The sequence below is a fragment of the Saccostrea cucullata genome, unplaced genomic scaffold (genome assembly GCF_032062105.1).
Source record: "Saccostrea cucullata isolate Sc308-1 unplaced genomic scaffold, CSIRO_AGI_Scuc_v1 ctg272, whole genome shotgun sequence".
In the NCBI taxonomy this organism is placed as follows: Eukaryota; Metazoa; Mollusca; class Bivalvia; order Ostreida; family Ostreidae; genus Saccostrea; species Saccostrea cuccullata.
In genome coordinates, this window is record NW_026938795.1 from 379,184 (window position 1) to 523,362 (window position 144,179).

The window sequence follows — 144,179 nt, forward strand, 5'->3', positions numbered from 1 at the left end:
GATACTTGCCTATATACCCAATTATTTTTTTTTTTTTTACCTTTTTTACCAGTAAGTGATTTTTTTTAAATTTCATCATACCTTAAATTATACGGGTGTGCTTTGAAATGAAATAAGAAGCTTTTGGTGCCAATTAAAATATATGATTAGCAAATTTAAACCAATTATTTAACACTAAAATTTATACACTTTTTATCACTTGGTTTGTCAAAAGTTACCATTTTGAATATGTTTCTGAAGTATTGTGTCGACTTTCAATGAAAATGTTTCAACTTCTTAACGTAAAAAAAAGTTAAGAGGCTCTTTTTTTCAAAACGATACGACTATACCATTTACCATAGAAAATGAAGACTCACATTAAAATGTAAACAAGATTTATGTCTAGATTGGTAGTGTAAGAAAATATCACACGTCAACATTCTGATATAGCCATTATCGTTTTGAACTTATATTTTCTTTAAAGACATACATTTATTTCAAATAAAGAAATTGGGAGCCAAATGGTCATTATTTTAATAGGAGATGTATTTTTTTTAAGTTCAATTCAATCCAATGTCAGTCAATTCTCTTGACCTGGTTTGTTCCTTCAAATCGTCTACAAATATTAGTAATATTCTTAATCACAAAAGGGTTCACTATTCTAATATGCTTCAAGCTGAAGTCCATGTCTTCTATTTCTTACCAATATTAATGGACTATTGCTGTCAAACTTTTTAATTGCCAAAGAAAAAAATCCACAGTGATTAAATATCTAACACTTCCAATGTGATCTTGTTATTCATCAAACTACAGCTTTTTAAAAAAAATATTACCTCATCACAAGAATATGGTGATAAATTATAAATTTGCAGTCCAAGGTTTGGGTCTGCAAACTAATTTGACAAAGTAAACCTAACATATCTCTTGTGACAGTCGAAGTTTTTATATAACAAAAAACAGCATTAGTCCTGTTACCTATCATTACTTACTATGTGAAAATAGTTCATAATATAGAACCTTAAATCACTGACATTTATATATCAAAATGGCCTAATTTAGGGAACTGCGAACTTTCAACTTCATAATTTCAAAAAATATTCTGAATTCTGTGGAGGATTACGCCAAACAATGAACGGATAATCAGACGATGTAACACCTCTAATACTGTGCATTTGAACTCCCGTTAATTTTTTTGTACTGACTATTGTAACAAAAACATTTGTAATTAAGTATATTAAATAAACGGATGTAACAAAATAATTCAATCTCAAAAATTAAACTGTACAAATTTTAAAGCAAAGCAAACACATGTCTCCAAAGAAAAATTAGAGGTGGAATAAGTTGCCATGAAGGAATTAATATCCGCTCACAACCGGTCACACCCGCTGTACATGTGTGCTCCTTCTCGTGGTCGGGAAATAACAAAAAAAAAAATCCGTTGACAATTCAGTTTTTAAATTATGGTCTAACAACGCCAGTAAGCATTTGACTCCATGATAAATTGTATTTGCTGACAAGGTCATTGCATCGACCATAGGACTTACGGGATAATGTATTTAAACAACAAAACTTGAACTCACATCTAAATTTTAAAAAAAAATAGTCTAAGTATACCTGTTAATAGAAAAAGATCGCACAGATTGATTCCTGCTAAGATGGTTTCATTGTAAAATCTGGAGTCTCTGTTTCATTGTTCTCTCTTCAAAACTCTAGTTTTATAGATAGTTCAAATATTTAATACCGTCATTACAGACACGTGCACAAATAGCCAATTATATTTAACCAGTAAGTTATAAGTATTTGAATTTCACCGTGCCGTAAATTACACGGGTGAGAACTTCAAAGAAGTAAAAAGATTTTGGTGCCTATTAAGATATATGATTAGTAAATTTAATTTCATGGTTTGACGCTATAATGTATACACTTTTATTACTTGAGATGTCAAAAGTTACCATTTAAAATATTACATGTTTTCTAAATGAATTAGCCGTATTTCAAAGAAAACAAATTTCAATGAATTTTTTTTTTGTTAGAAAGTACAACTTTACGATACGTAGTATTTGATCATTCATTCAGCTTTTAAACTAATAAAATGTAAAGAAACTTCGTGTCTACCAAAATATTTTGTCAAGTCTCCATTACGAGAAAGAATTATAAGTATTTTATGTAAGATCTTGATTAAAGTTACCCGATATAACTTGTTCTTTGTAATATTTGTTAATGTTCTAGAATATGGCAGCATTGTTTGGGATAATTGCTCACAAGAACTTTCAAATCTTTCAGAAAATATTCAAGTAGAAGCTGCCCGAATAAAATAACAGGACTTAGGAAAAACTCATCTAGAAATGTTCTGTATTTAGAATTAGGTTAGGAACCATTAAATAAGAGAAGGGAAAGACAATAACTTTTGTTATTCTATAGAACTGTGTATGGTATAGCCCCTCTCTATTTACAAAAAATGGCCCTACCTTTTATGCCACCAAATCATGGTTACAATCTTAGAAATATTAATAATTTTAATTTTGTCATACCTCAAGCAAGGAAGTCTCATATTTCAACAGTTTTCTGCCTTCTACTATTCAGTTATGGAACAATTTACCACTAGAAACAAAATGTATTGAATCTTATTCAAAATTTAAGAATGTTCTCAAGAAACCTACTGTAGATAAAATAAAGGATGTCAAGATCTTTAGTTATGGCTGTCGCAAGGAAAACACTCTACATTGTCAACTAAGAAATGAATCTAGTAATTTAAATGCTCACCTGTATTATCAGTATCTAAGTGAAATAGCATCTTGTACTAAGTGCGGATATCTGAACGAGGATAACTATCATTTTTTTTCTTAGGATGCCCTGCTTATAATAATCAGAGAATGATACTTTTTGAAAATCTTCAGAGTGTACTAGAATTAAAAACTATTTCTCCTGATCAAATTCTGAATACTTTGCTATTTAGTGATAGGCAAATACCTTTTAAAATTATTATTTATTCTGTTTTGCTGTTTGTTTGCACTCTCTCATTTTCTTGTCATTATATTGTATATAGCGAGTATACATACTTAGTAATAATTCTTCTGTAAAATTTAATTTATTTTTTCCACTTTGTTTTCCCACGATCAGGGAAGTATGTTTAATTTTATGTTTACCATTAATTATATTTTCTGGATAAAACTAAGAAAGAATTCAGAAATGTGCTTGTACGTATATTTGCTTACTGATTTGTAGTACATGTAGATTTTATTAGATAAAGTCATTCCTAGGTTCTAACAGGTGTTGGTTTTCGGGGAAATGGGGGAGGGATGATAAGAATGAAGAAGAAAAGAATTAATTTGTTTGAATGGTTTCTAAATCAAAACAAAATACTCGTTTTTCGCAAAATAGTTTTATTTTCAGTTGTTTGTCATTGCTTACTTACCTTTATTTTAGTGCAGAATTCTTAGGTCAAAATGTATATACACAAGAGTACCAAAATAAAAGAAAATGTCATATTTCTTGTTTATTTTATCATAAAGGTATATTTTTTTCTTTGTTAAAATAAAGAGATAGTACGTTTCTTTCAAAAAAATATGAATTACGACATTTTCACACAAAGACTTTTTAAGATATTACCTGTTATGTATCGGAATTGTGAAAAATACCAATAAAAACGGGGTGATACTTACATTGTGCGCCTTTATAATTTTTAATGCGAAATAAATTTCAATGAATTTGCCTTCATTTTAAAGATACAAGTCATATAAATTGAATACATGTTGATTTCGAATGTGATTTTACATTTTTGGTTCTTTTTAACGCATATTTGGTGTACCTTTCAACAGGAATGTCTGAAAATAATCTATTTTTAGCATTTTACACTGTTTTTGCACGTGCTCCTATGTAAAAATAAGCATATAAAGGTATTATTTTTAATATCTAAAAATTAAGAGCAAGTGGTCAGGAAAGAAATATCAAGATTTTGAAAATTTCACACAAAGACTTTTCGGACATAGGTCCCCCCTTAAGACTATTTGATTCTCCTTTAGAAGAAGAGCTCCATATAAAAATATAAAAATGATCAAATTTTAAAACTAAAATTTATGAAATTTTTCTTCGCCAAATGATAGTTGACAGCTTATGATATCATATAAAAAAAAATTAAGTTATATCTGGTGGTTAATTTGTTGACATATCAAAAAAGTTAAGTTATATCTGGTGGTTAATTTGTTGACATATCAAAAATTAAGTTACATCTGGTGGTTAATTTGTTGACCCATAGCCTCCTTAAATTAAGTTATATCTGGTGGTTAATTTGTTGACCCCTAGTCTCCTTAATGACAAACATGATGACTTAAAACTTTTCAATCATCAAATTCCTTTATTTATGCAGCAATATACCATTATCACCAACATATGGGGAAGATATTTCACAATTGATTCTATACGCAAGAGCCTGCTCTAGATATAATTTCTTCAACGAAGTAAACTTTTATCAAGTTTATGAAACAAGAATATCAGCAGTCTCGTTTAAAGTCATCATTTCGTAAGTTCTATGGTCGATACGATAATTGTCAGCAAGTACAATTTATCATTAAGTCATACACTCACTGGCGTTTTTCATAATAATTGTTAAGCCATAAGTTACAAATTGAATTGATTACATCATTTACCGATCATTAAAAGGGGCACACGACAGGTATGCCTGGTCGACAGGGGTTGCTCAATTCTCCATGGCACCCGATCCCACCTTTGATGTTTTAGAGGTCTCTGTTTTCACTGCTCCTGATTTATATTGTTTGAATGAACACTGTTCTTTATATTCATTTTATAAGGAAAATTTGACACAATCAATCGAAAAAACAATAATTTATTATCTCAACATAAATGCACATAATGTACATATGATAATGATATTTAGTGCCATACGTATCAAAATTATATGTGAAAACATAATATTTTTAAGTTTTTTAAAAAAATCACATGGTAATTTAATATATATATCATTCTGGGGTCTTATTACTTGATAAACATTGATGCAGCAATGTCCAACAATTGTGCGTAGGTAATTCCTCGGCGAGGAGTCGTACATCAGATCAGGTGCCCCTGTATTAGAGTTAATCCCGTAAACAAATTCTAATTATAGAGTGTGACGAAGACAGGAAAACATTTGTATTTCATTTAATGTATTTTAAAGAAATACTTATTCTATGAGCATGGAATAAAGTGCATTGTCATTGACGTTTGTTTAGAAAATTCCCAACTATACATCTTCGCTAGCCAAGGGTTTCCGATCCGATACCTACTCTACAACCCTTGGCAGATTTGGCTGAAATTTTTAGAACTCGCGCAAACGAATTTGATTGGATGCGAAGTCCGAGTCTACGCAAGGTTTTTACTAATCGACGATTTTCGGTTGAATTAAAGTCTGTTCGTGTTTTATGCAAAATAAGAGTAATATTTACATGGGATGAAAGTTAGGACGTGATATATGCTTAAAAAACAAGGGATTAATTAATTTGATTTTTTTTCTTTTAATTATATATGTTTTCAAGAATTATTGAAAGGACCACATATGTCCGTGTTCCGCATTTTAGGTGCATCAATTTAAGCCAATCAAATGCCACGGCTCATTGATAATAATTGATTCGGCAACAAGTAGAAAGTGGTGTCAAACTCTTGACTAAAAATCCACGAAGAACGATATTTTCTACCACTTTTGAGGTGTGCCCACTGCCCACAGCTGTATGAAGTTGTTTGGATATATTCCACATCAAATTGCATGGAGGTCGACATATTGTTTCAAACGTCATATTGATTACGTATGTTACAGCTATTTTCATTGGACAAATATTAAAGATTTAACTCAATTACGGCGATAGGCGGCGCAATCAAAGTTCCCGTTTGAAAGCAGCATATCCGGAAAGTTGAACTATAATACGCTTCGTTTATCTAACTTAAGGTATTTGATTTGTCTCAAAGAGGCTTCACATATTTTTCGCTCGTAAATTTAATTTGGCCGCAGGAAAGCAGCATTACCCAGTTGAACACTCTGACAAAAGCCTTTGATTGCCCCAAAAGCAATCGGTCCGATTTGAAATGCATCCATCTGCAAGTTATCTTTCTTTAAAATACCGGTATATAAAAGAACTGGATACATGTACAAATGTTTAGGTAAAGTATTAATTATTCGTTTCGAAAAAGGAATTAATTCATACAGAGAAAAGTAGGTATTTTAGAACAATGTCCAAATCATGTTATCAAATACCTTGTTATGAAAAACAAAATATAAAAAAGAATAGATAACTTAAACATGTTGCTCTTGTGGTATGATATAGCCTCATTTTCGGCAATTTGTGGAAGTGCTTTGAGTTTTGGACACTCCTTTGAATCGTCCTGGTCATTGCTTGTTATGGCCACGTACCGAATCTCCTCACTATCGTTATCTACATAAAGTTTACCATAGCTGCTTATGATGGTGGCTCTGAAAAATAAACAAAAGTAAAATATGAGGGAGAACTAACTGGCATATGCACCTTAAAACATCGAAATATCAATTAAGAATATGACTGATTTGCAAAGGATTATATTTTAATGAAATGAAATATGGAAACAAACAGTCATCAACTTCAAAGTCCATTTAATGAAATATGCAGATAAAACGTAAAGTATCTGAGCTCGAAAGTTCATTTAATATTACAAAATGGGAACGGATCAAACTCAGACCTCCATAACATCAGAGGTGGGATCAGATGCATGGAGTAGTAACTATCCCATGCCAACTATTCACATCCGCCATTGTCATGTTAGGGAAAAAAGGACACATTCGTGAAAAAACTCAGTGTGTAAATAATGGCCCAACAACCATTATGAACAAGTTCAGTCGATATCTGACTTAATGAAAATTTATATTTACTGATAAGATCGTTGTGTTTACCATAGAACTAACGGCAAGATGATACTCTTGCTTCATCAATATGTTTAGAAAATATTCATACGTAGAACATGCTCTTCTGTATCGAATCAACTAACTTTAAGATATATAAATTTGATATGCAGTTGACAAAGGTTTGTTGCTGCATAAGTAAGGGAATTTGACCATTGAAAAGTTAAAGTCATCACGTTTATCATAAAGTTTTATTGTAAGCAAACTAATAACGTCTTTTTCTAGTAAAAGATCCAAATATGAAACAGATTTGCCAGACTCTGTGTCAGTCTGTGGTATCTTATATTTCAAGCTCAAATCGTGTCGACATTAAAATGGATATAACTATTTTTAATTGATAATACGTCGTCGATATATCTGAATGTCGAGTTGAAGGCCAAAGCAAGTATTTTCTTCTTTTCAAGTAAAAGATTTTGAAGACATTCTGCTACATATGAATAAAAAATAAGTCTGCTAATAACGGTGCGCAATTGGTACCCATGAGAATTAGATTGTTGTAAGATCTGGTCTCCAAACACTTCACACATAGATATTCTCAATCAGAAACTCGAGCATCTTTTTTATATCAACTTCAAAGTTTTTGTGTGTACAATCAAAATTTTTTAATAAAGTAATTTTGCAAATGATCAATGACAAGGTAAGTAAATTTACGAGTTCCATTTTCATTTAAAAAAAAAAAAAAAAAAAGCAGCTGTCGATGATATCAAAAGGCCTGGGACCCGTTTTACAAAAGTACTTACGACTTAAGACCAAAGTTAATTCTTTATATAACTTTTTAATTAACATTATATAGAAAATTATTCTAAACCTTTCAAAAGGAATGTTGTAAGATACTTTTACACAAACATTTTCTCAGAGAATTATTAATTTTGCAAAATTTTACAATCAATTTATACGGCGCCGCTGGAGGGCCAGGTAAAAAAATATTTTTATTTGTTCGGACAAATTAGAAATTCGTTCGGACGAATAAGAAATTTGTTTGGACAAATAAGTTATTTGTTCGGACAAATTAGATATTTGTTCGGACAAATTAGAAATTTTCGGACGAATTAATTTGTTCGGAAATTAGATAGACAGTACGGCGCCGCTGGAGGACCAGGTAAAAAAATATTTTCGTCCGAACAAATAACTAATTCGTCCAAAAGGAACAAATATCTAAATTGTCCGAACAAATAACTTATTTGTCCAAACAAATTTCTTATTCGTCCGAACGAATTTCTAATTTGTCCGGAATAGTTGTTTATCCGAACGAATATTTGTCTGAACAAATAAAAATATTTTTTTTACCGGGCCCTCCAGCGGCGCCGTAGTTTATATAGTCGAAAAGTCATGAGTTTTTATTTTGTTGGTTTTGGAAAGAATTTATGATTTCAAATGTTCCAAAAGTTCGTTCGAATTTTTGACATCCATATCTGATTTACACCACTTCTCGAATACATTGTTGAACGGTACTCTTCAAGTTCCTCCTTTACCACTGTTAATATCTTTGTGAGAAGTAAAACAAGAGGCTTGGTAGAACGTTTACTGAATCCGATATGTATCTTTGTTTGTAAGAATTTTTATGTAGTTTCGGAATCATGATGATTTATTCGGATAATTTACATTCATTAAAACAGTTCAAACTAGAAGCAGAACAAACAAGGACCTCTTAAAATTAAGTAGTGTGTGTATCCCAGTATTTTCGATACGCTAGAGCACGTGTACAAAGTAGAAATATTGTTTAAATTCAACATTTCGCAAATCCTATGGTCAACAATATGTTATTAAAATTAATTGAATTAAATGTCTTCAATATTCACATTCTACAATATATGACCAACACTATTTCAGCAATTACAGTCTATAATTAAATTAAATGAATTTCATACATATTTTTAGGCCATTATATTCCCAACGAGTGCTTTTTAACATTTAAGATTTGAAATCAAATTTGGAATCTGAACGAGTGATTTTTCCATTTACTGGCCTCGGCACACGGAGGCGGGTGTGAACGGTCGACAGAGGGCGCTTACTCCTCTATGGCACCTAATCCTATCGACCTTGTATTAAGAAGTCAGTTTTTGCTCTTTTCCCGATTTGTTTTGTTTCAACGAATTTCATTTCATATGACTCCTATTTGGCGCCAAACACAGTAGCCTTGGAAGGCTGCAAATTTTGACATGCATTCTGCACTTCTGGTTATTGAGCAACATGTTATCTTATTTGTACCAACACTCACCGATACGGTCCGTTCTCGCCGAGAACGTAGTAGATAGTGTAGTGGATATACAAACAAATAAAGTAATGGTGAACTCCTTAAACTGCGATTCTAGACCAAAAAAACTTGAACCACTTCGCCATTCGGAAGACTGCGTATAAGGTGTCTCCCGTACCCTTACATGAATATTGAAGACATTTAAACTAAATTTTTAAGAATATAGTTCTGACCGAGACATTGACGTTTTAATTTTGTCAAAACAGTCTGGATAATTCTCGGGTTTTGGCAGTGTGTGTTCTGTTCTGCTTCCCTCGACAAAATTAAAATGTCAATGTCTTCGTTTTCTATGCATGCAGATTCATTTTTAGCCTTTATATTTGAAATTTAATAACTAGATATTCTCCATTTTCAAGAATAAAATTCGAACGTCGAGCTGTTAAAATCTTTGAGGGGTTAAAATGTAAATGGATCATAAATTAGGTCTCCAAAATTTTAACTGTATTACAAATTTTGATATAAAATTCCTGTATTCAAAAGTGCCCTACATATATAAGATTTAAGATGAATTTTATTGTATTGTGTGCTTTGATTGTCGATGGAGATTGTGAATTTTCCATACTTGTTAAATGGAGAGGAACCAAACTCGATGCCCAGTTAACGCTGTTTCCAAACAACATGGGTCTTTGATTTAATTGGGGTAAATATTATTACCATCAAATGTACTTTAGACCACAAAACAACTTCCTTCACAACTAAACGAAAGCTAAAAAGTATAAAATGTTTTTTATATACAATTAAAGCAGTTTTTCGGGTGTAGATAAGCTTTTAAATGGAAGGAGATCTTTGAATTTAGGGAGGGTGTTTTTTTTTGCTTTCAAAACAAATATTTCAAAAAATACTAAAAAAAAATACAGGAGATATCTTATTCAAGTTTATCTTTAAAATATATCAGCGACACTATTGACAATTTATAGTTTGATTTAATCTCCTATGCATCTTTATATGGCAAACAAGACGATTTCTACCTAAAGAGCGAGACGTACTAATGAAATGCAAAATACAATTTGCTGTAACTGATGATCCAAGTTTATACAAAATACGAATAGTTCCCAAACACTGCACTACATCAAAATAAGCTTCCACTTAAATGCAGTATAGATACGTATATTTTCATATATTTACATTTCCAATGTTTTTGTCCGAGATAAAATTAAAAAGAAGGTAAAATGAAGAACAATATCATTGGAAAATCTTCAAGCCCTCCCCGAAACCTAGCAATAATATTTTTTTTTTATTGTTTAATCTCATATCAAATGTTAAATACCTAAATTTCAACTTTCTCTTGGTGTTGGCAATGATAAAATTGACTTCTATTTTTCCTTGATAAGGTTTACCAGTCCAGTGTTTGGTTATAACCGCGCCCTGAAATAGGAAGAGACAAAAGGTGAGCAAATCCGCACACCAGTATATAGCGATAGACATCCTAAACTAGTAAAAATGTAACACAGAATCAAGATTCTTCACATGTCTTGGTGAGTTACCTTTGGATTTCTTCTGCAGTTGAGAAATTTGAAGTAATCATTTCCGACAATCATTTCGAACTCTCCCACGTTGTGATCGACATCCGGTCCCTCACATCCGCTCAACCTGGGCTGTAATAGTACTCCTATTATCGGGCTGGTTGTCTTGTTTTCTACACTTACTGCAAGAAAATAAAAAAAGACAGTATTCTTAGATGAATAGAATGGTCCTCTTTAAGGTTATAAAAAGAGACAATTTGAAAATTAAATTCGTTTTGAACCTTCAAACGCTAATTTAATTTTACTCTCATCAAGCTTTTAAGTAAATTGGTATAAACAGTTTTGTTTCGATTTAAAATGTGACCATATTTGGACAACTTATTTTTATACCCTGAATGTGATGCATTGCTTCATGGTAAATTGTGTCACTAACAGCGACTTTAAATAGGTTTTTGTCCTTCCTCGGGGGTGATCGTAACATAGAGGGAAGCATAGTTCGGCACTCCTTGTCTGTGTTCCTAAACGGGAAGCTTCCATTGCCTCTTTGGACTAGCAGTAGGCAAAGACACATTAGTATTGTCTGTAAATAAATTTATCGATTAGATTACAACAATTTAGTTAACTTAACAACTCTATGTCATTGACCTTGCTCACATGAGTTCCGCTGTCAACTAGAATTTAAACTGAAAGGGTCCATAAGTAAAGACTGCTCACAAGAATAAATTGCTTGCAACACTTTTGGGCTTGATCCTAGATTTTGGGCTTGATCTTTTGACTGAAATAAAAATACATTTCGTCTGGTCATCTCCCATCCCTGTGGCACTAGGTCAACCTAATCTTTTAGAAATTTTGCTAAGGGTAACAACTCTTTCGCATATATCTTCATTCAGTATTTTCTGTATTGTACTTTTAATGGAAAATGGTTGCCCATTCTCACAATTCCAACATAATATAAAGAAACAGTTATTTTAGAACTTTCAGCATCAGAACTATGTATTTAAACCGGTTTTTACATATTTTCACCTTACCGTTTACTGTAATTATATTTTTTTTATTGTTGGAATATACTTATATTTATTTACGTCTTTCATCTTTACAAATGTGGCAACCTATATATTTTCAGCGATTATGAGTTAATTTAAACTATGTTCAGGGAAAATAAATTCTGTTTTTCCTAGTCTGATTCCATAAAATTGTGAAGTTGGTAATCCCTTATGATCTTCAAAAATTTTGGTAGAATATTTAAATGTCTCACACATTGCAAGATCGTTTCAGGGTAATACTCAATAGAAACCTGCTTTGAAATTTATTTTTATCTAAATATCATTTTTTTTTAAAAAACACTTTGAACTGTGGACATAGCTGATTATTCAATTCAATTCACTTTATTGACAATTACCATGTCGGCATACAGTCATGAACATGAATAACATAACATAAATTAACACAATTAATACAAGCATATACAAAGTGAGAAATATGAGGTGAACAAAATTGTGTATTTCTCAATATTAATATTCATTTTTGACTTTCTTTTCTGATGTCAAAGCACTTTTTCAAGAAACAACATATCCTTCTAGCAGTTGAAATATTTGTAGGATTGACAATTTTTCTAATGGGGTTATCACTAGTATATGTGTTTACATTAAATATATCATTATAATTGCATCTATATTGATCATACTTTGGACAATAAAGAACAAAATGTTTTTCGTCTTCAACAAACAATTTACATGAGTAACATAAACGTTTTTCTCTAGGAATAGGGGGTTTACAGTATCTACCCGTTTCAATATATAGTGGATGGGCACTGATCCTTAATTTTGTTAATAAAGATCTACAACTTTTCTTCAGGGGTAGTTTTAAATAACTTTGCAGTTTGTATTCATCTTGATTCACAATTTTGCTATAAAATGCTAACTTTCCAGAGTCTGATTTGCTAACTTTTTCCAGTTGTTCATATATCTTGTTTTGGTAATGCTCTTGTAATTTGTTTTTCAAAGTTATGTGAGATATTTCCAAAGAACTAATATTTAATTTTTGTAGTAATGAAGACAGTTTCTTTTGCCAAGATATTTTAGATACAAGATTTTTGTCTTCTTTAAATGCAGATACCACTAAATAATTGTTATAATCATGGTTGCATTCCATTTCCTTCAGTCTCATATAATATTTTAACATATATTCATAACATAAATAGTACAAAGGAAAACGACCCAACTCACATAAAACAGCAAGATTTGATGCCTTTCTGTGTACCCCTAGTATATCTTTAAATATCAAGTGCTGTGTTTTTTCAAAAGGAAACTGGTCTGAAGACATTAAATCACATTTAAAGTCAGTTATCCATATTTCAGATCCATATGTTATAATTGGTATTATCATTGACTGATATAATTTCAACATAATTTCAGCAGAAAAATTAACATTTGCAGGAAAATTTGATTTAATAGCGTAATATGCTTTTTCTAGCACGTTCTGATAGCTGTTCAGCAGCAAATTTCATTTTCCCATCAGATCTAAACACAACACCCAAATATTTATATTCATTTGTTATGTTAATCATTTTGTGATTATAATAAAATCTAAATGATGCTTCATCAACAGATTTTTTTGAAAAAATCATAACACCTGTTTTTTCCATATTAACACACAATTTCCAGTCTGAACAATATTTTCCTAAAATATCTATACAATTTTGTAGACCAGCTTCTGATTCTGATACAAGGACAAGATCATCAGCAAAAAACATATGATTAATTGGCATAGTATCTAGATAAGCAGGATATGTACTTACATTCTTGAAATAATTCACAAAATCATCAACAAAAATATTAAAAAGTGTTGGACTTAAATTATCACCTTGCTTGACTCCTCTATTTGCTTTAAATTTCTCACTCATTTGATTGTCTTTTTTACAAGAATAGTATGTGTTCGAATACATGTCTGTTAAAAGTTTGAGAAAGTTACCACCAATACCCTTTTTATTCAATTTGTATAAAAGTGCGGATCTCCATACAGTATCAAATGCTTTTGAAAAATCTACAAAACACACATATAAATTCTGTTTCTTTGCATAAAGATATTTGTTTACAAGTGTTTTTAATACAAATATATTGTCTGTGGTCCTATGACCTTTTCTAAATCCAGATTGATATTGGCTTAGTAGGTTATTTGACTCAAGATAATTATCTAAGCGTTTCTGTAGAAGGCCTGTAAAAAGTTTTCCTAAACAACTTGTAACACTGAGACCTCTATAATTGTTTGTATTATTAGGGTCACCATTTTTGTATAATGAGGTAATAAGTGCTAATAAGTGATAGGTTCCATTCGTTGGGCATTTTTCCATTTTTTAGTAAAATATTGAACAGTTTTGTAAGAACTGGTAAAAGAGAAGTATTGTTTGTTTTAATAAATTCATTTAAGATTAAGTCAGGCCCAGCACTTTTACCATTTTTTAGCTTTAAAATGCTTTGTTTAATTTCATCTTGAGTAAACAAAAAGTCTAATGGATTTGGTTCAGTATTTAGTTCAGTAAATTTGTATTTTGAGCTTTCTTCATCAGCATATTGTATGTTCAGTAGCGATTTGTAATGATCAACGAATTCTGAAATTCCAATTGCTTCTGCATTAGTTTTCTTTGATTTATTTTCTTTCATCTTATTCCAAAATTTATTAGAGTTTTGTGGTGAAAGCGAGTTTATTTCTTCTGCTATACTATTGTAAAAAGTTGATTTAAGATTTTTCCTTAATTTATTATAATTTTTTCTACAGTTTGCGAAGGCATGTTTTAGTTCACAGTTGTTTGGATATTTGTGTACTTTCTTTCCTAAATTTCTAACTTCTTTTCGTAAAAGTAGACAATCTGTATTCATCCATTTTGGTTTTTGTTTATTTTTTCTAATTGATTTTGTAAATTTTGCAGGTTTAAATGGAACACTTTTATTTGCTGCATTAATTATAATATTTGACAGTTTATCGACAAGATCATTTGAATCATATGTGTTATCATCATATATTTCATCTAGTAAATTATTCAACATAAGTATTTGATTTTTTGTTTCTTCCTCATTAATAGCTTCTACATATTGGTTTTTACAAGTGCTTGACCAGAGGTATTTCCCCTTTAAAGAGTGTATTTTATATTTTTCCTTACAAAACAGGTCCATGTTCATATGTACACTTGCAGTTATAAGACAATGATCTGATATTTCTGTTGGAGGTAAAACATTGAAATGTTCGATCTTATGGTACAACTGACTTGATGCCAACATATAGTCAACAGTGCTTGAACCATTAGAATTAAAAAATGTGAAATAGCCAAGTGAGTCACCAAGAAATCTTCCGTTCAGGATAGATAATCTATATGTTTTACAAATATCAGTGAGTAGATGTCCATGTAAATTTGATGTCTTATCGAGTTGGTTTCTGCTCACTGAAATGTCAGGCTCATATATGTTTTCTGGCAGAGGGCAATCCAAAAATGTATCATTTAGTGTGTCATGTTGTATAAAAAAAGCCCCCCAGTGCGAGCATTAAAGTCTCCACAAATAAAAATCTCTCCTTTACTTCTGTAGTTTGCAATTTCATTTTCTAAATTAGAAAATATTTCTTCGGATTTAGCTTTATTTATATATGGTTTTATATAACAGAAACAAAAATAATATGAATCACTATTCTGCTGTGAATTTGTGTTTTGAATGTTAGTTTCCAGCCAAATGCTATTTTCACTTTGAAATACTTTTTTAAAGTGTTTGTATATTGTAGGTTTTATATATATATGTAATCCACCTGATGGTCTACCCCTTTTCTTTATCTTTTTTGAGTTCAAAACAAATGGTGGAGAAAATCCTGGAAGATTTCTTGTTGAATCCTTAAGCATTGTTTCAGCTAAACAAACAATATCATATTTTGTACACAAGTTTTGTAAAAGATCATCATTTAACTTTTCATCACTGAGGCCATGCACATTCCAGTACACAATATTTAGTGATGTCATTTCAAAATTATTAAGAAAAATCAATCTAACATTCTGACAGTGACATAAAAAATATATAAAAGATACATGAACATGATCGTTTGAAGGAGGATAAATTCTTGCACTCTTGTGAACTACGAAAAGAATAACAACAAAAATTAAACTAAAATCAAGATTTTTTTTTTTTTAAATGTAAGTCAAATCCAACACTCTGGTGTTGCCTGTTTGTGATCAGTGATGTGAGCAGTATCAGCACATCGAACACACCCGGTAAAATGTAAACATTAGAACTCGTGACACTGTTTACAAATACATCTGTTTAGTACGAGCTAATGAAGAGTGGGGTTATCATTTTACATAAATAATTGGCCTGAAGTTTCAAATCATAAAACCAAAGTTGTTTTTTAAAGAAAAAAAATAGATTTTAAATTGTGATCTAGGAGGCCATGGACATTTCTCTACTTTTTTTACACTCTTTCATTTTCTCAAAAAGAAAAAGAGTTCCGCTTAGATAAAAGAAATTTATAAAGCCCGAATATTTTAACGAAAGTGCGTTTACTCAAAATTATCTTTTTTAAAATTACTATTTAGAGTCAACAAATGAATTGTGGATGGATTTTTTTTTTTTTCACATTAATTGTATTCAAAAATTGGTGAAAATTTCATAGACTTAGTAAGACTGACATTATCACAAAGTCATGGCATCAATTATAGAGTCAGTTTGACAGTTTTGTATCAGAAGCAAGGACAGGTCAATGTCAATATCTTTTTCCTTGATACTAAGAATTAAAAAATGATATTGCTAAAAAGGTGTTACCATAAATAAAAAAGGTTTTGGTTTATCCGAATTTCCTCCATTGTTCTTAATTTTCATGTCATAAGCAAATATACTTTGTATACTTCATTTAGACAGAAACCAGAAAAAACTTCCTTAACTTGTACTATTAATAATGCTTATGTAAAGCCGGAAGCTTGATCTGTATAGGTCTAAACTTTTATTGTTGGCTTAAAATGTCGAGCAATAATTTCGTATTTTTCTCAGTGTTTATAGAAATTAATCTTTAAAAATTTAAGGTATTGGGAGGGCAGATTTACATTGAAATATTGATTATGAACTTTTTAGCAATGATCAAAAAGATGAAGATAATGAAAATGAATAAAAAGCTTTAAATGAAACAATTTTGTGATGAAGACATAAAATGCTGTCCTTTAGCAAATCCAGAGTAGGGATCAAGTGCCTAGGAGGTTAATGCATACCCGCATACCCGTCGTGGGCACTTTGTATGGATTAGGTGTAGAGGGAACATTTCGTAATTAATTAATTTCAATATAGGGGGAACAAAGGCCTGAATAATTGGAGCACGTCATTCAGCTAAAACATGACTACGTAATGACAGACTTTGTTTAGTAGAGAGATAAGTACATTTAAAAAAAATTATCATCCGGATAAAAAAAGAAAATAAAAACTTAAGAGATTTTCAAATTATAAGTCAACAATACTTAAAAGCACGCTTTGTATACCTTACATACAAACCTAGATCGTCAAGATATTTTTTTTCGAAACAAAAAAATATTGCATCTCATCACAATTTACTACGCTATATTTCATTTAACTTTCTTCTTAATTTATTATGAAGTTCACAGGCGAAATCAGAATTTTGCTGCTAATTTGCACTAAAGCCATTTTCATTTCCATTTAAATTTAAAATATTAAATAAAATACATATTGAACTGATCCTTGTTTATGCAACGCTTAAAAGAACGAAAAAAATCTTACCTTCATGTTTTTTTTTTTTTTTTATTCTTGGCCAATGTTTATGAGTTCTATTTCTTGATGAACCTTGTTATTACTTCTTATACTAAAGGGTTTGGGGGCGCTAATTAGTTAGCTGTCATTAGTGAAAGGTTGGATAAAAGTGGGCCCTCCAAACGGGATGATAAACACAGGCCTGGTCATCGGCTCGAGGAGCCTTGGTTTACCACTGTCCCAGGTGGTCCAGTGGAGGATTTTACCCTAGTGTCGTTGTTGTCAGATATGAATATCTTAACAAATGACAAATTTATCCTTACACATTTTTATTCATTTGCTCATATCCGGTAATCGGAGTAAACAGCCCCCGGCGTGATGACTGATCTTATGGGATGTGGACGGAGGTCAAAGGAGCACAATATTAGTCTTTTTTACTCGACAAACTTCATATGGATTAAAAATATCAGTCCTTATTTTGGGGAGAGGGGGTTGAGAAACTAGGCAATTTTAAATGTAAATCTACGACCACCCCCACCCCCCCCCCAAAAAAAAGGATCGTTTGCAGATTAAAGGAAATGGGGACCAAAAAAAAGTAACGTCCAGCATTAAAGGATGCAATTTTACAACCATTTTTAATCATTTTGGTACTTTAAATCATTATAATACAAGTATTAAAAGAAACTCTTGAAATGGTGCACTGTTTAAAACTTGTGGAGAATATGTCATCAAGGAATAGTACATTTCTTATCACTAAAAATTGAATATTGTTTAAAATTTGTATTTGCATTGTTACATAAAAAAAGTAACAATTACACATGAACGCCAACGAGTAAAACCCGACGAATTAAAATTTTTATTTTTTGAAAATATTCGACAAACGAATTCTGATTTTAAAAAGATGTGACAAATAAACGAAGCATTGCTCACTTTATGTTGCTTGGTGAAGCATTGTATGACTCTGATGATATTTGACAGCAAGCAAGTAAACAACTTCATTAAAGTTGTCACAACTTTTATCATTTCCATGTTTGTAAATTCGCTTGAAAAAATTACTTAAAATCAAATACAAAAGTACAAGCTATGTAAATGACCGCGCCACGTGTTTGGGAATATTATTTGGTTTTGTGGGGGCATTGGCTCCTTGGGGTGGTATAGGTTAATCCTTAATGTGGTGTGAAAATGTAGGGATTACACTAAGTGACGAGTCGATTTCTCCTTATTATGGTTTAAAAGTAAATCATATCTCTCAAATTAAAAGATTAACCTTTGCAAATTCAAAATGATTTTATGCCAGCTAGGTTCTTATTCTTACACCGACGTTAAGAGGTGGCTTTAACAGTGAATAATTTTAAAATTACTTTTAAAGAAATGTTATTTAAATTAAGATTTTAATTGTAGAAATTACTTCGATCGCCTACAAACATCTTTAACCTATTTTGATCTATTTAACACAAAAAATTAAATGAAATTTATGGAAATAATGAACAGAATTCAACTTCAAAAGTCCAGTAAACAATTCAAACCAGAAACAGCGCAAATAAGAACCTCTAAAACATCAGAAGTGGGATCTACCATAGGGTAGAGTGAGCATCCCTGCCGACAGGTCTTACCTGCCATGTGCTCCTTTTCATAGTCTGAAAAAACAGGAAAATCCGTCATTCAGTGTGTAAATAATGGCCTCAAGTATTTAAAAAAAGTCAGTCTGAATTTGACTTAACGATAAATTATATTTCCTTACAAGGTCATTGTATAGACAATAGAACCTACGAAATGATGGCTTTAAACGAGACTGCTGATTTTCTTGTTTCATCAACAACTCATCAACTTTTTAATAACTTGTTAGTACCTCGTTTTAGACATTGTTTATATGTATTGTGAAATAAAATTGCTGATTTAGACTTTTAAAATGCATAGATTTAAATTGTTATTTTTGCATATTTGGCCTCCTTAGCGTCAGACTCAGAGACAGATGCGCACGAGATTTTCAATACTAGGCCTCCATAGCTCCTGACCTATCGACCTGCCTAATTTACATTCCGGCAGAATTATCAGGAAATCAACTCCGCTTACTTTCAAAGGGTTATCATAGGGAAAAAATTTAGAAATGGAAATATTATTGCGTATCGAATCAACCGAGTGATATAATTAAACTCCGTATGCAGGTGATGAGAGCATATTGTTGCATAAGTATACATTAAGGGAAGCAGACTATTGGTCCAGTCTTGCATCCCACCATATTACAAGTTAAAGACTACATCTTGCATTTCCTGTGATATACATTGACTATTTCTCCCAAACTACAGCGTATTTAATTACAAGTAAACTTTACAAGGCCTGAATATAGAATATCTTAAATATTATCTTCCATGTTTTCATTTTCTTCTTAACCCTATAACTATAGTCATGCTGGACACTTAAATGTAGATAATATCAATAATTTTAAAAGGTTCTAAATATACGGAACCTCGATTCTTCAACTGGCGTCGGAATTTCATAAATATTATGGATTCTGTAGAAGATTACGCAAGGCGAAATGGGCCAGATATGACAAAGAAGACGTTGACACTTTGTCAGAAGGGATTAAATGTATCAGGTCTATGTAACAATCGCGTATTCAAAGATTGAGGTGCTATATGAAAATCATCTATCCTTCTGTATTCAACAATCCAGAATGAATAAAACAATTAGATAGATTACATAACAAACAGGTGTCTTTACTTGTAAGGCTCATTATATAAATTGTATTTTAGGAGAACTTGGATTTAATTCTACAAATGGTAATCCAGCTTATACTCAAAGTTCCCTTTCTAAGGAAGACATTCTTCAAAATCACATGTCAGTTTTAATCATTTTTAAGATCCCAAATAACCAATATGAATTTGAACTACCATATCTTTACTGGACTCCGAAACATAATCAAAGCATTGAAAGAACTGAAAACCGGGCTTTGTTGCTCGAGTCTTTTTGTCTGATCCAAAATTAGTACATATTTAATTTTTTACCATATCTTTACTGGACTCCGAAACATAATCAAAGCATTGAAAGAACTGAAAATGTGATCCAAAATTAGTACATATTTAATTTTTTTTTTTCTTTTGGTCATTAAATTTTTAACATCTAAAATTTTTGTATGATTATGAATTAAAACAATATCTAATATATCAATAATTAAAATTAACAATGCAGACCCCAAGGTATATTATGATTTAAAAATTTAATAAATAGATTTCCAAAAAATTCTCGCATATTTTCTATTCAATAGGCATTTTTTCTCATAATTTAAAAATTCAGTCTATGAATAGTTAAATAATGCAATTTTGTAATTTATAGACATTTATTTAGTTTCAAACAAACGGCACTTTTATCGCCAACTACAAGTAGAGACACTGATACATGTACATTGACAGGCGACTTCATGTTAATTCTTAAAATTCCAATTCACTATACTATTAATTTGCTAAAAATCAAAACAGAATATAACCACTAACATAACATCGACGAAAACGATATGAAACATGAAACTCTTCAACAATTTCAACATTTCAAAAGGCCCGCGCTATTGAATACTTTCATTTTAATTCTCAAGCAAAAATATTAATCATTAATTTTTTCCAACCATTTGGAATGGGACTGTTTTGTTTATCGGAAGCGTCTGATTTGACGCTGTTTGTTTTTTTTTTTTTTGTTTACTGTGCTATCTATAGTAATACATGATGCCTAAAGCTAGTAATTTTCTTTCAGCAAAGCCCAGCTAAAAATCCTTACAAACAAAGATTCATATAGCAAGTTCAAGTAAATGCTCAACCAAGCCTCTTTCTTTATATTTATATACTTAAGATATTAACAGTAGTGAAGAAGAAACTTTAAGAATACTGTGCAACAATATATTCAAGAAGTGGTGTAAATAAGATGTGGATACTTAAAAATTCCAAGGAACTTTTGGACTATTTGTAATCACAAGATTTTAGCAAAATTAACAGCTAAAGAACTTACGAATTTTCAACTTTATACACAACCATTCCCCATGATAAATTAAAGTCCAGTCTTTTTTTATATCATTGACAGCTGTTTTTTCAATTAAAATAGAACTCGTAAATGTACCTACCTTGTCATTGGTCATTTGCAAAATTATTTTGTTAAACAACATTCTTATTGTACACAAAACGGCATCAAAAAGATACTTGAACTGATTGACAATATCTATGTGGTTTTTAAAGACCAGGTCTTCCAACAATCTATTTGAATTCCCATTGGTACCAATTGCGCCCCGTTCTGAGCAGACCTATTTTTGTATTCATATGAAGCAGAATTTGGTCAAAATGTTATACGAGAAAAGAAAAAAAAAACACTTGCTATGGTCTTCAGCTAGAGACAACGTATTGTCAATTAACAATGGTAATTTTCGTTCTTATGTCGATATGATATATACCAGTGAGCTTCAGATAAAAGATACCACAGAGGTAGACAGATCTGTTTCATATCTGGATATTGTACTTGAAAAAGACTTTATGGTAATCTAACGACCATGCAAGCTCTATGATAAAACGTGATGATTTTTACTTTACTATTGTCACCTTCCCTTACTTATGCAGCAATATGCCTTCATCATATGCATACGGAATTTATATATCTCAGTAAAGCATGCTAAAACGAGGTAAATTATTGGCAAACAAATTGATGAAACAAGAATATCAACAGTCTCGTTTAACGTCATCATTGTGTAAGTTCTATGGTCGATACAATGACCTTGTCAGCAAATACAATTTATCAATGAGTCAAATGCTGACCGACGTTTTCCATATCAACTGTTATTTATATTTATTTATACACTGAAATGGCGACAGATTTTTGTTATTTCCCGATTATGACAAAGAGCACACGGTGGGTGTGACCGGTCGGCAGGGCATATTTACTTCTCCATGGCCCCTGACCCCAACTCTGATGTTTTGAGGTCCTGTTTGCTCTGTTCCTATTTTGTATTGTTTTATGGACTTTTGATCTTGAATATTGTTCGTTATCTCTATACGTTTCATTGAAAAGTTAAAGTCATCAGTAAAGAAAAATGTTGGGGTCCTACACTAATATTAACTTTAAAGAAATCACACATAATAAAACCGTGCATTATAAGAATAATCTAAAATATCTTTATGACAACAGAAAGTAAAATAACTAGTCAATAATTCGAGTGATTTCGTTTTAATTATTGAATTGAAAAATTCTTTATCAAAAATAATACACCCAAAAGTTTTACCGAGTATAGAGGGCAAGTTCAGTTTTTTGCCAAAATTCTGGCAATATGGATTAATTAAGTTCCAATCTGTCTGTGGTAATATTAGTATTACTTGATAGAGGAAAGGATGGAGCAACTGCTGAAAAGTCGTTCCAATCAAGATCGGGCATACACATTCATGTATTTTGAAAGAAATTGTAATAAACTTCTTATAAACAGAGTATTTCAAAAATAAATTTACAAGGTCATTGAATTATTGGTTACCTCTTTTAGAAGCTTTCACCTTTTATCAAGAATTAAAAGAGTCACGTTAGAACAGATTCATCATAAATTGGAAAAAGGAAAGAAATTCAAACTGAAGACCAATAAATCGTGTATTAAGTGCCGACTTTCGAGCTAAGGAAATTAATACGCGTGAAGGTTCGGATCACTGTCCCTTTTAGGTTAACCATTAATATGTCAGCCTCTTTAACCAATAAATAATTGTAGAAATTGATTTCTAAGCCAGGTAGCTTTACACGATGGGTCTTTCTCTGTTTTTTGAAAGCAAACAGTGATAAACTCACGCATCATTAGTATTCATTGCAGATTTTGACGAATTCTGAAGATCAAAGACAGGAAGAGATTTACGTGTCACTTAATCAAGGACTTTTTTTCATCTCAAACCGAAAGCGCACGTTTGTAAAACGTAGGCAAAATATAGGCCAATGCAAAAAGAAATGTATTTTAAATATTTCATAATAAAAGCCAATTCATGGGAAATGGCATAAGCCAGAATTTCAATTATATACAAGGATTCCGTTCTGCGACATTAGCTTATTCTGTGAAACATGAACCGAAATCGTGCATTGTCACAGTGCGTGGATTGTGCATCTGTACTTCATAACTGATTCGGGTTTTATTTTTTTGCTGTTGTCTTTTTGCATCTATTCATGAAAATGCTTTCTCATTCTGTAGATCGTTATTGATGAAATGGAAATTAGAGACCTACCACAACGTTCAAATATCCCACAAGATAAGTTCCTACACACCCGCCGTGACCTTGGATAAACGGAAAATCCGTAGATAAATTAGTATGTATACAATGGCCCAAACGATAAGCATGAAAAAATGTCAGCATTCGATTAAATGATATAGATTTTACTTACTAACGAAGTAATGGTATCGATCATAGAACTTGTGGAGTGATTGCTTAAAAAGAAACTGTTGATATCCTTGTTTCATCCCCTTGTTTGTCAATAGCTTGCCGCGTTTCAGTTTGTCAGTTAGAGCATGCTCTTGTATATCGAATCATCTGGGAGACATAAAACGCCATATGCAGATGATGAAGGTATATTGATACAAAACACAAGTAAGGGAAGTTGACGACAGAAAAGTGTGTATGTTAGCTGCAATAATGTAGCCCTCTCCCCCTTTTTGAGGGAGAGTCCAGAGAACATCAGATGAAAAAAAAATTAAAATCGGAGTGGGCTACATCATTGCAGTTATGTGTGTGTGTTGTTTTACGTCCCTTTCGAGAGAGATAGGTTAATGTGGTTGAAGTGTTCCTATATTTCTCAAAAGGTTTTGTTAAGGTAACCATTAACGTCCTTTTCTAATATAATATTCAAATATAAAATGGACGTGTCACTCTGTGGTATCTTTCATTTCAAGTTCTTTGGGATATACCCTTGGTTTAAGTCCACAATTGAATAAAATTAATTATCGTTAATTGATACTATGTCATCAATTTAACTAAACGTCGAGTTGAAGGCCAAAGCAAGTTTTTTTTCTCGTTTGTAAGATTTTAAACAAATTCTGCTATGAATACAAAAATATGATTACTAATAATGGGGCGCACTTGCTACCCATGGGATTTTTGTCAAATTGTTGGAAAACCTGATCTCCGTAATTAGACACTGTCAATCAGAAACTCAAGCATCTTTTTAATATCAACTTAAGAGTACTTACGTCTACAATCAGAATTTTTTAACAAAATATTTTTGCAAATTACCAATGACAAGGTAAGCAAGTAAGCAGCTGTCTGCATCAAAAAGCCTGGACTTAAAGTCGTGGAGAAGGGCTTTATAAAATGTTGAAATGTCGTACGTTTTGAGGTTTTTGTTTTAGGTTAAATTTTGTGGACTCAGTTTTCTTTAAAAATTCCCTGGAGTTTGTAAGAATCTGATTTACACTATGTACTCCACTTCTTGAATTTATTGTACAGTACTAGTACACCTCAAGTTTCTCCTTCACTACCGTTAATATTTTAGTGAGGAGTAAAGAAAGGTGCTTTGTAGAACATTTACTGGAACCTGCATTTTGCACACAATCTTTTAAAAATCTCCTGAATCCAAATGAGGAAAATATACTATGTATTTTGAAACGACAGGGCGTAAAATCCAACTTCAACTCACATAAAAGATATCCCCTGATCCAAACAATAGCCACAACTGAGAGAGGAACAACTACTAGTATAGACAATAGGTTACTGTGGAAACATCGTTGTTTGGAGGGAGAGCAATGTTAGTGGGTCACCCTTATCCGTGAATCAACATCCAAATGAAGTATTACTTTGTCAACACATCTATCCATTGAATCTTTTGTATATACCAGTTAAACACGAAATTATGATACCACGAACCAACAAGATTTTGTTTAAGCATGAACATTGGTCCGACGAATTGAAATGATTCCACAGTACATGTAATTACTAAGATTCCTGACTTTGTTAAATGTTTGATTAATGATTGACTTTGTTAAATGGTGCTTGAAAAAGAAAAGAATTTTGAAACAAAGTGTTTTTTTTTTATAATCCTTTAATTTTAGATTGGCTTTTCTCAGTTTTCCGAAAAAATATTTGCAAGAAAAACACTTGTAAAGACATTTAGGGAATATCAACAACACATATACATAAGATTTAATAATTTTTTTTTTAAAAAAACATATCTACATTTACATATGATTCTACTTTTACATTTTCTTACTCAGTTTGCCCTAGTCCTACAGACACCTGCGTGATTTTTAGCCCAACAAAGTGCAAAATAGTAAGCACTCAACAATTCATGAAATGAAATTATATAAATTTTCATTCTTTAAAAAATGTTATAGAGATTCCATTCCTTTACAGATATTGTTTTTTAAAAACATTTTACAATAAAAATTTAATATTCTGACAAAAATTAGGTTTTATTTTTTATATCATCTAAATTCACTATGTTTTGGCACATTACCTTGAATTTAAATAAACTCTGGAATTTAAACTTTTAACAGAATAACATCTATAAAAAAGGACTTTTTTTCTATTTTAGATAATATCTTTAAAATTGTCAATGAAAAATGTTATTCTCATAAAGTTATGGGTTTAAATTCTGGATCCATTATTGAATCTGCACTTTTAGGGGGAGGTGGGACTTACAAGTCAATACAAACACTATAGTTATTATCTAAGAATTGCACTAAATCAAATACAATATATACACATCATGTACAAACAATACCTCTGAAATGAAAAATATTTGAAAGCACTCAGTAAATCAATAAAAATACAAAATCAACACGAAAAAAATGCATTGAACTGACAAAAATGTTGACAACAGAATAAACTATGTACAAATCACTCATAATAATATTATATACATTTACAGTATTTAAATATCATTTACATATCTTCAAGAACTCTGAAAGACAATACACACGTAAACTTTTCCTCCCTATCAAACCTTACAAAACATAAATATTCTCCCAGTTTTATATACAGACTATATATACAACTTGTATCCACAGGCACTTAATGTTTTTAACCTTTCTTTTCATAACTAAAAAGTTCCCCAAAATTAAGTCATAGTATGGGATTTTTTTAATTATAAAAAGAAAGGTTAAATATTCAAGCATCTGTGTTTGTATCTTCTTCCCTTTGTAGACTAGAAAAAATGGCATGATCAAAACCAGCCAGAAAAAAAATAAGTCAAGTCAAACCCAGAAACTATAAAAAGGGTCTAGAAACACTTGAACGTACATCAGAAAAGGCATGTCTTGAATAATCGATTGCTTGAAATGTTTTTTTATTGATGAGGATTGCACAAATTCTATAGACTTTATTTGATAATGTGTCTTTAATTTTTTGTGATTTCTTTCCAGGGCCTTATGTACCTGGTTATTTTAGCAGATCCTTTTTTTCCTTTGGCAGTGACAAATAAATCAGATCTATATTGTCCTCTGCAAAATACTGCTGAACTACAGGATCCCTCGTAATTCATGACCAAATAGGTCCTAAATCCGAGATAAAATGCCTTCTACAGCAAAAACAGGTCTAAAAATGCTTCTGGGGAGAGAGGTCTGGACTTTCCCTCAGAGTCACTGAAGCATGGATGCCCAATGGACTGAAACAAAACAACGTTTTTAAAATTCTTTATTGTTCCTTTAAAAAACTCAAAAAAAACATGGCATTGACATTAATTCTCTGTTTCGATTCTCAATTCAATTATTATAAATGTTCATCTGTCTTTATCATTTAATATTCCTCTTGAATATTACATAATTGTTTTCATTCTCAATTTTATTCAAAATGCGTGGACACAATGCCTAATAATCTTTCCAGAACAATAACTCTTCTGTTTAACTTTTTAGCTCCTTACCTGCCAGAAAAGTGTGTCACAGTGACAACATATTGCCAGGTGGTCTGTGAAAATATCTTTCATCCCGAAACGCCTACAAAGAGATTGAGACAATTAGAAAATTTGCCACTGGATCTCTCTCCCTCTCTCTCTCCTCAGTAACTTTTTCCATCAGGAGGGTAGAATCATGTTGATTTATGGTGTTACTTACTTGTAGCAGCGTCTGTAGATGTACTTCCAGTTGATTTTATTCTCATCCTGACCAAGCTCTTGTGGCAAGAAGACTAGAAGCTGGTGATCACTGAAGTGGAAAAAACAGAGCTGTTTCCATAGCAACATCTGTGATGAGACCTTATGATTGGCTAGGTTTGCCTGGCCTGTGTGTATGATGTCAGTGTGGTCTGAGAGTTTTCTGAAGATACACCTCAGACAATCCTCTGGTAAATCTTCAAACAGCGGCTTCCCATCGGCCTGTCTCTGAAAATGAAGTGTACCTCTGAGAAGACAATATAGCACTTAACAGACTCCAGAGCTTGGTAAATGTTCCTTTTCACTTTATGCATAGTGCATACTTTCATTTATTTTAACTTATTACAAATCAATTGATATTAAACACTCTTGGAGAGCCTTCATGAAGATGGAATACATGCACTTGATACAAGAGAGACAACTCCTATACTCTGTCATTAAATGCCAGTTTCCTAACTGACCTGTTTGACATATTCACTATATCAATCTTTCTGTAGACTGTCATATTTGAGCTGATATTTGTCTAGCTTGGAAATCATTTTGTCTAGAGACTTAGCTGTTTGAGCTGGTATTTCTCTAGCCTGGACTGGAGATTGATCTGTCTGTATTATACCTGGTATTTCTCCAGCTTGGGATCAAACTATCTAATATTTGTCTAGCTTGGACATCATTATGTCTAGAGAATAAGCTGTTTGAGCTATTAATTGTCAAGCTTGGAAACTATAATATATAGAGAGACTGATCTATTTGAGCTGGTATTTATCAAGCTTGGAGATCATTCTGTCTAGAGACTGACCTGTTTGCATGAGCTGGTATTTACCAAGCTTGGAGATCATTCTGTCTAGAGACTGACCTGTTTGCATGAGCTGGTATTTACCAAGCTTGGAGATCATTCTGTCTAGAGACTGACCTGTTTGCATGAGCTGGTATTTACCAAGCTTGGAGATCATTCTGTCTAGAGACTGACCTGTTTCAGCTGGTATTTACCAAGCTTGGGGATCATTCTGTCTAGAGACTGGCCTTTTTGAGCTGGTATTTACCAAGCTTGGAGATCATTCTGTCTAGAGACTGGCCTTTTTGAGCTGGTATTTACCAAGCTTGGAGATCATTCTGTCTAGAGACTGACCTGTTTCAGCTGGTATTTGTTTATTTATCTGTGTTATACCTGTCCATTGACGTATCTCTTTGAGCTGGTTTTTGTCCAGCTTGGAGATCATACTATTCAAAGTCTGACCTCATATAGCTGGTGTTTGTCCAGCTTGGGGATAATACTGTCCAGAGACTGACCTGGTTGAGCTGTTATATATGTAGGTTGGAGAGCATTTTGTCTGAAGACTGGCCTGTTTGAGCTGGTATTTACCAAGCTTGGAGATCATACTGTATAGACACTGACCTGTTTGAGCTTGTATTTGTCCAACTTGGAGATCATTCTGCCTTAAGGACGTTCGATCCTGAGATTTTGAGTGGATTTTGGTCATGTCCTTTATTTATAAAATTCTGCATCATTTATAAGTTCGAGCATAAAATATGAATTCTACAATGCAAACTGAACTATATTCAATGGAAAAACTGCGAATAAATTCCATTCAAGTAGAATTAAACTAGGGACTATATTTTGTGGCGGAAGGTTTTTTAGACGAAAATGATCAGTTTTTCCCTTTTGAAATATAACAGTACTGTTAATTTTGGCTTCCTATTTTTCCCTGCTGGTTGCATACAAAGCTGTTTTTGCAGTGATATGTGTTATGCTAGTTCTGAATTATCTGTTAAATTATTTCTTATGAATTCTATCGACAAAGTGTGACAAATATAGTATATATATTCTGAAAATTCGGGAAAAAATGAGCCAATTTTAACGTTAAATTGATATTTTTTTAGTAATATCTGAAAATTTACATCATATACTCCCACTTTTAATGTTCGTTTCTAAATATTCAAGATAACTTTGACCTGTTTGCTTAAAATCAGAAAAAGTTTAAGACTTTAAAATAATTTTCTTGCTTATTAAATTTTCAATACCAGAAAAATCACATTTTATTAGTGCAGAAAGGTCAAATAATTGATTTTGCGAAGCAATTTGAAATTTTTTTTAGTCACAATTTTAAAGTGTCTTTTTTTAAACAGACTTCGAGTTCATTTTGTTTCATGCTTTAATTGGATAAGAATGTTGGAGGGAAAATGTCGAAGATGTAATTTTTAATTAAAACAAAATTTAAGTGTAAAAAGGTCATATTAAATGTACTTTAGCGCCAAAAGAAGCATATTGACCCCCATTTTTTGATTTGAATTTTAATTAATCTATGTATGTAGAAACTAAAAATATACTTGGCAAAAAAAGTTTAAGACTTTAAATATCAGGATCGAACGTCGTTAATCATACCTGACTTGAGATATGTCTCTTTGAGCTGGTATTTGTCCAGCTTGGAGATCATACTATCTAGAGTCTGACCTGTTTGAGCTGGTATTTGTCCAGCTTGGAGATCATACTATCTAGAGTCTGACCTGTTTGAGCTGGTATTTGTTCAGGATGGAGATCATACTATCTAGAGCCTGACCTGTTGGAGCTGGTATTTGTCCAGCTTGGAGATCATACTATCTAGAGCCTGACCTGTTTGAGCTGGTATTTGTCCAGCTTGGAGATCACACTATCTAGAGCCTCACCTGTTTGAACTGGTACTTGTCCATCTTGGAGATCATACTATCTAGAGTCTGACCTGTTTGAGCTGGTATTTGTTCAGGATGGAGATCATACTATCTAGAGCCTGACCTGTTGGAGCTGGTATTTGTCTAGCTTGGAGATCATACTATCTAGAGTCTGACCTGTTTGAGCTGGTATTTGTTCAGGATGGAGATCATACTATCTAGAGTCTGACCTGTTTGAGCTGGTATTTGTTCAGCTTGGAGATCATACTATCTAGAGTCTGACCTGTTTGAGCTGGTATTTGTTCAGCTTGGAGATCATACTATCTAGAGTCTGACCTGTTTGAGCTGGTATTTGTTCAGCTTGGAGATCATACTATCTAGAGTCTGACCTGTTTGAGCTGGTATTTGTTCAGTATGGAGATCATACTATCTAGAGCCTGACCTGTTGGAGCTGGTATTTGTCCAGCTTTGAGATCATACTATGTAGAGTATAACCTGTTAAAGGTGGTGTCTAACTTGGATGTCATTCTGTCTGAAAACCCACATGTGTAGCATGTATTTTTTCAGCTTGGAGATCATTCTGTCCATTCATTAAACTGGATCTTTCTGTCTGAGGACTGGCCTGTTTGAGCAGGTATTTACCTAGCTTGGAAATCATTCTATCTAGAAACTGGCCTTTTTGAGCTGGTATTTACCAAGCTTGGAGATCATTCTATCTAGAGACTGACCTGTTTAAGCTGGTATTTACCAAGCTTGGAGATCATTCTGTTTAGAGACTGATCTGTTTCAGCTTGTATTTACCAAGTTTGGAGATCATTCTGTCTAGAGACTGAACTGTTTGAGATAATATTTACCAAGCTTGGAGATCATTCTGTCTGAGACTGACCTGTATGAGCTGGTATTTATCTAGCTTGGAGATCATTCTGTCTAGAGACTGACCTGTTTCAGCTTGTATTTACCAAGCTTGGAGATCATTCTGTCTAGAGACTGACCTGTTTGAGCTGGTATTTACCTAGCTTGGAGATCATTCTGTCTAGAGACTGACCTGTTTGAGCTGGTATTTACCTAGCTTGGAGATCATTCTGTCTAGAGACTGACCTATTTCAGCTGGTATTTACCAAGCTTGGACATTATTCTGTCAAGAGACTGACCTGTTTCAGCTTGTACTTGTCTAGCTTGGAGATCATTCTGTCTAGAGACTGGCCTGTTTGAGCTTGTATTTACCAAGCTTGGACATTATTCTGTGTAGAGACTGACCTGTTTCAGCTTGTACTTGTCTAGCTTGGAGATCATTCTGGACACTGCTGCCTGGTGTTTGTTCCACAAGCATTCACTACCAATGTGAGAATACTGTCCATCTGTCAGTATGTTCACAGCACAATTCAACAGGGACTTCATGGCTGGTACATTTATCTCAGTTCTCAGCACTAGAAAATTAAGTTTAAGTTCAATTATTATATTGTATTGATTTATTTTCAGATTGATGTATGTTATTGCTAATGAACATGTTTATTTTAAATTTGTTTAAAAGTCTTTTATCCTGCCTACCAGATATTTTGATTTGAACATATTTTATCATGCAAATACATAAATTGATTAGGCAGCAGGCATAGCCTATATAAGCCCTCTCCATAGGTACAAGGTTAATTAATACACATATAACAACAGGTTTATATATGACCAATAAATTATATATAGCTAACACAAATTTGAATGGATTATAGGGGAAAGAAAAATACATGAGTGAAGAGTGAAAAAGAAAGAAAAAAAACAACAACAAATGAATACCAGTTTATAAATGTGGAAATGAAAGGAAAAAATGATACCAGATATCATATAAGATCATTAAGCCATGGAAAAAAACTCAAGTTTTTAATTCAAATTATGCCCCAGACTTGCCAAAAACTAATTGTCTCCTCCCAGCTGTGGGGAGGGGTAAAAAATGCAGGTTCGGAATACTGGGTATATACATATACGTGATAAAATTAAATTGTTTGATCACTACGTAAAGGTGTAAATTGAAATGACTAAATCAGCCGATTGTTTATTATTCTTTCAAATTCCCCTTAGGATATAATTAACACTTCCAGGTAGTTAGTGTACCTTGATTTGTCATTTCCTCCAAGATGTTAATGATGTTTTTCTGTGACGTCCCACTCAGGTATCGAAAGTTCCTGTTAAGCAGCAGAAACATGAGCTACAAGAAGGAAATCACGATCAGTCATCATTTACAACAGTCAATCGGATGCCATCAGCTGTTTGCAACAAATACCCAGAAAATCAATGCTTTTTAATTATACATGAAGTGACAGTTAACTTTAGTGGTAAACAGGAATCATTTTTGGAGATAAACAGTTTATTTGTTTCCGTACCTTCCTGACGTAATTAAATCGGCGGAGGTCCCGTGTGGCTCCTGTCATGTCCAAGTGAACAAACGCTTCACTCAGGCTCGTCATAACCTTCCTCTACAAAATTTTAAAAAAATTCATACTGTATTTATTTTCCAGTTCAGGTCAAATACACAAATATTATTTCGTAATATGTTAGGAGGGGAGGGGGGACACAGGAATCGCTAGAAACGTGCAAATACAATTTTACACATTTTTTAAAATCACTTTTTTAAATAAAGTACCTCCTTTGAAATCCCTTTGATGTAGTGAATGTGAGGTTGATGCTTATGCCACGTGTCATCTTGCTCAATGACAGCAAGTCGCAGCAACCTGAAATCAAGCAAAATACTTCATTTTCAAGACCATGTTAAAGCTTGTAATTTCATAGGAAAGACATGCACGCTATGTATTATATAGATAAAACACCCCACCCCCCTTTGTGTATAGTAAATTCGAAGAAACAATGTACCCCCTAAAATATTAGAACCTCTGATTACTTAATGTCTAAATCCACAGGTGCCCCCTCAATGAAAATAAGTTACTTCTGACGACTTTTCTTGCTTGTCGAGAATTGTGGTTTGTTATGCGCTATCTGAAAATGTTTGGTTGTGCCCCTTCCCTTAACCGGAATTTGTCTTATGGGCCTGATGAGGGAGGTATATTGAAAAACGTCTGGCTCCTGTGTCAGATTTCAATTCTGCAAGTAATTTATTTTTTTTAACTTTTAATTTTTTTAACTAATGAGAATGGGAAAGAAAGAAAGAAATCAACCGCCAAAATCACAGTGATTTATTATCTTCTTTCTCTGACAATTATTACATAAATCAATGAATGTGCTAAATAAAAAAATGTTTTTATTTAATTAGAAGCAAATTGTTTAGAATTACATCTTTGGAACTCCTGACACCCCTGTTACAACGCACTTTGAAAAATTACGCACTTTGAAAAAAATTTTCAAAGTGCATTAAATTTGCGACCAAGCTGACGCACTTTGAAAAAATTAAATTTCTTTTTAAAGTGCGTTAATATCGACTATATTAATGCACTTTGAAAAAAAAAATAATCGGTATGATAAATAATTGACCCTGGTTGGATAACTTTTTTTATGATAAGGTAACTTCAGGACCTGAGGTACTAGTATTGATGTTTTAAATATTTTAGGTTTTGATAAATGTTATTAAAGGGAAATGGGTCTTTTACATAAAATACAGTGATGATTGTTTAATTTCATTATTTCGTTTCTTTTTTAAAATTCTAGTCTGTAATAAGCAGATGTACAGTGTAGGGGGGGGGGGGCTAAAAGTTAATGACCTAAAAAATAGCATTTATCTTAAGAAAAAGGGGCAATTTGATTTTTCAAAACTATCAAAATTCTTTCTCTCTCATACCTTTTACTGTACTTAAAAATTTCTAGTTTTCATGTGGTTTAAGTTAATCCATTTATTGAAAGTTTTCAACGTCATAATAGTTATGTATGTTTTGGGAATCGGAACCGGGCGAAGGGCAAGGGGAGGGGGGCTAAGCCCCCCACTTATTTTGGAAAGGTATACATCATATAGGCATTGAAAATGCGGCTTACCCTTTTTTCAGTTTGTTACTCCCCTCCCCCCGTTTTATTTGTTACCGATGCCTGTGTATTGAAAGATAAAGAGCTGGGTTGAGAGATCTTCTGCACACCTTCTCCTCTTCTCGACAGGAGTAAATCAAATCATTAAGTTTTTTGAAAGATAAATAACAAATTAAAGCTTTCCATTACTAACATCTAAATCCAGAATTTTTGCTTTTACATATTTTTTTTCAAAGTGCGTTATGTGTCGTCAGGGTAAAATATATTGATGTAATTTCAAAGGGCGTTGAGCTGGTCCCAAATTTAAAGCACTTTGAAAATTTTTTTCAAAGTGCGTTGATTTTGTCCCAATTTTAACGCACTTTGAAATTTTTTTTCAAAGTGCGTTGCCACCCCCCCCCTTTCCCCCTTCTATCTCTTATCTAATGAATAAGCTATAAACATAAACTTAAAAGTATTGCAGGAATATCCTTTAAAGCGTTTGAGTTTGCCATTAATTTGAAAGTTTTTGCTAAATTGTGATGCATATCAAAAGTTAAGTAAGGGAAGAAAAGGGGGCATGCAAGTACTTATAGCTGTCAATTCAGTAAGGGAAAAACCAGGGACCTATAACATTAGTGTATAGGTCCCTGGGAAAACTGAACATAATTTGCTTTATAGCTACGAATCGTTACAGGAATTTAAATTTACTGTATCTCTCTAGCTTAGTATACCGGATGAGAAGCTATAGATATTTAATTCATGTATCGATTTGACTTTGTATAAATGTCTACAAAGATTTTTAAGAAGATGGATATTCAATTTAGATGACAGAGAGGGAGAGACGGACAGAAATGAATATTTTCAAACGATCGAGGAAAATGAGGTTTTGATACCATGGAAAAGTATTCTGTTAAATATGTACATGAGCAAAATAAACAGCTGTTTCCTAGGTCAGACTGACGGGTGACGTATGTCTATACCTACCTTGCCAATATATTTTCATTCATTCGCTCGAATATTTTGATTCGCCAGAGCCTGAGCCTTTCCCATCCTTCGTTTGTCCGCACCCACTGATCTCCCGGCGATCGCCAATCTCGACTTAAAAAGGGCATCCTTAACTCCAAAAAATATGTCTGCTTCAAGTCTTCTTCCTTTGTGTTTTGGTTAATGCGCAAATGTTTATGTTTATGCGGAAATGAGCATTCTGATCGGCAGCGAATAAATTTACAAGGTCCCATTGGACAAGGCGACTCGATGGTCGTTTTTGATTGGTCGGGTCAACTTTAATATGCTAATGCACGTGGTAATGTTTACATATGTCAGCTGACTTGGTAAACAAAGCAACTAACTGCACCGTTTTCCGACTATTCATAATAGTTCTAAGAGCAGTAAAACTTTTTAAACAAACGTTATTTTTCTAGAATATAGTACTAAGGAAATGCAGAGGCAATTAGTTTCAGGATGATGTGTTCTGTGTATATTGTGTAATTATTACACTGTATTTCAAAAGACACATTTATCATAATACCCATCCAAAGAAATATGACGTTTAAAAAAAACTTATTTCAGTGATTATTTTGCATTTTATTTTAAATATGAGTGTAGATAGACAGACATAAATCAAAAAGACACAATACACAAATTTAATACACCAACCTGAAACCTAGCGCATTTGGGGGAAAACATTTAAATTAGCTTTCTAAAATCCGTCAATTTCTTTGTGTTAGGAAGCCTTTTACGCTTTCGCAGATACATATAATAATGAAGATATGATGATGATCGATATGAACAGCTTTAGTTTTGTTGTTTTATTACTTTAAAAAAAAACAAGAGACCCAAGGGCCACATCGCTGTTCTTTACCAGATTCACCACTTGTAATACCTATTGTGACCCCATCCTACCCCTAGGGGTCATGATTTGGACAATATAGAATCTACACTACCCCCAGGATGCTTCCACATAAGTTTCAGCTTTTCTGGCCAAGTGCTTCTTGAGACGATTTTTAAACATTTTTCCAATATATTTCAGTGTAAAACTTGGATTCCCTATTGTGGCCCCGCCCTACCCCTAGGGGTCACTATTTTAACAATTTAGACTCTACACTGTCCCCAGCATGCTTCCACATAAGTGTCAGTTTTTCCGGCGCAGTAGTTCTTGAGAAGATTTTTTTGATGACCCCAACCTATTTTTATCTTTTCTTGATTATCTCCCTTTGTAAAGGGGACTTGGCCCTTCATTTTTACAATTTAAACTCCACTCTATCTAAGGATGCTGTGTACCAGGTTCTTGAGAAGAAGTTGAAGATGTAAAAAAGTCTACAGACGGACAACGGTGATCAGAAAAGCTCACTTAATTGAGCTCTCAGTTAGGTGAGCTAAAAAAAAACTTTAGTCTAAACAAAACTAATGAATTTTTAGTAAATAATAGTCAGTAACAAATATGTTAATTTGATATGTTTTTAAATATCCCGCATATTTTGTAGGCGTTTAAGAATACCCTGTTGTAAACTTGATGGAGTGAGTTGGATTCGTTCCTAAACATTTCTTGTACATCAGCCAATATTACAAATGCGCAGCAATCTCAATTGCATCAGCAACAAGGATATAAATATAAATGTTAACATACACGATATACGGGCTCTGGGGTCAGGTGGAATCATTTCCAAGCACAAACAAAGAAAAATCTAGGAAATATTAACGACACACATGCACATGAACAAAGAAATGCCTCATATTCCAAAACGTCTAGCTGCATGTGTACATCTGCTGTTCTGGCTCACTTTTCATTATTTCGCTAAAAAAGGTTGAGGGGATTATTCCTTAAAGGCCTAGTATATATCTCCCATCGTTCTAAATTTCATTGAAAAGGATTTTGAAAGTCCCAACACTGATTTGTGCCGCCAAAAAAAGCAGTAGGGCCAAATTTTTAAATGGAAAAGGGTTTGGGAAGAAGCGAGGCTTACTCTTTCCAAAATTAAAATATTCTGATAAAAAACAAAATGTTGAATTTTAGGAATCAACGTCAAACAAAAAATTATACGGTAATATAAAAATACCTAATATAAAAAACTGCAATTTGTGGTGTCTGTAAAAATGTACAACAAGTAGTAGCCCTGTAGAACCGAGGGCCACAGGGGGAGGGGGGGGGGGGGCTATCAAATTTTGTCAAAATATAAGAAAGGACTGTATCCACTCATTTAAAATATTTGATAACTTTTTTATTTCATTTCATTTGCTTGTCAAGGATTTATTTAAAAACATTTCTAATCGACTGCGCCCCAGACTGAAATATTGAAACCATTTGTGGATCGTCAAAGTTTTACTCAGGCTGATGTTGTTTTGTTTTGTTTTTTATAAGACGGATAATAAATGCAACTTCTTTTCAAGCAAAAAAGACGTCCAAACAAGGCGCATTGTGTGCCTTTAGCAGGTTATATTAAATTTCCAAATTCAGTACTTGGAGCAAAGTCCATTTTATTAAAAGGAATGAAAAAATGACCAAAGAAAAATAGTTTTTCGGCAAAATTCTAATATAATTTTAATAAAGTGCCCCGCCACAGCATGATACGCCCGTCATATATTGTTCAATAATCATATTAATAAATTGGTTAGGATGCTAGAAAATCAGGTAGCATTGATTAACAGATTGACACAGATTTCAATGATCTAATTTCCATTTCTTATTATATATCTCTAAGAGACTTACAGTGTAGGGATTGATTATAACAAATACATCATATAATTCTAAACTGGTTGTGTTAGAGCATAACAAATATCCATCTGCAGCTTACTGAAACTTTAATTGTTTATTGCATATTTTATGAAATAATGGAATGCTACAGTTTCATAAAAAAAATCAAACATAAATTATAATTCTTCAGACTATAAAATTCTAAGTGAGACATGACTGCAATTTGTTGCAAATATATAAAAATTGAAATATATATTTTTTTTCAATGAACACATGTACAATTAGTTTTAATTATATTATACAATACTAATTTAGTTTTAGTCATACACTAAAACATCAATTTGTTTTAATTACATTACACCAATTGAAAGATCTTTATCTGGACTAGCCATCAAGAACTCAACACAAGCAACTATGAGGCCATTTCTTTTTGCCCAACTCCCAAGAGATAAATTAAGATAACAGCTGCATCAGATCTAGAGATGCTCTTAGCTCCTGACAATAAACTCATTAATTTCTCTCTAATTTGACATGCAAGTTTCTGCTATCAAAATTCTTCTTGACCAGTGCTTGATGATTATGCCCATGGGACAAACTGAATTCCTCTCAAAGCATAAACATTTGTTACAGATTGCTGTAAAGTATATAATGAAAAAATAAGTTTTTACTTAATTTAACATTTTTTAATAAGGATACAACTATATTTTTACATTTTTTAGGATTATGAAATTTAAAATTTAAAAGACTTTGTTTTTTAAAAAATCCATTTAAATTAAAGGTCACAGTGACATTGAAATAGGCTGCGACACACCTTCTACTTTAGATGTATACTTTTGCCAAGTTTGAAAGCTCTAGGTCTCATAGTTTTCTAGTTATGAGCCGGACAGGATTTTTTCCATATTTGGCTATAGCATCTTTATTAAAGGTCAGAGCGACCTACTTTTTGTGTGCGACACACCTTCTACCCAAGATGTATCAGCTGACAAAGTTTGATAACTCTAGGCCTTATAGTATTAAAGTTATGAGCCGGACATGAGAAAAGCTAACAGACGGACGGACAGACGGACGGACACGAAGCCTATAACATATAATACGTCCCGTCGTAAGACGGGCGTATAAAAAGGGGCAAAGATCTGAGTTTACTACACGCTGTGTAGGAGTCACAGAAGTATTCTGGCATCATAAAATACTCAGGTGTAATTTTCATGGGCCCAATTATCTTATCCAAGTAACACCTTGAACATTGACAACTAACTTCCGTTTGTCTGCTTCTCATCTAGCTACCAAAGAGCACTGGCGACAAGTGCACCATGACAAAACGTGATTGTATTTTAATAAACCCATTTTATGGCATATTATGATAAAGCAAAGTATTATATGCCCCCGTAATCGAGGATTCGGGAGTATATAGTTTTTGTCGTATCCGTCCGTCTGTCTGTCTAGCTGTCTGTCTGTCTGTCTGTCTGTTTGTCCTCAAAAATTTGAACCTTGCCCATAACTTTTGATTTAGTGGAACTATGATTTTCATATTTCACATAGGTATTCCTTGTGACGACACCTTTTATTTGGTACCACCAAATTTGACCTTTTGACCTTGACTTTGGAGTTTGACCCAATTTTACACAAAAAATCCAAACTTTTACTATGGCATAACTTTTGAATGGTAGATACTAGGACTTTCATACTTCACATATGCATTTCTTGTGGCAAAATCTTTCATTGGATACCAACAAGTTTTACCTTTTTACCTTGACCTTTGTGATTTCCATACTTTTGGGAAAACTTTAACCTTGGCCATAACTTTTGAAGAGCTAGGGCTTTCATACTTCACATATGTAATCCTTGCGAGAAGATATTTCTTTGGATACCAAGAACTTTGACCCTTTGACCTTGGAGTTTGACCTTCTTTTAAAAAACAAACCTTGATCATAACTTTTGAAGGGTTAGGGCTAGGGCTTTCATACTTCAAATATTTAATCCTTGTAACAAGTCCTTTTATTTGATACCAAGAACCTTGACCCTTTGACCTTGGATTTTGACCAATTTTCAAAAACTTTAACCTTGGCCATAACTTTAACTTTTTTACCTTGACCTTGGAGATTTGCATACTTACAGAAAAACTTTAACCTTGGTTATAACTTTTGAATGGTAAGGGTCATGGCTTTGATATTTTAGATATGTAATCCTTGTGACAAGAATTTTTTTTTAAAACCAACAACTTTGACTCTTAGACCTTGACCCTGGAGTTTGACCTACCTTTCAAAAACTTATCCTTGGCCATAATTTTTGAACAGTTAGTGCTAGGGCTTTCATATTTCACAATTATATTTCTTGTGACGAGACCTTACTTTGGGTACCAACATAATTTAACTTGCATTTAAGAAAAGTTTAATCTCCACTATGTTGCCATACTGGGGCATCAATGTTTCACAAACAAATCTTGTTTTTGTTTTGTTGTTTTTTTAACTACTCCACTATACAGCATTGGCCAGAGAAATGCAATTATTTCTTAAAGGCCAATCCACCAGTTAATGTGAGATGAAACTGTTTACAGTATGTACAAATGAACTGTGCTGGATCGTTCAGACTATACCTTTCTGCAAAGGGAAATAGGACTCAACTCTAAAAGTCAAAAGTTCAGAGGTCACTTGAGGTTTTTACTTTCATATGGACACAAATTTTAAAGTATCACATGTTCTTTTGAAATATTGATATGCTTGCTTCATAAACACATTATAATCAGGCAAAAAAGCCTACTGATCTCAAGGCCAAAAGGTCTTTTAATACTACATCAAAGGAATATACCCTTTGTGGAACCTTAATTCTATTAAATACATACATCTTTGCAGCTTAGATAATACAATCCTTTTAAAATTTTATAACAGTTTTATTTACAATACATGTACCATGATTTCATAAATATCAAAAAGTTGACACACACATGTATAAATCCAAGACATCTTGATTTTATCACCAACTCCACAATCAATTATAGTTTTCTATAGAATAAATAAATCCACAACGAATCACTGAGCTCTCCAAATCCACAGTTACTTAGCCAGCCACTTTGAGTACTCCTTCTTCACTTGTTCCCATTCCTCTTTCTCGGGCATACTGGGCTTTATTCTTGCAAAAAACCTGTGCCACTGAACTTTATTCTGTAATTTATAGAAATACAGATATAAATGTACTAAATGAGAAACTTGACTGAAAAGAGGGAAAAAGGTTTTAATTAAGTGTAAATTCCATCATTTAAGTTGTAAATGAAAAATAAATAAAGGAATTGAAAGTAAGTTAACTTTATTCCTACCCAAAATTTTTTACAGGCACGTGTATTCTCAAATTCTAGCACACACTTTGTTCTGTCGTACATATTTTTCTTCAGGCAATCTAGTGCCATTTGTCCCTCCTACAATATAAATAAAGAATTCTGTGATTCATGTACTGAAGTCCACCAACTGCAGCAGATCCATTGAGGCTTAGTCTTATGGATGCTTGGAGGCTGCATCTGATCAACACTTTGCCCTTCATTGGCCAGAATGATATTATTGAAAGTGAGTTAATCTGTTCTCAGACAGCAACAGTTAAATAGTATACAACTTATTCTCTGCATACACTATACTTCAGATCTTCCTCACAACATCAGGGGTCCCGAGTCCACTCCTGGCTTTCTGATCCATGACAAACCATTCTATTTTATGGGGTGCCTGGTTCTTTCATATGGAAGCACCATTCAAATTGGGGATTTCATAACTTAAACATAAAATGTACTAAGCAGATAGTAACATTACTGGGGTAATGACACCCCTATGCAAATGTTACAAGTTGTATCACTATGTCACCAAAAGGATTGATGTGTCAATGTTGTCATGGGTCCCATGGGCTCAAGTGGACTCTGACTCATAACCTGTGACATTGAGCACACTCACACAAGCATCTAAATTTCATGATTAAGTTGCAAATAAAGTCCTTCATCAAAATACCCTCTCAATGTATAAATATGTGGTACAGGATTTTTTTAATCTAAGGCTTTATTTAGAAATGTGGCAACCAGACAGGTTTGATCTCCATTAATAGCCAGAAAGCTGTACTGGCAGAAAAATGTCATGGACCATAATGGAATTCAAACCTGCATGGGGCCCCTGAATCTCCAGTCAGGTGCTCTTGACTTCCACCTGAGCTATCTGGCTACCAGTGACTAAACCTGTCTGAACACCAAATTCCTTCTGTTCTTAATGGTTTTCTGCCCCCCAGTGACAACTACCCAGGCTCTTCTCTGTTACTGGAAGATCTTTCACCTGTCACTTACAGGGCATGTCCACAGCACTAAATATAACGAGTGAAGAGAAACTGGACTGGGATTCAAATCTAGGCTCTCTGAATCTCCAGTCACATGCTCTACCAACAACACTATCTGGACACTCGGTTTTACCAGGGAACAGCCTGGGTTGGTGTCTTTTGGGGCCAAAGACCTTTAAGGAAGGAGGAATGGCGTGGGTTTGAACTTTGATCACTGGTGCATGCTCATTTGAAAGAAGTGAATGTAACACTTGACGGAACATGTGACTAGAGATTTGGGGGTCCCGGGTTCGAATCCTGATCTGGTCTGTCATTTTTTCTCCTCCCTTGTTACACATGATCCTGTTACTGTTAATAGAGGATGACTTCAGAAGCTGACAATAAAATGTTCTCCATTGCATTTAATCTATTTATAGAATCATCAACTATTTAACATTTTACAAAAACTAAAAGATAACAATGAATATTGTTCACTGCTATTTAATCAGTTTTATTAATTTATACCTTGTAACAGGGGTCCGTGTCATTCCTAGTAGCTTCAAGATGCTTGAATTCTTCAGCTCTCTTCTTTCTTGATGCTTTTGATAGCTCCTCCCATTCTTTTCCGTCTTTTACAAATGCTTCATTTGTTTTAAATTTGTCCATCCCTATGTTGCATGATTTTAAAATGATTTTTCCAACTTTTTGTTTACCCTTCAGCAATGCACATGGGCGCTGACATATTTAATCGTGACGTCATGAGTTAGCGGTGAAGGCAACTCCCATAATTCAATGCGGCAATGGCGACCGATGGGACCGCTACTCGTCTTTGTCCAAACTGGCCAATAAAACACCAAAAATAGGTTTCTGTTTGGTAAGGATACAACGAATACGTATAAAAGATTGATATACAACATTCCTATGATGTAAAAATGAGGAAGTCAGCCTCGTAATTAGGTCGTTATTTGGATTTTCCCATAGGTAGCCTGACCCCTCCCTGGTGCCTCAGAGAAGGCCATACGGTGAAAAAGTTACTTATTTTCCCAAAGGGGGCACATGTTGTCATTTTTAACAGTCGTTGGCCCATTGCTGTAGCCACGTTGAGTTGAATTATTGCAGATTTTTACTTCAAATTAAAATAAAACCAGAAAAAATATGCTCCATGATGTGTTCAGTTTTACAGAATAACATACGTGTAGCATAAAGTTTCAATATTTTGATTCAATTATGTATTATTATTAAAACAGTCACGGTACAAGTGTTAAATTTTTTAGTACTTTTAAGGCCTAAACAATTTTACATTTCAACCTAAGCTCCTGTACAGTCTGTAAATTATTGTTTTTATTTTGAGTTTGTCTATCACCTCTAACTTTATTTTTTACAGCACTACATAGAATAGGTTTTACTAACTGTCTTTTCATCACTTTATTTCTTTTATTTTTAATTTTTATGTCTTTTATGAAACCACCTTCGCGGGTGCTCCTTATACATAGGAGGGAACTCCATAACTGAACTGAACTGAACTGAACTGAACTATGTATTTTGAATAAGCATTGTGGTGTCATTTCTTTTGATCATTTGATTACTCTTATTATGCGCCCTATGAAAAAATTATTAGACCATTACTTTATAAGAAGAGCATAGTTGAGATTTTGAAAGAAATGATCATCTATTTGAAAAAAAATGAGATATCTATTGAAAATAGGCCTGATACAAATATGTTATATTTCTGTGAAATAATTATCTAATCCCTTTACTCATTTGCTACCCAATTCCATCATTTCAAGGAAACTTCTGTTTGTAAATGAATGCAATCGATATAGCCTCATTATTCGCATGTTGAAACTTATCTAGAACTAGTAGAAGTAGGTACAGAGAAATGTTGAGTCATTAATACACGTAACAGACCAGTTTAAATCAAATTAAATTAAAAAAAATTAATTCTGTGCATTCTTTAAAGTCTTGAATGTATATGACTGTATTTACCATATATATTTTGTAAAATTATTAAGTTTTTTCTCTATATGTGCTATCATAACTAGATCTTTGACATGTGTAAAATTATTTTTTTTATGTTTATTAACTTTAATAAAAGCAACAAAACAGCAAGAATTGTTTAAACACATAATTTTCCAGGTGACTCAGATACATTCAAACAATGTAGTATAAAGTAATTGATATAAGTTTAATTCAATAGTGTTGTTTAAGCCGGATAACGTACTGCAATTCTTTTCAATCACTTTTTGTTTACGAGAACTTTATTTTTTCCAAATTATACTTGAGTCTGCTCGTGAAAATTCTTGTGTATAGCCCTCATGTACAAATAAGATATCACAAAAATATAGTGATCTACAGTACTAAGAAGTAAAACCAAATTTAAGCACATGTCTAAGTGTTGCAAGTTAGTAGCATCCAATTCAAAAATAATGTAGAAGGACTAAGAAGGTAATGCTGCATTTTTCTGCCTATGATACATGTATGACAGAGTTTGGGTACTTTGGATATATACATTTTTGTTCCAAGTCGCAAATAATAGTGTATCCACCCTATTGTGGATTCAATTTACACAGTTATAATTTATCATGTCTCAATTTACACAGTTATAATTTATCATGTCTTTTAAAACTGATAACAAAGAGTTATTAACATAGACAAATTTAATTTTTACAGGTTACATGCAGCTGGGAAAATGGCAACCAAACATGAAGATCAGTGTAAGTACACAGGATCTCTTTGTATGTCTTTGTAGATATACATTAGAAAAGAATTATTGGAGGTGAAAATCTTTATCCATTTGTTAATTTAAAATAGTTGAGAAAATGGATGTGATAAATTAAACAAATTATGTAGTAACGTTTGTCAAGTATTATTTGTAAATGCACGATTATTGAATATTGTACAGGGCATCATGACCTGATGACAAAGGGAGGCTTCCACCAGGTGTACGACAATGATATCCCATCACGAGCACGTCTGACCTGTCCACCTGGTCTCAGTATAAAATCCGTCAAAGACCATGAGGGAAGGACCAGTAAGTGCTGCAGTAAAGCTTGTTTGACAGGGTTGAAGAGAATTTACTTAAATAGGGATTGAGGGGTACTATAGCTAACAATTGTAAATATTATGCTGACAAAAGAACGAGGGCGCTTTTGATTGGCATTCTGCAGGAAGCTGGGCGTACTTGAGAAGTGAAAATTTTATGGACATGTCACATGAAATTTTTTTTTTTTTAAATTATCCTGTTCCAATAAGAAACGAAAATATTTTCCCGAAAGTGAATTTTGATTTGCTAAGAAATAACTTGAAAATTGGGTAGATTTGACATTTGGTACAAAATTGTACATTTTCAAACACGTTTTTCTAAAATTTTATACCTCTGGGTCTTCTCTCCATGATTTTGAAACATTATTTGTGTGCATTTAAATTCAAAGAAACGAATATTCATTTGTAAAAAATGGAGAGAAGACCGAGAGACCATAAAAAATGAACTTTTCCCCCAAAAAATCCAACTGTGTAAATGCTGTGCTTCTTTGTCCTTTTAAAATCCCCTGTATTTGTATAGCTTTGATAGCTCAGTACTATGAACTACCTGTTCAGTGCACAAGAAGTGAAAAGTTTTTGGTTCCAGCCTTGCATGGGGCATTAATTTTTTTTCTTGCAAACAATAAATTATTTTGTCAGTTTCATTTTATGTACTGATTTATTAAAATTTTGAATTAGATAAGTTTTGGTTCAGTTGTACCGAGAGCGAAATCAATTCCAATCTTCTATTCTACCTAAATCTTTGATGTCACCTAGATGCTTTTATCTAACAGGTGTTTATTTTTGTCGTGAAACTTTACTATATTATTGTACCTCCTAGGAAAAACGGTCGTAAATGTCACAATCTGACATGGTATTTCAAACTAAATGAAAAAAAAACCTATGGTTGTGTTTGTAAACTCTGACCAGCTATGGTCAACCAACCAAATCATGGACATTTAAACCATAAATGTTTCGTACAAATGATTCCTGCAGATCACACGCCAAATACACCCATCTTATTTATGTACAATTTAATTTTGTTGCCAAATCAAGATCTTCAATCTGTTTTTTGACATATATGAAATTCACTTTGCTAGCAACAGCCAGTTACGTGACAAATGACATGTTGATGGTTACACTAAAAAGTTAGATAGAAACCAGGAGCTGCTTAACAAATTGTTAAATAATGAAATATTCAAAATTGACAATTGTTTGCATGTTTATTTTCAGAAGTACATTTTCAAGCCGTTTTGTATTTCTTGTATAGACATTGTATTTCTTTAATTCATGCACAGTAATTGACAGACTCTGAAGACTAGCACAAGTATTCTAGTGTATTGAAAACTGAAAACTGATATAATATAGAGCTAATATAATTAATAATAAAAAGAATAGTAAATTTGAATGATTGTTTTTTTTAAAGCTTCTGGAGTTTTTGCCAAGAAAATCGTCCAAGTTAGGACAAGATTTGGACCCATGCTTGCTCCAGTTAAAAACCGTACAAGGTCTGAAGCCCCTCGACAGCCTGCTAATGTTGATGGCCATACAGACGGTCCTTCTAATAATCCACTGAACACTGCACTGCCACCTAGCTCAGTACATAGCCAGGTATCAGTGGGACAGCAGGGGGACAAGTTATCTCTGTCCACTACTGATCAGATGTTACAGAGCGTCAATCGCAGTATACAGGAAGTGGCCATTGACCGCAATAACGTGGAGCACCAGGACATTGTCCAGCAGGCTCTGGGCATTGTCAAACTGTCAGACGACCATCACGCTCCGGGTCCATTCGGAGATGCCAGTACGACACTGGCAGAGACCATCCACCTCGCTACTTCACTAGCCAGCGAGACGATGGCGGGCACCGGACAGTTTACAGCCAGTCAGATCGGGGACGACCTCAGTCTGACGGTGCCGATCGAGTCGACAATAAACCCCAGTGTGACGGAGGGACTGACTCTAACTGCCACTCAGGCCCAGAGCCTGCTGGCTCACATGGACTCATCTAGTTTCCCCTCTGTGACTAGTAGTGGAGCCATGATGACAAACCAACAGGACATACTAAACAGTGTTGTGACCGAGCCCCAGCTGCTGGCTCAGACTTCAGAAGCTCAGGTTGTTGGTGTAGTTAAGAATGCTTTACAGGGGGTTGTTAATGATATGATCAGTGAGGTATCCTCTACACCAGACCAGTCCATAAAGGAGGAAGAAAGCTTAAAACCCAATCCTGCTGATCAACCTTTTGTTGTTAAGGTATACATGTATTAATACTTCTTGTGTAAAGTTATTTGTCTGTACACCTAAAGTTATTGCATAGGGTCCATAATTTTTTTATTCAATCATATAAAATTTTTATCTTCATCATCAATGATTTTCAAAAAGAAGTCAAATTTTTTATTAAAATAAACACAATATAAGCATAATTTCTGACGTAATTGGCCCTTTCCACTGACCAAATAATCAAGAAGTTGTTGTTCACCCTTTGAGTTATCCTTCTTGTCAAAAGGTTCAATTTAAACTGATTTTATTATTGGCAGGTCTTCCATGATGATGGTTATGAAGATGAGCTGGACTTGTCTGATGAAGATAAATGTAACTGGATGATGTTTGTGAGGCCTGCCAGAACTGCTGCCGAACAAAACGTAGTGGTCTGTCAGCACCAAAACCAAATCTTCTTTGTTTCTACCAAGGTATATACAATACATAAACATAACTGAACAAAACATGGTGGTCTGTCAGCAGCAAAACCAAATCTTCCTTGTTTCTACCAAGGTATATATCAAACATAAACATTACTGAACAAAATGTGGTGGTCTTTCAGCACCAAAACCAAATCTTCTTTGTTTCTACTAAGCTATATATCATACATAGTACATATCATATCCCCAGTACATAGTACATATACATAAACACTGTATATAGATACATCTCTAAATAACTTTGCTTGTAGTTTTGTTTTAAATTGATAATTTAGCAAATGTGGTATTATTTATTGTAGCCCATTCCCTCCAACACAGAAATAAGGGTTTGGTATGAAGCAGAGTATGCCAAATTAGTGCAGAAAGAACATATCTAAACACTGTATATAGATACATCCTAAATAACTTTGCTGGTAGTTTTGTTTTAAATTGATAACGTGTATACAGTAAAACTCGTTTAGTACGAACACAGATATAGCGAATTCACGGATAGAGCGAAGATTTTCTGAGTCCCCGGCAAAATTCTTAACAAATCTTTGTAAAATTTTACGGTTATAACGAACTCTGATATAACAAATTTACGGATATAGCGAACTGATTTTGAGTCCCGTTGAGGTTAAAAATAATGAAATTTACATCTTTTATAACGAACTATCAAAGATTATAAAAAAAATGATAAATTGAACTTACTTTATTTCCTTTTTCATTTGTATATAAAATTCAATTCATAAGAAAACCTAAGTTATTGAAGATATGTCTTGTAATATTTGCTTCACTAACATAGTTGGTAGTAATACTTGAAGAAAAACATGCATAGTGCGAATTCGCTATAATGGTTATACGAATTCGTTATACGGATATAACAAATTACGGATATAGTGAATTAAATTCACAGGTCCCCAGGACTTCGCAATAACCAAGTTTTACTGTGTTAATTGTAGCCCATTCCCTCCAACACAGAAATAAGGGTTTGGTATGAAGCAGAGTATGCCAAATTAGTGCAGAAAGAACTTCTTCCTGAGTTAGAGGGTCCACCTAACCCTGCCACTGGTATGTGAATCAATTTATCTCAAAGGTGTATATCAGCTGTTCAGAGATCATACAAAACAAAGAATCCAGTGTGTAAAAAGAACTGAATTGACAAGAACACTTCAGTATTGTACATTTGTTTTCTGACAGTTTCTGACTTTATTTATAGGTTACCCTTCAAAGTGGGCATGCTCTGTGTGTTTGGAAGGCTTCAATACCTTCAGTGACCTGGAGGCTCATAACTGTGCAGGGGAACCCCCAGCTGATAAACGGCAGTTGAGAGGGAGGCCAAGGAAGGGGAGACCTAGAAAGTACGTCAAACCGTCCAAAACATGGAGAGCCAGGTTGGAGAAAAGTAGGTTACCGCCACGGAAACGAGGGAGACCCCCAAAACTAAAGGGGATGTTGACCGTCCCTAGACCTGCAAAGGAAGTGAAGATCTCTGTCTCAGATGCACCTCTGGAGGAAAACAATTTACAGGAAGTATTGGACAATCCTCCAGAACTGGTGGATGATGATCCGATAGACAAGGACGATCACGAAGTGTCCGCTCTGGAGTTGCTGGATGAAGTCCTAGGAGAAGATGATGAGGAGGATGACATCCCTGTGTTACCGAGAAGAAGAGGCAGAAAGAAGAGGGTCCCAGGTGCTCCCAAAATTACCCGAACACCAAAGAGAGAACCAATGGCCTGTCCCCACTGCGAAGAAACGTTCACTAAAGAAGCCTTATTTGTGATACATGTTTCTGAACACACGGGGGTTAAACCCTATATATGTGAAGTGCCTGAGTGCCAAAAGGGATTCATGTCCAAGTTCAAGCTGGAGAGACATAGACTCATTCATACTTGTCCAAGATCCCATAAATGTTTATACTGTGACAAATCATTTAATAGAAAAGACCATTTGAAGAATCACATGGTGACACATGATCCAAACAAGAAGCGCTGGGTGTGTGAGGAGTGTGGGAAGGAATACTGCTACAACTTCTCCTACCGTACCCACAAAGCCTTTCATGATGCAGATGCAGGGCGAACCACTGAATGTGGCATTTGTCATAAGCAGTACGAGTCTAAGGATGAATTGTTGTACCATCTTAAGGTTCATAGTGGAGCAAGGTCTGTGAAAAACTGTACTGAAAAAACACATGCGTGTGATGACTGTGGAAAAACGTTTTATACAAGGAAAGATGTTCGGCGACACATGATCACGCATACGAAGAAAAAGGATTTCCTGTGTCAGTACTGTCCACAGAGATTCGGGAGGAAAGATCACCTAACAAGGCATCTACGATCCTCCCATACAGGTGATAATAACAACAGTAGACCTCGTGCACCACGAGGCGAACGGAAGGAAAAACCACAGTACACCACTGCAAATGTGTCCATGGTGGGTCTTCAGATTCCTCGCGATGAACAGAATCTCCTAGTCACTTCCCAGCCAGTGAATTATCAACAGTTACAGGCATTCGCTTCAGAAATACCAGTACCACTTCAAATGTTTGAAAATGCTGGAAACCAGACTGTCATTGCTATGCCTAATATGGGAACATTACAAACACAACAACAGACTCAGCAGCAACCTCAACAACCCCAGCAACAGCAGCAACCTCTGCAAGTTGCTGCTATCCAAAATGTGCAACATGTTGCTATACAAAACCAGATGCCAGTGACAGAGAATAGATATGTAGAAGCTATAATTCGACATCAACCTCAACAGAACATTGTGTCCTCAACACCTGCTGAATATAGAACCATAGACCACCAGCCAAACATACAGACATACATACCAGTAGCCAGTCAGCAACCTCAGCAGCAGCAACAGCAGCCTCAGCAACACATTCAGATAGCCAAAACTGAAAACATTGATCTGACCAGGACAAATGGGGTTCTACAAACCGAGTTCGTACAGACCCCAGCATCACGAAATGACATGACAGCACGTCCTACCGTACTACAGACAACTGATGTGAATAGGCAAGGTAATGCACCTCCTCAGACATTTTCTACTTTACTGGGCTATATGGAGACACTGAGATTCCTAGAGAACCTGCCGACTAACGCCCAGGGAGCGGTGATATCTCAGATGACAATGCAGCAGGAGGGGCAGCACCTGCCCACCATGGTCCCCATACAGACCAGCACCCTGGCCTACTCTGTAGCCACCACTGTCACCCCCACCCACCAAATCATTCCCGTGGAAATGCAGACCAAGAGGATGGCCGTCACCCAACACAGTGCCTACCAACAGCAGCAGGGCTCCTGATACTCTCTCTATGCAATAAATAATCTTAGTCATTGACCTCTTCCATTTTCCTGCCCAAGGACCATAACTCCTGTCCGAGACACAAATCTTCCAGTCGTCTTTGTTTTGTTTGTTTTTGCTTCTGGTTTTATGGATAATTTTTATGGTTTTGTTATGAATTAATTTGACTTAGAATTCAGTTAGATATTTATCAAAATTGTACCTATACATAAAGTATATGTTACCAGTCTTATTGACAATTTTCAATGAAAATTTGTTATTTTTAGATAAATTTGAACATATCAAATATCCATATTGAAAAAAAGAAATTTTCATAAATATTTGAGTTTCAACCCCAAGAATTCAGATTGTGATATATTTATTTTACATTTTAAGGAAATTTTTGTGATTTTATATGCACTGGTTACGTCCCACGTTTCTGCTGATCTTTTTTTTATATTTATCCTTTTACAGCCGCTGTAGATTTAAACCATTTATAAATATGTTGTTGATATTGATACAAGCCCTTTGTTTTTATGTGATGGTTTCATTAATTTGTACATAAATTATGTATATTGTGTAAATGTTTAATCCTTTATTTTCTCTGCTAGTATTTATTACCGACAAGACTAGTCATCAGCGATTAAATCATGTTTTTAAATTCTGTTTGCATGTAAAATAATGAAATTAGGGGATTTATTATAGGGAGAAGGATGAACATAGCTTTACAATTTTATTACTGTCTGGGATGAATTAGGTTCACTGTTGTCATTTTATTTTTTTCTCTATATTTTGGTAAAAGTTGTTGAAATTTTTCTGACATTTTTATTGCAATTTGTCTTTGTTGAAGAGATCTGATGTAAATGTGCTAGTAAAGATGTAGATGTATGCATATTTTTTAATGGAATAAAATTAAATAAGAAATTAAATTCATGTTAGAGGTAATAATGAATTAAGAATAAGTTAAAATGAAAGAAAAGGTAATTTAATTGATTTTATTAATTTGCTGTGAGAGGTACAGGTATTTGTTGTATAGTTCATACAGAGTTGTCAGTCTTGACATTCACACTACTTGTTCTGTTGGTCGGATCATCATCTCGCTGACCTGTAATGCCACAATGTCATTAATTCACAGTGTAATGTTACGGATATTGGAGGCAGAAGGTTTGAAATCTTTGTCAAAAGTTGTTATGTGTGTACATAAAGGAAATTATTAGAATCTTGAGCTCATGAGAGAAATTAAATAACATAATTATATAATAAATATGATGATTGACAAAGTACTAGTTTTTCTCTTTACTTGTATTTCCCTGAATACATGTATATTGAGATATACGTGTTTACCTGAACATGTAGGGGTGTTTATGTAATTACCTGAACATGTGGGGGTGTAGCCAGAACAAACTCCACAGATTTTGCCATGTCCTCGGGCTTCAGAGCCTTCAATTGTAAATAAACGGAATCTGTATTTAATCTAATTTCATAAGAAGATTGGTAAACAAGAATTACTAAAAAAAAATTCCTATTGTGTAAAATGTGTTAAATTTAGTTTGTGAACTAAGTGTTTCAAACAAATTCATGATTTTCTTTAAAATATTTGATTTGGTACATAGAGGTTGAGGAATGTAGCAGTTCATAAGTCCTAAAGTGTGTGAGGAGTGAAGCAGATCTGAAATCCTAAAGTGTGTAAGGAGTGTAGCAGATCAGAAATCTCAAAGTGTGTAAGGAGTGTAGCAGATCAGAAATCCTAAAGTGTTTGAGGAGTGTAGCAGATCAGAAATCCTAAAGTGTTTGAGGAGTGTAGATCAGAAATCCTAAAGTGTGTGAGGAGTGAAGCAGATCAGAAATCCTAAAGTGTGTGAGGAGTGAAGCAGATCAGAAATCCTAAAGTGTGTGAGGAGTGTAGCAGATCAGAAATCCTAAAGTGTGTGAGGAGTGTAGCAGATCAGAAATCCTAAAGTGTGTGAGGAGTGTAGCAGATCAGAAATCCTAAAGTGTGTGAGGAGTGAGGATCAGATACTCTAAAGTGTGTGAGGAATGAGGAAGATCAGAAGTCCTAAAGTGTGTGAGGAGTGAAGCAGATCAGAAATCCTAAAGTGTGTGAGGAGTGTAGCAGATCAGAAATCCTAAAGTGTATGAGGAGTGAAGAAGGTCAGAAATCCTAAAGTGTGAGGAATGTAGAGGATCAGAAATCCTAGAGTGTGTGAGGAGTGTAGAGGATCAGAAATCCTAAAGTTTGTGAGGAGTGAAGAAGGTCTGAAATCCTAAAGTGTGTGAGGAGTGAAGCAGATCAGAAACCCTAAAGTGTGTGAGGAATGTAGAGGATCAGAAATCCTAAAGTGTGTGAGGAGTGAAGAAGGTCAGAAATCCTAAAGTGTGTGAGGAGTGAAGCAGATCAGAAATCCTAAAGTGTGTGAGGAGTGAAGCAGATCAGAAACCCTAAAGTGTGTGAGGAATGTAGAGGATCAGACATCCTAAAGTGTGTGAGGAATGTGGAGGATCAGAAATTCTAAAGTGTGAGGAGTGAAGAAGATCTGAAATCCTAAAGTGTGTGAGGAGTGAAGCAGATCAGAAATCCTAAAGTGTGAGGAATGTAGAGGATCAGAAATTCTAAAGTGTGAGGAGTGAAGAAGATCTGAAATCCTAAAGTGTGTGAGGAGTGAAGCAGATCAGAAATCCTAAAGTGTGAGGAATGTAGAGGATCAGAAATCCTAAAGTGTGAGGAATGTAGAGGATCAGAAATCCTATAGTTTGTGAGGAGTGAAGCAGATCAGAAACCCTAAAGTGTGTGAGGAGTGAAGCAGATCAGAAATCCTAAAGTTTGTGAGGAGTGAAGCAGATCAGAAACCCTAAAGTGTGTGAGGAATGTAGAGGATCAGACATCCTAAAGTTTGTGAGGAGTGAAGCAGATCAGAAATCCTAAAGTGTGTGAGGAGTGAAGCAGATCAGAAATCCTAAAGTTTGTGAGGAGTGAAGCAGATCAGAAACCCTAAAGTGTGTGAGGAATGTAGAGGATCAGACATCCTAAAGTGTGTGAGGAATGTAGAGGATCAGAAATCCTAAAGTGTGTGAGGAGTGAAGGAGGTCTGAAATCCTAAAGTGTGTGAGGAGTGTAGCAGATCAGAAATCCTAAAGTGTGTGAAGAATAAGCAGATCAGAAATCCTAAAGTGTGTGAGGAGTGAAGCAGATCAGAAATCCTAAAGTGTGTGAGGAATGTAGAGGATCATAAATCCTAAAGTGTGTGAGGAGTGAAGCAGATCAGAAATCCTAAAGTGTGTGAGGAATGTAGAGGATCCGACATCCTAAAGTGTGTGAGGAGTGAAGCAGATCAGAAATCCTAAAACATAAAAAGATGTGTTTGTAAAACACTGATTCCCCCCATATGGCAGCTATGGCAAAGGTTGAAGTTTGTAAAATGCAAGCCAGACTCCTACGGTCAATGTCAAAATTTTTTGTTAGAGTTTGTCAAACACCAAGGTCAAGAGGTCAAATTTGGTGGCACCCAAATGAAGGTCTTGTCTCAAGGATTGCACCTGTGAAAGATGAAAGCCATAGCTCAACCCATTCAAAAGTTAAGGGCAAGGTTCAAGTTTTTATGGACAGACAGACTTACGGACAGTGGACAGGGTTATATACAGGGTTAAAACCTATATACCCCCGAATCTTCCATTACTGGGACACAATTTCACTACTCACTTGTCTTGATTTATAACACTCTTCTCCTCCCTCCTTCCCCATTAAGTTGTAGGCAAAGTTAGTCTGCACCAAACCAGGACTGATGCTCTAAGGAGAGAGCAAAGTTTGAAAATATTTTTTGTTCATTTACATCCATATTCATAGGTTACTAATATACTAAGTATACATCTATTCACATTTTCTAATTAATTCGGTGCACTTTGAATTCTGCAGTTCTGTCTGCACTGAAATGTAGAATTTAAGTTGTTTTCAAGCTACAGTGAAACATATGGAGATAACGAACAGTATGCAAGCTCAAAAATCCATTAATTAAACAATATAAAATTGGAGCAGAGCAATCACGGCCCTCCAAAAAACATTAGAGGTGGGATCAGGCGCCAGGAAGGAGTGAGCTTTCCCTGCCGACCGTTCACACCCGCCATGTGATCCTTATCATGATCGGGAAATAACAGAAAAATCCATGGACAATTTAGTCTGTATATAATGGCCTTACAATTCGTATGAAAAATGTCAGTCAGCATTCGACTTAAAAGTGAATTGTATTTGCTGACAAGGTGTCAAGGTCACTCTATCGACCATAGAACTTATAACGAAATGATGACTTTAAACGAAACTACTAATATTCTTCTTTCATCAACTTGTTTGTCAATAATTTACCTCCTTTAAGAACTTGTTCTTGCATTGAGCATACTCTCGCGTATTAAATCATCTGAGAGATATAAACCCTGTATATATGCAAGTGATGAAGTTTTATTACTCATAAGTAGGGGAAGTTGAGGATTGAAAAGTTCACCAAGTTTATCATAGAGCTTGGTTGTTAGATTACTTTGTCTTTTTGGCGTAAAATATCAAAAATATATAGTAGATGTGTCAGACTCTGTACTATCTTTTATTTCAAGCTCACCGGAATATGTGCAGATACCCGATGGGCGTGGCCATAATGACACGAGGGAGCGTAGCTCCAGAGTTGTCATTATGAAGACACCCATCGGGTATCTGCACGTATCTAAGTCCATTACATAAATCAGACAAACGTTTTAAACGGACTTTGATATGTAGTAGTTATATGGGGTAACTACTACATAACCAACAGTATTAAATGGGGCAACTACTACATAACCAACAGTATTATATGGGGCAACTACTACATAATCAACAGTACTATATGGGGCAACTACTACATAACCAACAGTATTATATGGGGTAACTACTACATATCTAAGTCCGTTTAAAACGTTTGTCTGATTTATGTAATTGAAAAGTTAACGCGTTTGGTTTCAATGAGATATGTTGATTTGATATATTTTTTTCTCGTAAATTTCAAACGTCAAAATCAAATTTAAATGAGTATGAACTTAGATTAACTTAAATTTTTGTAAACCCGATACATACTTTTTGTGCACAGTGGTACGTTGATTGAAATGTTTGTTAAGGATTTATGTACATTTCAATTTTATGAAAATTAGATCTTGATCCGCGGCTTGATCCGCAATCGAAAACTTTATTTTACAGTATTGTATACTTTTGATTTTACGTCATGTGTTCACTGTGTTTTCTTTGTTGGTTTTCAAAAGAACGATATTGGAATCTACTAAGCTAACTTCACCCTGATCATGACACTACTTAAAAAAATGTTTTAAAAAATCAAGCGATTTTTTAAGTTTTCTTTTTTTTTTCATTTTTAAACTAAAGTCAAAGTGTTAATGTCCGTTTCGTCTCGTGAGGTTAAACCCAGGGTCGTGAAACCCAAACCATGGTATAATTTACAATACACCACAAAACAGTCAAAATTGTATAGTTTATCTATTATACAATTATGGACTGTTTAGAAGGGAGACATCACCAGTTATCAGGTCTGAGTAGGGTTGTCACTCGAGGGCGCTTGCGCCCGAGGGTGACAACCCTACTCAGACCTGAATAACTGGTGATTTCTTCAGTCTAAACAGTCCATAATAGTTTTATTATCCTGAAGAATATATACAATTATTAATTAGATAGAGTAGAAATTAGTAATCAAACCTCTTAATTTCTTCTACTCTGCTCCGATTCCATACTTTCGAAATATGTCAACAGACAACTTTGACGTCATCGTTAGAATTTATTGTTTACCGATCCCGCATATTTAGCCATTGTACTTATAAATAGGAGTTATCTCGCTTAAACCACTGTAGTTCTATTCAAAGGGCGACAACACAGTTGTAACCCTGCATGATCGCTTACGCTATTTCATTGTCATCTGAAGGGAGATAACAGTTGTCTCCCTGCGCGTGAGGGAGACATCACGAGTTGTCTACCTGCACGTGACCTGCTCTAAACCAATCAGATTGACTGTATAATTCTGAAGGATAATAATACTTATTACATAATGCTGTCTACAACTGATAATTTTTACTATTTTTTTCCTCTCCTGAATTTGGTATAACAAGCCCGGATGATTGAATGTGCATTTTATAGTTCTTTTGTCCCGACTCGATGGGCGAAGTTATAGAAAAGTTTGGGTTATGATGTACAGAAAATCCACACTTTTTAAAGAAATTACACCTAACTATGGTACAAATCGTATTAACATCACATATGAATGGAAATAACCATTGTTGATTGACAATACGTCATCGATATATATCTAAATGTCGAGTTGAAAGCCATCACAAATGTTTTCTTATTTTCACTATAAGATTTTGATCAAATTCTGCCTCATATTATGAATACAAAAATAGGTCTGCTAATAACGGGCGCAATTAGTACCCATGAGAATTCCAATATTTGTCAATTAAAGTAAAGCCATCACATGTAGAACTCTCCTGTTGTCTCATTGAAGTTTAAGATATGTACTCGATCATTAAAGCATATTAAAGTGAAAAAAAATACCGTGATTTTAATGTGTGAGTTCACTCCCCTTAGCTCCCATCGAATTCCTTCACTCAGTGCGGTTACTGCATACTTTGTTGCAGAGTAAAAATGCGCCTTCCCAACTCTATGTCCCGACAAACTAAAAAATAATTTGTTTTGAAAAAGTACATGCTTTTACGTATCCATAACATTTCGTTTTGTCCTGTATGAAGAGGACGTCGATTTTTTTTTTAAATTACCTGTTAATATTAATGATATGCCCGTCATCGATTCCACGATCTAACATTGATTTAACGGAAAGATGAGAACAAATACAAACTGCCATCACGTTTACCTGCAACAAAACATACAAATTTATGTCTATCAATCATGAAGTTCAAAGAACAAGTCTAAGCTCCAATCAATTTATTCTAATAAGTAATTTCTAGTCCCCATTCAAATAAAATTACTTGGAAAAGTATATCCAACACGAACTTGCCACATTTCCTCCCATTGGTCGTAATTCCCGCCAATGATTGGTGCGTCCAAAGCGAGGCCGGCGTTATTGATGCAGACGTCTACTCCCATCATTTTTTCTTTGATTTTACAGAACATCGCCTCTATGCTTTCACGATCCCTCAGGTCACATTTGAAAGGGATAACACAACCTCGAAGTGACATGCACTCTTTAGCAAGGATCTACAATGCAATCACAAGCCATAAATCAAAGCGCGCCAAGGAGTACATCTTTGCACAAAAGACCATGAATCAGAAAGAAAAGCATCATTTATTATCCTCTCGCTACGCAGTTGTTTGTTTGTTTGTGGGAGAGTGGGTGGGTTAATTCTGTACGAGATCTCCAAAACTCAATAAATAACATTCCATTTACTTTAGTTTATAAATTAAACCCGTATTAATCACGTCTTTGGGGTTGGGATTTTCACAGAAAATAAAAAAAAATTGATTTGCACAAATGATTTAATTCTGATTCGAATATAAATTTGAGTTTAGAGAGAGCAGCAAGTTTAATCAGAAAGAATTTTTAAATATTCCCAATCATCACAAACTCAACATGTAAATATCATTATAATATACTGTATTTGTAAAGAGAGTGTGTACTGGAAATATTAAAAAATCTTTTGAATTTTAAAAAAATCAATCATTACATTTTGGATGTGTGCTATTTTATAATCTTAAAAAATATATATAATTGTAGTGCATTTTCTGAATCACTGATAGGCTTTGAGATAAATAAAGCAAAATGTATTTATTTTATCGAATTTGAACCATGTTTAAGTTGTACTAAACTGAACATTGGGTACAGTCATTATTTTAATGAATTAATTGTTTAAAAGTACATGTACATGTAAATAGAGACTTTAGTAATCCTGAAAAAAGGGCAATTTTTACTCGTGCTTCAACTGTCGACATTTTTCAGCAAGCTGTTGACGCGTGACAATGTGGAGGATCCATAAACATCTATATACATTTACCTGTAATTTGTCCAGGCTCCTGGCGCATGCTGCCACGCGCATCCCATGTGAGGCCAGAAGTTTGGCAATGGCCCTCCCTGTCCCCATTGAGGCTCCAGTCACCAAGGCTACCCGCCCCTCCCATTTCTCCATTGCTGAATCTGGACGACTCCACACAAAGCAAACTTTTTATTTTTATTACCTGGATGTCTTCGGCGATTCTTGGTCGATGGACACCGTCTGTTGTTAAATGTTATATTCATGAAGGACATTCTGTGTCATAAATCAATTACACGGATATCTTTCTATGGCCATTTCCTGAATGTTGATAAATATTTTGTTGTTAGGTCCCTGTAATCAAAGATTCGTTGATATAGAGTTTTTGCCCTGTCCGTCTGTCTGCTTGTCCATTTATTTGCAAAAACTTTAACCTTGCACACATAACTTTAGAGTGGGTGTGGCTTTTGCTGTCATATATCAAAGGTGTGTTCCTTGTGATGAGACATGTCTTACGGTGCCAATAAATTTGACCTCTTGGAGTTTGACCCACTTTTACAAAAAATATCAAACTTTAACCTTGGTCATATATAGCTTTTAAATGGTCGTTGCTAGGGCTTTCATACTTCACAAATGCATTCGCTGTGACAAGACCTTTCAATAGGTAGAATTATTTTTACCCTTTTGACCTTGACCTTAAAGTTTGATCGCTTTTAAAAATTTTAACCTTGGCCATAACTTTTAAGCAGTAAAACACTAGGGCTTTCATATTATACAGGTATATTCTTTTTAACAAGACTTTTGAATTCCTTTGGATACCAACAATGTTGACCTTGACTTTTTTGACCTACATTTGAGAAACTCCAACCAAAACACATCAGTGTTTCACAAATATTATACAGGCATATTCTTTTTAACAAGACTTTTGAATTCCTTTGGATACCAACAATGTTGACCTTGACTTTAAGAGTTTGACCTACATTTGAGAAACTCCAACCATTGTCATAAGCTGACATTCGGGCGCATCAGTGTTTCACAAATATTATACAGGTATATTCTTTTTAACAAGACTTTTGAATTCCTTTGGATACCAACAATGTTGACCTTGACTTTAGGAGTTTGACCTACATTTGAGAAACTCCAACCATTGTCATAAGCTGACATTCGGGCGCATCAGTGTTTCACAAACATCTCTCTCTCTCTCTCTCTCTCTCTCTCTCTCTCTCTCTCTCTCTCTCTCTCTCTCTCTCTCTCTCTCTCTCTCTCTCTTGTAAATAAAAAAAATTGCATAATACCGTGCATTTAAAATCTACATCTAAACTACAATTATGGTTTATGAGCAAGGATATTAATGCGGATTTTTATAAAAATCAATTCTAATTACAGTTTAACATTTTTTTAATCATATAGTTTACACATCGATAAATTGTAAAATATTTGATAAAAAGATCGTTTATAAGATATCTAGCTACTCACTACAGATCTTAGCTGACTCATCTGGAAAAAAAGGGATCGGAGTGAGCAACAGATTTGAAGCTATATTAAGAATTAAAGCGTTGTCAAGTTTTCGCTTAATAAATATAAATTATAAGATGTAAATTGAACTTTGTCATTTTTCTGAATTTTGCGTGTCATAATTTGTGTAAATTAATATTAGTACGTAAGAGATTTACTAGAGTGTACTAATAATGACGCACTTTGAGCAAATTTCCATAGAAGGGTTATGTAAACTTTTTGATTTAGGAATTTCTTAATTATTTTTGAACATCTTATTTACATGTTTCTTTTTTAAAGGTATATTTTTACAAATTGCATTATCTTGTCTCTTAGATCACAATGGTCATGGTTATTAACTTATTACTCTACCTCCTACGTTTGTAAATTTATTTTATCTGGAACATTTGTCAGATTTGAACGTTAAATATATACAGAACAGGGAGATAGGTGTGAATGACTAGTGAGTGGCAGCCCACGTAACCTTGATAGTGGCAAAGTATAAGAAGGTGGTAACCAAGTTCCAGCTGCATGCAACCTGCACGGCCGGATTCTGGGGTCAGTTACTCTGTGGCAGCTTACTGTTGGTACAGACTGGAGTTGGTAACCGCGTGGCATTTGTCAGTGTCTAGAGGTGCTCACCCAGTGGCATCCTACCATTGGCAGTGTCTAGAAGTGGTCACCCAGTGGCAACCTTCCACTGACAGTGTCTAGATGGGTTCACCCAGTAGTAGCCTACCATTGGCAGTGTCTAGAGGTGGTCACCCAGTAGTAGCCCACCATTGGCAGTGTCTAGAGGTGGTCACCTAGTGGCATCCTATAGAGTTGGCAGTGTCTAGAGGTGGTCACCCAGTGGCATCCTACCATTGGCAGTGTCTAGAAATGGTCACCCAGTGGCAGTCTTCCATTGACAGTGTCTAGAGGTGGTCACCCAGTAGTAGCCCACCATTGGCAGTGTCTAGAGGTGACATCCAGTGACAGCCTACCATTGGCAGTGTCTAGAGCTAGGTGACATCCAGTGACAGCCTACCATTGGCAGTGTCTAGAGTTAGGTGACATCCAGTGGCAGCCTACCATGGTTAGTGTCTAGAGGTGGTCACCTAGTGGCAGTCTTCCACTGACAGTGTTTAGAGGTGGTCACCCAGTAGCAGCCTATCATTAGCAGTGTCTAGGGGCGGTTACCCAGTAGTAGCCTATCATTAGCAGTGTCTAGAGGCAGTCACCCAGTAGCAGCCTATCATTAGCAGTGTAATAAGGCGGTTACCCAGTAGCAGCCTATCATTAGCAGTGTCTAGAGGCGGTTACCCAGTGGCAGCTTACCACTGCCAATGTCTAGAAGTAGTCACCCTGTGGCAGCCTACCATTGTTAGTGTCTAGAGATGGTCACCCAGTGCATATTGTTTATAGCAGTGTTGTTTGACCGTTATAAATAAGGGTCTTGAAAATCAAAATGCTTTCATCCCAGCTGACTTTTTCCTGTCAATAATGACGTATTAATTTTTTTTTCACCTGGAGTGAGACTGTTTTCAGGATTAGTCCCCGGTATTAGCGCGTTACGAGAGTTATCTTCCTTTTGGCATTGATTCGTTATTTTTTGTGTCATATTTTAAGTTTTAGAGTTCTGTATAAGGAGTGCTAAAATAGATTTTGTTGCCATTTAGTGATATAACCTATTTATCTTCTTTTTGATTATCACCAATGCAGGTTTAATTAATGTCACGTAATGGATTGGGTAATGGTTTATAACTAATGTTGATTTCATTTCGAATTGGTGATTTCGCTAATTCATAACTTGCTATTATTAATTAGTGTACGTGTTTTATCACCCACTGTTTTGTCAAATGAGTGATATCACTTAATGCCCTATTTTAAACGTTTCGATTTCTTTAAATATAGACTGGTAGATGTAAACATCAATTTATTACGATTTTTTTTTATCGAAGAATGACCAAAAATATTTTCTCTCATGAATAAAAATGAGAGCTTGTCAAGATAAAAGTCGTCAAGATGACTAACAAAACATCTCAATATATTTAAGGTCATTGGGTCCTGCTATCAAATGTTTAGATTAAAAAAAAAACAGTTTGAAAGCGTTTCCTCCTACATCGCTGCTAAAAGAATGCATGACGGAAATGGAGGTCAATTTGCGTCTTTCTGTTTTTACAGTAATTTTTCTATAATTTTTTTACTCGTTGCTAAATGATAATTCAAAACGCGACAGAATTTGGGGTCAATTTGCGTCGTTCAGTGCTACAGTAAATTTAATTTACAAGTACATCATGTATATGACCTTTCTGCACTTGCTCTAACTTGCAACCCCCCCCCCCCCCCGCAACTCAAAATGCCTTCTGAACAGAAGTCGAGGAACGAAGACTGGTACAGTACTGTGATATTTTTTTAAGTTCTTTAAAAAATCTTCTACCACAATTTTTTCTTCTTATTTTTCTTTACGGTATTTAATTGTAGTGGATTTTTTAAGTGAATATAGTTTGATTGAATTAAAAAAGAAGTACATTGACAGGCAAAAAAAAAAAAGCAACAAACAGTTACCTGTTTTATAAAACTCTTGGATGATATTACATTTTAATACACATTTAAACAGTAGGTTATAACAACAGAGATTTCATTAAAACGTTCAGTGCTATTATAAACTCATAGACATACCTCAGAATATTTAGACGCCACAAAAGCTGCCACATCTACTTCATATTTGGATGCTTCATCTTCACTTTTCCATCGTCAACTTTTCTTCTTTATGTAATACTACTAGTAATTATTCCACTATCACCATCATAGGATGTTATTGTCTACAAACTGATTCAATATTCACAAACATTCTCCGAGTTTAAGCAATCTTTAAACCTGAGAAGGCTACTGACAAATAACTTTAAAATACAAGGATTTTAACAAACCTGTTTGATATCATCAATCAGTAAATTTTATGCATGGTCTTTGACCCTCTTGGCAGATATAACCTAACATTGGACTGTGTTTTGGTCCTATACCATTTTGTCTTTGTTTTCATACTAAATCTGACTTCAGAATACGCTACCTATCTGATTATTTCATAGAGATTATGGTGGGTATAAACCATTGGTAGGGCATGCTTACTCCTTCCAGGCACGTGTTCCAACCTGTGTCTTATACCCTGTTCCATACACCTGATCCCACCTGTGTCATATCCTGTTCTAGGCACCTGATCCCACCTGTGTCTTATATCCTGTTCTAGGCACCTGATCCCACCTGTGTCTTATATCCTTTTCCATGCATCTGATCCCACCTGTGTCTTATACCCTGTTACATGCACCTGATCCCACCTGTGTCTTATATCCTGTTCCATGCACCTGATCCCACCTGTGTCTTATATCCTGTTCCATACACCTGATCCCACCTGTGTCTTATATCCTGTTCCATACACCTGATCCCACCTGTGTCTTATATCCTGTTCCATGCACCTGATCCCACCTGTGTCTTATACCCTGTTCCATGCACCTGATCCCACCTGTGTCTTATACCCTGTTCCATGCACCTGATCCCACCTGTGTCTTATACCCTGTTCCATGCACCTGATCCCACCTGTGTCTTATATCCTGTTCTAGGCCCCTGATCCCACCTGTGTCTTATACCCTGTTCCATGCACCTGATCCCACCTGTGTCTTATACCCTGTTCCATGCACCTGATCCCACCTGCGTCTTATATCCTGTTCTAGGCACCTCATCCCACCTGTGTCTTATATCCTTTTTTATGCACCTGATCCCACCTGTGTTTTATACCCTGTTACATGCACCTGATCCCACCTGTGTCTTATATCCTTTTCCATGCACCTGATCCCACCTGTGTCTTATACCCTGTTACATGCACCTGATCCCATCTGTGTCTTATACCCTGTTCTAGGCCCCTGATCCCACCTGTGTCTTATATCCTGTTCCATACACCTGATCCCACCTGTGTCTTATATCCTGTTCCATGCACCTGATCCCACCTGTGTCTTATATCCTGTTCCATACACCTGATCCCACCTGTGTCTTATATCCTGTTCCATACACCTGATCCCACCTGTGTCTTATATCCTGTTCCATGCACCTGATCCCACCTGTGTCTTATACCCTGTTCTAGGCCCCTGATCCCACCTGTGTCTTATATCCTGTTCCATACACCTGATCCCACCTGTGTCTTATATCCTGTTCCATGCACCTGATCCCACCTGTGTCTTATACCCTGTTCTAGGCCCCTGATCCCACCTGTGTCTTATATCCTGTTCCATACACCTGATCCCACCTGTGTCTTATATCCTGTTCCATACACCTGATCCCACCTGTGTCTTATATCCTGTTCCATACACCTGATCCCACCTGTGTCTTATATCCTGTTCCATGCACCTGATCCCACCTGTGTCTTATATCCTGTTCCATGCACCTGATCCCACCTGTGTCTTATATCCTGTTCCATGCACCTGATCCCACCTGTGTCTTATACCCTGTTCCATGCACCTGATCCCACCTGTGTCTTATATCCTTTTCCATGCACCTGATCCCACCTGTGTCTTATATCCTGTTCCATACACCTGATCCCACCTGTGTCTTATATCCTGTTCCATGCACCTGATCCCATCTGTGTCTTATACCCTGTTCCATGCACCTGATCCCACCTGTGTCTTATACCCTGTTTCATGCACCTGATCCCACTGTGTCTTATCCTTTTCCATGCACCTGATCCCACCTGTGTCTTATACCCTGTTCCATGCACCTGATCCCATCTGTGTCTTATACCCTGTTCCATGCACCTGATCCCACCTGTGTCTTATATCCTGTTCCATACACCTGATCCCACCTGTGTCTTATATCCTGTTCCATGCACCTGATCCCACCTGTGTCTTATACCCTGTTCCATGCACCTGATCCCACCTGTGTCTTATACCCTGTTCTAGGCCCCTGATCCCACCTGTCTTATATCCTGTTCCATGCACCTGATCCCACCTGTGTCTTATATCCTGTTCCATACACCTTCCCACCCATACACCTGATCCCACCTGTGTCTTATATCCTGTTCCATGCACCTGATCTCATCTGTGTCTTATATCCTGTTCCATACACCTGATCCTACCTGTGTCTTATATCCTGTTCTAGGCATCTAATCCCACCTGTGTACACAGATTGTATTGTTTGTGGGTTTAAAAGAAAATCAGTCACATTAATAATGTTTTTATCTGTTTTATTGTCATTTGATTCCTCATAATATAATCAATTGCACATTGAGTATTTAATATACACATGTTGCTCAATAACAATATCTTAAACAAATAACAATATTTTTGTATTAAAAAAATCACAGTATCACTGTTTCAGAAATACTCCACTAGAGGGCACTCCTGATTGGACAATATAAGGCAGTTATCTGCCCCTAGCAATACTGGCAGATGGCAGAAAAAGTATCACAGCACCTTAATGTTAATATAAAAAAAATCTGGCAAAATGTACAACTGGCCCACAATATGTGGACCATATCGCTGATAAAATGACAGGTTCATGATTTTTGATATGTTATTCGTATTAGTTTGTGTGAAGAATTATGTAAAAATAAAACCGGGACCAGTCTTATTATAGGAGGTACATTTCGTTGTGTTCTATCTGCGAATTCAGGATAATGGGAAATGTTTTGAAATACTAAATTATATCAACATCACTCACAATTCTACTTATTTCCATGATACAAAGACAAAATGCGATATAATGCTAAAAGTCTCTGCCCTATAAAGAATCACACAATCAACCTTCAAATTTAAAAAGCAGGAAAGAAGGCACTGAACAAAAAAATATTGAAAATGTTTGATTAAAAAGAATATGCTTCATACTGATTCTGGAATACAATTGATGGGAAAATAAACAATAAATTACAAACATGAATGTACTCGTAACCAAGTATATTTCAAATATGAGTGTACTCATAACCAAGTAGAAAATGGGTCACAAAACTGACCACTTCACAATGACTATTATTAGATATCGTTGTTTTTAAGTAATTGACCAATATATTATGTCTGTCAATTGACACCAAACATACGATGTGCATATTGATGAGTTCGTTATCACCTCCACCGACTTTCATAATCTGACACGATTCACTTAATATTCAGTCAGTAAAACAGTTGCTGAAAGACATCATTGTGTCACGGTATCACAGGGCCACCTCCTATTACTGGAGAACAGCACGAGGCTGGGGACTGCTACTATCCCTTGGTAATCATTCAACAAACATCAATCCTTAAATTAACAGTATCCTTCTTTAACCAATCACACACAAGTCCTGGGACCTCCCATTCAGCAGTTTCCACTCAGCTATTTGTTCATTGGATGAGATGTATGATGTGCTGACCAATCACAGACTAGATGACAGAAGCAGACGACAGTTGGTCCTAGCTGAAGGCATCTTCTGCTGGAGGGACGTAGGAGAATCCTTGGAACATGTTGTCAGCTTCCATTACACTGGCACTCACTAGCTTACAGCTCCCCACTGACTTCCCTACCGAGGCTGAAATCAAAATATCAGTCATAAGTCATCCCTCAGTCGAACACCTCAGCCACTTAACATTTCTAACTCATAAAAGTTTAAACAAATACATTGTAGTATCCGGCAGAAATCTCTGTCTGATTTTTATGCAATGGGATTGTTCAATTATCTCGAAACTATGACAAAAAAAGATTTATGACATTTGAATGTAAAAATTTCTTGTTCCACAAACAGAATTTGAGTTATACTGAGGATTTACATACCAGGTACTGGTTCTCTGACAAACTCTGGATCAAAGTGTTTTAAATCAAGCTGACCACTCTGAAACAAAAAATATGATGTTAACTATACTGAAGTTTTGGAGAAGTTACTTGTTGTTTGAGAGCTTCTGCCTGCGATATCTTGGTAAAATCCAGACATCTTATGAAATAAAAGCCTATCAACATGGCTTTATTGTTTGTTCTATTTGAGATAGATATCTAATGAAGTAAGCACATACCACGTTGGGGTTATATGGAGGATTGATTTTCTTGCCATCCAGGTCATCCCAGTTCATGTCAGCAAAGAAGTTATGATTCCTGATCTCCTGGAAGTCGCGCTTTGATCCCAGTCTCTGTTCTTTCTCTTTTTGTAATAACTAAGATCAAACACAAATCTTAAGTTAAGGTAAAGTTTAATTATCAACCTCATATTTCACAAGAAGTCTGTACAGAAATCTTGACTATAATGAATTCAAAGTTAATAAGAATTTAAATCTTTCCCCATCCCTTATATTGTGACATCCTTTCCCAATGAACTTCTTTTGAGCAAGTTTTACTGTCTTACATGTGAATTCAACAAATAAACTTAGAATTTATATTTTTTATATCAGGATTCACTTGAAGAATGAGTTTGAATTTTCTGACACTCACCCCGTCTAGTATCTGTCGAGCTGACTGTGACACATTGGTTCGTAATCGGAGGGGTTTATACAGGATGTTGTCGTACATCTCCGCTGTGTCTCGACTGTAGAACGGGGGCTGGACAAAAGGAAAAATAAACCATACATACATGGACATTTAGAAATCACTGCTTAAATTCTTACATGCTAGTATTGGCTATTTATTTTATGATTAAAAATCACTTGCACTTGCATAACATAATTCCTTCTGATATGACTCAATTTGAGATTTATAATGACCTTGAAACTAAAGTACAAATTCTTATAATTCTGAGTTTAGAGTACAAAGGCTACATACCAGTCCATACATCATCTCGTACATAACGGCCCCAAGACACCACCAGTCTACCGTCTTATCATAGGGCTGCTTCCGCAACACTTCAGGGGCCAGGTACTAAAACACAAACCAAACCAATCAATTATTATACCTAATTAACATTTACCTGATCTGCAAGTCAAAGACTGAATGTAATAAGTGTCAGACAGAGCCCTGGTACCTGGTTTTATTGTGACATGAAAACAAGAATTGTGACAGTACTTGGTATGCATGTAGAATAGTGTACTACGCATTTACATGAACCCTAAGTCCATTAGAAAATAGAAACATAAACACATACAAAAATAAAATTTTTTAAAAAAGATAACAAATAAATGAAAAATTTTTAGAGATGAAAATATGCATTTTTACAATTATTGGCTGGACAGGTAATTGCTTTCAATACAAATCAAGTTTATGTGACAATTAAAAGTTTCTTGACATAAGATGCATTAACTAGAGTTGTTCAGTGCAATGTCAACAACCAGAGAAAAGAATTGTTCTCATAAATACGCACTATGTTACATCATGTTAATTCATGTTAAGTGTTTTTTAGTGGTATGTCACTCTGTGGTTTCTGAAAAAATGTTTTTAAAACCCCAGGCTTTGACTATTTATGTTAAGATTAGAAGTATGTATGTATGCTAATTAATTAAAATCCTAATCTGCTCCCTGCAGGTGAAGAGAAAAAAAAAACTATTTCCTTGTTCATCAATTCTGAATAGGCACAGCGAAAAAATTTAATTGACATTCTCAGCTTGTTTAAGAGTCTTAACACACAGGCATTGAATGGTGTCAATCAATTTAAGACATGGGAAATATTTCTCCGGACAGAAATTGTGAAAAAAATCCTAAAATTTTCAAGTTTGATGTACACAAACAATGTTGAAATACAAAACACGACGTCTCAAAAAAATTTAATCAATCAACTAGTTATATGTTTTATTTTTTCATATAACTGTGTAAATTTTTTTTGAGTTATTTGTGTATATATTTGCAAATACATGTATCTTGTGTACCAGTGATTCTGTTTTGAGCAAATAAAGAATTGAAAACAGTGCAAAGGCCAAGGGAGGTTCCGGCACCACAGGATGTGAACAGGGTGACACCCTAACAGACAACAGAACAGGGCTGGGACAGGTGTTAACCACAGTAAATTGTTAGACATGAACTTTATTAAAATATTGATTTGGTAATGAGCATATGGCATGTTGACATGATTGGTAATCAGTGTTGCCTTGATTTAATGTCTAAAAGGTCTAGTCTGATGCCTTAATTAAAATGTGATCAGGTGGAATTCGTAAACAAGAATTAAGTCCTCAGGAAGTTAAGTGTCTGATCTTTGTGATACAACTAGTGTAAACAAATTTAATCACACCTGTCTTTTTAATAAATTATTGAAGTTAGTGAAATTAATTTCTCTTTTGATTAATTAGCTGTTGATTTTACTTGATTTGATTTTATAATTAAGAAGTTGGCATTGAAAACAAAAGCAATGCAGGGAAGTTATTAGGTGCATGATTGCCTAAACATTTCTGGAATGTCTGACTTCCTTACATAATTCTCCTCAATTAAAATTCAATCTTAAGGTGGCTTATCCAGACTTGATGCCTACCTCTGGAGTGCCACAGAAGGTGTTGGTCGTCCCCATGCCTTCTATCCCCTCCTTACACAGACCAAAGTCCGTCAGGGTGATGTGTCCCTGTAAAATAACCACAAAATTACAACAAGGTTCTACAATACATCAAATACTAAAACTAAAATGACTTAATTTTAAGTATTCATTAGGATAAGATACCTCTATGTGAACACAAACTATAAGAGATATACCTTGGAATCAAGAAGAATGTTTTCTGGTTTGAGATCTCTGCAAAAACATAAAAAAATCCACACTTAAAATATTTTAATATCAACATATAAACAATCAGTTGTTTACAATATATGACGTTTAAATTCAAAGTCTGAAGACTATCTTTTTTGAAAAGTAATACATGTATTATAGATCTTTAATTCAAGTGATGTTAAATGCTTACGTTTTAATTTCAACTATGAAAAATTTAAGATTTGCATTATCATAATTTATAAGGAACTGAAAAATATTTTTCTTTGAATTCATACGATAAGCTAATACATATAGCATTACTTTCCAAGTTGATGGAAAAATAATTGCACTAAATTTGTTTTGGAAAGTACCCTCTATGAATAACAATTATTGATATTTTTCAAGGACCAAAAAAATGTGAAAAATCATTATTTAGACGATGTTTTGAAGTAAAACATCATTTTTAATTACTATGTTGTTGCCTCCCCAAAAATACGTTACACACAAATATTTTCTAAAAATTGCAATTCATTTTGGCATAAAAATCTCAAAATATTTACAAATTGTTTGAAAAGTAATACATGTATTATAGATCTTTAATTCAAATGATGTTAAATGCTTACGTTTTAATTTCAACTATGAAAAATTTAAGATTTGCATTATCATAATTTATAAGGAACCGAAAAATATTTTTCTTTGAATTCATATGATAAGCTAATACATATTAGCATTACTTTCCAAGTTGATGGAAAAATAATTGCACTAAATTTGTTTTTGGAAAGTACCCTCTATGAATAACAATTATTGATATTTTTCAAGGACCAAAAAAATGTGAAAAATCGTTATTTAGACGATGTTTTGAAGTAACACATCATTTTTAATTACTATGTTGTTGCCTCCCCAAAAATAAGTTACATACAAATATTTTCTAAAAATTGCATATTCATTTTGGCATAAAAATCTCAAAATATTTACAAATTGTTTGAATTCTTAAATGTAATATCATTGTTTCACTGTATTAATTTAGAATCTATTTTACATGAATGCAAATTTTCACAAGGAAATAGAATGAGTGTGGTCTTGCGTTTTAGCTCGTCAGTATGTAAATTTGGCTAACGATGACACATATTACCCGGTGATCTAACCTACACCAAAATCTCCTCTCACCTTTTCATTCATTAATCAACATTTACCAGAAGTTAAATAAAGGTTTTACAAAGTATGACCGGAAATGGTGGTAAATCAAATGTTAGTTAGTGAAATTCATAGCCCCATTACATTGGCTCTATCACTAAAGACATATGTTGTAGAATCAAATCGTGACTTGGGCCCTGTACTGCAGATCTGTGTGTCATTAAGACCATGTACACTCCACACAGACATAAGTAGCATGTGTACAATTGCACTTGAGAAAATTCTCTTGTATGCATTTCCCTAGAATTAATTATCTTTTAATCAAAAGCAATGCACAAGGAGAAATTAATCATACAACCTCCCTCCCTCCTTACATAGAAATTTAAGAATCAAATATAAATATTCAACAAAAGATTTCCAAATAAATGGCTAATCCAGACATGATTGCATAATGTTGTCAGAGCTGTGACTTTTGAGTCTTGGGACAATCAGTACCTGTAGATTATGTTTAGGGAATGCAGGTAACCAATGGCACTGGCCATCTCAGCGGCGTAAAACTTGGCTCGCTGCTCAGGAAAATATCGCTCCCTCTGCAGATGGAAAAACAGCTGAAATAGACGCAAAATTATACTGGATGAAAAATTAAATCATACAAATTCTGTTGTGTCATTTATATGGTTTATAGTCCTTCTAAATATGGAATCCTTTTCAACAAAAGGCCTGGGGCTATACAATCTGAATATCATTATTTTTTACGTGGGGCTAACTAGTACATCAGCACAATGACACCACAATGTCTGATGATCTCCCCTTAGCTGTCAATCAGGGCATTAATGCATATTCCTTAGTTCTTACAGCAATTAATAAAGATGATCAAAGATTTCATAAATATACTGTACAGAAATAGACGCAGAATCATAAACATTAAGAAGAATAATGACACTTCTTAAAAAAAGCAAGGTAAGATAGAATAAATACAGAACTGCTCTGGATTCTAAATTAATTGAATAAAAATAGTGCAGAGAAACTAGTCTAGAACTAATTCAGACATGAAATAATGATATGCCGTAAACAGAGACTGGCATGATAAAAAGAATAGAGAATGTTCTGGTAGTTTTCTTAATTTGGACAGAAACAGACATCTTTTGTTTGAAGATGTAGCGGTATTAATTAACACATTCTAATTAACAGTAGATGTTCTGAATCAGCTACTGCTTCTCAAACTCAATTTGATTCAGATCATCTAATTTTAATTAGATTGGTTTTAAAAGTAAATAAGGAGAACAGTGAAATTGTAAATAATGTGTCATTGTGGAAACAAAAGAAGGTGAAATAAATATTATTTAAGACAGTTAATATCTGCTATGGTAGAGGTTAAGAATTATAGATTTTTATCTGTCATTGGGACATAAATCTTTGAGGTTTACTTTCCAATCTGACAATATTGCGACCAGCCTAAGACTTTGTGGTTCATTAATTAAGTGACATTTACATGTTAGATTTAAGATTGATCATCAGGTGAAACTGTGTGGAGATGTGGAGATTCACCCCAGAAAACGTAAAAAATAAATCTAGATGTCAATTCACAGGTGTTAACTCTCAAATCACCACTGGGTTTGACATTTGTCTTACAAATTGTTGAAGAATACGAGGAGAATAAAGCAGTAGGCGACAAAGGGTACTGACCTCTCCTCCGTTCACATAGTCCAGAACAAAGTATAATTTATCCACTGTTTGGAAGGAGTAGTGTAGTCCCACTAGAAATGGATGCTTGACATTTTTAAGCAGTACATTCCGTTCTGACATTATGTGTTTCACTTCGTTCCGTTTCATGATTGCCTGTTTTTGTAGCACTTTGATGGCATAAATGTTCCCTTCATTTTTATTTCTGGCCAGCAATACTTTGCCAAAACTTCCCTTTCCAATAACTTTTAGGAATTCAAAATCACTGGGTTTAACACTGCAAAATAATACCAATCAAACATTTAAATTTATAGTACATTTATTTAAAAATATCCTTCCCTCTCAATTATAAATTTTTAAGCTTATGACTGAAATATGTCTAAAGTTAGAAAATATTTCTTTCCTCATTAACGTTTTAACTTACGTTTTCTTTTCACTGGGTCCCAAATTGACCGGGTTGACATCTCTTTCATTCTGTGAATATTAATTAATGAAAAATTAATTACCTGATTTGAATTATTTCAATTGAATTTTGTAATGTTTTTTCTTCAAATAACCAGGTTATTCTAAATCACTTTGTCTCACCATGGCTTCAGAATCATCAAAATTGTCTACAGAATCCTGAACATTCCGCGGGTTGTCCAAATTCAGGAAAGCTCGCACTTCCGGACTGTAATGCAAAAAAAGAGAAATTTTAATTTCAAATTAAAATTACGGGAAACACAGTTGTAATCGTTGATGGTTGGTTAATTACCATGATGCCGAGTGTGGTAATGCACCAGGTTCACTGATTTTGGACCTCTTTTTGCTCCAAACTAAAAATACATCTGCTATGTTTCTCAGCTTCATAACGAGTGTCGGTCTGATGACAGTGCTGGGTCATTTTCTCTCCATGATTTAAATCTCAATTTTTTTTTTACCTGGAATATGATAATGAGAAAGCTCTACCTGTTGGCTCTCTAGGCCTGTAATTCAGGTGTATCAGCATATTCCACAAAGGTGTAATATCACCCTAGGGGTCACACTGACGCCATCACACACATTAAGTCCCTTGGGCCCCTTACGTAGACCAATTATTACTAATGTGGTACAAATAAGCACAGAGAACAACAGATGACCATTAAAGTGAACAATTTAATCTGAAGTTGTCAAAATAAACAGGTATTGTTACAAAGTATTGTATCAGACACTTATAGGGGACAAACAAATACCTACAAGGCTGACACCAGACTCAGAAAGTCCCACTCCGACTTCTTATACCAGGCTTAATGACTTAGATACACAAATGGATAAAATATCATTTACATAACATTAAAGTCACTCAGAATTCAATATGCACTGAATAGCTTCCATAAATCAAATTTATAATGCCATGTGAATTTGCTGAATAATTACCTTATACAAATGAAGAAAAATCCTGTATTGTTACTTTTGTAAAGTCACATTAAGATAATGGAAAGTCACTGAAGAGTTACTAAGTATATAAAGTACAAATAAAACACTGTTCTTTCCTTAAACAGCTACTGTCAGCTGAGTAGTTATTGGATCAGTAAGTCATTCACAACATTCATGACTGGCGTGATGCAACAAGTGTCCCACTTAAGTCCTGGGCCTAACGCCAATCTCTGACCAGCTATGATGTCAAGAGTAATATTTTACCCCTCTCACCTATCCCCTACCTACACTGACTGAATGAATATATGTGAATCAAAGGTCAAGATGTCATTTTATGTCCCGGGGTGTTGCTGGTAACAAAATAACAAACTGCACTTACAAATGAGGACGTTGTAAAGTTACAATTATTACCTATATCTCTCTCATTTATATCTTCATCTTCAGCCTATATTAGGAGCCTGTAAATTAACGTATTGAAGATGGACTCAGTTCTAAAGAGACTTTAAAGTTTAAGGAAAAAGAAAGAGCGCTCACCTTTGGCTACTTTAGAAATTCCAAATAACAGAAAAAAATAAAAACCACAGCAAAGAACAGAAGAAAAAAGAAAGAAAACCAAGGAGAAAATCTTGAGTGGAGTCACGGCTCACTACTACAGGGCAGTGTTCTGTCTTCTTCCCAGTGTTCTCACCTGACACCTTTACCTGTCAATCTCACACAGGTAAACCTCGCAACCTGTCCATCAACTCAAGGAAATAAAACACAAGCTTCTTCTTTAATATCTATATTGTCAAACACAGTTATACAAAGACTTTCTATTTATGTCACTTTAGTAATGAACAATATCTTTTAATCATCACTTGTAACAATTTACCTACGTATATATAGGTTTAATTACGGGATATATTTAATACTGTAAATCTCTTTAACAGTTAAGACAAGTTGAAAGGACTTTAAATTTCATTTAGAAATTGTAACAAAACCTCTTACATCAAATTTTCTTTTACAGATTTAATAATTAAGGTGTGAGTGAACCTTATGGCCATTTCATCACGGTTACAAGTTAATTTCTTGGCAGGTAGATGACCAATTCTAATACAGAAGTAACCTGTAGAAATGAAGGAGTAACTTATGGAATGAAAACTAGATCCAAAATATTTTGACAGGATATTAAAAATTGCATAAGTACTGTCTTTTGCTTCATAATTCAACATACCCTCAGTTTTTGAATCACTTATCAATGATAAAACTTTCATAAATAGTTTGACAAGTACAGGAAGGGGGAAGGGGGTGTGGTGAGTGGGGGGTGTTCATTAAATCTTATTATCATATTTATGAGTGCACTTAAGATGCTTTTTTTCCAAAATTAATCAAAAATATGAATATCATTGATTTCTCATTGCAGCTTTTAAGGTTTGAAGATGTTTTGAAACAATACATTTATTTTAATTATGTTCGACGTACGCTGACTTGAGTTCATGCTCCTTAATTCAGAACATGACGAGATTTCATAAAATGACCAGGAACAAGTATGACCTGCTTATATCAAAGCTTAAATAAAAACATCATGGGGGACTTCCTGTTCACTGGGTTACATCTCCAAACATATCAGAGGGTGTTCTCACATTAACCCACAGGATTAATTAACAATGAAAATTAACGAGAATCCTGTTTTGAATTTGAAGGCACCAGATTTACATCATCGTCTCAAGCCACAGCATATATAGCTCTCTCCTACCCGTGGCTGCTGATCACAAAAAATGTCGTAATCTTGAATATTCACGCCTCTCTATTGTGACGTCATATTCAGTCAGTGGCAAGTTTTGTTTCCATCGCAATCGAATCAACAACTGACGTCAACAGTATACAAGAAACATTTCCTTAGCCTAGTACCCGAGGCCTTCCGAGTGCTACTCGGAAGGCCTCGGGTACTAGGCTAACATTTCCTTTACTGCACAAAATCATCATCCGACTATGCTTTACTCGCATTGGTCAATATTTTAATGAGCTACGAAGAATTCTCTCCTCGTTCAACCACGGCCAGAATGGGAGAGGAGCGTACATTTTGGCCGTGGTTTGCGACGATGGATTTACATATAAACAGATAAAACCTGCATGTACCAGTAGCTGCGTAAATTCAAAGTGTTCACATCTAGATTTTTATGGGATTTTCTACCACAAAATTACGCATTTTCTATGTTTTGACACAAGATATGTTCTTAATTTTGACATTATTTTTAGTGGTTTTTTTTTTAACTAAGAAAATGTCATTTTAAATTTTCAAAGATAGTTCTTCATTTTATGTTGAATTTACAAATTACAAGGGCTTTCCTCCTCCAAGTAGTTGCACAGTCATAACTGGAATGAAAGCAATCACCTGCTAATATTCCAAATCAAAAAACATTAATAACACTTGATTAGTCTGATTTATAGTAAAACTACAACAACATCTCACTGTAATAAACTTATAAGGGAAAGCCCAGCGGTCCAGTTATAACTTTTAATTAGCAATACTTGAGATTCTTATCAAGTTTCATTTTATTTCCTTGTTCTCTGACAAAGCAGTTAGGTTTTGTATTTTCTCAAATTTATAACAGCATTCAATGAGTCACCTTGTTGTCAGCCATCTCAGAAAAACCTTCAAAATGACCAATATTACTATGATTGTTCTTATCTTGATTTGACCTAAGTTCAGAATAATCTATATGCCGAATCAAAATAGAGCTTTGTTTATAGAAATTTATTTCATTTATCACTAATAAAAACATGGTCAACCACAATCAATATTTCATAGAAAATGTTTTTTCTATGAATATCAGTTCAACCACAGATTTTCTGCCATATATTACTGGGAAGATTACAATAAAACAAACACTCTGAGAGCCAAAAAGTCTAGTTTATATCAAAATGTGGAATGAAATGCAAACTTGATCTGAAACTAATTAAGGTGAAATAACATATCAAAAAATCAGCTCAATATCTGCAAAGAGTTTAGAAAAAAGTCTAGAACCTGAAAACCAATAAAGTGGGGCAGACAGAAAGAAATCCAGAGTCCCCTCCATTTTCACTGGCACATCAGATTTACCCTAGCACATTTGCAAATTTTCATATAAAGCATAAAAATTACATGCAAACTTTTAACTGAAATCAGAACCTTCCATTACCAAATATTTGTCTTTCAAGGCTTCAGCTATCATCTAAAACTGCAAATATATCCTCCTCTTCATATGAGCCACAGAATTAGAAACATCTATATTGACGGCAGGGTTATACATACACCGCTAAACTAGGGCACCCCGACAAATCAGCTGTTTGTATAACTCACCAGTCAGCATTCTCCTATCTTGCTCAGATTTATCAGGGTAATCTGGGATCTTATAGTTAAGTTAGACAGACACATGAATAGTTACAGAAAACCCTCTGCATTCTGCCAACACATCAAATTACTACAAATAGTACATCATCATTTACATCATTTATATATAATTGTGTAAAAATTCAAATAAACTCAGAAAATTTTGCTGTTTTTTTATTTAAAGAGTAAATGATTTAATGAGTTCAGGTGCACACTGCATTTTTTTGTTCCTTTTCAAGTTCCTAAAAAACAAGCTCAAAGAATCAAAATATAAATGTTCAGGTAAATACCGATACTGAGGCACCTAACCATGATGTCAAGTACCTGCCAAGGTTAAGGCCTCGTGTGTTAATGTTTTACCAACATGTGCATTTTATCACAAAACCTTCTCCTCATTAGAACATCAAAGTTTGATCACCAAACCTCCGTGAAAGAGAGCCCAAAAAACAATTACAGAAAGAGGAAAAATGTCAACAAACCTCTTGTAAAATAACAGAATATTAATCAAACGGAGAAAATCTATCCAGAATCTATCCAGATTTATCAGAGGCTTGAGCAGAATTTGGTTTTCAGCAGAAATGACATTTATATACTTTTATCGTAACTGCTATTGTTAAAAAATGTCAATCTCTGTTAAACAAACATATATAACCAAAAACCCATTTTGTGCATCACCTCAAAGGCATTCAAAAAAAATCTTTCGTAAGGTCCAAATTTCAATTTTCTTTTTGCTGATCAAATAATAAATGAATTATTGTACTAAGGGGCCTGAGAATAGTGAATGTAGGCTATAGAACTTCAGATCCCAATTGTGAATTTATTCCACTGTGCCAAAGAACATGTTTATATATGTGCATTTCCAGTAAGTTATCTCTCGGTGTGACCTTTAGTTCGTTAATATCAGAAATATTTTGTTTCCCTTTAGATTGACCTTGATAATATGAGTGAATGAAACAAGTACATCTCCTCTAGAATTGACCAGACTGGGCAGGATTCTGTTGTAAATTACTTGTCTGAGTGAAACAATGTGCCTACTGAAATAGCAAATTTCTTAAGGAAGCTCTAAACACTAACAGAAACTGTTTTTTGGACTCAGAGAAAAATATATTATATAAAGATATGCATATTGAGACTTTTTCATTCATTTAGAACATAGGCTACGTGCCTTATTTGCGCAGGAAAAATGTTCAAAGACAATGGACTATTTGTGAGCAGAAATCACTGTTATTTACTTACATTGGGAAAATAAATAAAAATAATTAATTAAATTTCTTACTCTTGGTCTTATATAATGCTAAAAATATTTTAATCTATTATAAATTATGTAATTAACGGTAAATAAAATTTCTTTAATCTTACATCTAAAGGCAGATCATTCTAACTTCATAAAACTACCCAATAAATAGAGCTCTTTAGTGTGCAGTGTTTAGAGCATCCTTAACCTTGACAAATAGCCTTGACCTTCACCCCAGATTTGGCTTCATTCAGCTTTACCGATGAAACTCAATTGTGTAAGTAATGATTATCTTACTAATCCAGAAGTTCACAGTAGCACCCTGACAAATACGCAGACACAGACAGACAGACAGCACAACCAAGTCCCCAATCACTGACTGAGTGATGGGGTCAGGGGTTATAAATAGGAATCTATTTTAAGGTTTTGTATACTTACTGCTGTGAGAGTTTGGGGTTGGTGACTAGCTCCTGGATGAAGATGTCTAGTCCCTCCCGACGCTGCTGTATAAAGTCAGGGTCAAGGTTACCAAAGATCTTCTTACCAGGTAGACGTAGACTTGCCTCAGGAAACAATTTCTTCAACTGAAAAAAGAATTCTATATCAGTGTCACTCTGTTACAAAGTTCTCATGCTTCTATCATGTGTGGCACCATGGAGTACCAAAACAAGTGTAAATTAAAGCACTGACTGAAATTAATGAATGCAATAGCTGGATTTAGCTCTGTGTGACAACTGTCTACAAGTGTTCTTTCCTGTCAGATCAATGCACAAGGTGACAAAAACTCCTCCATAACCGACCAATAGATTGCCAAAACATTAGATCAAGTACACAAAGATAACACTCGGGATTCAGAGAGATGCAGAAGAGGATAGGGATAAATGTGGATGACGTACGTCATAAACCTGCAGGAATGGGGTGTCATAGAACAGAGGGAGGATTAAAATATCTGCAGATGGGGCAATATAATATAGACATATGGAGGGCTCTTTACTTAGCAAAAACAAGCATGAAATCTTCCCATCTTGTACTCTTTGCTAATTGATTAAAAATGCCACGTATACAAACCTTATGAACATTAACAGAACAAAAACATAAAAATCCGCTTTCTTAAGACAAAGATAGAATGTGTTGAAATCCTTGCCGACAATCGTCTCTGGCAGGTAAATAATTAGTCACCAGGTCAAAATACCTGTCATCCAAAAATAGCTGCCACTTCTCCCTAACGCTTCCTCTCAATGGTACAATATATGGAACAATATGTATGGTAACTCGTAGAGAATTTCACACAAAACTCCGCAACACTGTATAGGAACTATAAACTTCAGTAAATCTACTGTTCTGTCCGATTACTAGTATACAAGACATGAATAATCCATAGTCCCAAATTAATTCTTCTGACTGCTAATAACTTAGTTATTACATGTACATTACTGGATACTAATTCCACATCACCAGCTAAACAAATCAGGCTTGACCCCATTCACTTACTTAAGGTCAGGCACATTCTGAATTTCACGTTCAAATAGTGCAGGTGGTTTAAAGCTTTTAAACGTCATAATTTAAATAATGCGAACTTGAATTGTTCATTGGTAAGAAGATAAAATCAATCAAGCCAATCGATTCCATGTATACTGCCAAAAATATATCACTAACACTCGGACAAACTTACCTTGAAGTTTAACAGGCAAAAACAATATTTTGAAAACGGATATATAGTATTTTGGAAAAAACAGTTTTTTCAGAGGAATGTGGGAGTACAAAGAGACAATACTAGCAATTGAAAATACTCTTTGACTTCAAAAATAAAACTATTATTTTACATTCATTGGGAATAGGAAGTAAAACAGCATACATGTACTTTAAAGTGCAGAAAGAGAATAACATAGGCCTATGGATTATTACGGAAAGAGAAAATACAGGGTGTCCCATAATATATGATACCATTTTAAATTCTTGTCAGAAACGCATGTCTTGACCAATTTCTTTGATATTTGTCTCATTATATATTTGAGTAAATACAATTTTTAGCAACAAATAATATCAGTTAATATTTTTCACATAGTCGGAGTAATGTAGCCACATAATTACGTCAAAAAATTGCTCAATATTGCATTTGAAGCAAAATTGATTTATCAAATAAGCTGGGTACCCTCATTTCAAAACTGTAATTATCAAATCCAGTCTTAAGATATTGTTACTAAACCTAAATCCAAATCTTTGATTTATCTGAAAAGGTAAATATTCAATGAAAATCTAGATTATAACTAAACAAATACGTACTGTTGTCTTAAGTTATGGAATTTTGTGCAATGTCTAGAAATAATAATTACCCAGATTGGACATCATTTAGAGGACTTTTGTTGAAAACAATAGAATTTTTCAAAGTGAATTCATTTTGTCGCATTCCTTTCATTGTCCATAAAATTTTGTGAATAAAATTGGAAAGTATATGCAATGTTTATAGTGCATTTGTTGTTATTCAATATTCATTACTTTATATTTCATATATTCATGAAATGGTATCATATATTCTGGGACACCCTGTATTTAATGGATCAAAAAAAGTACGTAAGGGTTGCCCGCAACCCTGTGTCTCGCCTGCTGTCGCTGTGGTTAGTAAGAAATGATTGTCTGATAAACTGAAGCATTTATTGACATTTCAGAAGGAATAACTCAAAAATACAATAATAAAGAAATGGAACAGCTGACTTAATATCTAATCCCTTGGCGATTATATTGGCATTTATATATATATACATATACCCTGTAAATTCACAAATTATTGTGATGTTTTTATTATTGCGAATATTGCAACGTGTTATGAGTCGCAATAATTTGAACTTGCATTTTGAAATCAAATCCACTGTATATGTATCAAGTCATTCATGCAGAAAATGTAGGTGAAGATTACCTAATTATGGTACTGATATTGTTGGTTACCCATGATGTGTAGACTGACAAATTATCATGCCACTATAAGTTATAGTTGCTGAGATATGGACCTCCACCATAAATTTATGCAAAGTCACTCATGGGAAAAATGTAGGTCAAGATGACCTAATTCTGGTACAGGCGTTTGTGGTTACCCATGATGTATCCACTGACAAATTATCATGCCACTATAAGTTATAGTTGCTGAGATATGGACCTCCACACATAAATTTATGCAAAGTCACTCATGGAACTAAAATGTAGGTCAAGATGACCTAATTCTGGTACAGGCGTTTGTGGTTACCCATGATGTATCCACTGACTAACTATCATGCCACTATAAGTTATAGTTGCTGAAATATGAACCTCCATTATCAATTTAACCAAAGTCATTCATGCAGAAAAATGTAGGTCAAAATGACCTAATTCTGGTACTGATGTTGTTGGTTACTTATAACCTGTACAATGACAAATCATCATGCCATTATAAGTTATAGATGCTGAGATATGGACCTCCACCAAAAATTTAACCAAAGTCACTCATGCAGAAAAATGTAGGTCAAGATGACCTAATTCTGGTACTGACGTTTGTGGTTACCCATGATGTATCCACTGACTAATTATATATCCCTATAACTTATAGTTGCTGGAATATAGGTCTTCACCATAAATTATCATGAAAAAACTAATCCAATTAAGGAAAAAAACGGAAAAATTTGAATTTTTTTTTTCAAAATCATACTTGGGATATAAATTTTTATCCATACTGAATATTGTGTCCAAATTTCAAGAAGACTGAATAAAATTTGAGAAAGTTATTGCAGTTTATAAAACTTTGACATTTGGGTTAACCAAAAGTTGGACGCCGACGACGACGACGACGACGAGAATCTATGGTCGCTATGTCTCGGAAAGAGAAAGTCGCAGGCGAGACAAAAAAGACCTGAATTCAAGACAGAGATTCTACAAACTGAGCTATTGTGCCTGGAAATCTGCCTGGCTGCTTCAACATTATAGATTATCATCTTAAAATTGATATCACATAAAAAGGAAACATATATACAGCTATGATGTTATCAAGAACTTTTGTACCATTACATGCATTCCTCTGTTGGTTATCATTTATACATATTGTCCAATGAACTGTAAAAAGACTGAATAGTTTAGATATATACCATAATATTTGCATAATGCACATGAAATTCAATAAGGGACTAAGGTAATATCATTCTTAAATAGAACAAGCTGGTATGAAAAACATACAAGTACTCATTCACTGGGCAAGTACATTTTCATGAAGTTATGTTTTGAAAGGAATGAATAAGAAAAGATATCCCCCTATCCTTGAACAATTGGTACACATTTCTTTCACCCAGGGGAATAAAAAAACATGAGGCTTTCTCCTCTTCATCCCAGAGGAAATCAGCTACCCTCACCTTCCTCCTACAGGAAACCCATAAACATCAATAAACTGGTACCCTCACCTTCCTCCTACAGGAAACCCATAAACATCAATAAACTGGTCTGGTACCCTCACCTTCCTCCAAGAGGAAATCAATAAACTGGTACCCTTTCCCCCAGGGGATTCATTAAACTGGTACCCTCTCCTTCTTCCTCCCAGAGAAAATCAATAAACAGCTAATACCCTCTCCTTCCTCCCAGAGAAAATCAATAAACAGCTGGTACCCTCCACATCCTCCCAGGGGAAATCAATAAACAGCTGGTATCATCTTCTTTGTCACAGAGGAAATCAATATAAGCAGCTGGTACCCTCTCCTTCCTCCCAGAGGAAATCAATAAACAACTGGTACCCTCTCCTTCCTCCCAGAGAAAATCAATAAACAGCTGGTACCCTCTCATTTCCCCCCAGAGGAAATCAATAAACAACTGGTACCCTCTCCTTCCTCCCAGGGGAAATCAATAAACAGCTGATACCCTCTCATTTCCCCCCAGAGGAAATCAATAAACAACTGGTACCCTCTCATTTCCCCCCAGAGGAAATCAATAAACAGCTGGTACCCTCTCCTTCCTCCCAGAGGAAATCAATAAACAACTGGTACCCTCTCATTTCCCCCCAGAGGAAATCAATTAACAGCTGGTACCCTCTCCTTTCTCACAGAGAAAATCAATAAACAGCTGGTACCCTCTCCTTTCTCCCATGGGAAATCAATTAACAGCTGATACCCTCTCCTTTCTCCCATGGGAAATCAATTAACAGCTGATACCCTCTCCTTTCTCCCATGGGAAATCAATTAACAGCTGGTACCCTCTCCTTTCTCACAGAGAAAATCAATAAACAGCTGGTACCCTCTCCTTCCTCCCATGGGAAATCAATTAACAGCTGATACCCTCTCCATTCTCCCATGGGAAATCAATTAACAGCTGGTACCCTCTCCTTTCTCACAGAGAAAATCAATAAACAGCTGGTACCCTCTCCTTTCTCCCATGGGAAATCAATTAACAGCTGATACCCTCTCCTTTCTCCCATGGGAAATCAATTAACAGCTGGTACCCTCTCCTTTCTCACAGACCCTCTCCTTTCTCACAGAGGAAATCAATAAACAGCTGATACCCTCTCATTTCCTCCCAGAGGAAATCAATAAACAGCTGATACCCTCTCCTTCCTCCCAGGGGAAATCAATAAACTGCTGATACCCTCTCCTTTCTCCCAGAGGAAATCAATAAACAGCTGATACCCTCTCATTTCCCCCCAGAGGAAATCAATAAACTGCTGATACCCTCTCCTTTCTCCCAGAGGAAATCAATAAACATGTGGCATGCTCTCTCTCCTCCAAGAAGATTAAAGAAATGGTTCTTCCTTTTTACTCATAGAAAGAGGAAAAAACAACAAATACTCTCCTCCCACAAGCACAAATAAACAACATGTAACCTCTCAAGTAATGAATAAATACAAGGACATCCCCTTTCAAAGAAAATTAAATTTGAGATTTATTTTAAAATCTAGGTGTATGTTCTACAAACAGCTGTCTGGTGTTTACTGCTAGAAGTTCTTAATAGTAAATATGTGTTTACGTTGAATGGTCTGTATTGAATCACATTCTGTATTTTTGAAATTATGGTCACAACTCTTTCCAATATTCAGCCAACTTTATGTTCATTTATTAATCTTAGCAAGTGAGCACCTTTCTAGATATAACATCAATGAAAAAGTGTTGAAAATTTATAAGAGCATTTGATGGAAAATTACAGCATGCCTCTTTGTTGATAGTATGTTCTTTATCTGTCTGACACATGAATCCATTTAGAAGAAAAAAAGTATTTACTGACATTGCATCACACAGTAAAACTTGACAATCTACACATTTAATTAAGAAATGTGTCAACAAAAAGGGGTCCTTGAATGCATTGCCTCATAAATGAAGACAGATTTTCGTACAAAGCAATTATCTATAGCATTTAAAGTGAGGGAGTTTCTCTCTTTTGATTTTAAAATGATTGTTTCTAATTATTTTTTTTTAAATAATTAAAATCAGCAAACTGCAGGTTTAAATGCTTTGTACACAAAAAATGAATATGAAGACATAAAAAATGTACATAATACCTATTATATGTAAATGTTTGGTTTAATTAAAAGAATTATTCTAATACGAAAATTGCATATTTATATAATTATTTTTTTTCTGTGGATGCAAAGAATTCTGACTGCTGGAAGAGATAAGTCTGAACTCATCTTTAAATTGGGGTGACAGTCAATTAATTACTGTTTCCATTGTTTCTATTTTGGGTCAAAATTTTGATGAAAAAAAAAAATCATGAAATATTTATAAGAGTAATAAATGCCAAAACATTTATTTCATAACAAGCAAACATGTGACAAAAGTTTATGTTTTTGCTGCATATCGGGGAGGGGGAGGGGGTATAAGTGAGGAGTTATGGAACACCCCCAGCTAAACTCTCCTGACCCCAGATCAGCTGCCTGACATGCAGGAGGCACTACCTGTGCCAGCCTAGTCCTCATGTACTCACAGACCACATGGATTGTGTACTACAGTCAATCCAAAGATTACAGAACTAAACGTTACACAAAGCCTGATAAGTAGTCCCCCTAACCTGCCAATGGGTTCACCTCGTGTTCACTGACACAGGGGTCAATGCCTGGTGGTCATTTACCACAGTGGTTTGTACATTACCTGCTTGTCAGCTCCTCCAGGCCCTAGTCTGTGTATATATTGGTATTTGATTAAACAGAAACTAGAATGTGCCTTTTTGTTTAAATAAATGATATCTCACTTTCATTATTGGTAATCTTTTAAAACGAGAACATGATGAATGTTTATAGATAACTGTATCAATAGCATTGAATACTTGAACAACTGTTTTAACCATTCACATTTTCAAAGGAATAGATTGTGCCAAAAAACAAGCCAAAAAAGAGAAGAAAAAAAACAAACAAATTTACCGGTTAAGAAAAACAACAAATTTGAAAATAAGAAAATAAACATTTTTAGCACTTAAAAATACTTTAATTTCACACCATTATCTTAGCTCTGATTCTAAATTCATGTACAATTAATCAAAAAGAATTCTACAGACACAGCAAGTAAAAAAGAATGGCATTCACCATTTACTAGAAATCTTTTTCAGTACCTAGTACTTTGGTTACATACCTTTGTACAAAATTTTCTTAATTTCTTCTCTAGAGAACTCATCTGTTCTGAAAGGTTTGTTGTAATATCTAGAAAGCTTCAGCATTTGTGTGTCTGAATCTGATTTTAATGAAGTTATATTTTAGAGTGGTAGGTTCGGTAGGTTCTACATGTCCATGCTTTTATTGGAGGAAAACCACAATGAATGTCTAGGCTGCTCTATTTTCTAATTCTAGAATTCAATTTTACTGCGCATTTCAATTATACTAACTCTTGCCTGTCCAATTAGCCTCTTTATAATTTTAATTATTGCACATTTTAATTACATTTAAACCAGACATGACCAAACACAAGATAGAAGATAGTTTGTTTGTTGGTATAAATTTTAAGCATCTCTTTTTATCTTAGTAAGCACACATTGAACTTTGAGTGGGAAAAAAACCGTAATACATGTATTAGAATTTATCATTTTCACACAGACTTTATGCCTGTTTAAGGATTTGACCACATTTAGGCATCTTTAACAATTTTATTTTTTATAGAGCTGCATGAGAAGTGTAAGGGGATATCAGAAAGAAAATGTTTGTTTACTGTTTAACTTCTGATAAATACAATAAATAATGTCATTGGGGTTCAGAAAGAAGCAAACGACGCTTTTCAATGGTTTAGTCTTCATGATTTTACTTATTAATCTATTTTAATTCAAACACATGTCCGTAACATTTTTTATCCAATTTTAATTTTTCAATGATTTCCTTTTTTGTTTTTTCTTCTAAAAGGTGTTTTATTCAAGTTTGGAAATAGAAACAAGTCAAAAGGTCAAAGATCTGGCAAATATTGTTAATGTGAAAAAAATTAACTTTCTGTTTATCCAGTAAACCCCTTTACTCTTTAGGGCATGCGGGTTTAAACGCTGTCATGAAGAAATTCTTAAATAAAACTGTAAACATCCAGATATTAAATATATTTATTATTCACACCCGATTTTTCAACCCATAACCCGATTATTTTTTATGACCAGGCGGGTCATGCTTTTCACACGATTTTTGCCGACCAACCCGAAAATCTCCCGATTTCCGGATTTGGTTCGTAAATTAGGTTGCACTTTTAACTTCCAGTTACAACCCAATTACGTAAACAATGCCGATGGATTAATTATCAGTGCAGGTGTAAACAATTCACTGGGTGTTGTTTTGACAAATCAATGTTTGAAGTCAATTAAAATGGCTTCCAATTGAACTATATCGTTATCAGGGCCAGCAGGAACAAATTGAACAAAACATCTGATTCTATGTACACATCAAGTAATCTTGGAAAAAAAACTTTCATTCTAGATAAAATAAAGTGATCGAAAACAGTGTAGGCCTAACTTCACATTTAATATATACATATTGCAGTAGTTAATTAATCAAGAGAGAGGAAAAATAACTTCAAAACTAAAATTGGTATACTTTCAAATTTAGCAGAAGCTGAAAAGGCTTTTTAAAAAAAAAATGCACACTTACTTCAGGTCAGTACTGAAATATGAAACCTTCAATTCTCTTTTTTAACATGTAAATTTAATCAAATTATGTATGAATTTTTTGTCATTGTAAATTAAAGCTTTTTATATTCTCAATACTCAAATACTTTGTATATATATAATTATGTATAAAATTTAATCATGGTAAATATGTCGTGAATGTCATTACGCGTTATGACCAGATTTTTTACTTTCCAAATCTGGTCATGACCAGATTTTTACATAAGCATGCTGGAGGTTGGCAAGTATGGTCTCCCCGAATACGAATTTGAACAATAATACCACCAATATTTAAAGAAAATTGCATATAAATCTGTTTTTGTGCTCTTGCATACCTTTGCTCTTGACAGACCTTCGCCGTTTTTATCAAGTACATCTAATGGTAAATTTTATTTTAATGGTTTTAAGCAATAGATTCATGTTCCAATATCTGTTTGAATATAAAACAAACGTGGATTACTACAATTACTGATATTTTAAAATAATTGTTAAGACTTTTGTACACGCTGTCGTTTTCACTCATTTTTCAAAATACAGGGTGACCTTAGAGTACCAAGCTTAATTACTGTCAAACGTTTCTTAAAAACAGTGTAAACTAAGATATGATGTCTATCAAATTTGCTATGTGTCTTAAAGTCAATCATACAACATCAAATGTTATTTGTTGAAATTTGGCAAACAGTACATAAGTTGTTATTAAGTACCCATTTTGGATGCCCATTATATAATTTTTGATCTTTGAAATCCACCTGCTAATTTTTCTATAAAACAGGCATCGGCTGCTGTAAATGTCACATATTTCAGTGAATATTTATTTGGGATTTTTAACCAGTTTTACAGCAGCTTTAATGTAGCTTTTATTTTCACTCTAGTTTACTGATTCTTTACCATTCATTTATAATGCAGTGTCTCGAATAGCCCTTGTTTCCCAGCTTCTCACGATAAAACTATGTGATGAAAAGTGGTCACATAAACTGTTATAAATTCATTAAAGATTCAATAATGAGAGAAAGTCAAGCTTTATGTCATATGACTACTATGTTGTATGTCATCGAGCTAATGACATTATTTATTGAACGCCCCTCGTACAAAACAGTAAACATTGCGTCACTTTAATTTTTCTGATTTAATAAAAAACGCATATCAGATCAAGTTCTGGTTACTTTTTAAATAAGTAAATATAAACAACTATATTTATTATTTAGCATTGAAAGTGAATGTTCTGAGAAGTTATAAAGATATACATTGATACCAAGATCAGGTACTCAGGTGTTTTGTTGTATCAACAGAAATATTCTCTTTCAGTCACTCCGAGTGTAACGAATTCCCCACACCGTGACACCTGACTTGTGGTACAATGTTTACATCTTATATATTCTCCATCTGATTGATCGATCTGTTATAACTACTCCGTCATACCTCATCAAATGAAATTAACAAAATCAGTTAATGTGTCTGCGTGTTAAACCTGATAAAGGAGAATTACATGTATACACATTATACTTCAGACATTCTTGTCATTGTCGTATACTTCTGAAGGGAACAGTTAATTAAGTACATTGAATCTATATGTCTCTGCTTTAATGTATATGATACACATAGATGACTTATTGAAAATAAGATTTACTCTCTAAGTTGTCAGTTTCTGCATCATTATGAAAACATTACATGCGAAATAATAAAATATTTTGACTATGCAGCAAAATATTTTGAAAATAATTTGTATCTATAGCTCTCATTTTTTGAAAGATAGTGAAATTAATACATGTACTTATGTCATTAGGGTTGAGGTTACAGAGAGCTTTATATAATGTTACTACAATAGACGTCGAGGCTAGCATTAGTAAAGGACAAGTTAAGGTTGGATTCAAGGACGGCCTGCTCCAAAATATTACCAGGTAAGGCGGTACAGTTACTCCTGTTTATAAACAGTGGATAAGATAGGACTCTCTGGTTCGTACCTTATCTCTGTAAAGTGGAGCACGTACCTTATAGTAATGTAAGACAGTGGACTAATAGGTACTGTAACACTGAGGACAGCCTCTTTTTACTTATATAGGCAAGAGATGAACTATCAGATGAACTCATATGACCCTAAGTTCATGACAAAAAGATTTCACATTTTATTCTAATGCTAAAATGGGATCCTCAAGGAATGCTAAACAGTGATTTAAGTACAGAATTTACACTGAGGGTCTAACCTTTTCATGGAGGTCCATAAAAAATAACTACGCAGTACACCTAGGCAACTAAACATTTTGTTTTTTATTACTCATCAGTGACAATGCTGATTTTAGAGACATACTGGTAATAATTAGACAGTTGTTTTAATATGTAGGTGGGTTTTGACATATAAAACATCAACCATTTTGAGTTGATTAAAAAAATACTCTAAAAAGTTATAGGTCAAGGGCAATCTCCAAATATCTTTCTTTTTTTTGATGGTTGAACATATATTTAACATTCCACCCAAAATAGTTCATAATCTCCATATTTAAACTACACCACCTACAACTAAAGTGCCAACTTCAGAATTTAGAAAATTCAGTGATGATACCCTACTATGCTAACAATTTAACTATGAGCTAGAGCCCTGAAACTTTCACTCATCTTTAGTTCCCGGAGAGAAGACAATAATTATGATCCCCTGTCTTTGGACCAAGCATTAAGATGTGAATGCTCTATAGAATCATTAATGGTATTAAAAATGTCCCTTTGTCAACACTTTAATGCAAAACAAACTCAGGTAATTTTCACCCTACTGTCTTTATGTTTTCTCATTAAAAACAGAATAGATATCAAAAACTTGAAAAAAAAAATCATGAAAATTATTTCAAAATCTTGAAGTTTAGGTAAGTAAAATGAATAGGTTATAAACATTAAAACTATGTCGGACTCCTATAAAGTGATAAAATTTTGAATAGATTTACAAGGATGATAGCAAAATGGTAGCATTTTGAACATCAAAAAGACTACAATTTCTGTATTTTAGACATTTTATGTTTCAATCAAAATATTACATGAAAATATATATTAATTCAGGCATTAATTTTCTGGATTGTATTGTCAATGTGAAGGTTAGAGGAAAACACCTTCAGTTTAGGGGACATTGGGTCAAAAGTCAATCATCATAACATTTTTGTAATGTGTTAACTTGCAAATTTTATTATATCTCCCAGACTTCATACTTAATTACTGAATTTATGGTAAAAAACTTATACTTTTCAGGTCATCTGAAGAGATTTCCTGGGTCAAGGACAGAGTTTTATGAGGTTACATGGGCAAAATGGAAGGGGAGACCCAAGTCATCAGTGCTCCCACCTGCATCTGTGCCTTTTTGTCCTTTATCATAATCAATCACATACAAATGGATCTAAATGCATTGCAGTAATATGAATTTTGAATATTTATAATAAAATAAAACTTCTGTAGACATAATTTTTGACAAAGGCAGGAATATTATACAGCTGCCTGCTGCCTTGGTTTAGTATCTTTCTCATCAATCACCCTACCCAATCAAGCTGTAGCTTCTGTTTTATCTGGTGAAGTCTGTCATATTTTATGATGTAGAGACTGATTTTACTGGGTCTTGTTCAGTCAAGCCTACACTTTCTCTTACCTCATGAGCTGACTGCATGACAGAACATTTTATCATGGTATTTATATACTTCATATATTCCATATTTATATGAAAGCTAGAGGCCTGACATATGGTAGCTAATTTTACTGTTTGGTATGATAAAATATGCACAATTCTACTTCTTGAAAATTCAAGCAAGATAGTTGGCATATCAGTGGTACTGGAAATTGCACTTTTGAAATTTTGTGCAATATCACAACCTTGATTTTCAAGTACATGCATGTTTACAATATATGTATGATGAATATGACATTTACAGAAGGTCAAATCTGCAGAGTGCATACTTGAGTGAATAACATGCAATTATACAACATTCAGTAACAATTTATGATAAAAACGATGAATAGCTATTTGTTTAAAAAATATCTTTAAATTCCACTCACCTTTTCATACAAGCTGTGGAATTCATTGTATCTTCTGAAGATGAACCATGAAAAGTCTCCAAAGTTGACCACCACTTTGTAGACCTGTAGTGGAAAAACAGACTTCATCAAGCCCAGCAGGTTATTCTGAACAAAACTAAGCCTCTTTGGCTTCACTCGCTTTTTGGAATGCTCTGAAATGTCTTCTAAAGTCACAGACAAAGTTTCACTCATTTTTGATCACAAAGTATTGTCATGTAAAACAGAAAAAATCAGGAAATTAAAATAATCCTAGGATAATGACTGATCATTGTTCTCCATGAGAATGAAGGCTCAGGAGACCAGGTTATCTCCCCTGGTAGCTGCCTGTGAGGCGAATACAAAAGTCAGCCTCACTCATCACTGGCTCCATCTACAACAGAGCGATGCACCGGATAATCTAACACAGATATTCCTCTGTGGAGCATTCACAATTATAGACTCTCAGAGGAGAGAAACTGATCAGCTGATTGAGAAATGTCCGAAGACCAGGTATCTCTCCCAGGTGTGCTGATCTCTATCTTACGATTACCTCCGTGTGGCTGCTTTCAATGGATCATGCTAAATCAAGTGACTAAGACTTCAGGTAAATCGTAAACAAGACATTAGAACACAGGTGAACACCTAGAGTGACCAGGGTCCCAGCAGATAAGAATAGAAACCCAAGCCCTGCTAGCACCCTAGCTTTATGTAACTGTCAAAATCAAACAGCCTTGATGAATTAGATTTAATCTTTTTGAACAAATTAGTCTCTTTTATTAATTCTTTAAAAATAATCTAATAAAAGAATTTACTCATAAAAGCTTTCTATGGTCAAAAGCTGAGAATTTGAAGTGTGCTAAACAAACTAAACAAATATGTTTGTTAATATTTAGAACAATTGATGAAGATTTTACAGCAGAACAAATATGCAATATTAACAGAGTGGCCCCTGGGCCAGAATGCTCACCTGATAAGATTTAAAAAAAGAACACAAATAATGTCTTTTGTAGCCTTAATTTTACAGTGGATTTTTATATCATTTTTGTTTATTTCAAATACCTTTTTTCATAGTTTGAATATGTTTAGGAAACAATGAAAAAGAAGATTTGATCAAAATAACACATCCTCTTTATAGTATTTATCAATCCCTCCTCTCTCTCTCTCTCCCCCCTTCTTTTTTTGGAAAACAGGTTCCATACTGAAACCAACCACAGTCCTGTTTATATGAGGAATATTGTGACTGCTTGCTTGAAATAAGACAAATTATTCTTGAGAAAAAGATGAAATTAGAAATGTTAATAGACAAAAACTTAACTGCAATCTAAAATTACATTCCATGAGCTTCTACCTTTGACATATGCATTGAAATTTAATAAATGAATCCATAAAAAAAGGAAAAAGAAAATGAATATCATTTTTTTCTTCTTTGTAAAGTACAGTTTTTCTAGAAAGAGATTGGACAATTTTTTGTTTTCTCCCACACATATTTAATGGCTGTCAATCAATTCAGATATATCTAGCTCTCTCCTCCTAATTTTGTCATTCTATCAATCATTTCAGGTATATCTATATTTGAATCTTAGAAAAAAAAACCAAACAATTTTCTCACATCCATTTCCTGTTTTAAAAGTTACTATAAATACAGACACTGTTTAGGGACAATCCATGCTCTGAATACATTATCATTCAGCTGCTAAATCTTTGTCAAACAGAATTATGTAAGAAAGTTCAGTTCAACTAGGACACTGTTTTCCATGATATTATTTTCTTTAAACTTCTTCCAAATACGCTGCATTTCATTTCCGGAAGTATGCATAGCATTTCCGACATTTTATTATTTCATTTCCGACATTTTTTGTTTTCATTTCCGACATGATTTTGTTTTCATTTCCAGAATTTACCTGTGCGGCAATTTAATGTTTTCTACATAAGTTGAAATGAAATTTTAAAAGTATTTATTACAAAATTTTGAAAAAAAAAAACATCTATACATATATATATATATATATATATATATATATATATATATATATATATATATATATATATATATATATATATATGCAGTCAATAATGTAGCACTTAGTGTAGGCAAAAAGAGTTCAATGAAGATACAACTTTTTTACGTCATTTGATGTGCACTTAATTAAATGTCAGTGACAGCACCACACTTCTGTCCAAGACATTAATAGATTTACAAAACTCAGAAATTGGATTTCAATGATTTATTTCTGATTTTTTTTCCTTAAAGATCTTTCTCATAAGTAAAGTCTTCAGATCTGTTACTAAAAGTACTACTGTGAGTCTGTGACATATGTATTTGTGTGTGTGTGAAATGCAGCCTCCAAATAAGACATTTAATTGCCAATAATAAAATAACAAAAACTTAATTCTGGTCATTTTATGATAAATAAAAGAAACCTTAATTATGTTTTTTATTTAAATTTAATGAATAAAAGAAACCTAAAAAAAATCATTTTCATTCGGCATAAGGAAAAATAAAGCCTAATGTTCTTTGAAGATGATTTTTCCTAAATATTCCAATACAAAGCTTTGAATGTCTACTGTGTTCCCTACCTACTCCTGGGCTCATGATTTGAACAAATTAATATAACTTTTTCAATTGAAAAACATCTCCCCTTGAAAGAGTACATAGTCCTTCAATTGTCATGGGGAATAGCCTAATTTCTTGTGGAAAATTTGGTTGACATTGTTCCCATGTTTCTGGAGAAAAAGATGAAAATGTGAAACAAAAATACTGATCCACTTAAAAAAAAACAAAACTTTACACTTGTTCATAACTTTTGACTGGTTGGTGTTTGAGCTTTCATATTTTACAGACATACTCAATGAGGCAAATCCTTTCTTAGGCTAACTACATTTCTTGATCCCTTGACCTTGAAGTTTGTTTCACAAACACAATTAAATTTTTTACCTTATGATTTTAAGTATAAAGTTTTTTACTTTTATCACTGGTAATAGTTGTTGAATGACAGATGATAGAAGATTCATATTTCATAGGTACATCACCTGTCAGGCAGTGACAAGAAGTACTTGTGTATCATTTTCTGCCTTGTGACCCTGAAGTTTGAACATTTTAAAAGACATTTACATTTTTCTGTGGTTTTTGCACCTAAAGATACACAGTTTTTATAGTTTTCCACCAGCAAAACCTGTGACAAGACTTCAATACCTACACTGTTACTGTATGATAAATTTTTTACCTTGTGACCTTGGAAATTGAACTACACTCTTCAAAAATTTCAAATCAATCATTACCTTTCATAGTCATACCATTTCATGTGCATTTCTTGTGACAAAACATTCAGAAACTTCATTATTTTTGCAGAGAATGTACTGCTCATGATATATAAAACATTTTCTTTTACAAGGCCAATTTACAATATTCTATATAAATTATTACACCCTATCTAACAAGACCCCAAAAGCCAGAGTTCTAACAATTCTTTAAATTTGCTTGTTTCTCATTAAAATCATATGTTAGGGTTCTTTTTAATGTGTAGAGTGAACAACAATAAAAATATAACAGAAGTTTGCTGAACATAACTGAGCAACGAGCACGTAATTAAGTACCAAGGACAAACGGCATGTTTACAATCACATGTTACTCAGCATCTACAATACTGTCAGTCTTTGTTAAAAAACAAGTCTGAGAATCTGCTATCTGATACAAAAAAGGCAGGAGGAAAAGTATAGTACAGGAATTACTGTCACCTTACATTCACGTTATGATGGAGAAGCTTACACAATCTGATTAAGTCACAAAAGCAGGGGAAACTGAAAAAAATAGAAATGGGTGAGAAAATCCTAGTCATCAAATTTTAGATCACTATAAAGGGATAGTTTGGGGGCACAATTAAGTTCAGATCAGTCATCCATCAGTTAATCGAGACTGATGATTATGAACCTTTACAGAGTAAGGTGGTGACCGCTAAGGCCGGTGAACAGGGTGTAAACCAAACAAATCCAGGGTCAGATCTATATCACCGCACTATATATAGAATAAACAATCAGCTATAGGACAGTAAAATCGCTATATATAGAAACCAGTCCTGTGACTACGGACTGTAACATTCAGTTATTCAATGAAGAATGCTAAGCTTTTGGCCAACAGTGGTGGATGTAATGGGGGAGGCAGGGGCAAGAATTTTCAAATTCAAGATAAATATAAAATGTCAACTTAAAAGACCCCATTCTTGCCTATGCCATCTTTAGCATACTGGATCATTGACTCAAAGCCCCACCATACTTTGTCCCTTTGGGAACCTCTAAGCAGACCATAGCTGAAGAAGTGTAGCTCTCTGCTTGAGAAACTAATTAGACAGATAAATGCTTTTTCTGTCTGAGCGCCTGCCCCTTGATTTTGAATTCTGCATCTGCCCCCTTACCAGAGTGGGATTCCTACAGTTCTGCAGCATTTTTTTTTATATACAGAAAATGAAACCCATAGATCTCACCCTATTGGGCTGCTGCCCACTGACTTTGAATTCTGAATCTCCCCCTGAACAAAGTGGGATTCCTTCACAAAACTGAGTATCTGTCTTCATTCTTTAAAACATGGATTTTAGGAAAAAGAAATCCATATTGTGCATTTGGTATGTTCTCACTACAAAAAATGTGTTGTTCAACTGATTAATTATTAAGAAAGGTATTGGTGGGTTTTATATAAGTGAAATCTATCTTTATTACCTAGTATGTATTTAGCAGAAAGTGCCTACATACATAAATTTCTATATTTACAGTACTGAAAATATTACTTAGATTTACTCATTTGGTATATTTATGTCCAGGAATTAAGCATACAGTACCAAATAAACTAAATATTTAAGTGACATTTCCAGGTCAACCACATTACTCACTTTCTTCCCAAAGCATGCTTATCATTTCCATGAAAAAAAAAATTTCTTTGATTATAATAGTCACAGGCAATGTAGTGGTTGATAAAAAGAAAGGAAATGCAGTGTCCCGTCTTGTTGTTTTCAAAAATGTCTAATGTACTTTCAAATGATTCATAAACTAGAATTTCATTTGATTAGTTTATTTAAAACATGTTTCAAAGATATCCATCTCATTAAAAATGTCCAGCTGACAATGTGCACTTTGTTAAGACATGCACATGTTAAAGACAATCCAATAAGAAACCAGAATTAAATTTCAATTACGGATCAGATGCACAAAGTGCTTTTATTACGTCATTAGTCGAGGATACGATACAAATGAGGGAGGAAATGCAATGTTTCATTTCATGTTTAACAAGTATTCAAACTTTATAAAAATCAGAAGCATCTAACTCCCCCGGCACCATCAGGTATCCGAGGTTATAAAACAGTTCAGGTTCCCGCCAACCAGAGCATGACTTGTGACACACTCTCTCCACGTGAACTTAAACCTAAATACCAATCAGAGTGTGACAGGTCACTACATACAGACTAGACTCTGGACTTTATGGTCAATTACTGACCTATACATCTGATTTGAGTTCAGGAATGAAGAATTCAGACGACCCTTCTCAGACTACACTGAATCCTGCGGATACATTGGGCTGTTTGAGGTATCATAACGAGCAGCACAAAGCCTTCAGAATTTATCTCAATTTTCTGTAAGAAGCAACACTCCTGACAGCACTGCTAAGTGCAGATCATCCTCAACTTGGCAAATTCCAGCAACAGAGAAATCTATCAACAACCAGCTCTTGGAATCGCAAGAAAATGGCTGGTGCATCTAGTACAAAACAGAGAGGGGGGACTAATTCACTGGTGCAGGCTACGATATCTCATTAAATATACACTATATGAATGAAAACCATGGTGTATATAATAAGCAAGTAAACACTTATGCAGAGATGGTTATCATAATTGATTCTGCTAAAAATTAACACAAACAATTAGTAAGCCCCTGAAGAGTGCAACATCAGTTGGTGCACAGTACACGGCTCCCTAAACACTATTGCTCAACACATGGGAACTTAATAATGTACCGGTATTCATTAAACAAAGCAACTATCCTGTTGTAGAAATTCAAGTGTTTTTTTTTTCTTTTTTACAATTTTCACCCTTATTTTATGAAATAAACATTGGAAACCAATTACCTACTCTGTTCAGTGAAATAGACTTGGTATATAATTGGTATATGAAGTAAACTAATTTTCAATAAGAGGTCCAAGGCCTTTGAAGGTCACCTGAGCATTCACTGGATTCTCAGGCCATGAGCATTTTGGACCTGAAATTAGCTAGGTCTCCTGAAGAAAATAATAAGGTTTGTGAGGACCCTTAAACTAGAAATGTATTCATACAACTCGCCGCCTTCAAGGTCAGAAGTAAACAAGGTTAAATATTAATACTGTAAACCAACTATTTTTCATGTCATCTTTTATTCGCAATTCATCAGTTTAAAATCAATCCTCAACAAGCAATTTTCGAGACTGAAGAACCTTTCTCGACAAATACTAAGCAAATGATTGGTTCACAGCGATTAATATAAAGTAGATAGCAAAACTTGCAAATATTACTCGCATGCAAATAAAAGTTGGTTTACAGTATATGATCAACTTGATCCCACTCCAGTGTATGAACACTAGACCAAGGGGACAGGAAACATAGCAAACATGTTAACTCTAACTGTACACTTTAAGCAGAAGTCTACCCCATACCCCACCCACTGCTTTTATTGAAATCATCGCTTTTCTGAAATATCAATTTTTATTTCAATTTGGATAACCACTTTTAAAGCATTTCCTTGGTCTTTAAGATCACAATAGACTCACTTGAGCCTTTGGCCCAGGTGAGTTAATAATGGAACATCAGGAATATTGACATAAATCTTCTCTCAAGTTAAAACCTTCATCTAATAAAAAATAACATCACTTTGATTTATTATTTTTTTTCATTTGTCCACATAATTATGCATCTTAAACTAAGCCAAAGTTGGTGATTAAAAAAAGAAATTAAATATATGTTAACATGATAATTTGAAATAAAATACTTCTAAGAAAAGCCTCATCATATGAAAGTTATGTGCTTGTTATTAAGTCTTTTCTTAATTACACCGCAAAATTTTTCATATCTGAACAGCTAGTATTTTCTGATCTGGGTTATATGTAATATATACTTACTTTATTACTAACAGAAATTAGGATGGCAGCTTACATGTATCCACATTAATGTTTTTACAGATACATATATTTATAATTACCCCCTAGCCCTGAATTAAACAGACATAAGAGTATACTTGCTTTTGTTTGTACCTTGGACTGATTTCCAGTAGCTGACAGATCAATGACAGCCAGTAAAAATAATCCTTAACATTCTTAAATAGGAAATTTTATTGTTTTATGGTGATTATTTTGGAGATGGGGAGCTGGTTGTCCCAGATCGGGGCCGACTTTTATTCTACTTCAGGTAAAGTCAAGGTCCCCCCTCCATCACTCAGAGGGGGTAGGTTCTATAATCCTGTCTGTGTGAACGGTGATTTACTGTGATCTCTGGGTACCCAGGACTAAATGTAGATAAGAAAACAGCAATATACCAGGAACAGAGCAAGACGGTCAACATCAGAAAGTAAATACATTGTAAAACAACTGTAAACAGTCAGCCTGTAGAGAAATATTTACTACTCGTGATCATAACTGTTTAGAAAAGGCTCTCATTCATCAAGCAATAGATGAAATTGGTAAGGCAGCAAAGAAAAAAAATCAATGACTTCAAAATGGAATTGGGAATGGCATTCTAAAAAACTGAACCAAAGTTCTTAACACATACCAACATTCAATGATGCAATACAAATATGATTTTTTTTAAGACCTGCTTTTAAATGACACAGATTAAGTAAATATTGTAGGAAAAAGAACCTTGACTCCTCTAAGTATGACAAATATTACCTCCAGACCAAAGACAGATAACTCTTGAGACTGCTGTCATTTTCTCCACAAGGAGATATTTCAGCCTTAGATACTATCATACTTTAATAGCTGCTGCATATGATTGCGTTAACTGGCTGTCAAACAACATTTTAAAAAAATTTTCATATATCAAATACATGTACTGAACATTACAAGAGGCCCATGGACATTATGGGTCACCTGAGCATCATGCAACAACTTTCCAACAATTGAATTTGGTGCATGTTTTAAACCAGAGGCCATGACATTCACAATTTCGAAAGAGGCAATAATTCAGCAATAATCAGTAGTGCCCCCACCCCACAGGAACCACTGAACCTAGGTCCACAAATTTTACAATTTGGGAAAGGGCATCCTTGTTCATAATCAATGTTTGATTTATATCATGGAACAGATTTCAAAGCATTAATTCATTTTCAGTATATAATTAGGGCACCCTCCCCACCCCACCTGCCCTCTGTGGTACTCCTGATCCAAGGGCCTTGAAATTCACAATTCTGGAAGAATGGCCCTTTCTTATCATCACTAAATTAACTATGCATGTAGTGAGTTTGTTTAATACCAAGGAAGAGAGAATGATTTTAAAAGATTTCATTCATTTTCAATATATAATCAATAGTAAATTATAAACCCACCCTAACTTATTTTGACTTGAAACCAGAACTCCTGAAAATAAACCCTGGGGCCATGAAATTCACAATTTTAGAAGAAGCACTCTTCCTTATTATAACTATGAATGTAGGTATTTTTTTAATACCAAGAAGCAGAGAAGAAGATTTTTTTAAAGAATTAATGCATGTTCACTATGTAATCAATAGAGAACCACCCTAACATCAGAACCCCTGACCATGCCATGGGGCCCTGAAATTTACAATTCTAGAAGAAGCAACCTGCCTCATCATAACTATGTATGTAGATTGTTTGTTTAATACCAAGAAGCAGAGAGAAAAAATTCAAAGAATTAATGCATTTTCGCTTTATTATCAAAAGAGCCCCTCCCTAACATCAGAACCCCTGACCCATGAAATTTACAATTTTAGAAAAATCACCTATTCATCATATTAACTATGTATGCAGTTAGTTTGTTTAATATCCAGGAGGAGCGAAGAAAATTTTCAAAGAATTACTGCATTTTCACTATATAATGAATAGAGCCCCACCCTAACATTAGAACCCCTGACCCTGGGGCCATGAAATTTAATCTGCAGCACCAGTAGAACTTACCACATATTTTTTCTCCCGTTCCACGGTCTGAGTTCCCGAGATTTTGACACACGGTAAATCTTCTTCTGTCTTCTCTGCTGAGGTAGGCACAGGTTTTACACTCATCCTGGCTATTTCCTAAAATAAGAATAGGCTCACTTCAAAAACAGAAACATTTTATAGATACTAATTGTTAATAAGTTAAAGTACAGACAGATTATAAAGAACAGAGGTCAAGTGATTCAGCATGTGACATCCTAACACAAACATTAGGAACAAGATCTTTTTATTCTTTGTTTGCTAGTTATAGCAAAATTCAGCAGAATACAATTATAATGCAGGATAAATAAGAGATACTGCAAGGCAATTTTTATACAGCATGGTGCAAACTTATTTTAGTGACCAATGATAGTAAACAATAGAATTTTAATCACTAAATCTCCATCCCTGCTCATAATGACTGAATGCAAGAAAGATAACTTTGATTAGAATGCTGTGAAACATTGATTTGTTTAATTCTTACTCTTGTGTTACGTTCAATACTTTCTTTCTGCACTTGTTATTTGATTCTGCAATAAATCCTTCTACGGCCATCATTTCAGAACTATTCTGATATTAAAATATTATTCCTTGTGTTTCTTTCATTTATTACCACGCTTAAGTTAGCAATGCACTGTTAAACAGTGCAAAATTATAATACAGTATAATCCCTATTAACCGCCCCTGCCCCTATAAGCACCTCCTTAGGTCTTTTTCAATTGTCAGGAAATAAGGGCCCCCTATACAGTGATTAAAATTATCTAGAATTGTATCAAAAGTGAGCAAAAATTTGAAGAAAATAAAAATGAAACTTGTTTATAATCCAATATCTTGATGGAAAATGATTCATTAAGCATAATCTTTGGTGGATTATTTTCTTTAAAGTAAAGTTAGACTTTACTTCTGAGATTCTTTGAATTTATTCTTTTTTTCCAAAATATTTTTTGAAGTTAAGATATGATATTAAATATTACAAAGAGAATACCAAAATAACCACCCCCTTTTCACAGTTTTCTAAGCACCTGGGGCGGTTAATGGGGATTATACGACATATATATCGCATGTCTATCAGAAAAGATTTTACCAAAATTATTACTACACTATAGTAAACAAGCATTTAATTTCAAACCCACTTGAAGAAACCTGCTACATGTATATGGTCTTTACCAATGAATTATCTCTTTTGTTTTTTAACAAGTTAAAATGCATGCAGATATCCCATTTCTATAAAATGAAGTATATATACCAGCAAAAATGTTTAAGGGGTACATGACAAGATATTTAGCATTATCACTATCTTAGATAAGACATGTTTGTGAAACACAGATGTACTCAAGTGTTTGTTACTGACAAAATAATGAAGCTTCAAATACACTGATTCATATTTAAAATGATTCTGTCTTGTCAGTCCAGTTTGCATGGGGATTTCACAAACAGATAAACAGACAACATACAGCATATGTCTGTGATTTTCATTGTTCGGAATAAACTTTTGATGCAATCATCTCTGTTTTACTTTTAAAAATCTTAGAAAAGAAGTTCTTGTTTTACACATTCTGAAACCAATTCCATTGATAGCAAATCAAATTTATGTAAATTTCTAAACAGTGGAAAAATAAAGCAATTTTTCTAATAATTATACTCAAAGATAATTAATTGCTTATCATTAAAAAATAGAATTTAGATATTCATGTTATAGATCAGGGCCTGTTAAATATTTATCAGTTTTAATAGATAAAGCATAAATTTATACTAGCTAGCATGAAAAATATATGTACACGTTAACCATCTAAGTCATATTTTGTACATATTTAAATGTCAGAAAAGTCCAAATCAAATCCTCAATTCTCCTTAATCTAACAACAGTTGACTGTACCTTGTCTTCTTTCTGATCAGAGAAGTGGGCGTCGCCGGAGCATCCTAATGCATCCTACAGGTGTGTGTGTAATCTGGACAGACTTTGATCTCTCAGGGTAAACATTCCCTATCACTGCTCCATTCATGAGACACACACCAGCATAAAATGCTGTAATTATTATAACAAGATAGGCTCAACATCTACACTTAACTTAAAAATTATCAGGAAATACTGAAAATACAAGAGGCCCTTGGGCCTTAACAGTCACCTGAATTTCATGAGTTTTTTTTAGGCTATGACCAATTTTGGCCCACAGGGAACTGGCTAAGATTGTATCACAAACAATGTTACCATCTGATGATAAAATAAATTTCAATACGAGACTCCCCTCCCACAAATATTTTTTTCTTATCTTTATCTAAAACTGTGATCCAAAAATTGAGGCCACATGATCATGATTGGGACAAAATTGATTATACACTGATTGTGTATGATTCAATATTTCTATGACTAATCATGGTTTTGCTGTTCTTGAGAAGAAATCTTTGACCATACATTTGTCCTAATCCAACCCTAGGGGGTCAGGATTTGAACAAAGTTGAATCTACATTTTGTCAGGAAGCTTTCACATAAGTTCTTCAATTTTTCTGGTCCAGTGGTTTTTTAGATGAAGATTTTGAAAAGTAAAGGACCCTACCTAATTTTTACTCCCCCCCCCCATCATCTCCCCTTTGAAGAGGACTTGGTCCTTCATTTGAACAATTTTGAATTCCCTTCAACCAATGATGCTCTCTGAGAAATAAATCCCCCCCCCCTTGATCTGGAGAAGAAGATGAGATTCTAAAAAATTTAATGATGCTAACCATCACAACAACAACCCAAATGAAGTCAATGATGACAGTGCAGACAAAAGACACATTTTATTAGAAAAGCTCACTTGGTTGATTTAGTGAACTAAAAAGATTATTCTCAAAGAAGTGTGGATGGTGGCCGCCCCTCTCCCTCCCTCAAACACCCAGATGAAAAAATTTTTGTCTGTATTATCCTGTAGGAAAGACTTAAAGAATTTTTTTTTCAAATTTAAAGCATTTTCAAATTACCCCATGAAATGGTATGTGCTAATCTCGGGCAGGGAGCAAAATTAAAATATGAGTAAGTTTAAAAATTCAATTGCAGTGTTTAAATATTGCAGTGAATGAATAAAAATTGTTTACATCTCAATTTCCATAAAAACATTACAATATTTGTCCAATGTAATTTTAGAAACAGATTTTTGGCCAATCAAAATCTTTGCCTGGGATTAGCATATACTATTTCATGGGGGTAATTTGACTTTTCTACACGGCAAGCAGTTTTGACATTGTTTATGAAGATAAAAGAAAATAAAGAGAAATGTGCCATGCATGATTGTGAAGATAAATTATCGCAAAAGACAATGACCATAAACATTTTGCCAGTGCATTTCCCCTGACAGTGTAAATGAGAGCTTGAGTCTTTCTGGGGAGGGAAATACTCTGTGGAATTAGGAGTTGGATACCTTGTGTTATTATTATACCATGGATTGAAAAATTCATTACAGAAGCAAGTGCCTGTGATACCAATTCATAAATGACAAATAATCAAGATTATATATCCTTTAAAGAAATGATAAAATCTAATTTATCAAGGAGAGTACTTAACTTATCAAAAATTGAATTGTGCATTTTCCACTTTGTATACTAGTAGTGTCATTTTTTTTCTTTTCTTATGCAATGTATTTTTAACTGAAAAAAAGACTGTTCAATTACTAAAGTTTACAGATGGGATTATTTACTAGAATATTGTCTGTATGAATTGCGTTGTTTGGTCCAAAGTAGATACACCTATCTGTCTGCCACATTCTGATTCCTCTCCACAAATGTCTTTGGAGTAGAGGGACCTTGTAAAGAAGGTGAGAAAGAATGAACAAATATAATGGCATGACCAGGAGTGGACCTCGTGACCTGGGCATTACTAGTCAGATCCTCTGTAAAGACCAACTTACCACATGTGTAAGACTCGTTCCTAGGGGAATCTTCCAGGCCATCCTGGGCATGGAATGGTATTAACTGTACCATGAAATGAGGAGGTACCACAGCCCAGACCAGGAACTGAATCCAGGCCCAGTGAATTCTACACAGGAGATCTTCTGACAACCTAGTCAATTAATGGAAAACAAACCTAAGAACCACAGCATCAATTAATGAAAAAATTCTAACATAAACACTTTATAGCACTCTATCATGTCTATAGGAATCCTATAAAAAAAATTCTATTGGAATCCTATAAAAAAAATGATCGGTATTCTGTTTTGAGATGTCAAACTGTAATAATTATTAACCCTATCCAGATGATAGCTGATGTGTATAACTTTTCTTATACTTCTCAGGCATGGATTCAGGAATTGAAGTTAAAGGGGGCGCAAAAAATAGGCAGGGGGTCTGGGGGCCGCCTTGAGGCCCCCGGAAGCTCCTGGATTTTAGAGATTTTGCAGGGTAAAAAGGTCTACCAAGCAGACATATTTACTTTTTCTAGACAAAACTGTGATTTACGCTAACTTTGATAATTTTATGGGGCGTGCGCCGGGTGTCCCCCCCCCCCCTCTTAAATCCGCCACTGCTTCTCCAAAGGAAATCTTACACAATGCACTGATCAGTTTCATCCTTTTGAAAGAGGCGGCAATTTCTCAGGTTGATTTTCAATACTTGTGAACCAAATTAAATGTCAAATTAAACTCACAAAATATCAGTAGTACAATACTTTTAGTACTTAACAAACTTTTTTTTATGGTTCATTTATAAAATATACAATCAGATGAAAACTTTTATCAGACTGTCGAGATCTGTCTTCATTTCATTCATTTTAATGCATCTTGCAAGTCCTGACCCGTGAGGAAATGTGGAGTGATGTTTTCTTTTCATCACTATTGGTGAGTACTAGAAGCATTGTGCTATTGATAAATTCTGATTTTGGCAATTAGTTCAGTTGGTTTTAGTATTGAAAATCTACTCTGGCTGGAGATGGCGAAATTTCCCATTTTCGTGATGGCGCCAGTTATGACATTTTCTTGGCATGTAAAATATCAACATTGTATAAAAGCCTGGGAAACATCAGATTTTTTGGACTAGCATATGATCAGAAAAGTAAATCCACACCTTGAGTCCGGTGCAACTGGGACTATTAAAAATTTTGACCGCTTCTTTCTTTTTGAAAAACTAGATCTGAAACGAATACCATAAATCATCATTCGAATATTCGTGACTGTTATTCAATTCATATTTGAAAATTCAGTAATTAAATAAAAGAGTTATTATGCTTTAATTTTCATATTTTTGCAAATCCTATTGTTTGTTACTAAATGTCTGTTCAAAGTTGTTTGATATGTACAATGTACATTAAGCTCGCGTTTATTTATATTTTTTTTCAAGAAAAAACTAAATTAGAAAAAGAATCTTTATCAACAATCATAAGCCTCTTTATTTCTTTAAATTAGGTCACTGTATTGCATTCCGATTATGTTAAACGCACAATCACCAAACCAGCAGGTGCTTGCCATGTTTTATGTTATATTAAAAAAAAAAAACAAAAAAAAAACGGTCTGTTTACGGAAACGTCCTGTAAATTATTTAATCTATATTTAAATTTAAAATACAACATTCTCAAAAAAAGTATAATATAACGTATATTTTTCGTATATGATTTCTGCAATTATCTATGGATTATAAATCTGAACAATTGATTCTGTTTGTTGAACCGGAATATTTTTCTCCGCTCAATATAAATCTTTTATTACTTTCGATAACAATTGCGGTCAATGTCATATATCTAATTAAATTGGAGATACATGAAGTTGATGAATGTTCAAATTGGCTCGAAGATGATTAAATAAATTTGATGTTGTGTATTTATCAGGCTAGTAATACCATGTGGACAGTTTACATGTACCTGCTTTCATTTGCTTCTTTTTTCACTGTGATCAAAAACTTAGTGGATAGGCCCACACAATTTATTGCATGAAATACGGGTATTAAACATGTTACCGAATATTCGAATACAAATTTTCAATTCGAATATTCGTGAAAAACTATTCATTCGCGAATTCTCAAACATCTGTTTCAGCTGACAGCTCTATGAAAAACTACAACTACATATCAAAAAACTTTTTTAACTATTTTGATTAGGTTTATTAAGTTATATCTAACTCAAACTATATTGAATAATCAATATATTGTGCTTGACATGTATCAATTACACAATATAATGAATTATACATCACTATCAGTGTAACAGGTTGGGACCAAACGCCCAAATGAGAAATAATAGTCCGTTTGGGATATAATATCCCAAATGGGCTATAAATTTACAGTGCAAAAATTGAAAAATTTTATTTTGGCTATAAAAATCATAAATCCGCATCAGGACACTTAAAAAGGAATAACTTTTGGTTGACAAGTTTTCCTGTACGTCATTTGTTCAGGATATCGATCCCTCGGAAGTTCCTTAACTTCTTGGGGATCAATCTAACAAACTGTAGGGTTGCAGAAAAACTTTCTTACCAAAAGTTATTCCTTTTTAAGTGTCCTGATGCGGATTTATGATATTTATAGCCAAAATAAAATTTTTCAATTTTTGCACTGTAAATTTATAGCCCATTTGGGATATTATATCCCAAACGGACTATTATATCCCATTTGGGCGATTGGTCCCAACCTGTGTAATATTCAGCATCCACTTCAGAGCATCATGAATTGATTAATGACATCTTGTTTAAAAAGAAACTAACTGAGATAAAACTTTAAACTTGACTTGAGAAGAAATCCAGTCAAAGCGCCCCCTAATAAAACCGTCCCAGTCAAAGCGTCCCCTACTTTTGGTCAAAGCGTCCCATGACTTTGGTCAAAATGTCCCCTGATTTTGGTCAAAGCACCCCTTATAGAATTTTAAAGTAAAATGATGTTACAAACCGCCCCCAAAATTGGTCAAAGTGTCCCCTGATTTTAGTTAACGCGCCAGCTGATTTTGGACTAAGCGCCCCCTTACATTTTTTTTCTTAGAAAAAATTGTCTGGGAACCGTTCCCAAGCAATGGTCAAAACGTCCCTGATTTTGGTCAAAGCGTCCCCTGATTTTGGTCAAGGCGCCCCGTAATATATTTATACAAACATATTACGGAATAAAACTGTTTTGTATTTATAATATTATCATTGTTTGGCAGTTACTTGAAAAATTTCTATAAGGGGGTGCTTTGACCAAAATCAGGGGACGTTTAGACCATTGCTTGGGAATCGATTCGAAACGTTTTTTTCCTGTAAAAATGTAATGGGGGCACATTGACCAAAACCAGGGGACTCTTTGACTAAAACCAGGGGACGCTTTGACTAAAATCAAGGGATGCTTTGACCAATATTTGGGGACGGTATTTTTTCTATAAAAATATGTTAGGGGGCGCTTTACTAAAATCAGGGGACGCTTTGACCAATATTTGGGGGCGGTATTTTTTCTATAAAAATATGTTAGGGGGCGCTTTGACTAAAATCAGGGGACGCTTTGACCAATATTTGGGGCGGTATTTTTTCTATAAAAAATATGTTAGGGGGCGCTTTGACCAAAATCAGGGGGCGCTTTGACTAAAATTAGGGGACGCTTTGTCCGGGACATTTTTATTAGGGGGCACTTTGACTGGCTCCCCTTGAGAAATGGATAACCATTACACATGTCATGCCTTTCCATACACATTTCAAGGTATCACACCGGTAATTGACCAATCAAAATGAACTTAGTCAAATGTAGGTCCATATATATAAAATTAATTTTCTTTTCTTTTGAGGCGTTTTTCTATTTTCTTCCAAGCCATTTTTACAACTTTGGTACCTGTGCCTAGTAAATTTTATGTACTTTGTGAATAAATAAAGGTTTATGACAGGAACTATTTTTTTCAGGGCATAGGAGGCTACTTCCTGTGATGCACTCGAGGTGTTTATAAACAAAGTAAAAACACGTGGATTTGAGGGTAGCCCTGTTTACAGATGGAAAAAGTCCGAAAATGCCGTGTGGGTACCCTGTTTTTTGGTGTCAGCTAATGTGACAGGTAATGTTTAACACCTCCTGCTAAATATTTTTTCATGTAAACAAATACCTGATTTTTAACGATTTTTTATTCTATATAGAATTATATAGTGAAAACAATTACCGGTGTGATACCTTGAAGGTGATTATGAAAAATCATTTAAACCCTTATTAAAGACATTTTTCATTTTTAAAAGGCATATTTCAACAGAATATGTGATTTTATTAACTTTTTGTTAGAAAACACACAATTTTAAAATTAGAATTAGAATTTACATTATTTTTCACAGATTTCTGTGTAAAAATTAACAATAGGTTATTTTTTACACTCAATACTTTAAAATATGAGTGAAAAGGTAGCATTATGCATCTAAAATGTAGAAAGAAGTCAGAGAATGTTGTTTTTTCATTTTATATGACTTAACATTATTTGCACCAGCTGACCGCAGTCAATTGTAGTATCTACAGACTTTGCGGTAAAGGGTGTTAAAGCTGATTTTTCAAGAATAGACTAATTCTATGTTTGCGAATGAATTTTCATCACAAGCGACAAGTGCGATAAAATGTAAACAAGTAAATATGTTCTCACAGAATTATAATTTCTACAGAAACATGATTTATTTTAATTTATTCACACCTCCATTGATACATATATTACTGCATTGGGAGAAAAGAAATTATGAAATGAGTCAGATCTGTCTAATAAACTTCATACATAAGCTACATAAGTAAAATTCATTAAAAATTTTTCACAGGAAGGAAGGTTATGACCAAAAAATCCTTAAATACTGTCCGAGTCTGCATGATAATACTTCTTCTGAGTTCTAACCATGCATCATGCATGTAGTGCAGAACGTCACTTAGTACCATGGCATGCCTCTTGTGGTTCTCAGGACTTTATTCATGCTTTCGCAGCTGACATTGATGTTTTTTCAGTTTGTCGGAGACTGTTTTTTGTTATTTTTTCATTTATATGTAGGTGTTGACTGTCACTTTTGATTGAAGTCTCAGTCAGTGATGCTTATATGAGCATGATCTATTAAGGATATCATTGTACTGAAATATTAATAAATTGCAAATTTAACTGAAGAAGAAATTTGGCATATTTACATAATTAAAATATCAGAATAACTATAATTCAGCTAATAAGGTGCACCTTTCTTCTCTGATTACCTCCTGTAAATTTTATCAGCAGTTTTTGTACACCCACCCACCTCAGAGAATCATGGAGGATGTCCTGAAACTGGTCTCTGTGATGCATTTTGATGCATATAAAAGTGTTCAAACCCATAGAAATGTTGAATATTTATATTTTAAAATTTAAATTTTTATTTTTTATGTAAATTTGGTGAAGCAAAAAGATGTAACCTTGCATAAATCATAGAAATTCATTAAACACCTTTGGAATTCCTGAGTCAATCCATGAAAAGAGAATAATTATGCATGTGAAATTGAAATTTCATGGCTAATTTGTGTCTTAAGAGAAAGCCAGTTACATAAATCACAACAATAAATTACATCTGAATTGTTGTCTCCATTTTCTTATCATCAAAGCCAGTTTATTGGAGTGTTGGAGCTGTCAAGAACCTCCCTAGATGCTGATATCATTTAGACTGCCCTGAGTTACAACACAGCATTTAGATAAACTTCTGCACAGCAGCTTGTAGACAAATACCTAGGCTTTATTTGGAACATAAATTGACCAGATACAGTTTTCATTATCAACCCAAAATTTAACAATTTCTGTATTTTTGTTCATTCTTTGAAGAGGAAAATGCATCTTTGTTATGTAATAATTACATAATGGTCTTAGACTTGTAACCTCTTTTTTGTTTTTTTGTGAAGAACAAAGCATATCCTCTCCACAGATAAAAAATTGGTTGCCAAGCTTATTCTTTTAATGATGAAATTCTGCTTCAAAAGATGCACAAAAACTGCTTCCAGAGTGCTTTGTGTGTTATTCTTTACTTCTCTGGAGTAAGGGAGATAAATGCTTCATATCTTCAGAAATAAGGGGATTTAGATCACCAGACTTGAGGATGTTGGGGACAATTATTTAATGAATCTCAGGTGCAAAAATGAAAGAAATCGAACACCTTCAAAGGTCCTTCAAGGTATCACACCGGTAATTGACCAATCAAAATGAACTTAGTCAAATGTAGGTCCATATATATAAAATTAATTTTCTTTTCCTTTGAGACGTTTTTCTATTTTCTTCCAAGCCATTTTTACAACTTTGGTACCTGTGCCTAGTAAATTTTATGTACTTTGTGAATAAATAAAGGTTTATGACAGGAACTATTTTTTTCAGGGCATAGGAGGCTACTTCCTGTGATGCACTCGAGGTGTTTATAAACAAAGTAAAAACACGTGGATTTGAGGGTAGCCCTGTTTACAGATGGAAAAAGTCCGAAAATGCCGTGTGGGTACCCTGTTTTTTGGTGTCAGCTAATGTGACAGGTAATGTTTAACACCTCCTGCTAAATATTTTTTCATGTAAACAAATACCTGATTTTTAACGATTTTTTATTCTATATAGAATTATATAGTGAAAACAATTACCGGTGTGATACCTTTAACTGCAACTTCTTGTCTTCTGATCATGAAGTAGCTCATGTGTGTGTAAATATCAATCGGGCTCGTGAAACACAGACGGTGTAATGGTGAATCGTGCCTTCACTTTTTCGCACTATAAGAATTTTTTGTACAGTGAGATTTAAAGGAATGTCTTTTAATTATATATGATTATATATATTCAAAAGCTATTTCAATAGTTAATTTTTGAGTTAGAAAATTTAAACAAATGTTTTAAATTAAATATTGAAGCGTTAGTTGGTATTGGTATTAGACTGGCCTGCCTGTCTGATATCCGATATACAGACAGGTGATCAGTAGTGTAAAGAGCCCTCTACCGGTCGCGCTCATTGGCTGATAAAAACTCTGGCTGACGTAGAATTTAAATACCTCGGGGAAACCAAAACAGATCATGGAGTGCTATATTCATGGATGATTATCGTTACTTCGAGTTTTCTTTGCGTACGAAAATTGCATCGGCAGAAATAAATTGTGAAAGATATTCAACATTAAATTTTCTTAAGCCTTTGCAAGGAAGAAGTATTAAAGTGCTTTGAATAACGATACCGTGGTTGTTTTACCGACGGGCTACGGAAAAAGTTTGATTTACGAGGTGCTGCCCAAAATATTTGATACAAAGATTATAATTGTTTCACCACTGAATTCCATCATAGAGGAACAATCCGCAAAATTAGGAGTGTCTTTTCTATCGCTCCTTTTTCTTGTTTCATTTGCAGGAGAAGAGGCTATACCCTCTTTCCTCTAGTATACACAGCCACATAGTTTTTCTGACACAAATCAAAGAACTCTCGACATTTTTTGTCCAATTTAATTTATTTTTTAAAACAATTTCTACAAAGTATTCCGCTTTCAACACTTATACCGCCATACAGTTCTTTTAGACAAATATCTGTATTTGCTTTGGATTCAATTAATCTAACACGATCACTAATATTTCCACATACAATACAAATATTCCTTTTTTTCAGATTTTTGTTTCACAGGAGTGTTAAACATTTCATACTAGACCTATGTACAAGACATTTCACTTCGCTGAATTATTCTAAATTTTCAGGCGTGATACATGTAAAACAGATCAGCAAGCCCCTATCACATTACATGACATACATTAATTGGATAAAATAGAACTGCAACAACTCTGCAAACTAGTTTTGTTTATTAGAATTGACATATTTAATTACCGCAGGAAACATAAATCGGTTTAAAGCTCACCCACTGAGTCGGCAGATCGCTTTATTGTGTGATTATTTCCCATGCTGTATCGTAGAACAGCGGCGATAGATGGCGCGTCACTCAAGCCAGGAATCCCTGGCTTTAATGGCGGTGATCACCTGTCTTTTCCTGCGTATGGTAAAGACAGGCAATACCAGTCTATATTGGTATTCGGGTCAAAATTAGCTTGATAAGAAAATGACGACACCATTACCCATGATCCCTAGCGCAAATAGTTTTGATATGGCGCCGACAACAGAGGTACTGGGGCTTTTTTCATGATTTATGATTAGATTTTCCCACTAGATTCATTTTATTTTGTGAAATAATGTCCTAATTCCTCTTTAACATTATTCGATTAATTCCTCTAGAATGAAATGGTTTCAAAGATTCTTTTTAAATACGAATAATTTGATATGTAAATCTGTTGTCATGCAAGGTGTATTTCTTCTCAATACAGATAATGAATTGTTGTAGAGAGTAATAACCTACAAATAAGTTTAGCCGAGTTTTTAAAAATTTACACATTGAGAAAAACTACATATATTGCACATTCATATACACGATGCATGTATGTCATAAAATTTTAATGATTTTAATCCGAGCAATTGCTAAGAAAGATTACAAAGGCTTTTCATTCAGTAGTACATAAACTATGTTATTTTTTAAAATTTAACCTTTAATTAGATTAAATTCACCTTATTTATATGTGAGTGGAGTTCAATGAACAATGATTAATGAATTGTATTCTTTTCTTTTATGTTTACACTGCATGTTAAAAATATGATATATTGCTTTATTTGATTTTATATATATATATATATATTCATTTATGGATTCTTGTAAACATTTCCAACAGATTGACATATTCAACTTTAATTTAATTTAAGATTAAACTTTAATTTGATAAGGTTCTTAATTTTGAATGTCCTTAAAATTCATGAATAATTATTTAGTTTTTTACGTAGCTGTCAAATAGTCTGTAATTATTATTTTGTATATTTATATTTAGGGCATGGATGAAAAAGCTCAAAGAAATGTCATTATATTCAATCAATCTAGAAGTGAGGTGTTCTCTCCTAATAATGGATTGAAATCATTAAACAGAAAGCTACGTTCAACATGGAAGATTCAGAGGTTTGTTTTCCTTTCATCTCATGCACTAATTCTTTGATTAGGTGTTGCAGAATTTTATATTCACATGATTATTACATCATATAAAAACAATTTTATTCTTTTTTTCAGCAACAAATCCGAGATAACTTCAGAGACATTATCATCAGCTAGTATATTTGTTTTAAGTGGTAGCAGAGAAAAATTCACAGGCTCGGAGGTAGGAATGTTTATATAAACTCATACATTGTTATAGAAAACAAAAATCCTTGTCTTTCTATGTAAACAACATGCTTAAATATTTTCGTAAGCAATAATAGATATATTGTACAAGTATAGAGTTCCATTATTTTGCACATTTGAAAATATTTTGTTTACAAATAAACATTAAGTAACCATTTACAACTTTATATATTGTGGAACTGTTAATGATACGTATAGGTGCATTTGAATTCAGACCATATACATTGACTACATCTTCTGTCTTTCTTACAGTTGGAGTCTATAAAGCGGTACATTGATGGGGGAGGGAGTGTCTTAGTTCTCCTGGGTGAAGGAGGAGAAACACGGTTTGAAACCAACATTAATTTTCTTTTGGAGGAATATGGAATCATGGTAAACAATGGTATGGAAGTTTTATCACCTTGTCATCATAATAGATGATTACGTATTCTGCAGTGCCTACATATATCAGGGATTCAGTTTGTATTATTTTAAAATCATTTCTTTGTTTACAGATGCAGTAGTGAGGACTTCATATTACAAGTATTTTCACCCTAAAGAGGCACTAATTGCTAATGGTGTTTTAAACAGGTCAGAATCAAGCATGAAATAATTTAAAAACAACAGTAATATTTTGTCAATATTTTCTTTTTGAAACTTATAAAATAGATAATCATTTATCATTTTTATATATATTTGTATGATAACTGATACTGTACTGATAACTGATACTGTACTGATTACTGATACACAGGGCAGTTAGCCAGGCTGCAGGGAAGACCTTCTCTATGGATGAAGATGGGAACAATGCTCAGTAAGTTACTGATAGAAGAACCTCAATTTGAGATATTTTTATGAGATGAGATCATCTACAGATATTGTTACTTTTGTTACTAGATGACATCATCTACTGATATTGTAACCTGTGATGAGATCTTCTCCTGGTACTGTTATGTGTGTATTTACAGGGCCCTGTCTTTCCTGTACCCCTACGGAGCCACCCTGAATGTGATGAAGCCTGCTACAGCTCTCCTGTCTACTGGCTCTGTATCCTTCCCTCTCAACAGACCAGTCTGTGCTCTCTATGAAAACAGGGTATGTTCTGATGTATTGGTTCCTTAGACTTAGCAATGTTTTCAACTCCCAAGCTTATTTCTAAGTACAGTGGACCTTCAGATATCCGGACGCCAGATTTCTAAGTATGTGGAAAACTTACCCAGTTCTAACATGGGGGGTTGATGTGTATAAGAATACTTCTTGCTTTGGGTTTAATTTCTGGATGAGTAGCTGGGTTAAGATATGAAGCATGTCCATATCAAATTATTAGAAAGCCTATCTGGACCAAATTCACAAGGTTGATGTATCTACCTTGATTTCTTGGATCTGCTTTTATATTTTCTCAATATGTGACCATTTTAAAGATTTTTTTTTCATTTTTCTCTTTTCATACAAAATGATTACAGTTTTCTTTTCTCTTAAATTCAGAACCGTGGAAAATTGGTAGTGCTGGGGTCTGTCCATATGTTTAGTGACCAATACATAGACAAAGAAGAGAACAGCAAAGTTCTGGTGAGACTAGGAGTTCTATGACAGTTTATTTGATTACATCCCAAACATCGCTTGATTTTTAGGGGAGTTTATATCACCACCTTGTTGTTTTCAGGATGTTCTGATTCGAGCTTTGACTTCAGATGAAATAAAACTGAATCCTATTGATGCTGAGGACCCCGAGGTTAGTTGTAATGATTACTTCTATTATTATAGCATGTTTGTTTAAATGATTATATGAAAATATTTTTACCTGTGACATTTTATTCAAACACCAAACACTATACTGTGTAGGATATTCAGGAGTATGTTGACCTGTTTTACAGATCTCAGACTACAACATGCTGCCGGATGTTGCTAAGTTAGCCGGACAGTTAAAGACATGTCTACAGGAGAGTGACGACGTACCGAGGGACATCACAATGCTGTTTGACAACTCCTTATTTAAACTGGACACAAGTCTAGTTCCTAAAGCCATCAAGTAAGTTCTGGCTTTGCGATGAAATACTGTAAATTTAGAAAATCTTAGATTCATTTATTTTGTGAATTAAAGGTCAGGATGCTATATAAATTGCTCATAAATAAATTCAAACAAGTAGCATTCTACTCTATTATTAAAAAATCCACACAAACAAATCTTTTGATTTATTTTTAAGAAAAATGTTTTTATAGATCCAAAGCTATTGCAAAAATTGCTAAAAATTTATTTACTGATAATGTATTTTGTAAATCTTTTGTTATCAATGAAGTCGTTGTGCTCTGTTGTCTCTTAGGGCCTTTGAACAGCTGAATGTGAAGCATGAACCCCTCACCCTAATAACCCCTCAGTTTGAAACCCCCCTACCCCCACTACAGCCAGCAGTGTTCCCCCCTCAGTTTAGGGAATTGGAGCCTCCCAAACTAGACCTGTTTGATCTTGACGAGCAGTTCTCTTCAGAAAAAGTTAGGATCGCTCAGCAAACAAACAAGTGTAAGTAAGAGTAACCAAAATAAAACGTTAAACACAGAGTTATAAAATTGCATTTATCAGATATATTGCATTGGTAGTAAAGACACAAGGCAGTTAAAAACTGACTTGAACAAGTTTAATGCTTGTCTCTTCTAAGCACATTTACATGTAGATTGAAGCATAGATTTTTCTAAATGGATTCTGACATTTTGTGTTCAGGTACAGATGATGATTTGGAGTACTACGTCAGAGAATGTGGTGACATCCTTGGGGTTACCTCTAATTTACCACAGGACTCGAGAGATGCTAAACATGTGTTAGAATACATTTTCACTCAGGTTGTGGAATTCAAGAAATTAAATCAGGTAATTTCTAGTTATTTTCGTAAATAGTATGTTAAAGACTGTGCAATGTGAAGTCCTATTTGATGTCAACTTTAAATGGTCTTATTCAAGTGGAAATAATATTTCCGCACCTTTCAAGCACATTCATGTCCGCTATTTATGTACAAGCCAATGTTAGGTTTAAAATATTATGTGTCATTGTCAAGGTTTAAATGCACAAGTTAACACTAATCAGTTGAAAGGGAGGATTGTTCTAAATGTTGAGTGGACAAATTTATATACATTTATAGTATATGTCAAGTATAGACTGATTTGGAAACCAATATGAATCATTATCTTGTAGGAGCAGGATTACGACACGACTCAGTTTGGAGGAGGGGGAGGCTACGATCAATATTAATACTTACCGGTAAATCGATGTGACATGGCATGAGTGACTATATTTATAAGATGACATTTCGGCTCCGTCCCCTGCTGTTGTGTTGACTATCTGTGATAAATTGGTTGTGTTATTTTGTGCTACAATCCACAAAATTTAGATCTGACAGTTTAATTTATTCTTGTGCTCTAGAATATACTGAAGACTAGAATATTTTCAAATTTTCATTTAACTACATTAGTAGTTTGTGAGAACAATTGATAGAATTATGACTTTAAATTTCATCAAGACTCGTGCAAGTAAATAAAATTAAGTCTCTGATCAGATTTTTATTTTGATTTACAGTTTTGTATAGTTACAGTATATAAATTCTGCATGATGATTTGCTGTTCCTAAAAATGAGAGAGAATGGGACATTGACTCAGAATCTGGGTGTATGGTGATAGGAATGAAGCGTGGGGTGTCCTATCAGACATCTTATTTCATTGTAGTGAAGTTTTGTATCAGATTATGTATATACGAGGGCCGTTCAAAAATTATGCGGACTGTGCTATTATTCACTCTTAAAGACGTCATATAGTTATGAAATTTCACAGAAATATGTATCTTAAAGATTCCAATAAATTTTGGCCCAAATTTCTGTATTTTAAAGAAATTCTACTAAAATTATCGGTATATTGATATCGCTGATGGAGAGGTACGGAGCACGACAAAAAAATTGAAGCAAAAGCATGCGGAATCCAAAATTTAACTCATTAATTTTCTATAATTTCTATAAATCGCGATATTTTTCGACAATTTCCTCAGATGTATCTTTGAATTGTTCTATTATTATGCATTTAGATTTTCGACGTGATATTTGAAGTATTAACAGAAATGTAGTGATTTTTCTCTGATGCGATCCCGTGAAAACGACTGTGAAAATGACGTCTCCTGAATTGACGGCGCAACACACTTTTGTAAAATTATGTGTAATGCTCGAGATATGACCAACATAGATCCAAAATATGCATAACATAACATGTAGTAAACTAGGGTATTCGTGAAATTCGTACACAAATAGCAAATTGAAATTTTAGACCGTTAGACCTCTGTAAAAAGGCTATACGGGAGGACGGGAAGAAGATTATCGACGAAAAACTTTATCCGGACTGTAAAGAACGTGATTGAGAGTCACCAATACACACTTTATCTCATAAATACCAGCAATTTTTGGTTTTAAAACAAAAAAGAATATTATTTACTTGTCTAATAGATTTTAACCTTGACAAGAAATGGTGTTTGGATGTTGAGTAGATAAGGCAACTCAAACTGTACAGGTACTCTTGGGAAAATGTTGAGAAAATGAAAGCTCAATCACATATTTTTTTATAATGCCCGTGACGTCGAAGATTTTGCTGCTCCGTGACTTAATGATATGTCCTGAAAAATCACTTAAAATTGATGCTAATATAAAACATTTTGATGTGAAATTTTGAAGACCATATAAGTAAAGATTCTTTTTTATATGTGTGACATTTTGCTCGATTATGTCGTTAAATATTTTTTCTGTGCAACAAGTCCGCGTAATTTTTGAACTGCCCTCGTACATGTATCTGCATTAAGAATTATTGTGAAATTTGAATGCTGTATAGGAATATAACACCACATTTCTTTTTTTTTTTTTGGTGCTTGTTTTATATAAATTCATTTTAAGGATCTGAAAATCAGAGTGGCTCAAAAGTAGTGAACAAGAATTCAGTGAAGTCAGTATTTGTGAATGACACATTTATTTCAGTTATTTACAAACATAACAATGATTTAGTGTTCTCACTGATGATGAACACGTGTAACACATTAACTTTGGCTTTAAACAAACACTGAGACTGTTTAAGTAGACTTAATTTTCTGGTGAAAATAAATTTAAATTAAAACTAAATTTAAACATAAATAATTCTTTTAATATAATATACACGTACATGCATTTATTATAAATTTAAATATGAAGTTCATATGATAAACAACAAAGAATAAATAGAAAACAACTGTTGATATTTATACAGTAGTATAAAAGTTAATAAAATATTGATGAAATTCAAGTGAAAAATAACAAAAAGATCTTAAAAATGGAGAAGTTTTAAATGAAGATGCAATAAATGTAAGCAAGTAAGTGTGGAACAAATAAATATATACTGAAAGGAAAAAGAAACGCAGGGTAGCATAATTGTCGATAAAAATTTGACCACATGACCGAAAATTACGAAAATTGGTCAGATGGGAAATTTAGTTACTGTGCATCAAAATCAGTATTCAGAATTACTCAGCCGTAAAATTTATGACGTCACGTAGAGAAAACGCTATAAAGCCCAAAACACGTGCAATTTGATAACGACGTGTTTGTCCACAAATCTTGTTTCATTATTTGATGCATATGATGTATGCACATCGTTTTTCAATATTAAGAGACATTATGAATTTATTGCAATTTTGGCACAGTTTACGGAAGTTCAATGGGGTCTTGTTTTCGAATTGCCTAATTAATGAAAAAGGCAACAACGGTTTACTAAGCAGTCTCTTGTAAATTTTCTCCCATAAAACTTTTTAGCCGTTGTCAGAGAGGGTCTGGAGTGGATTTCAATCAACCGTGACGATGACGTTAACGCGAATCAGAGCCATGTTACGAGAGGGTTATTCGTCCTGCCAACTCTTAAATCGCCACCTTACAACCACAAAAACAGCCATTAATAGTGTACACGATTATAATCATTACATTCATACGAAATTCGAAAGAAAACAATTCCGCAATTTAGTTTTTTGAGCCAGTCAACTTACAGTTGTATTCCTCTCACTGGCGCATGCGCGCGCCGTTTGACCTATTTTTTTGCGTGGTTACCCATGCTAAATATAGCCAGGGTTTGAAAGATAAACACTCTGATGAAATTCCATGCAAAGGAGAAATAAGACTCTGACAGATGCACGAGATGGACATTGAAGATAATGAGAGATTTCCCTTTTGGAGGGTATCGTCATTTGAGCTTCAATAACTCATGAATTATTAGATAAAATCATATGAGAATTTGGTTATATCTTTTTGAAAGATGATTTTAAAAGTTGGATAGGAAAACTAAAAAGTATTTTAAGAAAAACAAATTTAATTCACCTCAAAAGTTTACCCTGCGTTTCTTTTTCCTTTCAGTATACAAGTGAACACAGATGGCAGTCGTCTTCGTCACTGCTGACATGAAAATCTTACATTAAAAACAAAGAATGGTCTCAGTTCAGGGCAACTTACATACCACATCAACTGTTTTAATATTATCACAATAAAGCCCACAATCCCTAGCTTTGTGTCGTGTTGAGAATCATAGTGCTGACTTGTCCCTGATACTTAATTGTACCAAGTACTGTGGAATCATCATTGGTCATGGGGTTCCAATGTTCATGGGTCACCCACAAACATTTATTTTGAAAACATAAATTGATTCATCGAATCTACTGTAAAAATAAGTAACCGATAAAATTTCGTCCCTGCAAACAGGTAAAGATTTGCTTGACCATGAAAATTGACCCCCACAAATTGAAATGATTTCCCAGTACTTTTATGATCATAAAGGTACATACATAACTTAATACAGTAAGGCATTTAGCAGGAGTTTCACCAAGCACTGTAGACAGATACATCATTAACAATACTTAAAGACAATGTCCATTTAAGGGGGTAACCCTGTAAACATCATAAGGGTGACGTCCTTGTAAACAACTCAAGGGTGTTATCACTAAAAACATCATAAGGGTTATAACCCTGTAAACATCTCAAGGGTGATGGCCTTGTAAACATCTCAAGGGTGATGTCCTTGTAAACATCTCAAGGGTGATGTCCTTGTAAACATCTCAAAGGTGATGGCCCTGTAAACATCTCAGGGTGATGTCCTTTTAAACATCTCAAGGGTGATGACTAGGAAAAAGTTACATGTAGAAGTCCAAGGAGCCACCCACTCGTATGCTGAGGTCATAACAGTCAAACAAAACCTCCGTGCTGAACAATCAGCACTGATTTGGTATGTATATCAAATACTGTAAGCTTCATTTTGAAGAGATATACATAAAACAATGCATATTTGTCATTTGTAAAATGCCAAAGTAGCAGAACATAGGTATACATAAATTTTCAATATATCATCGGTAATTGGCACAAAGTACATCTTAAAAATTTACACAATGGGGTAGCCCTGGGTTAAGTGACTTCAGCACAGGATGTAGCTGATGTCAGAATTTGTTCCCCATATGTTAACTGACTAAATCCAAAATGTGAAATTTTTCAGCTTTCTCACCACATCATCAGTACTGGGTTACTAATAGCAACAAGGTCAGTGTGAAAGCAAACACTATGGCAACATGGAAAACAAGGAGAATCTTCTTAATGGTGCTGTCCTGCAGAAGAAGAAGAATTGAATTAATCTTGAGTTTTGTGTAATATGTAGAATTTTTCTGAAAAAATTTTGTCACTTACCTACTGCTCCAATTGTTTTACCACGAGTTGGGAGAGATCAAAGAAACATAATTTTAAAGATGGCCTAAATATGACAATTTTTGACATGGTACTTCAACTGAGAGTAGCATTTTCCTATATGTTTGAGCATCACTTTGGCAAAGTCTGTCCAGCCTTGGTCAGCTGATAAGATCATCTGCCCTACTTCATCATTTAAACTACTATTGATTTGTACACATAATTTCTATAGAATAAATGCCAAATGTGCCCTCAGTATTAAACTTTTCTATTTATTTTGGCAGTTTCATTAATTACTAGACACCTAATTTTTGAATAGGCTTCTGGCATAAGTTGGGTAACTTTTGAATAAATTTGTCAGAACAGATTTGATTGGTTGGTTTTAGAATTGAAATTCCAATCTCTAGATTAGTTGGTTTTATGATTTAAATTCTAACCTTTTGATTACTTGGTTTATCATTTAATTCAAATCTTTTGATTGGTTGGTTTATTATTCTAATTCTAATCTTTTGTGATTGATTGGTTTTATCATTTGAAATCAGATCTTTTGATTGGTTGGTTTTAGGATTGAAATTCTAACCTTTTGGTCTCGTTTTGGTTCTTCTGGTCTGAAGGCACTTCCATTTAATGTTGTTCCATTTCCGTTTTTCATCTCCATCTGTTCTATTCTAGCTGTTAAGGGTAGAAATATTTTTATGGAAGAATGAAAAGTTGTGATGGTGCCAGGTGTGACTTAGCAATTATACAATACTTAAAAATAATGGCTTCATACCTGTGTTTTGCCTTTCAGCGAATAAGTCATATAATTTGAGTGTTATCTCCATTAGGATGTGGTAGACAATATATCCTACCACCACGTAAACGGTGTATTTAGGCGCCCCAACCTTTTGTAGTTCAACACCAAAACAAATACTGATAACTGAAAAATACATATAGAAAGCAAAATTTAAAAAAGCAAAAAAAAAAAAATGCTCCAATGATACATGTGTATGCATACAGGTTTTCAAGACTTAAATTTTTCATTGACTGTTTATGATACTTTAATTTTGAATTCCTTTTTTACAGAGACTATAGCTATTGTAAGACAACACGGTTCCTACCTGCTAGTATATGAGCAGCCATGCCCACTGCCAAATGGGCCCAGTTAAAAATAGGACGGTTTTTGTCTTTTGGGCCTGGACGAAACAAGGCCATAATGGGCTGAAAGTAAATAGCCAGCATTTATATAAAGACAACGAAATTGGTAAATTTAAATTACAATTATCTGTATTCCAATCTCTCTAACACTGACTTACATTGGCCACTACTAAGATAGTGACAATAATACCAAGTATCGGGTGACTCTGTAAATACGCCTTGCCAATTGGAGCAGATATCTAAACGAAAAGAATTAAGTCATAAATATGTTTTCTTTTTTATTTTTTTAAATTTGTAAATTCTTAATGAGCATATTTGTTAACAGAATGACGACAACTCGACTGATTTTCAACTTACTTTGCTGTAACCATTGGCTTCCACGAATATGATGATGAATCCTACGAGAGTCAAGACCAGAGTAGTTACCATCAGACCGCGATGGAACTGAAACAGAGACATGACAGATAAAGACTCACCCTCAGCTAATGCCATCTAAGCCATCACCTACAGAGTCAAATACTGGATAGAAATTATATACATTACTAACCTGAAACCAGACTTTGAGTCCAAGAATGGTGCGATCAGACCAGACAGGTTTGTAGAAACGAGCAAAAATTAGACCCACCCCGGTACAAAAGATCCAGGCTAGAATCATCAGGCAACCTTAACAAAGAAACAGAATTAAACAGATTTCTTGTGAAGAAAATTTGTATTAAAGTACATACAATAATTTGGATAGTTACATGGAGAACATCTCCTTATAAATATTGAGTTAATTTAGACATAGCTGAAAATCATATTAACATATGGACTACATGATGTTTTATTTATTTTTTTTTTTTACATACCGTGAACTTTGACGAGTGGATATCTAGCTACATCCCCTATGATATGTGTGGATCTGATGTCCACTATATGAGGCGTAACTACAGGGTTCACTGTGTGCATCCCTAGCATATCTGAAATTAGAAATGAATTTGTAAAACCTGACTTTTAAAAATCATTTGTTTGACTTTGCAGCACTTCAAACTAGAAGCAAAGAAAATTAAGAAGGCCAGTGAATTAACCTCCGAATGCCTGTCCATCCCCCAGCATGATGTGACGATGATGACGTAGATCTATCATCGGTCGCGTGGCCTGTCTCCTCTTCCTGCTGTTCTGGTGAGGTACCTGGGAATACCTGAAGGAACACTTGAACACTCCATCGCTGTACGATCCTGTGGCTAGAGATATACCATCATGTGGCTGTAAGTAAATATCACACTCCTGGTGAGTTGGTTAAGTCGACATTATCCTAGGGTTGTCATCTTTGTAATATATGCAAATCAAATTATACCAGTATGTTATTTTAAAGCTACCCCATTTTTCAAATAATGACAGATTATTTTGAAGTTCTGTAAGACACCAGCAGTACTTACATCAAGGATAGGAGTACTTACTTTACTGATTGGCTGATTGCTGGTCTCTATAGGAGTACTTACTTTACTGATTGGCTGATTGCTGGTCTCTATAGGATTACTTACTTTACTGATTGGCTGATTGCTGGTCTCTATAGGAGTACTTACTTTACTGATTGGCTGATTGCTGGTCTCTATAGGAGTAGTTACTTTACTGATTGGCTGATTGCTGGTCTCTATAGGAGTAGTTACTTTACTGACTGGCTGATTGCTGGTCTCTATAGGAGTACTTACTTTACTGATTGGCTGATTGTTGGTCTCTATAGGAGTACTTACTTTACTGATTGGCTGATTGCTGGTCTCTATAGGAGTACTTACTTTACTGATTGGCTGATTGCTGGTCTCTATAGGAGTACTTACTTTACTGATTGGCTGATTGCTGGTCTCTATAGGAGTACTTACTTTACTGATTGGCTGATTGCTGGTCTCTATATGAGTACTTACTTTACTGATTGGCTGATTGCTGGTCTCTATAGGAGTACTTACTTTACTGACTGGCTGATTGCTGGTCTCTATAGGAGTACTTACTTTACTGACTGGCTGATTGCTAATCTCTATAGGAGTACTTACTTTACTGATTGGCTGATTGCTGGTCTCTATAGGAGTACTTACTTTACTGACTGGCTGATTGCTGGTCTCTATAGGAGTACTTACTTTACTGATTGGCTGATTGCTGGTCTCTATAGGAGTACTTACTTTACTGATTGGCTGATTGCTGGTCTCTATAGGAGTAGTTACTTTACTGACTGGCTGATTGCTGGTCTCTATAGGAGTACTTACTTTACTGATTGGCTGATTGCTGGTCTCTATAGGAGTAGTTACTTTACTGATTGGCTGATTGCTGGTCTCTATAGGAGTACTTACTTTACTGATTGGCTGATTGCTGGTCTCTATAGGAGTACTTACTTTACTGATTGGCTGATTGCTGGTCTCTATAGGAGTACTTACTTTACTGATTGGCTGATTGCTGGTCTCCAGGTTAAATGACCTTCCCACAGACACATGACCAGCATTATCACTTATACAGTGTAAAACTTCATCTTCACCCTGCAGAAAAAATAATGAAACATATACAAAGCTCATTAAAAAATAATTAAAAATGCAAAAAAAGATTTCACTAACTCTTAATGTTTTTGATGCAGGAAGTTGCAAATTAATATATAAAGAATATATATGTATAAAGAAAATATAAAGTATATATAAAGAAAATAATGCAATTTGGTAATAAGTAACTTACCATTTTCTTGTCCTGGGAGAATCCTATAGCCACCCATTTTTGACCTCCCCCCTGAACCATTCGTTCGATGGTGAAGTCGACGTAGTCAGGGTGATGGTGCCACGAGGCGACGTACTGACAAACTCCTCCTTGACAGTTGACGAAACATCCGCGGGTGTCCCCACATCTGGCATCCATCGTCAGGGCCCCCGACACTGGAGCCTGGAAAATAAAGAGAGACCAGCATTACTTCTAACTGTCTAACTGTAGTATGATGTGGAGGTAACTGTTCAGTGCTGAAACTTTCTTTCTGTTTTGTAAAATCATTCTTTCTGTGTTTTTCCTTTTCCATTTTTTTTCTAGCTTTATTTAACTACTAAATCAATCATCTTTCTCAAATTGACAATATTTCTTGAGATGTGCAGAAAATCACTCTTGGATGCAGTAGTACGCTATAATTTTCAACTTAAAACTCATCGAAAACAATTCATGAAAAAATCACACTTAAAGATGTGTCTTTTTTCTGCGCAATTGCAATCAATTTTGTTTTGAAAGTTTTGGGCCTATATACAACAGTTAATTTGTGGCCAACAGTTACTCCTTGAATGAAATAACAAAAAAAGATCAGTTTGGTTAACATGATAATTGATTGGTAATTATTCAGCACAGTGTGAAGTAATCATACTTATCCGCGCCTCACCAAACACAAGGTGTGTACAGTTACTCAAAACAATTCCAACGCATTACATTGAAGTAAATAAATCTACAGGAAGTAATTCTAATTCTACTACTACATGTACTACCACTATTATGCACTACTACCACTACCAGCACTACTTACTACAGTACTCACTACTACTCTAATTTAAGAAAGAGCAAGGTTTGATAAGGGCCTTATTTGTCCGTGAGGAAATCTTGAAACTTAAAAAGAAAGTTCTAATGAACATGTTAATTAAACAAAATAAAATGGGATGAAAATAAAGCACAAATATTTGTAATTTTTTTGTTTCATGTAAATGAAACTCTTTGTTTGAAATTATTGTTTGTTTTATATTTTTCTCCATTCTTTGTAGTTTTTAGGGGATATTAAATGTAGAATAGATTTCAGTCAGCCTTAAACTGTTTGGTGTCTACTTTAATTAATTAAATGTTTATAAGTAGACAGTGACATTCCATGAATTCAGTGGTCTACAGATAGAGTCATTCACATATAAAGAAAACCTAGCTCCTTCTATTCAATAACCTTCATGTTCATTTTACTAAAGAATGTACATGATAATGCAGGTTTTCTAATTACACATCAGAAAAACATCTGTTTATTTCTTCCAAATCAAAGTATGTGTAATATAATTCAGAATGGTGAATTTTTCAAGTGAAACTACTCTACAAGTAAGTATGCACATTGATGTGTGGCTATGTTATAGCAATGGTTGACTGTGTTATTAGCATGTTCTCTAGTATGTTATAGCTATTAAAGCTGCTATCTATGTTATAGCATCTGGTCTACGTTATAGCATGTTGTACCTGTGTTGTTTCTGTTGTTGTGGGTGATTTTGTTGTGGTAGATGACCTTGTAGAGCTTACAGGTGAGTTTGTTGTAGGTTCTACAGCCTCTGTACTCTACAGGTAGGTGGGTTTGTTAGTACTCATATAAGACAGAGGCATTAAACAACACTTACACACAGACATTTAAAGATTTTAAACAATACAAATTAGCTATGGGGAATTATTTATAAAACAGGATTAGAAATAACATATATTAGAGAATTAACTCTCTTTTAATAAGGGTACAAAACTAAACGTTTTTCTTCACATACATCAACACATGGAAAACAGGGAAAAAACAGACGCACGGGTCAGTGGAGTATCATACAATTACTTTGTCTTGACATATTCCAAACACAAGTGTGGCTTTCTTATGTTTTTCCATTTGAAATTGACAGCCTCTTCCAATGACCTTGACAAAATGTCTTTTGTTATATATTGTATGACTTGAAAAAATCTCTTTTGACTATAGTATGACTTTGACAAAATGTCTTTGGCCATATATTGTGTTCCAAAAATACTCCATTTCATGCTTTAACCCCAGGCAGAAATGTTATTTATTAATTCCTTCTGATTATAGTGATTGCCCTGACATTGTCCAAAAGACCTTGACACAAAAAGACTTCTGTTTGCATAGAACATACTCCAGTCTTTAGAATGATTGTTTAGGTATCTCATTCTGAGAATTTTTCATTCATATTGAAATGCCACCAATTTTTTAAATGGTCTCAGTGAAAATACCGAAAATCTTAAGGTCAAACAAAACAGGGTGAAATAGGTAGCAGTGGGACACATGACTAAGGTGGACTAGAAAGTGTTAGGAAGTCAATCTTGTTAAAATATCTTGTCACTGGTTTGGAACAGGAATAAGATGGTACAATTCATACCTTGTCAGTGACCTCAGAAACTGTCGTGGCGGTAAACAGCTTGGTGGTGGCAGACACTTTAGTGGTTTCCTGAGCGGTGGTGGTCTCTTGAGTAGTGACATCTACACTTAGAGGGCTGGAGCGAAGATCTGTCCAAAAGTCTGTATAAGACTTTACAATGGTGGCCCTATTGGTTACATAGAATTTTGGTCATCATTGACATGGTATACATTATAAGCAGGAAACAGGATTTTTCATGAGAGGAATAAATTTCTAAAATTTGAATTGAAATATTTTTAGACATTATCAAAAATTGATTTTTCATCTTTGTATATTGTAATTCCTTCTAAAGTTGTCCTGATATTTATTGAGTGAAGGATTTATGAATGTTTCATGGTTTGAGTTTTTTTGTTGTAATTTTGCATTATTTTCTGAATAGAATTATTACCTACTAGTATACTGACACATATTAAAATTTGTCTCACATTTGCCTGTCTTTCTCATTACTTACACATATAAAAAAAATTAAACAAGGTAAATTAGGCTTCCCTTTGTCATTAAATGGAGTTTTATGGTAAACTTTACATTCTACGTTTTAATGTATTCTTAAGAGTAAAGGATATCTTTTACAAGGATTCTGACATACACAAAGACAATGTTTCCTCTGTTGTTAGCTGGTGCCGTCCATGTAAATGTTTCTGTTGTCTTGGGAGCTCCCGTGGTGTGAGTCACTGCTTCATTGAACTACAATACAAAAATATATGGAATAGGTAATTTCCTTGTTACTTTAATGCTCTCTTGTATTTATATTTTATAAAGCAAAGTTGGTATCAAGATTTCTTCTTAGCAGTACGGTTTTTTTTTTCTAAACCATCGGCACAGTTTATGTTTTTTGAATTCAGTTAAGGCCAAAATTAGTGAGTGGATAACCCAAGGTTATTTTTTTGAATGCATAAAATTTACAAATACAGTTAAATTGCAGCATTGCTGCAATTGAAATACTTTTACAGTATAAGACACATGCTATATAAAATATTTTTTTTGTGTAAACACATCAGAGGTTTCTTTTTAAAAAAAGAAACTACATGTAATAAATAAGGGTTCAATAAGCTATGTGGACTCTTTTGCTTTGTCAATGAATATTTCTCCAGTTTGGGTTACTTTTCCTAACAAGTTCTACAGAGCATTGACCTATTTAAGGGTAATGAGAAATTTCCTTAATCCTGTCGTGTGAAATGCAGAAACTGTCTTTAAATTGTCAGAGAGAGACAGGAGACAGAATCACGGTCAGGGTTGTTTACCAATTTCCTCAGCGTTTGGAGGTAGAACAGCATGGTAAAGTAATGTTACTTTATCCCTGCCAATGGCAGGACTTTGACAGGCTGACAGAACAACAATAAACATGTCACACATGAACGTGTGCCAAGCCCAGTCCTCAACCTACACCAGGGAATACACGACGCCAGGCAAAGAATGGATAGAGTTCATGAGAAAAAACTTCATTCTGTCAAATCAAAGAGCTTAATCTATTAACAGTTATAAACCTGGAGAAATGTTTTTATTTTCATTTCATTTGATTGTGGCATAGATCATTTCTTCATATGTAGCATATATTTCTTAAAGAGCAGAAATTTTAATTTCCTTGAAAATTCACATAGTTATGGGAGCCAGTTTGTTTGCAAAAAAATTATTCTCATTTTTGAGTTGGCTCGCGTAGCGAGCTACTCCCTGTCGACATAGCCGTTTCAGAGCTGTAAAATTTATCACGCATTCATCAAGGTGATCCATACGCCAAATATTATAGTTCTAGCAAAAAATGCTTTGATTTGAGTGATATTGTATAAACTTGTATAAAATAATAAAATTTATAAAAGGTAAAAACTGTATAAACTTCCTACTGTAACATTATTTATGCCTTCATGCTTTTAAAGAAATTAAATATCTGTATGATGTACAATTACTGCGTATGAGACAACCATTTTTTGTCACAAACCTGCAATATATGTTCAAGCATGTTAGGCGGATCAAAAATTCTTTCCATCTTTGATAGTTTATTTATAATTGTCCTAGAATACTTATTAACACAAACACCTGCTGCTCTCATTAGCTGCAGCTAGTTGTTGTTGAAAATCTATTTTTAGAATCCAGATTTGCTGTTTAATCTTTAACCCAATTATTCCATAACACTGACCACTTCAGCTAATGTGCTGAAATTCATTATAGAATCCAGTCAAAATAATACGGAAGCCCATTAGTGCCAACCTGTATATATATAAAGGAAAAGCAATATACACTTTATTTATGAACCGAACATGGATCAGACATATAATATTCAATCTCTTAAGATGCAAAATAAACTGAATATTATTAAGGTATTTGATGTGAAAAAACAATTGACTCGAGCGAGTCAACTCGCAGGCCCTTCAGGCCTTTGATTATTTGGTAACCAAACTTCGAGTCTCAGAATATGTATACCTCTGCTCCGAAGGAGAGGGGGTATACTGTTTCACCCTTATGTGTCTGTCCGTCTGCGTGTCTCTCCGTAACAAATTTTTGTCGCAGTTTTCTCAGCAACTATTCATTACAGAAGCTTTAAATTATGAGATAATCTTTTTTGAGGCCAGCAATATGGTGGGATTCATTTTTGTTCAAATTCAATGTCAACTTCCTGTTGATCCATGAGTCTGTCTGTTTCATACATAAGAAATTTTTGTCGTAATTTTCTCAGCAACTACTCATCACAGATGCTAAAAATTTTAACATGATCTTCTCTAACCAGGCATGCCATATGATGGGATTCATTTTTGTTAAAATCCAATGTCAACTTCCTGTTTAATATCCATGAGTCTATCAGTTTCATACATAACAATTTTCGTCTTAGTTTTCTCAGCAACTACTCATCACAGATGCTTGAAATTTTAGTACACTATTTGTTAAGGCATGCCATGTGGGATATATTTTTGTTTACTTCTGATGTCATTTTTGTTTACTTTTGATGCCTTCTTCCAGTTTATCCATGCATCCATCTGTACCATACATAACAATACTTTTTGTTGCAGTTTTCTCAGTATAACTACTCATTACAGATGCTTGAAATTTTAGCACATACTTTGTTGAGGCTTGCTATGTGGTGGGATTTATTTTTATATGAATCTGATGTCAACTTCCTTAGAATTTCTGTGCATTTGCCCATCACTGAACTTGTGTATATAAATATGACATGTATATTCACATCAGAGCAAGGGTATTACTAGTGAGCATTGGCTCACAGACTTCTTGTTTTAGTCTTGTATATAGTCTCACAGGGTCACAAAAATTTATTGATCAACAGAAAATTTTACTTTTCAGATTGAAAAAATGAGTGCCTTAGTTATTATGTCCCAGCTGTATTTTGTGTTAATGATGGTTAACAGAGTCAGCCTTACCGCTGGGCCACACGTAACTTTCCCCCCATTAGTGATACTGAAGGTCCCCACAGGATTTCCTGTCCCCTCCTGGGGGGGGCTATCAAAAGTAAACTATATAATAGGTATTTGATAGTTATATTATTCAGCTCGTAACAGGTACCCCTTAAACTGCTCTCCATTCAGGGCTGTAATGGTCACTGGAAAGAAACATTCAACTATAAATCAAAACATTGTATGAAATTAGCCATTAAATCACAGTGTCATTTCTTTTAACATAGTAATTGTCCTTTTAAGAAAACTGAAACAGCTTGGCCATTCTCTTGACACAACTTATAAAAATTAACACTTACTTTAACTTTTGACTACCGGTATTATGCCAATCTTATTGGTTGATAAAATAAGTACAAATTCTAAAACAATTTTTTAAAAACTATTAGCACTACACATATATTCCAAAAAAGTAATTGTTTGTGTCAAATGTTCCAATTAAATTGTCCGTTATCTGTATATGAAACAAGATATATTTGTAAAAAACAGATGCCCCCTAAATGGCAGCTTAAGGTGAAAGTTAAAGTTTCTCAAATGCAAGTCAAACTCTAAGATCAATAAGCTAAATGTGTTGTGGCACAAGAAAAGGACTCGTTTCAATAAATGTAATTGTGAAATATGAAAGCCCAAGCACCAACCGTTCAAAAGTCCTATCACCAGCTCTTCAAAAGTATGACCAATGTTAATTTTCAAAAAATGATCAAACTCTAAGCTCAAGGTCAGAGGGTCAAAATTAATGGTACCCCAGGAAAAACCTTTATAGCTAAAAAAAAAAAATGAAAGCCATAGCACTAACGATTCAAAAGGTAAGGCCAGGGTTAGAGGGTTTTTTTAAAAGTAGGTCAAACTTCAAATTAAAGGTCAAAAGGTCAAAGTTATTGGTATTCTAACATACATTGTAGATCTTATCACAATTAATGCACCTTGAAATATGAAAGCCCTAATACTTACTGTTAAAAAATTATGGCCAAGGATTAAGTTTTTATAAGTGGATAAAAATATAAGGTCAGGAATAAAAGCTCAGAAATATTAATATCAAAGGGAAGGTCTCGCCACTATATAAATGGTGCCTGTTTTGGAGGGTAACAGTTGAAACTGACACCCCAAGGAAAACCATTGTCAACCGACGCGTCAGCGGAGGTTGACAACGGTTTTTTGTCAATTTCAACTGTTACCCTCCAAAACAGGCACTATTTATTTTATTATACTGAATGTCTTCTTGATTTAGGATGTCAGGGAAAAAAAATCGTCGATTGTCTTTACGTTCACGTTTAGAAAGCTTTCAAACTCCACGCTACTTCGAAAAAGATTTACTGACTCTTTATTGTTTATTTGATACTCTAAGAGTCCTTTAAGCCGTCTGTGTTCTTTGGACACCCAGTTTATGATCTATACTGGGGAACTGGCCTGTCTTATGAAGAAACAATCAAAACATCACCAACGGCCTGGCCAGGGAAAAACATGATGGGGGGGGATAATTGGTTGCGCCGCTGAAAATCTTCGAAAAAGCAGGAAAAAAGATCAGCGGAAACGTTAATGGTAACTGTTTTTAAGTTAAGATGTATGAACACAAAGAACTCTTATATTTATGTCATCGTTAAAGCTGTTGTCGTTAAATGCCCGAGGGCTGAACGATTATTCTAAAAGACACACTTTATATGATTGGCTTAATGATACTAATTGCAAAATTGTTTTTCTACAAGAAACTTTATATAACTGAAAGAGAAAATATTTACAATGCTAGATGGCAAGGTTCAAGCTATCATTGTTTTTCCAACTCTTCCCATAGTAGAGGGGTATCTGTATTATTTCATAAAAGTTTACCAATTATTGTTCATAACATACACAAATCAGATGATGGAAGGAGAATTTTAATTAATATTGAGTATGAACAGAACATTATAACTTTAGTAAATATATATGCGCCAAATTCAGAAAATGAAAGATGTAAATTTTTCAAAAAACTTGCTTCATGGGTTTCTCAATATTGTTTAAATGAACAAAACATTATATTAGATGGGGATTTTAATTCAGTACACAGTGCAAAGAATAAATGTTCAAAAATAATTAATGATTTAAAATTTAAATTTCGATTGATTGACATATGGGACAAAATTAATCCTGAAAAAGAAGGGAATACATGGTGTGATTCAAATAATAAGCCTAAAAGTAGAATTGATTACATATTCACTTTAAAGAATTTATGTTATCCTGTCGAAAAAATATTACTTAGAAAACCTCCAGATGTTTCAAATACCAGAATGAGTGACCATAGGTCTTTTATTTTTTACTGCACCCTCTCAAAAAATGAAAGAGGTAATGTTTTTGAAATTGAATACGTCAATTTTACAAGATGTTGAATTTTGTAACATTATCAAAACCTTTTTCGAAAATATGCCTGAAAATATTAATAACCAACCAGATCCACAAATTTTAATGATTAAATATGAAATAAAAGAGTTATGCATTGAATATTCAAAAAAGAAAAACAAAAGTATAAACAATCGTATTAAAGTAATTAAAAGGAAATTGAAGAAATTGAAATGTCTAATTCAAATGATATAAATATGCTACATAAAAAGCAATTGGAAAAAGAATTAGACAATTTATATACATATAAATCAAAAGGAGCAAAGGTGAGATCCAAAGCGCGTTGGATCGATGACGGTGAAAAAAACACCTCCTATTTTTTAAGACTAGAAAATAAACACCAATCACATAATGTCATAAATAAATTATCGGTAGGAGATAAATGTGTATATGAAACAGAAGAAATTTTAAGTACACTTAGTTCATACTACGAAAAACTATACTCGTCTAGCAATGTATCAATAACGATGTAGAAAGATCGTGTTTACAAGAAACCGAACTTATTAATTACCTATCTGATGTAGATAGAGAAAATTGCGATAAAGTTATAACAATTGAAGAATGTGCAGAAGCTGTTTTAATATGAAATTAAACAAATCAAAGGATCCATTAAATTGTGGAATTTTACAAAACGTTTTGGAAATATGTAAAATTTTATTTATATGAAAGCCTAGTGAGATCTTTTGAAAAAGGCGAATTATCTTCTTCACAAAGATCTTCTGTTTTATCACTCATACACAAAAAAGGAAGCTTGATAAATCTCCATAACTATCGTCCTATTAGTTGAACAAATTGCGATTATAAGATTTTAGTTTTCGTATTTGCAAAGAGACTACAAACTATTATGGACAAACTCATTAATGATAATCAAACGGGGTATATTAACAAATTTTTGTGAAAATGCAAGATTAATACAGGATATATACAATTATTGCGAAGAAAATAATGAGGAAGGAATATTATTGTTTGCTGATTTTCAAAAGGCATTTGATTCAGTTGAATGGACTTTCTTGTTATTCAAACTCTTAAAAAGTTCAACTTTGGAGAGAATTTCCTTCGATGGATCAAAATTTTATACACTAATCCTTATTTTCATGTTAAAAATAATAACTGGTTAACTAGAAAATGTACAATGTCAAGAGGCATTCGACAAGGGTGTCCCGTCTCAGCATTGCTTTTTCTTTTTGTTATTGAAATCCTGGTGTTAAAAATAAATGCTTCTGAAAATATACAAGGTTTCAAAATCGGACAATCAAGTGAAATAAAATGTTTACAACATGCAGATGACTGCACATTGCCAATGAAAAATCAAGAATCCTTAAAAGAATCTATTAAAGTAATAAAATCTTTTGGGGAAATGTCTGGTTACAAAGTTAAATTTAGAAAAAACAGAGGGTATTCTTTAGGACCGCTTAAAAACACAAGGGAAGAGGTAGAAGGAATTAAAATGACAAATAAACCTATCAAATCATTAGGAATTTTCTTAGGACACGACAAAGTATCTAATAATGAAAGAAATTGGCTAAACAAGCTTAAGGAATTTGAAAAAATATTAGATTCATGGAGAACTAGAAGTTTAACTTTTTTCGGAAAATGTACCGTTATTAATTCACTAATAGTATCTAAATTAGTATATGCATTCACAGTTCTTGAAAATCCAGATGTTGACTACATTAAGAATTTAAATAAAATTATTTACAATTTTTTATGGAATAAGAGAGAGCGAATTAAGCGGAATTCACTCATAAGACCAGTAAATGAAGGCGGTCTTGGTCTAATTGATATAGAATGCAAACTTTAAAGCGTAAAAGCGGGATGGATCAAAAGACTATACATGTATAATAAAAATTCCTCACTTAGAATTTTCCTAAATTACGCTTTAAAATCTTATGGAATAAATTTTGAATATCTGCTACGCATAATATAAAAAATCCGACTGATTTCAATATATTAAATAAATTCCCAGATTTTTATAAAGAAATCTTCTGTAGTTTTAACGAGTGTAAAATGTTAACATCACCACGAAATAAAATAACAGAAAACCTATGGTTTAATAGTTTCATTACACAAAATAACAAACCATTATACTTAAAAAATTGGGCAAAAAGTGGTATTTTATATGTAAAAGATATGTTTACAACAGAAGGTATGAAAAATGTTATGGAAGTAAAAGAGATCATTGAATCAAAGAGTAATTACTTGTGTGAATATCTTATCATGAAAAAAGCGATTAAAAAACTACATATAGATTATTGTATTGTAAAGAACACTAATATACAAAACCCGTATTTTTATTTTCAAGGGAAAAGTATAAACCCAAAATTTGAAAAATCGGGATTTTATTATAAAATTTTACTTTCTAAAAAGAAACAAAAACCAATAATGGAAGCTAAATGGTCAAAAGAATTCAATATAATGAATGGTCAATGGAAAGATATCTATACAGCTAAGATATTAAATATTTTTGATAAACAGATAGCAGAATTCAATTTTAAACTTTTACACAACCAACTGAATTGTAATTATCATGTTAGTAAATGGAATAAAGAAGTGGCAAAAAATTGAACATCTTGCAGACAAGTAGAATATATTAAACACTTAATTTTTGAATGTACGGACTCAAAAGGAGTATGGGAAAAAATATCTCAAGTATTGAATTTAAATCTATCCTGGAAACATATTGTTGTAGGATTTTATAATGAGTTCAATAACACAACAATGATTTTTAATAATGTCATATCAATTGTGGGATACAAAATATATAAATATAAAATGAAATGTAGGTTGCAAAACGAAATAGTAAATCAAAATGCAATGTTATTTTTTTTGAAAGCGTCTTTATATCAGTATTATGTAATAGCAAAGTGTTAAATCTAACTACTATCTTTTGAAAAAGTTAGCAGACGAATTATAATCTTTATTTTTCTATATACGTTGTAATTAAATTGATATTTTATCTATATATCTATTAAATATGAAATTTTTTTTTACTGAAATATTTATGTCTTTTTGTGAAAATGAAATATTATTTTATCTATTGTAAACTTTTTTAAATTGAAAATTGAAAAAAATATACCGATCCAGGGAGCTCCTGGCACCCCAGGTGAGGTATTAACCGAGGGCTTCTGAGGAAGTTTTACCTCAAAATATGTTGTATGATATTGGAAATAAATGTATATAAAACTCGAGAAAAAAAAAAAAAAAAAAAAAAGAGTCCTTTTATATCATCTAAAGTTTCGTTATTTCTGCACTCGCAAGCATGTTTCGTCTGTCGTTAGTTATTTTCAAGTAAGCTACATCGGACGCAACCTTTCATTGACGTCAAGTTTATTCCGGTTCTTTCAAACGCACAACTGACGTTTTGAGAATTCTATGGTGAACCGTACGCGCATAATTTCCACGCATGTGACATTACCGTTGTGTTACCCGTTGTCACGTGTGTTGCTAAGGCTGAGGGTAATAGAACGGTAATAGGACGGATTGTTAACTGCGTCTAAACCAATCAGATTTTAGTATTTAACATGAAAGTATAATAAAATAAAATACACTTGTGAAGCATGAAAGCCTTAGAACTAACTGTTCAAAGGTTACTCCCAAGCTTGGTTATTTTTTTTGCAAAAGTGCATCAAATTCCAAGGTCAAGAGGACAAATATGTTGGTACCACAAGAAAGGTTTTGTCACAAAGAATATACATGTAAACAAGAGATTTTTGTAAAACGCTTATGCCCCACTCTTTCAAATAATTGGAATTTCGATCGTACTCAAAATAGAATTTGATTAAGATTTTCATAAGATACATCTGTATACCAAATTTCATTTCAATATGTGCAACCTCTACAAAGAAAATGAATGGAAATTAACTGTAAAAAAATGAAATTTTTCAAAGTCCAAGGGGCATAACTCTGTCTAAAATGGCCTAATCATATACCCAAAACAGATCTTGACTTCTATTGATATTTCTATGATAAATCTCTATACCCGGTACCAAATTTCATTTCAATATGTGCAACATCTGTGAAGAAAATGAATGGAAACTGATGGTGGACCAACAGACAGACCGATTGAGACAGCAGCAAAGCAATATGTCCTCATTTCTTTGAAAGGGGGGGGCATAAATATGACAGACATAGCTTTAATCAATTAAAAGTTTTGGGACAAAGAGCCAGACAGACAGAAGGACAGGACAAAACTCAGTATACTCCCAAATCTTTGTTAAGAGGGCATAAAAAAACAAAGATAATAAAATCTCATATAAATTAATCAGGCTTTTCTCAGAGTATCCAATGGATTTCACTCATTTGATAATTTTGTCACATTCCACAATTTGTATGCTAATGCTTTGCGATGAGACATAATGCATCAGGAAACATGAAAGTCCCCAAAAATTCAATCAATCAAATCTAATATTCTATAAGGCACTACTTTTAATGATGGAAGTTGCAGTGTCATGCATGAAACACCTAACAGGAAGGAGGAGGGAAAATTATAATATAATGAATCTCCTATGGTTTGTGATTAGATAATTGGATATACCTTTTTGTAAGAAAACAAACAAATCATTAAATAAATCACAAATCACATGCTTTATGTTCTGTTGGCCTTTATAAATACATTTTGGGGGGTTAATGATTCTTATTTGTTTTTAGAGAGAATGCCTATCCCTGTCAAATTCAGAATTCACCCAGGATTGCTGAGATACAATAGCAGATACTTATAAATCATAATGTAAAAACTAAGACTGGGTATAGGACCCAGGATCCTGTGTTATATTGATATACAGTGAGTCCCACAGAAGTCTGAAGAGATGGCATTAAATATATTAATGTGAGGAATGCCTGGCAATGTTACTTTAATTCAGGATGATCAGGTACAATTTACACTGGTATGTGACAAGTGAGTAAAAATGGGGTAATTTTTCTACGGGTTAAAATAATCCATTATCAACATGTCTACAATGACACTAATTCTCCAGGTGTATAGGAGTTAGTACTACTAGTGATCTGATAGTACCTTACCTGACACTAATTCTCCGAGTTTGTACTGCTGGTGCTCTGATAATACCTTACCTGTCACTTATTCTCCAGGTGTATAGGAGTTAGTACTGCTGGTGCTCTGATAGTACCTTACCTGTCACTTATTCTCCAGGTGTATAGGAGTTAGTACTGCTGGTGATCTGATAGTACCTTACCTGTCACTTATTCTCCAGGTGTATAGGAGTACTGCTGGTATCTGATAGTGGCTTACCTATTCTTCTAGTGATCTGATAGTACCTTACCTGACACTAATTCTTCAGGTGTATAGGAGTTAGTAATGCTGGTGATCTGATAGTGGCTTACCTGACACTCATTCTTCAGGTGTATAGGAGTTAGTACTACTGGTGATCTGATAGTACCTTACCTGACACTAATTCTCCAGGTGTATAGGAGTTAGTACTAGTGGTGATCTGATAGTACCTTACCTGACACTAATTCTCCAGGTGTATAGGAGTTAGTACTACTGGTGATCTGATAGTGGCTTACCTGACACTGTATCTCCTGGTGTATAAGAATTAGTATTGCTGGTGATTTGATAGTATCTTTCTGGGTTAGTCTTTGACCTAAACGAGCCATGGGAGGGCATCATGTTAGAGCAGGTAAATGAAGGGGCCCCACTACTGTATCCATAGGTGTGGCAAACAGAGGCAGTGAGGATCAGAATCACGTACTGTATTACTCCCATCTCTGGCTCTGAAAAAAGAACCCTGAAACAGTACTGGAGACGAGACTAAAAATCAATACATATTAACAGTAGTGAGAAAGTCATTCCAGATTACTAGTAGAAATTAGTCACTGTACTGCTGACGGGTTGCATAATGTTACACACTGAAGCTAGAAAACATGATTGGCTTGCTTACATAAACTTTATCTTATTGCAAAAATTCCGTTGATTGTTTTTGTTATTTTCCTCAATCGCTGTACATCCCTCTCCTCTTTCAACGGTTACAAGTAGTCTTGTTAAAGAGATTTATTTAGAGTACCTACATGACCTACTTCACAGAAGATCCTGGTGATCATATGCTGGTCAGAGATTTCATAGTTTTCTTTTTTTAACTTTATGAGTGTGTGTGTGTGTATGCTTTCATTACACATGCAGGCTCAAAGTACGCAAACATCATGGATTCTCTAAACATTCTACATAGGTATAGCGTAATTAAAATATAAACCACATACAGCTGTCAGATCAACGGCATGGGTTAATGGAAAGGCGCCGAATGACTCATGAGTCTGTTAAAATGAATTTTATTTAATTAATTAAACAACATAGTCATATCGTACAAAGTATTTACTATTCCCTCGGCCTCTGCACAGTCGAAGGGCCAGTACAAGATTTGTACTAGCTTGCCAAGAGACCCTCTCTTCCGAAGGAATTAACTTATAGGACTGTCATACCATTGACTCCATCTTTCATCAGATTTATTCCAATTGCGGATTTATACCATTTTTAATTCTGTATTGTTTTGTAAGCTTAGAAAATTGATTGTGTTATCACATTTTAGAAAATCATAATCATTGCATATATACTGTTTACATTTGTTGTTTCATAATTCCGTTTGCACTGTTTTATTAGAATTTGTCTCCATCGTCAGTTCTGCATCTATACCTAGCTTTTACTAAGGTGTTTCATTAGCAAGCTTGGTTAAGTGATTGTTTTGCGCCCCTGCCTGCCCGTCTCCTATATGTTTTATAAGTGATTGTTTTTGCGCCCCCTGCCTGGCCGCAGTGCCAGTTCGCGGCTATCTTAAGGTCTTGACGTTCGTCCTCAGGTATTTTCCTATTCACCGTTATGGATGTATATTCTCCATAGTTTGTTTTATTGACATGATTCGGAAATATAAAACAGTTAATAGAAAGTCAGAAAATGTATCTTTAAAATACGAAATAATGAATAGTACATCCTTTTAGAATCTCTTAAACGCCTTCCTTTATTACCATTTGCTTACATTGCAGTTTATGCCCCAATTCAACTGAACTAAAAGCTAGTGATGCATATTGACTACATTGTTTTTATTCAATGTTTCATTCATCTGTTTATAGAGTCGATGTATATCCGTTGTAGATTTTTATGAATTCATCACCAAGGAAAACCCCTAGTCAGTCACAAAACGCTGTCTTACAAATTGATTTCCAAATACCGCTTTTCTAGAAATCTTTCTTTTTGCGTACCTTGATTTTTGATATATTTATAATGTGTGATAAATCTACGAGAGTTCACAAGTCAAAATTTTGAATTAGATAACTTTTTGAAATAAAAAAGGTTTTCTTTATTTGAATATTATACATGTACGAACTTTAAACTTATATAAACGTATTTGACAATGCAAAAGTCAAGATATGATAACTCTCAATTTTTGATTAAGGATATCTGATCCTCAGCCAGGAAGGATAACTCTTTATTTTATAATTTAATTCAAAAAATCTCAAAATGAAGCTTGAAATTGAATGTTTTTATGCAACAATATTCATTTTAAGCATCTCAATGTAAATCAATGTCCTTTGAAGTTATCAGAAACTGTCTTATAAAGAAACTGAATTTCCCTTAATCCACACTTAGATATCGATGACATGTGTATTACTATAAAATAAAAAAGTAATTTTTGATATTTTGCAATGATAGGAAATGTTTTACACACTACAGATTATAAATGGATGGAAGAAAAACATTGAAGAAAAACATAATTAACTTGAGTACCGTTAATTATAAAAATCATGCAATCTTCCTCAAAAGCCAGGATACCTATAATTTTTGTGCCTAAATTTTATTATTTTGTCAATTAAATTTCAATAAAAAAAATGCAAAGTTCGTGTTTTTTTTCGCATTTCCTGATATTTTTTTTGGGGGGGGGGGGAGAGGCGTATTCTAATTTTCCCTATATAATGTGATAAATTGAAAGATAAAGTTTGAAGAAATGCCGTGGGAAAAAAAACATTACTTAGAGAATTTAGAGAGAAATTTTTACTAGTATTTTCTATTTTTCCATGCCTGATTTACAGAACCTTAGGATCGGACTACATTAATGACTAAAAACTGAAACCAAAATTGCTGTTAATGATTTTAAAGATGTTACTAAAAATATTTATTCAATCGAACACGTTAAAAATCATACGCGTGAATAGTTGTACTTGTTTCAGTACACGTGCTAAAGGTAACCGCAGTCAGTAAGAAGTAGGACTGTAGCTAGAGTGTCCCATCCTACGGATTGTTATAAATCATCTCTACCTGTCCAATAAATGGTACAGAGGACTCTTTACGACCTGTCCGTACAAACAAGTACCAATTCATGTCCCAAATCTATGTCCCTACTTGTACCTGCAGGTATAAACTTTTTTGAAAATCTGCTAAGGTTCCAAAGTTTAATTATGTAGTACTTGAATGATGAAGAGTGATTATGTCTCAAAAATAGCAATTAGAATTAGCCGCATGAATGAAAAAACATACATCCTTGTAATTTATTACCGGACCTAGAGTTGGAATGATAATGTAATGGATGTTTATAGAAAGGAATTTTCTTCACCTTAATATGACCATTAAGGTGAATTCACCGGACGTAAGTTACAGGTATCACTACAAATTAGGACAATACTTATATCAAACAATTCAGTCCCTAAGGGCTATTTCACCTGTTATTTTAAACGAACATATCCATGTTTTTTAATTTTCTAATAATCAATAATGTACCAAAAATGGCATGTCAATATGGATAAGTAATGTTATATTACGGAAAATCGTAATATGAATGACCAGCGGTCAAAAATGTACACGTGCCTAAATGAATCACACGTAAACCTTCAGCCAGGCTTAAATCATTTATTTGACAAATGTGGAGTGTTTAGGGGACACGAAACAAAAAGCTTCCTGCACAAAACGAGAGAAAGACATTAAAACGAATCATCAATTTCATTTCTACGTGGCGACAAGTAGAGAAAGGCGTGACCTGGTTGTAATCAATTAGCAACCCATGTCTAATTCATCTAAATTTAATTAGCTATCTTCCCCTATCAATTTTGATTGTAAGAAAGCAAGCAACTGTTTTTATTAATTGTTTAATATTGTGCGAACTTTGCTCTTTCTTTTTGTCGTACCTAATGCATTGAGGGGTCATTTTGCGTGGAACTCGCGTACAAAAAAAGATGAACGGAAAATTATATATATACATGCATTTGGTCTAAATTTCTGATTGTCCATCAAATCTGGAACCTGGGGGCAGATAGCTGACCGATACGAGTGACCAGGGCATAAAAAATCCGAGATCTAAGATCGTTAAACAGAGAGTATCTCATTATCCTGGCCTTAATTCGGTTAACACCATAGCTATTTATTATAGTACAAGAATACTAAGTGTATTGGGTAATCATACATTCATAACACATATACCTTGACTTAAGAAATAATGAAAAATTGTCAAATATAATGATCATTCAATTCTTAAGATGTATTAACAAATTTAATATTTTGAATGATGTTAGCTACATCTGATGTAAAGTGTATAAATAAAATTAATGTCCACACGATATAAATAATCACGAATATGATATATACATTTAATAGAAATAACCAAATTACATCAAACTTACCTCACGAAATGCACTGTTACCAAAATTAATTTAATGTAAGGTGCAAATCAAGTTAAAACAATAGACATTTCTCCTGATACCACTAACGAGCATTGCTCTTATGTCCTTAACGAGCACTTAATTTGCAATTCAATTTTCCATATGTTTAAAATGAATTTAAAAAACACAAACATACCTCTCTGTTTCTCTGAAAGGTGGATGAATGTTTTAAACACACATTAATATCACATAGAAAACACAAATGCTAAGTCCAGGTAGTAATAAAGAGTTGTACAGTAGAGAGATGGTCGAGAGAGTATCACGGTATTGGAGTGGGGCCATCAATCAACTACTGGGGCCCGAGGGCCAAGATTTCTTGATAATCATTGGTTATAGAGTCCTTACATCATCAATGACGGAACAGTTCAAACAAATTTATATAAAAGAAGAACTCCCTTAATGTTTTCTTTTTTTTAAATCCTTGATTTTTATAAAAAGTCCATCCCATATATATATGAATTAATTAGATGCACTGGACTAGGAGATAGGGCGTTTGATTAATAAGTGGTCAGAAACCTAATGTAAAATTTAACTATAATGTTAAATCCTGTAAAATGACACAAGATGATAATTAATTTGTTTTCCTGGAAATTCAAAAGTTTTTTCCGACTGT

General features: G+C 33.9%; 8 protein-coding genes across 12 annotated transcripts; 2 read left to right on the top strand and 6 right to left on the bottom strand.

Moving 5' to 3' along the window:
* Positions 1 to 5,953: 5,953 nt before the first annotated feature.
* LOC134251294 (uncharacterized) lies at positions 5,954 to 11,162 on the bottom strand. Its single transcript, XM_062733687.1, has 4 exons — positions 11,006 to 11,162; positions 10,637 to 10,797; positions 10,420 to 10,517; positions 5,954 to 6,436 (listed from the first exon to the last, which is right to left on the bottom strand). Exons 1-4 carry the CDS (start codon positions 11,106 to 11,108, stop codon positions 6,205 to 6,207), a joined length of 594 nt encoding a protein of 197 aa, XP_062589671.1. The 5' UTR covers positions 11,109 to 11,162; the 3' UTR covers positions 5,954 to 6,204.
* Positions 11,163 to 25,711: 14,549 nt separating this feature from the next.
* Positions 25,712 to 35,197, bottom strand: LOC134251299 (F-box only protein 32-like). The gene is made up of 8 exons (XM_062733697.1): positions 34,984 to 35,197; positions 32,693 to 32,780; positions 32,433 to 32,525; positions 32,164 to 32,257; positions 31,318 to 31,487; positions 27,380 to 27,645; positions 27,190 to 27,262; positions 25,712 to 26,934 (listed from the first exon to the last, which is right to left on the bottom strand). The coding sequence occupies exons 1-8, from the start codon at positions 35,109 to 35,111 to the stop codon at positions 26,848 to 26,850; spliced, it is 999 nt and encodes a 332-aa protein (XP_062589681.1). The 5' UTR covers positions 35,112 to 35,197; the 3' UTR covers positions 25,712 to 26,847.
* Positions 35,198 to 40,556: 5,359 nt separating this feature from the next.
* On the bottom strand, positions 40,557 to 42,743 carry LOC134251275 (coiled-coil-helix-coiled-coil-helix domain-containing protein 7-like). The gene is made up of 3 exons (XM_062733658.1): positions 42,494 to 42,743; positions 41,001 to 41,099; positions 40,557 to 40,848 (listed from the first exon to the last, which is right to left on the bottom strand). Exons 1-3 carry the CDS (start codon positions 42,632 to 42,634, stop codon positions 40,741 to 40,743), a joined length of 348 nt encoding a protein of 115 aa, XP_062589642.1. The 5' UTR covers positions 42,635 to 42,743; the 3' UTR covers positions 40,557 to 40,740.
* A 22-nt stretch (positions 42,744 to 42,765) lies between these two features.
* Positions 42,766 to 52,241, top strand: LOC134251273 (PR domain zinc finger protein 10-like). The gene is made up of 7 exons (XM_062733656.1): positions 42,766 to 42,842; positions 44,639 to 44,682; positions 44,871 to 44,999; positions 46,416 to 47,245; positions 47,530 to 47,682; positions 48,633 to 48,741; positions 48,890 to 52,241. The coding sequence occupies exons 2-7, from the start codon at positions 44,658 to 44,660 to the stop codon at positions 50,980 to 50,982; spliced, it is 3,339 nt and encodes a 1,112-aa protein (XP_062589640.1). The 5' UTR covers positions 42,766 to 42,842; positions 44,639 to 44,657; the 3' UTR covers positions 50,983 to 52,241.
* Positions 51,931 to 59,178, bottom strand: LOC134251274 (dehydrogenase/reductase SDR family member 11-like). The gene is made up of 7 exons (XM_062733657.1): positions 58,981 to 59,178; positions 57,983 to 58,186; positions 57,748 to 57,842; positions 57,527 to 57,647; positions 54,659 to 54,745; positions 52,336 to 52,401; positions 51,931 to 52,066 (listed from the first exon to the last, which is right to left on the bottom strand). Exons 1-7 carry the CDS (start codon positions 59,110 to 59,112, stop codon positions 52,025 to 52,027), a joined length of 747 nt encoding a protein of 248 aa, XP_062589641.1. The 5' UTR covers positions 59,113 to 59,178; the 3' UTR covers positions 51,931 to 52,024.
* A 6,467-nt stretch (positions 59,179 to 65,645) lies between these two features.
* Positions 65,646 to 103,117, bottom strand: LOC134251291 (serine/threonine-protein kinase Sgk1-like). 5 transcript variants are annotated; one of them, XM_062733682.1, is made up of 15 exons: positions 102,957 to 103,117; positions 101,063 to 101,179; positions 91,921 to 92,004; positions 79,273 to 79,418; positions 73,439 to 73,523; positions 73,278 to 73,327; positions 72,857 to 73,130; positions 71,666 to 71,778; positions 70,045 to 70,081; positions 69,830 to 69,916; positions 68,197 to 68,292; positions 67,870 to 67,977; positions 67,458 to 67,595; positions 67,222 to 67,279; positions 65,646 to 66,979 (listed from the first exon to the last, which is right to left on the bottom strand). In XM_062733682.1, the coding sequence occupies exons 2-15, from the start codon at positions 101,165 to 101,167 to the stop codon at positions 66,864 to 66,866; spliced, it is 1,497 nt and encodes a 498-aa protein (XP_062589666.1). In that variant the 5' UTR covers positions 101,168 to 101,179; positions 102,957 to 103,117; the 3' UTR covers positions 65,646 to 66,863. The 5 variants fall into 5 exon arrangements, with proteins under 5 accessions (XP_062589666.1, XP_062589665.1, XP_062589667.1 ...); XM_062733681.1 differs by lacking the exons at positions 101,063 to 101,179; positions 102,957 to 103,117 and having other exon boundaries at positions 91,921 to 92,434; XM_062733683.1 differs by lacking the exons at positions 91,921 to 92,004; positions 101,063 to 101,179; positions 102,957 to 103,117 and adding an exon at positions 86,397 to 86,517.
* Positions 103,118 to 113,055: 9,938 nt separating this feature from the next.
* On the top strand, positions 113,056 to 117,701 carry LOC134251293 (intraflagellar transport protein 52 homolog). Its single transcript, XM_062733686.1, has 13 exons — positions 113,056 to 113,089; positions 113,841 to 113,965; positions 114,074 to 114,161; positions 114,437 to 114,566; positions 114,679 to 114,754; positions 114,918 to 114,977; positions 115,132 to 115,258; positions 115,649 to 115,732; positions 115,827 to 115,895; positions 116,038 to 116,192; positions 116,485 to 116,681; positions 116,880 to 117,025; positions 117,348 to 117,701. The coding sequence occupies exons 1-13, from the start codon at positions 113,072 to 113,074 to the stop codon at positions 117,402 to 117,404; spliced, it is 1,332 nt and encodes a 443-aa protein (XP_062589670.1). The 5' UTR covers positions 113,056 to 113,071; the 3' UTR covers positions 117,405 to 117,701.
* Positions 117,702 to 120,561: 2,860 nt separating this feature from the next.
* On the bottom strand, positions 120,562 to 143,818 carry LOC134251310 (putative ferric-chelate reductase 1). Its single transcript, XM_062733710.1, is given in 17 exon segments — positions 120,562 to 121,793; positions 122,450 to 122,541; positions 122,642 to 122,788; positions 122,970 to 123,069; positions 123,165 to 123,245; positions 123,364 to 123,450; positions 123,554 to 123,669; positions 123,855 to 123,965; positions 124,074 to 124,251; positions 125,412 to 125,510; positions 125,701 to 125,901; positions 127,204 to 127,299; positions 128,112 to 128,277; positions 128,737 to 128,834; positions 131,516 to 131,694; positions 139,436 to 139,642; positions 143,703 to 143,818. Coding segments are annotated over 16 exon segments (2,043 nt in total). The 5' UTR covers positions 139,635 to 139,642; positions 143,703 to 143,818; the 3' UTR covers positions 120,562 to 121,700.
* Between the last annotated feature and the right edge of the window lie 361 nt (positions 143,819 to 144,179).

Coding starts and splice junctions, on each gene's coding strand:
- LOC134251294 (XM_062733687.1), bottom strand. CDS start 11,108: ATGCTTCCCTCTATGTTACGATCACCCCCGAGGAAGGACAAAAACCTA. Junction 10,798..11,005: donor AGCAATGCATCACATTCAGG/GTATAAAAATAA, acceptor ATTTTCTTGCAG/TAAGTGTAGAAAACAAGACA. Junction 6,437..10,419: donor AAGAGAAAGTTGAAATTTAG/GTATTTAACATT, acceptor TTTATTTTTCAG/AGCCACCATCATAAGCAGCT.
- LOC134251299 (XM_062733697.1), bottom strand. CDS start 35,111: ATGCCCTTTTTAAGTCGAGATTGGCGATCGCCGGGAGATCAGTGGGTG. Junction 32,526..32,692: donor TCAAAGGGATTTCAAAGGAG/GTACTTTATTTA, acceptor AAAATTTTGTAG/AGGAAGGTTATGACGAGCCT. Junction 32,258..32,432: donor GATTTAATTACGTCAGGAAG/GTACGGAAACAA, acceptor TCCTTCTTGTAG/CTCATGTTTCTGCTGCTTAA.
- LOC134251275 (XM_062733658.1), bottom strand. CDS start 42,634: ATGGACAAATTTAAAACAAATGAAGCATTTGTAAAAGACGGAAAAGAA. Junction 41,100..42,493: donor ACACGGACCCCTGTTACAAG/GTATAAATTAAT, acceptor TTTATATTGTAG/GAGGGACAAATGGCACTAGA. Junction 40,849..41,000: donor GTGCCTGTAAAAAATTTTGG/GTAGGAATAAAG, acceptor TATAAATTACAG/AATAAAGTTCAGTGGCACAG.
- LOC134251273 (XM_062733656.1), top strand. CDS start 44,658: ATGGCAACCAAACATGAAGATCAGT. Junction 44,683..44,870: donor AACCAAACATGAAGATCAGT/GTAAGTACACAG, acceptor AATATTGTACAG/GGCATCATGACCTGATGACA. Junction 47,683..48,632: donor TCTTCTTTGTTTCTACCAAG/GTATATACAATA, acceptor TGTTAATTGTAG/CCCATTCCCTCCAACACAGA.
- LOC134251274 (XM_062733657.1), bottom strand. CDS start 59,112: ATGGAGAAATGGGAGGGGCGGGTAGCCTTGGTGACTGGAGCCTCAATG. Junction 58,187..58,980: donor GGAGCCTGGACAAATTACAG/GTAAATGTATAT, acceptor ATTGCATTGTAG/ATCCTTGCTAAAGAGTGCAT. Junction 57,648..57,747: donor CATATCATTAATATTAACAG/GTAATTTAAAAA, acceptor ATTATTTTTTAG/TTTGTCGGGACATAGAGTTG.
- LOC134251291 (XM_062733681.1), bottom strand. CDS start 92,133: ATGAGTGAAACTTTGTCTGTGACTTTAGAAGACATTTCAGAGCATTCC. Junction 68,293..69,829: donor CCTTCTGTGGCACTCCAGAG/GTAGGCATCAAG, acceptor TTTGTGTTTTAG/TACCTGGCCCCTGAAGTGTT. Junction 67,280..67,457: donor CTCCATATAACCCCAACGTG/GTATGTGCTTAC, acceptor TTTTTGTTTCAG/AGTGGTCAGCTTGATTTAAA.
- LOC134251293 (XM_062733686.1), top strand. Junction 116,193..116,484: donor CTAGTTCCTAAAGCCATCAA/GTAAGTTCTGGC, acceptor GTTGTCTCTTAG/GGCCTTTGAACAGCTGAATG. Junction 117,026..117,347: donor AATTCAAGAAATTAAATCAG/GTAATTTCTAGT, acceptor ATTATCTTGTAG/GAGCAGGATTACGACACGAC.